The 128,812-nt window shown below is 37.8% G+C and overlaps 2 protein-coding genes and 2 long non-coding RNA genes across 6 annotated transcripts; all 4 read left to right on the top strand.

Moving 5' to 3' along the window:
• The first annotated feature begins 1,161 nt into the window (after window positions 1–1,161).
• LOC101692024 (membrane-spanning 4-domains subfamily A member 18-like) lies at window positions 1,162–27,347 on the top strand. The gene is made up of 7 exons (XM_045068731.1): window positions 1,162–1,350; window positions 3,000–3,053; window positions 7,308–7,451; window positions 13,972–14,028; window positions 21,792–21,911; window positions 24,261–24,378; window positions 27,196–27,347. Exons 2-6 carry the CDS (start codon window positions 3,006–3,008, stop codon window positions 24,366–24,368), a joined length of 477 nt encoding a protein of 158 aa, XP_044924666.1. The 5' UTR covers window positions 1,162–1,350; window positions 3,000–3,005; the 3' UTR covers window positions 24,369–24,378; window positions 27,196–27,347.
• Window positions 27,348–42,297: 14,950 nt separating this feature from the next.
• On the top strand, window positions 42,298–49,851 carry LOC123386930. Its single transcript, XR_006603153.1, has 3 exons — window positions 42,298–42,351; window positions 43,388–43,531; window positions 49,790–49,851. It is a non-coding gene; the product is annotated as an uncharacterized LOC123386930 (long non-coding RNA).
• A 7,719-nt stretch (window positions 49,852–57,570) lies between these two features.
• Window positions 57,571–69,121, top strand: LOC123388673. The gene is made up of 3 exons (XR_006603154.1): window positions 57,571–57,721; window positions 58,855–58,974; window positions 68,958–69,121. It is a non-coding gene; the product is annotated as an uncharacterized LOC123388673 (long non-coding RNA).
• A 2,571-nt stretch (window positions 69,122–71,692) lies between these two features.
• Window positions 71,693–119,538, top strand: LOC101691381 (membrane-spanning 4-domains subfamily A member 3-like). Of its 3 annotated transcripts, XM_004770393.2 has the most exons (7): window positions 71,693–72,111; window positions 80,065–80,160; window positions 82,511–82,654; window positions 84,661–84,717; window positions 103,645–103,764; window positions 107,272–107,392; window positions 119,333–119,538. In XM_004770393.2, exons 2-7 carry the CDS (start codon window positions 80,116–80,118, stop codon window positions 119,374–119,376), a joined length of 531 nt encoding a protein of 176 aa, XP_004770450.1. In that variant the 5' UTR covers window positions 71,693–72,111; window positions 80,065–80,115; the 3' UTR covers window positions 119,377–119,538. The 3 variants fall into 3 exon arrangements, with proteins under 3 accessions (XP_004770450.1, XP_012900003.1, XP_044924691.1); XM_013044549.2 differs by lacking the exon at window positions 84,661–84,717; XM_045068756.1 differs by lacking the exons at window positions 71,693–72,111; window positions 80,065–80,160; window positions 82,511–82,654 and adding an exon at window positions 83,068–83,182.
• Window positions 119,539–128,812: the final 9,274 nt, after the last annotated feature.

Consider the following 128,812-nt stretch of genomic DNA (forward strand, 5'->3'; position numbering starts at 1 on the left):
TTTCTTAGATTCCAGAACGCTTCAGGTCCTTTTGTGGCCATGCTTTTTGTCTCCTACACCAAGTCACATTCATTTCCCTGACCTCCGAACACTGGTTCTTGTCTCCTCCATCCACACCTACCTCCAAGTTAAGCTCTATGAGGTTCAGGGACATGCACGTATTCTCTTCACTACTCTAGCCCCAATATGTGAAACAGTACCTGACACACAGCAGTGTTTAATAAATAATTTGCTCAACAAAGTATACCATATGTAACACACCTGACACTGAAACCCTCAACAAATGTTCCTTCTGCTCCCTGTGAAAAGATTGCCTTTAGTTAGTCGTCAAAGCCAAGCATTTATTCTTGCAAACTGGGACTCGGTATAAACCGAGGGAATTTGAGTGGATGACCTTCTATTCATTTATTCATTTCTACCATGTGCCAGACACAGTGCCCTTACGCTGAGTGTTTAGTGATTTGTTTGTTCAAGAAAAAGGGTCCTGCATGGTATCTGACTCATGGAGATGGCACTCAAGTTAGGGTTTGAACATCTTAGTTGTCAGGAACTAATGACAGCAATTTTTAAAAAGATTTTATTTATTTTGATAGAGGGAGAGCAAGAAGCACTCACAAGCAGGGGGAGCTGCAGGCAGAGGGAGAGGGAGAAGCAGACTCCCTAGAGTCCCATGCGGGTTTGGATCCAGGACCCCCATATCGTGACCTGAGCCAAAGGCAGACAGACGCTTAACCAACTCAGCCACAGGCGTCCCTGATGATGGCAAATTTTAAGCTTAACCCGATGGCAGTTTTCAGAGTAAGTTAGTGTGGATGTGGGAAGTACACAGAACACGGATTATCTCATTGTGCAGGGAACCAATCTAAAGAACAGGGAACGGAAATATTTTGCCCAGGCATTTCACGTATCTAATAAAAAGGGGGAGTTAAGGACCCAAACCCCAGGTTTGCTGACCAGTCCTCTTCCCTCTACACCGTGTAGAAAGGATGTCTGCTGATGCTAGCGTAGCAGAAAAATGGAGAGGAGGACATATATTTGCTTGCTGGAGCGGTGTCTGCCCAGGAGCAGCCCGGATGGTGGCCAGAGTGCCCTGCCAGCACAGGCGGGAAAGGCTGGCCCGTGTCGGCTCCTCCTCCGCTCCCCATCTCCCGCCCAGCCAGTGTTCCGGGGGCCAGCGCTCCGCAGACCCCGGAGGCCCCCAGCGCGCCACTCCTCGCGCTGCGCCGCCACGCCGCGCTCCCGACCGCAACCGCGGCGTTGGAACCGCTCGAGGGGGGATGAGGGGCGCCGCTCAAGGAGGGGTGCCCGCTGGGCCAGCGCCGCCGCCGGGACTCCGGGAGGAGCCGAAAGGTAGGGCACTGAGGGCGCCACCTGGCGGATCACGCCCCGCCGGCCCCGCCGGCCCTGCGATCACGTGACCGCAGGGAGCCCCCCCCCCCCCCCGAGGTCGGCGCGGACCGCTCTGAAAGCAGGCGTTCCCAAAGCTGGTTCTTGTTTGAGTCTCAGTATTGTGCCAGTTTCTCCCGTTTGCTCCCCCAACACAGGGTGTTTCGGCTTGGGGTCTTTTGGTTTGGGTTTGGTTTTGGGGTTTTGGTTGTTTTGTTTTCGCTGCTGAGAAAACAACCTTTGAAGGAATAAATGATACGGTCAAGGCCACGTAGTAACTTGTTACGGACAAAATTTGATTCTTTCCACTGTACCTTTCTACATTTTCTGAGTGTCAAGCGTCAAGAGTCCCCCTCAGGGGCAACTCAGATTGTCAGATTTGCCGGTTTATGTAAATAGAAGGGAAAGTTGTTAGACTTAAGGTATGGCTGTAGATAAGAGGTTGAGGAATAAAAGAAGGTCCATCAGACATTGGAGATCCTGGAGAGCAGGTTCTCAAAGGCGTGTGAGGAAAGTGAGAAGACAGGGCCATTAAAAATAAATAAATAAAAAGACTTGTATAGCAAGAATCAAAAACTGTCTCTTACTGGTTTTACCAAAATGAAGATACAACTATTGTAATGTAAGAACAGATACGTTTATATAAGGTAAGGGCAAGAAGTCAGCCAGCTCTCCAAAAGAAACTAGAAGGAGAAAATTGAAAGCCATCAGAAACTCAGAAAGTTCTTCTCCCCTCTGTCTTCATGTTTTTGTGTGTCCTTTCTGTTCATCTCACACTCAAAACTCCCTTTCTCTACCATTTTGTCCATTAGGGTGGAGCATGACACACCATAGCTCCCAAGGTTTTAGATCTTCTCACATGGAGACCAGCCCAAATAACCTGGGAGAGCACATTATGGACCCAATTTGAGTTAGATCTTCACCTTTGGCCCTATAGGGAAAAATTCTCACGGATATTAAATATGCATTCGAGGAAGGACTCATAGGAGTTCTACAGAAATCTCAAAGGTTATCCACAATTGTAATGATAGATATCTATGAGTTTTACTTGGCTTACCTATTGAACACATCTCCTACATTTTTGTGGGTCCCTACCTCGTGAAGCTACCTTTCCAAAACAGGATATATGACACTTTATTTCTCAGCTTCCCTTGCAGCTGATATAGGCATGTGAATGGAGTCTATCAGTTGGGTGCCCCTGTACCAGATTTTAATTAGGAAATAAATAGCGTAGAGTAAGAGACTAAAACACAGCAAACAGAAGTCCAGTTTCCCAGACCCCATAAACTGCGGGGACATCGGTAATTTCTAGAGGGATTGATGAATCAGAGCAGCCACCCCAGACAATTTGCTTGCAGCCCAATTTAAGGATGGCAAATGAATAAAACTATTTGAGAAATAATTATTTGAATTTTTTCAAGATAACCATCTTGATGGTTTGATGAAAAACATCTCTCAGGGAACTACAAAACAGTGAAAAATTAGCAGCTCTAGAAGTAGATTATCCTCTTGATTTTAAGTGTCTTACCCAAGAAAATAATATTAATTTGTCCTCATATTTTATGACAAAAGAGAAATACATTTATCCTTTCATTTCTATTCTGTATCTTTAGTGAAAAATGCCAAGACGTCATCTGTGGATAAGAAAGGAAACAAGATTGTTGGGGGTAAGAACTAAGTACTACTTGAGCAAGTAAATGATTACAGACTAATGAAAAGACTTTAACCATGTCTATTATGATCTTCCCAAATGGAGGAGAGTTAAGAGTTATGTAAATACCTGCACTTTCCACTTGCAGCCTGATTGGATAAGCTGTATATCATGCTAAAGTTAAATAAAGCAGAGATTATTAATCTATCAACTACATTTACATAACCCCAAACCATCACAACCTCATCGTACTCCCAGAAAATATCCTTTGAGTAGAAAATTCCTTTTGGGCATCAATAAATCATCTCATGCTAAGCTAATGATAACATGGTCCCAAATGAGATGGCCAGATTGTGGAAACTATATTCAGAAACTGCAGACATAAAGCTTTGTAAACATTGATCATAATGGCACTATGTTCTTGACTTCGTCCCCTAATCATGCCACTGTTTCCCCAATCAGGTCCCATCAGATGTAGCAGGGTCTATCCCTTTGCCTTATCTACCCATATTGCTGGGTGATAGAGCCAGATTAGGAATCAAACCATCAGGTTTAAAGCTTCGTCCAAGGATATTCCCAACATCTCAAGTCTGTTAATGCCTTATCATTTATAAGTGATCTGAAATCACTTATTTCAGATTTACCCAATCCTCTGCTAGACTTGAACTAGAAGTTTACATTAAAGCAAGCAATGAATCCAGAATTTTATCTCCTCATTCCCAATATTATGATACTAAAGATTTTGATTCCTAATCCCCTTGCCCACTTATCTGTTCTGGGTGTTGAGAAGAACAGTTAAAATGTATCTTGAGAATAAATAGGTCTGTTACTGACCACATTACTGCCCATATAATGAGATCTACCATTACCCAAGTGTTTGGGTCTCATTTCATTCAATAAAAACATCCCAGCTTGCAGCTCTAGACAAGATGGAGTAGACACACTTCCTATTTCTATCACTGATTGCAGCTAAAACTTGAAACAAATATAAGACAATTCTGAAAGGTACAGATGAGGCAGAAGAGCTAGGGACCTTGGAATCCAAGGAATGACACGGTGGTGAGTTTCCTGGCTTTTTTGTGATTTTTTTTTTTTGGTTGGTTTTTGGTTTTTTGCTTTATGCAAAACTGAGTGATCAAGAAAACTGTAACCCAAACACTTGGATAAGAGTGTATATATAGAGTGTGTGTGTGTGTGTGTGTGTGTGATGGGGTGTATCACCTGTATATATCACCTGTGTGATATATATACACCTGTGTGTATATATAGGCATGTTATAGGCAGGTGTTATATGCCTATGTTATAGACAGGTGATGGGGTGACATACATATGTTATAGGCATATGTTATAGGACCTTGTTATAGGCAGGTGATGGGGTGACATACATATGTCCCTAAAAGAGCTAGGGACATACATATGTATGTCACCCCATCACCTGCCTATAACAAGGTCCCTCCCCTTCCTCAGGGTGGTATCAGGAGGCAGCTAAGTGGGAAGCTAAGGCCTTCATCATCTCTCAGCTGGAATGAGCCCCCTATCCTAACCCCCACCCTAGTGTCAGTAGAGGCCACATGGGGAGGAAATAATGTGGTGACTTTACCTCAACCAGCCCTGGTGATATCCGCAGAGGCTTAGTGGGGAACCCTATGGTGCCCCTCTCCCCCACAGTGTCAATGGAGTATGAATAGGGTATCAAACTCCCACATAGCAGTGGCCATGGGTGGCCATGCCCCCATATCCTTGCCAACACAGTACAAGAGAAGACTTGCTGAAGCAAAAGACTTAAGTGATATGTTTTATAAACTGTACTAAAATATATAAGCATAAAATTTACCATCAAACCCATTTTTAAGTGTATTGGTTCAGAGGCATCAAGTACATCCACACTGTTGGGCAACCATCACCACTGTCCCTCCACAGAACTCTTCCCATCTTGCAAAACTAAAACTCTATACCTGCTAAATAATAACTCCCCTATTCCCTCTCCCTCTCTGTAGCACTTGGCAGTAACAATTCTACTTTCTGTCTCTATGAATTTGACTGCTCTAGTACCTCAGATACATGCAATCATGTAGCAATTGTTCTTTTGTGATGAGCTTATTTCAACTAGTATAATGTCTCCCAGGTTTATCCATGATTTAGTTTAAGTCAGAATTTCCTTCTTTTTCAAGGCTGAATAATACTTCCTTGTATGTATAACTACACTTTGTTTATCCATTCATCCGTCAATAGACACTTGGCTATTGTGAATAATGCTGCTATGAACATAGGTGTAAAATGTCTCTTTGAGTCCCTGCTTTCAGTTCTTCGTGTGTGTGTGTGTGTGTGTGTGTGTGTGTGTATGGAAATGCTGGGTCATATTGTTCTATGTTTAACCTTTAAGAAACTTTCCATAGTAGTAGTAGCATTTTACATCCCTACCTATAGTAGGATCCAATTCCTTCACATCCCCTTCAATGCTTGTATTCTTTTTTGATGATAGCCATTCTAATAGGTATAAAGTGGTACCTTACTGTGGTTTGATTAGCATTTCCCTAATGATTGGTTAGGAGGTTGAGCATCTTTTCATGTTCTTATTGGCCATTTGCATATCTTCTTTAGAGAAATGTCAAGTCCTTTGTTCATTTCTTAATTGGATTGTATGTTTTTGCTGTTATTGTTGAGTGATAGGAGTTCTTTATATTTTCTGGATATTTACTCCTTATCAGATACATAATTCACAAATTTCTCTACCATTTTATGGGTTGCTTTTTCACTCTGCTGATTGTGTTCTTTGATGCACAGTTTTAAATTTTGATGTACTTCAATTCATCCATTTTTTTCCAAGAGTCATTACCAAATCCAACATCATGAAGCTTGTCTCCTCTATATTTTCTACTAAGAGTTTGTTGTGTCATTCCAGCCTATTGATGGCGATTGGGGCTGGGGGAGGTGTACGGTAGGAAACGTGTTTCTGCCTGACTTAGACATTATACCAAGGTCTAGTTCATCATTCTGATATTGTACTCTAAGTTACATGAGATGTAACCATTGGGAGAATCCAGGTTCAGCATGCACAGAACCTCTCTGTACTATTTCTGAAAATTCCTGTGAATTTATAATTATTTAAAAATAAAAGTTTTTAAAGATCCTATATCCTTCACTAAACTCAGATTTCAGACAAAGTCATCATATTTTATGAAGCTCCACTACCTATCTACTCCAATGTCCCCTTGCTTCCTTCCCCAGACACAGCCTGTCAGAAATGCCACTAAATGCATAGTTATATGTTGCTTGGAAGGCAGAGTACTCTCTAAATGAGAGAAATATCCCCACCAACTAGCCACATCTTTATTTGCCTCATAATTCGCTTCAGAACAGAAGTTTATTGCAAACTTCAAGTTAAAGTTATCCCGTATGAGGGAATCTGTGAGAAAAAAGTTGTCAGTGTCCCCAGGTCTCACAGAAATATGAGTAAGGCAAGAGATGCTAGTTTCTGAACTCCAGTATAACTGCTGCAGGTTTTTTTCAGACTAACTCCTGTGTTTGGGTGGTAGAGATATAGGCAGGAGTAGTTTATTCAGCTGTGCCAGCAGGAAGCACACCGGAGAAACATCTATCTGAAAACCAACTGAAAGTTCTTACAGTGAGTTGTGACTTTAGGTAGTAAGCTTTTAATTTTCCTCCTCCTTTGACTCAAACTATCACAACTGATCTGGCTTCAGTGGACAGAGATCCTCCTCAAATTCCATACCTGATAATGATTCCTAGAAAGAGTTCTAGGAAACCAGGAATCCCAAGGGTTCACTATCTTTCTTTGACTCTTCTTTATAAAGCACAGCAGACTCTGCTATAAACCATAGTTACAAATGACTTGAGGGCGGGTAGAACAGAAGGAATCAAATTTTGGTAAGATGAGAGAAGGGCACATAAGATCAGAAATACCAAGCCTGATACAAGAGCTGTGTCTGCAGATGTGGATTGTTGGCCGCATAGCCACTGACGAATATTGAGGGAGATCAGTTCTTCCAGGGCTCGAGGGCTCATGCCATATGACCACTTGAACCAAGTAGATAAACAAGCCCCTAGTACAGTTTTATGGGGCATGTAAATAGTCGCTGCATCTTAAAACTGTTCTGAAATGATAAGAAAACTTCCTCATTTGAATTAAGTGTTGAGAATCTTAAAAAGTTGTCATCTGCCTTCTCCATCTTTACTTTTTCTTGATGTTTTCCTTTCTAAGGTTGGGCCTGAAAAGTAGTAAGTAATTAGTGGCATTCTTTTCTTCCAGGCTATAGAAATAATGACTGGTCTGAACATTTATGGCGTGGGACTGCTGTGGACATATTTGTTTCTCTCACAACCTTCTGCATTTGAAAAATCATATATTCCTCTCTCAGCAGTAACAGGGTACCCATATTGGTCATCTCCATGTGTAAGTGAATAATCTGCTCCCTGGTTGTTATTCATTAATTTATTCATCATATTTAATAACTGTTTCTGAAGCAAGCAGTGTGTCAGAACAGAAAAAATTCACAATCCCTATTTTCAATGAATGAATTCTTATATCTAGTTGAAAAGGAATATATCAGAATGAAAAAAAAAAAACCTAGATTTTCACCAGTAACATTCTTTCATAATAAGAATATGCCTTTGTTAAAGGGACACTTTTACATGCTCTTTGGATAAGGGGTACAATAGTAAGATGCACAGGGGGCATTTGGAGAAAATAGAAAATGGTTGATGACCATTCCACTACCCATAGGTCATTTATTTTGCAAGTGGGACAAGTAAAATGAGAAATCATAATTGGTAGGGAAATGTAGGACATATAGAATTTAAGTAGGGAAAGAAAAATGAAATCTTTTTGTTCTGTTGGTCCAAGAAGAATTTGACAGAATTAAAGAGAAATCTCTAAAGAAAATTTTATCATGTCTGAGAGTATGGTGGATGATGCAACATTATCCCCACAAAATCCTGAGTAAAAATCTTAATAATAATAATAATAATAATAATAATACACTTGAAATTTAGTCATTTAGCCAGTACTTACTGATTACCCACTATGTGTCCTGTTCTTGGTGCCAGAACTATAACAAACAAAACAGACCCCAGAGCTTTATTCTAGCAGGGATAGTGTGTTGGAATATGATAAGGCTATAGCAGTAAAACAGAAAAAGTAGAGTAAGGGGAGTGAAGGTTCTGGGAAAGCAACAAAAGCATACAAGTTATTTTTTTTTAATTGGATGTTAGAAGCAGTCCTCATTGAAAAAAATTACTATGAGTAATCTATTATTATAGAGAAGCCATGACAAAACTCAGTGGCACACAACCAAAAGTACAGTTGACCCTTGAATAATGTGGAGGTTAGGGACACTTACCCCCTGTGCATATTACTCAACATAGTACTGGAAGTCCTAGCCATAGCAATAAGGCAAGAAAAAGAAATAAGGAGCATCCATATTGGTAACTAAGAAGTTAAACTGTCACATGATGATATGATTGTATACAAAGAAAATTGTAAAGACTCCACCAAAACCTACTAGAAGTAATAAATGAATTCAGTACACTTACAGGATACATAGTTATTATCCATAAATCAATAAAATTTCTATATACTAATAACACTAATAACAAAGTAGCAATAAGAGAAATTAACAACACCATTTACAATTGCACCAAAAAAAAAAAAAAAAAACCCATAAAATATACCTAGGAATAAATTCAGCCAAAGAGGTGAAAGACCTATACTCTGAAAAGTATAAAGCATTTATGAAAGAAACTGAAGGCAACACAAACAAATGGAGAGATATACTGTGCTCATGGATTGGAAGAATTAGTATTGTTAAAATGTCTATGTATTCAATGTAACCTAGAGGTTCAATTCAATCCCTATTAAAAAAAAAAACAGCAGCAGTTTTTACAAAATTAGAAACAAGTAATACTAACATTTGTATGAGACCACAAAAGACCCTGAGTAGCCAAAGTAATCCTGAGAAAGAAAAACAAAGCAGTAGGTATCATTATCCCAGATTTCAAGATATACTACAAAGCTGTAGTAATCAAACAGTCTGGTGGGTATTATGGAGGGCATGTATTGCATGGAACACAGGGTATGGTACATAAACAATGAATTCTGGAACACTGAAAAGAAATTTTAAAAATAAATAGCAATTTTTTAAAAAACAGTATGATACTGGGACAAAAACAGACACATAGATCAATGGAACAGAATAGAGAGCCCAGAAATAAACCCATGGTTGTATGATCAATTAATTTGTGGCAAAGGAGGCAAGAATATACAATGAGGAAAAGACAGTCTCTTTAATAAATGGTGCTGGAAAAACTGGATAGCTACATGTAGAAGAATGAAACTGGACTTTTTAAAAATAGTCAAAATGGATTAAAACCTAAATGTGAGACCTGAAACCATAACAATCATAGAGGAGAGCACAGGCAGTAATTTCTCTGACATTGGCTATAGCAATATTTTTCTAGATGTGAATTCTAAGGCAAGGGAAACAAAAACAAAAACTATTCAGACTACATTAGGATAACTTTTTCACAGCAAAGGAAACCATCAACAAAACTAAAAGACAACCTACTGAGTGGGAGAAGATATTTGCAAATGATAGATTCGATAGGGGGTTAATATGCAAAATATATTTTAAAAATACATGACTTAACACCAAAAAAAAAAAAAAAAAGCGATTTGATTACAAAATGGGCAGAGGACCTGAATAAACATTTTCCCAAAGAAGACATACACATGGTGAACAGACAGATGAAAAGATGCTCAACATTACTAATCATCAGGAAGACAACCTTAATCACACAGGAACATTGCCAGCCCCGGCTTGGCTCACATCTGCTAACATCTCAGCCAAAGCAAATAAAATGGCCAATTTATAATTTGGGGGACAAAGAAATATAGTCCAACCACAATGAGACCATGGCAAGGGTATGGAAATATGTTACTATCTGGAAGAAAGAATTGGGGCCAATAATTCAAAATACCACAATGATATTTGAACAAATATTTGAAAAAGTGAGTTTTTGCCAAATCTGGAGAACATTCTAGGACAGGAATCAGCCAGAACAAAGTCTTCAATGACTGATGTGCCTGCAATACTCCTTAAAAAGTATGGCCAGGATTGCCAAAGTTGAGTGAGAAAGAACAAGAGTAGCAAAACAAACAAACAAACAAACAAAAAAAAACATGTCAGAAAAATAATGGAGGCCAAATAACATAGACTCCAAGAGCCATTGTAAGGACTTTGGCTTTTTAGTGTATGTGAAATCAGACTTATTATAGTGTTTGAAGAGCAGAGTTAAATCATCTGGCTTAAGTTTTAAAAGGATCACTTTGGCTGCTGTGTTCAAAAGATAATGAAGGGGGGGGGGCGAGGAGACCTTTTAGACCTTTAGCTACTGAAGAAATCCAGACGATACTCAAACAGGGTTGGTAGTAGTGAGAGTGGTTAAAAATAACATAATTTTAAGAGTTAATTTAATATCCTGATGGATTGGTGTGGCATATAAGAGAAGTTAAGGGGAATGCTCAAGTGGGGTTTAAGCTAACAGAAGGAGTGGATTGTCATCAAGTGATAAGGGAAAACTATGGGTAGAGCTGGTTTTCAGGGAAGATAATGAGTTTGTTTTGAACCTTTAGAGTTTGAGATATCTGTTTAATTCTCAACTGGAGATCCTGAGTAGCTTGTTAGATATAGACTCTAGAGTTTGGAAGAAAGAGCTAGGCTCCAGGTATGAGCCTGGGAGTCACTGGCAGGTAGATTTTGAAACCCATCAAACTGGTTGAGATTACCCAGTAAGTGGGTGAAAATATAGAAGATGACCCAGGGCTAGAGCTTCACTGTCTAGTACAGCAGCCACGGGTCACAGGTAGCTACTGAGCACTCAAAATGGGGCTAAACCACACTGAGAAGTGCTGCAATATAAAATACACACCAGAGTTCTAAAACTTAATATGCACAAAAAGAATGTAAAATATAGCACAATTTTGAATTGATTCTATGTTGAAATGATAGTATTTTAGATCTCTAGGATTATATAATACAAATTATTAAAATAAATTTCACATGTTTATATTTACTTTTTTAAATTTTACTTTTATTTCTTCATATATTTATGTAAAATTAAACCTTTGAAACAATCACTTTATTGCTATTTCTTTACACTTTTGTAAATCTTTCTATTCTTTTACTAGTGAAGTATAATTGACATACAATGTTATATGTTTCATGTGTACAACATATTGATTTGACAATTCTATACATTACTCAGTGCTCACTATAATTGTAGTCACCACCTGTCACCATGCAACATCATTACAGTATTATTGGCTATGTTCTCTATGCTTCACTTTTTATCTTTGTGGCTCATTTATTTTATAACTGGAAGTTAGTTCCTTTTAATCCTCTTCATCTGTTTTGCCCATCCCCCACCCAACTCCCTTCTGGCTTTGTTCCCTGTATTAAGAGTCTGTTTGGTTTTTTGGGTTTTTTTTTTTTCTTTTGTTTTTTAAGTTGCACATATAATTATATCTATTTTTCTTTTTCAGGATGACTTATTTCACTTAGCATAATACCCTCTATATCCACCCATGTTGTCATGAATGGCAAAATATACCATTTTGTGCCTGAGTAATATTCCATTGTGTGTGTTTGATGTGTGTGTGTATGTATGTGCACATGCACAAACACATCATTTCTTTATTCATGTATCAATGAATACTTGGGTTGCCTTCATATCTTGGCTATTGTAAATAATACTGCAATAAACATAGGGGTGCCTGTATCTTTTTGAATTGGTGTTTTTGTTTTCTGTGAGTAAATACCCAGGAATGGAATTACTGCATTCTATGGTTTTTATAATTTTTATTTTTTTGAGAAAACTTCATAGTATTTTCCACAGTGGTTGTACCAATTTACATTCACACTAACAGTGCACAAAGATTCCCTTTTCTCCATGTCCTTGCCAACTTTTGTTTATTTCATTTTACTTTTCTTAGGGTGTACTGGAAAACCTAAAATTCCATATTTTCCTTGCATCACATTTCTATTGGACAGCCCTGAACAATAGTATTCTGACTGAAGATAGTGCCATGGTTAGATTGTTTTACTGTTGTCAGTTTATGAGTGGTAAGAGATTAGATCTGAGAAAGCTAGGAGGCCACCATAGCTCAGATAACAAAAATGAGCACCTTAATCCAATTTTAAAAGTACTAAATACACAGGTTCTAAATGAAAACAGTAATCAATTGTATTAATATATCAAATAATACTACAATCACGAGGACATTAGATTACTAATATTTGCATGAAGTTATTAAAACATTGACTCAAAATTTCAATGAAAGAAAAAATTTTAAGTTTTTTCACTCATTGTAAGATATTCCAAAAGGAAGTTGCTGACAGTGAATTAGATTTGGTATATTAGCATCTATATTAATTCTCTGAATTATCTAAGGCTGTTAGAATTTTGTGAGTTAGGTGTTATTGTTTGTTATCCTGTTTTTAAATTTTTAACATATAAATAAAACATACATACACAAAAATCTAAAATCTTAATTGTACATCTCAGCTACCACAAAATTGTTATATCAGTGTATCAACACGCAGGTCAAAAAATTTTTTTAAAAAAAATTCTAGGATCTCAGAAGTTCCTCTCATGTCCCTTCTTTCTTCCTCCTACCCTAATCATTAACCTGATTTCAGATATTATATATTTCTTTTAAGTGTTTTTAAACTTTATATAAGTAGAATCATATAGTGTGTATTATTAGGTATCTGGCTTCTTTGCTCAATTGGGATTGTGAGTCCCATCCTTGTTATTGATACAGTAATTATTCATTCATTATTATTGCTGATTAACATTCCATTATATTAATCTACTATGCTTAAATAATCTAATGAATGAACATTTAGGTTGCTTCCAGTATGAAATATAATACTTTCAGGGGCCACATAAGGAAAGGAAATCTGAAAAATACAGTTCTGAGCCTCAGGTGCAAGCAGTAGGACCAAGCTGGCTATAAATAACTCAGTGAATTCTTCCATATGTAACTATTACAACAACAACAACACTGTAAGACAGAAAGGTAGAAAAATACAAATCCCCATTTTACCAATGAAAAAAGCAAAACTAATGAAAGGATAGGTAATTCCTACTGAGTCACATAGAAAACAAAGTACAAAGAATTCGAATTTAGATCCTCCAGACACTAAAAGGCTACTTAGTATTGACATGTTAGTGGTCCCATTTTTTGTGGGGCAAGAACATTCCTTCTCTTTACTACTAACTGAATAGTTAATTTTTTTAAATCTGTGGGAAGTTTCCATGCATGCATAAAACTTCATCAATTAAAAAAAAATAAGTTTCTGATATACCCTGTCATGTTTCTAACAAGTTTTAGAAATGATGGAAATTTTCAGAACAAGCTACTCACAGAAGACATTATGTGATCTTATATTTAAATATGTAAAATGAAACTTAAATATTTTCTGAATTATATTTTCCATTACTAAAATATTTTTAACATTATATTAAAAGTACTTGCATGTGAAATCACCAAAATATAATATTGTCTATCAGTAAATCCATTAACTGGATATATTTTCTTGTCATTCACCTTATGGGATCAATAAATTATTACTGACAAAAATCTAAGTAAAGTTTGACACTCTTTTGCCCTATGAAGTCAACTTGAGGTGCCCATGGTTCCAGTTCTAATGACATGTTACATTACTGAACAGAGACTTTATGCCTTCTCCATCTCTGTACTACAGAACCTTTGAATTATTTTCTGAACGATTGTCTCAATGGTCCCCCTAAAGAATTAAGATGATATCCTTCATGTTATAGCATTCCATAATTCTCTTACTGTTCATATATAAACATGGCTGGGTATTAATAAACATGATCTTTGTTTCCAGTTTATCTTCTCAGGAGCCCTTGCAGTAATAGTAGAGAGGAGGCGTACAGTATTCTTGGTAAGTCAGAATGTTTGTAACAACTCTAGAGATAACAGTTTTATTTGCCAAAAGAAGGAGGATCAGTAAAGAGGTAGCATTCTCTCTGAGTCCCTTGAGAAAGATATCAGATATACTACAAAACTATAGTAATCCAAATTGGATGGTGCTGGCATAATATAGACACAGACCCATGGAACAGAATCAAGAGCCTGGAATTAAATCACTGCACTTACAGTCAGCCAATATTCGATAAGGGACTCAAGAATACTCAACTGGGAAAGAATAGTGTTTCCAACAAATGGTACTGGGAAAACCAGATACACAACATGCAGAACAATAAAATTGGACCCCCATCTTACACCACTGTTATTTTAAAAACATACTTCTAAGAAGAAGTTGGAAAAGATATATTTCTTGTGAACTTTAACTAAAGGAAGACTATTTTAATATTATACAGAGTAGGCTTTAAAGCAAAAATTATCAAAGATTTTTATTAGAAAGGGACACTGCATAATAATCAAAGATTTAGTCCAACATAATGTATAAATATCCTAAATATCTGTTCACCTATTAATGTAGCTTCAAAATAAGACAATAAAATTGACAAAATTGAAAAGAAAAAGAAATCTGCAATCATATTTGGAAACCTTATGCAAATTTCTACCAGAGAATAGAAAAAAGAAGGTAATACCTCCCAACCCATTATGACGATAGTATATCATTGATCCTAAAACTCTACCAGGATCTTACAAGAAAAGAAAATTACAGACCAAAATCTCTCATGACCATAGATGTAAAAATACTAAAACATACATATATATGTATATATGCAAATAAAATATAAACTATTGTGAAAAATACAAATAGAGTATTGTGAAAAATACAAAAATAATGATACATCATGTCTAATTCCAGATATGCAAATTTAGATTAACACCAATGTGGGGGCACCTGGGTGGCTCATTCAGTTAAGCATCTAACTCTTGATTTTGGCTCAGGTTGTGATCTCATGGTGTGAGCTCTGTGCTGGGCTCCATACCTGGTGTGGAGACTAAGATTCTCTCTCTCCCCATGCCTCTCTACCCCCTCTCCTTCTCAAAAGGAAGAAAGAAAGAAAGAAAGGAAACCATCTATCTCATCTTAACAGTGATTTTTTTGGATTTGACATCAAAGCCAAAGGCAGAAAAGGTAGAAAATAAACAAATGGAACTATACCAAATTAAGAAGCTTCTTCACAGCAAAGAAAACCATCAACAAAGGGAAAAGCCAATCTCTGTAATGGGAGAAATGGTTACAAATCATATAGCAGATAAGGGGTTAACATCCAAAATATATAAAGATCAAATATAACTCAATAGCAAAAAAAAAAAAAAAAAAAGTTTAAAAATGGGCAGAGGATTGAAATTGACTTTTTAAAAAAGTTTTTATTTAAATCCCAGTTAATTAACATACAGTGTAATATTAGCTTCAGGTGTACAATATAGTGATTCAAAACTTTCATACAATACCAGCTGCTCACCACAAGTGCACTCATTAATTCCTGTCCCTGGTTTAACCCATCTCTCGCCCACCTACTTTATGGTAACTGTCAGTTTGTTCTCTACAGTGAAGAGTCTTTTTCTTGGGGGCGCCTGGGTGGCTCAGTGGGTTAAGCCTCTGCCTTAGGCTCAGGTCATGATCTCAGGGTCCTGGGATTGAGCCCCACATCGGGTTCTCTGCTCAGCAGGGAGCCTGCTTCCCCCTCTCTCTCTGCCTTCTGTTCTGCCTACTTGTGATCTCTCTCTGTCAAATAAATAAAGTGTTAAAAAATTTTTCTTTAAAAAAAGAAGAGTCTTTTTCTTGGTTTGCCTCCTTCTCTTTTTTCCCCCTTTGTTCATTTGTTTCTTAAATTCTGCATATGAGTGAAATCGTATGGAATTTGTCTTTCTCTGACTGACTTATTTCACTTAGCATAATACTCTCTAGCTCCATCCATGTTGTTGCAAATGACAAGATTTTATTTCTTTTCATGCCATTATATATAAAATATCACATCTTCTTACCCATTCATCAGTTGATGGACACTTGGGCTGTTTCTATAATTTGGCTATTGTTGATAAAGCTGCTATAAATATCAGGGTACGTGTAGCCCTTTGAATTAGTTTTTTTGTATTATTTGAGTAAATACCTGATAAATACAATAATAATACAATTTCTGGATCACAAGGTAGTTCCATTTTAATTTTTTGAAGAACCTCCATACTGTTTTCCAAAGTGGCTGCATCGGTTTGCATTCCCACCAAGAGGGCAAGATGGTTCTCCTTTCTTCACACCCTCACCAGCACCTATTGTTTTCAAATGAAAAGAAGCTCAGCATCTCTAAACACCAAGGCAATGTCTATCAAAACCATAATGAGCCATCACCTCACACCTGTCAGAATGGCTAAAATCAAAATAGCAAGAAATAACAAGTGTTGGTGAAAAAGTGGAGAAAAGAAAACTCTCATGTACTGTTGGTAGGAATGATTGGTAAAGTCACCATGGAAAACAATATGAAAGAGCATCAAAAAATTAAAATGGAACTACCATGCGATCCAGCAATTCCATTTCCAGGTATTTATCTAAAGAAAACAAAAATATTAACTTGAAAAGATATATGCATCCCTATGTTCACTGCAGCATTATTTACAACAGCCAAGATATGAAAATAACCTACATGCCCATTGGCAGATGAATGATTAAACAAAATGTGATGTATATATCACAGACCCACACACACATATATATGTCATTCATATATATATATATGTATATACATATATATATATATTCATTCAATGGAATATAATTCACTCATGAAAAAGAATGAATTTTTGTTTCATTGATTCTTCTTCTACCCACTTAAGCCCCCATGTTGCATCACCACTTCCTCATATCAGGGAGATCATATGATCGTTGTCTTTCTCTGCTTGACTTATTTCGCTAAGCATGATACGCTCTAGTTCCATCCATCTTGTCACAACAAGATGGAATCGGGAGGGAGACAAACCATAAGTGACTCTTAATCTCACAAAACAGAGGGTTGCTGGGGGGAGGGGGGTTGGGAGAAGGGGGTGGGATTATGGACATTGGGGAGGGTATGTGCTTTGGTGAGTGCTGTGAAGTGTGTAAACCTGGTGATTCACAGACCTGTACCCCTGGGGATAACAATATATGTTTATAAAAAATAAAAAATTAAAAAAAAATTAAAAAGTGAAATCCCCTACCTCTTTAAAAAAAAAGAAAAAAGAATGAATTTTTGCCATTTGCAACAACATGGGTGGACCTCCAGGGCATCATCATACTAAGTGAAATAAATCAAATGGAGAAAGACAAATACTGTATAATTTGATCTAGAAAAATCTTTCTTTCTCTCTCTCTCTCTCTCTCTATATATATATGTATATATATGCACACATGTGCTCACAGACACACACACACACAGACACACACACACACACACACACACACACACCAATAAGCAAACATTATACACCCAGAAAACAGATTGGTGATTGCCAGAAGTGGAGGTTGAGGGTCTGTAGAATGGGTGAAGGGAGTTCAAAAGGTGCATACTTCCAATTGTAAAACCAGTCATAGGGATGTGCAATAGGACAATTACATTGTTACTAACACTGTATTGTATATTTGAAAGTTGTTAAGAGAGTAAAACTTAAAAGTTCTCATCACTATAATACAATTTTTTAAACATTTAAAATTTTATTTTCTGTGTATACACAGCACATTAATTACTTTATATAAGCAATCACTGGCTGTCCAAAAACTGAGGGAAGCTTCATTCTAAATATAGCAACAATTCCATAACTTGGAATCCAGCACTTGTACAAAAATCACCATGCTGGCCTATAAATTTTAAAATAATATATATGATAAAATTTTTTGTAACTATGTATGATGATGGATGTTAACTATACTTATTGTGGTGTTCATTTTGTAATATATACAAATATCGAGTCATTATATTGTATATCTGAAACCAATATAATGATGTATGCTAATTATATACCTCAATTTAAAAGCTGGTATTGTCTTTTCTATATTATAACATGTATGAGTATAATATTTTACAAAATAACACTAAGGCAAGAATTAAAGTACTATAAATTTGTTACATTCCATATGAAGTGAGATAATATTGAGTAAAATGTGAAAAATTAAGGATACATACAGTAGAACCTAAACTATTCAATAATACAAAAATATGCAGATAAAAAAGCCCACAGAGGAAATAAAAGTTTAAAAACTATTTTAACCCAAATGCAAACAGAATAATGAAGAACAACAACAACAAAAAAATAGGATATGTAATCGTATCACATGTAAATAGACAAACACTCCAATTAAAAGTCCAGATTGGATAAAAAATAATGCCCAACTATTCACTGTCTGTAAGAAGCTTGTTTTTAATATAAGGACAAATATAGATTTCAAGTAATAATAGGAAAAAATACATGAAAGAATGTATATACATGAGCATAAGGAAGCTCATGTGGTCACAATAATCAAAGACCAATAAATGTCAAGACATAACATGTCACTAGAAATAGAGGCATTTTGGTGTAATAAATGTTAATTCTTCAGGAATACATAACTCCCCAAAACGTATATGTATCTAATATTAGAAATTTAAGATAAATGGTGCAAAAACTAAGGAAATAAAAGAGGAAATAGAAAAATCCACAATCATAGTAGATTTTGACATGTCTCTCTAAGTAATTTATAAAACAAGGGGGCAAAAACCAGGAGTAGAAAATTAAAACATTTGACCTCATTTACCTTTGTAAAACACACTACACCAAAGGACTGTAGAACACATGCTCTTTTAAACTGTACGGTGTATATTCATCAAGATATGGCATACACTGAACGAGAAAAGAAGCAACAACAAATTTCACTAGACTGAATGTAATATTGTAGAATAGTTTTACTATTCTTACTACAGGCAACCTATTGAATGGAAATAGAAATGACTTAAGAGGAAATAGAATTAAATTAAAAATCAGTTATTAAATGTCCAAAAGGGATCCAAATATTTGTAAATTACACAGCACATTTAATCACAAATTTTAGAAAATATTTTGAACTGAATAATGGAAATACTACATGTCAATATTTTTGAGATAAAGCAATGCTTCAAGGAAATTTACAGCATTGAAAGTATATATTAGAGGGGTGCCTTGGTGGCACAGTTGGTTGAGAGTCCAATTCTTGGCTTTGGCTCAGGTCATGATCTCATGGTGGTGAGACTGAGGCCCACGTTGGGCTCTGTGCTCAGGGAAGAGTCTGCTTAGGACTCTCTCTCTGTCCCTCGGCCCCTCCCCACCCCCACTTCCTGCACACACGTGCACACATGCTCTCTGTTGCTCTTTCTCTAAAATAACTGGATAAATCTTTTTAAAAAAACACATAGAACTATATATTAGGAAAGATGAAGTGTTTAAAATCCAATTTCCAACTTAAAAAGCTAGAAAAGTAAGCACATATTTAATACAAAGTAAATAGTAAGAAATCATAAAGAGCAGATGTCACTAAAACAGAAAATAGATAAATAATAAAGAAACTAGCAAAGCTGAAAATTTGTTCTTTGAAAATATTAATAAGGTTGATAAACCTCTGGTAAGACTAATTGGCAAAACAATAAAATATAAATTACAGTATCAGAAATGAAAGATGGAATATCACTACAGGTCCTAGAGACAGTAAAAAAATAAGGAAATACTACAAATGACACTATACTATGAAATCATGAAAAATGAATTTACAAAACAGAAACAAGAAGTAGAAAACATAATTATCTCTGCATTTGTTAAAGGAATTATATTAATCATTAAAAATCTTTCCATGAAGAAAATTCAAGACACACATGTTAAGTAATACATTTATCAAGGATTTAATAAACAAATGATATCACATGGTACACAAAAGATTTCAGAAAAGAAAGGGGAAGGAACATTTCCCAGCTGACTTTTTGGAGTCCAACAAGATCCTGACACCAAAAATTTGCAAGAACCTTGAAAGAAAAGAAACACTATCTGTAATGAATGGTGATGTCAAAATGCTTAAATATCATAAATCATGTTCAGTGATATTTTTAAAAGCATAATGGACTGAAATTTATTTCAGGAATGCAAGCTTGGTTCAATATTCAGAAAACAACAGATAAAGAGATGAAGGAAAATCATTTGAAATGTTTGAGAGTTTTTTTAAGGGTACCTGAGTGACACAGTTAAGTGTCTGATTCTTGGTTTTGGCTCAGCTGGTGAGATCTTGGGGTTGTGGGATCAAGCCCCACACTGGGCTCCAAGCTGCGCACGGGCCCTTCTCGGGACTTTTTCTCTGTCTTCCTCTGCCCCTCCCCCTGCTCTCATTCTCTGTCTCTTTCCCTCTCTCTTTCTCAAATAAGTAAATAAATCTTTAAAAAATGTTTTTTTAAAGCTCTTATTGAACTATTAATAGAAAGAACATCCTCAACCTGCTAAGGGACACTTACAAAAAAAAAAAAAAAACAGTATAGTTAATATTACACTAATGGTGAAAGACTAAATGGTTTCCCTTTGGATCAGAAGTGTGCAAGAAATTATTATTTCACCAAATTTTTTAATATTGTGCAGGAGTTCTTTTTTTAAGATTGCATTTATTTATTTGTCAGGGAGAGAGAGAAAGCTATTGTGCAAGAGTTCTTGTCCAGTGCAGTAAGTCAAGAAGAAATAAAAGGCATAAGTTTAAAAAGTTAACAGTAATTCCTACTTTAATCATAGATACCCTTATACATATTTAATCATAGATATCCTTATACATCCTAAGAATGTATCTCTGAAAATCATAGATACCCTTATACATCCTCATGTATGGACAAAGTGTAATCATGCAACAACATTATACATATGTATTGTCCCAAATACATAGCCTGACAGGAGTCTGACCTAAAAATAGAGCAGGCACCACCAGCAATGTCATCCTCCACCATCTTCAAGATAAAATCCTAAATATTTATCTAAATATCACCTGTCTCTCCAACAAAATTCCCTGTGACTCCCCTTCTTGCACTGTTAAATGAACCGTGGCAAACTCCTAGAATATTGGGTCTCTGGGGACCAGAACTTATCGGCACTGTGAATTTGCCTACATTGTTAGCATGTTTGTTTGATTGTTTTGTTGCTGCTGTTAGCATTCTTTTACATTCTATTCGTATTTTCTTTAAAGATTTTATTTATTTATTTGACAGAGAGAGAGAGATCACTAGTAGGCAGAGAGAGGGGGGAAATCAGGCTCCTCACTGAGCAGAGAGTCTGATGCAGGGCTTGATCTGAGGACCCTGAGATCATGATCTGAACCAAAGGCAGAGGCTTAACCCACTGAGCCACCCAGGCCCCCCTTCTATTTCTATTTAGTATGCACTTGCTTGCCTTCCCCAGTGGTCTTCCTTGAGTGCAGAGACCACTACTTTTCTCCCTCTTCATCTAGTAAGACAGACGATAGTGTGCATGGTACAGAACTAACATTCAATAATTATTTGTCAGGGAAGGAATAAACATATGCACGCTACATCAAAAGTCTTATTTTTTTCCAAAATTGTTTAGTTCTCTTGGGCTCCTGACAAATCCACAATTCTGACGGTCCTTTTAATGACCTTACTATTCAGAAAAGGTCAGAATTTATATAAATCTTCTACTTGAATATACTTGACAGTGATGTATATGGATAAAGTCCAGTGACCAGGTGACTCTTTTTATCTATTTTAGCTGTCCTATACCATAATACTGAACATTTTAAGTGCCTGCATTGCAGTGAGTGGTCTGCTTTTACTATCAGTTGAGTTTATTATGTATAGTCTGAGTACATACGCTACTATTTGGCCAGAGGTAAGTACCAAGTTTCTGTGAAAATCTCACCACAAATTTAGAATTAGATTAACTTATTTGATGAGTGATCCAAGTATTTAAGTATTGTGCAATATATGACAGTGACCTTTATCATGTCCTTGTGACCTTTAAACATATCTGGTGCATGTACATACTACAAATGTGGTTCAAACTACAGGTCACATTTCTCAACCTCGGATTGCCCAAAGTAAGCAAACGGAATGTATTATAAATATTAATAGATATATTTTGAGTGATTTAGCATTTTACTCAGTTCTGGTCTCACCTGGTATCCAAGATCTTTTTACAATAGGCAGCTCAGTTCTTTCAAGGTCACCACATCTCTGAGGACAGTTTGCCAAGGCCTTAAATGATCAATTTTATTACAGCATGATTTGATTTTCAAAGAAGGAGAAAACATCCTTATGTACTTGTGACACCTAGGGCTTTATGTTCTTCGGGGATATAATCGTCAAGAGCAAATAAATCTGGACTCCATAGAGGTGTATAATTTGGAATGTATGTATATCCAGATCTGTATGCACGTGACTATCAGACATTTTTGGACTGCCTGCTTTGGGTCTGTCAGTCTGCCCATCAGCAGGTCTGTGTGAGTCTTTCTAAGTGTGTCCATGTTTGTGCTTCAGAATCTGTGTTTATTTCTGTTTCTGTCTGTGTGGAACTGTGGATATCGGTGTACTTCACAATATAGGTTTGCTCATGTGCAGAGGAGAAGAAGCTAGGAAATCAAGGAGATGAGAATCAGTGCTAAGCAAGTTGAGTAGAAGTTAAGACCATAATTCTAAAGCCTTTTCTGTGGATTCCTCTCTTTTCGTTCTATTCTATCTACCCAGTTGCTTGACAAAGGTCGAAAGACCTGGGCTTTTGACCAAGACCTAGAAACCAACTTTTCTTTCTCAATTTCTAATTGAGCCCTATGGAGGTTGCCAGTTTTTGAATTCTTAGCCTAATACGGCAAGCTCCCCTTCCTTCAACATCCCGAACTCTTGGTCAATTAGCTTGTTCCAAAGCATATGTTTGTTTGCATTTTGCTGATTTTTTTCTTATTTTTACATAGCTTTGAGAGTGATTTTACAGCAAGTGGGATTGTAAACTTCCTCAAGAAATGATTTATGTCTCTGACCCAATTAAAGAAATAAGCTAAGAAATGTTAAGCTGCTTGTTCAGGGTCAGAGCTATTTACTTGCAGAACATTCATTCTCGTAAAAAAAAAAAAAAAAAGGCTCTAAATTTCAAGTTATTTCACTACACAAAATTGAGTTCTAACAGAAATCCATTATATGACACAGCAAAAAGCCACCTTACTGCTGCAGGGAATGCTAATATTTTAGGACACTTACCCTGAAGGATACCTTAAAGTAAAAATAAACGTCCAGATATTACTTAAGATTATATTTGCATAACAGAAATGTCTCATTTTACTGGGCTGGAGTGCAATTATAACCTTGATTCTTTCCTTTTTCCAATTTATCTCTTAAACCACCAATGTTCGTATTAGCAAGAAATCCGAGGTCTCCCTCCTGAGGTCATTTCTTTCCTGGTGATCCTCTCAAGTTACTCAAGAACACTGAGAACCAGAGATTCCATATGGACTTCAGACCCCGAGTTGCTACAATCGCAGAGCATCTCAATGGCCTAATCGCATACCCATAATTTCACTTACTATTATATGGTGTCAGGATTGAAAACTGGTCCCAGTAGCCCTTGGTCGCCTTGTCACAAAGGTGCTTTGGGTGTTGCAGGCTTCCATTATTCTATCCTGCAAATATCCAGCTATCCTGCAAGGACACAGGTCTATTGGGGCTTATAGTCAGAGGCATAATCCCAGGAAGAAATCACCTCCCCAGAAGACGTATAAGCCCTTTGTTGACCCTGAGTCACAAACCCAGACATTTTTTTTCCTTCACGGTAAGTTCTCCTATACCGCCATATCCCAGAAGAGGCCTAATTCTTAACATCTCTCTGTTAGATTAGCTCTGTAACACTTGACCTCAAAAGTATCTCGGTTCCACCGTCTCCAGAGGCTCATTGGCCTCAGTGAAAATTCGCTTTCCTTATCCACAACAACACCCAGGAAAACACAGTTGATGATTCTTATTAGTCATTTGGCAGAAATTTGTTGGCCTAATCTAATTGTCAATAATTATCAGTTACCATTATGATCAAGAAAAGTAGAAATAAATACCCATGGCTTTAGGGGATGGGGATCTATCGAGTAGTTTTTCTCTTTTATTTTTCATCTTCCTACAATTGTACAATTCCTTATTATTTCTAATGTGTTAATATATAAAGATCTGTAAGGAATCTATATTTTATTTTTGGAAACAGAGAAGTGGTAAAATTCTTTCAGAATATCTGTTCCTATTCACCTTCCTCGAGTTGTTTTTGACGTGTACAGTGGTCCATTGGGGATACAAAGCAAAATATCACAGATAATAAAGACATGGTGAGTATCTCATTTCTCCCTTGGCGAATTAGAAGGTAGTGGCTTCTGCTATGAGCCCTCTTTGAGGAACCGAACTAAGGTTTTGATAAGAATTTAGTGTCCTCTCAAAGCTGTGTTATAGGTAGCTGAAAACACCCTGCACTCCTGTGTACTAAATGGGTTTCTCTACAATTGAGGGTAAATAATTTGCTCTAGACAAATGTACATCATATTGCATAATATTTTTATGTTCGCACCTCATGAGAGAACAGGATAGAAGATGTGTGATTTGCTGGCTCGAGTCTGTTTAATCTGACGGACATTTCACTGGAAACAAACAAACAAACAAACAAACAAAAAACTTTGTGGAGGTTGTGACCAGGTGCAGGGATTTGGGATGCTAAAAAAATTACAGTTTTCAAAGTTTGAGAGAACATGTTGGGTAGCAAAGTGCAGAACCTTTAGTGTTTTCAGAAACCGTGGTTTTGACATAACTGGAAAGGTGCAAAAGATGGTATAAGTGCCATTTTTAGTAAAAGCCATCCTCCTACTTCCTCCACATCAGCTACTTCAAGTCTAAAGACAAGCTTTATCTCCAACTGATGTCAACATCACTGAATCTGAGAACTTTAGTAAAAGATACATCTGTCCTTTCCTCCCCAGTGCCCATACCAAAGGTCCAGGCTTCAGGATTAATACAATTATAAGAACTACCCAGAAGGAGCACTAAGTTAATTGTAGAGGAGAGAGTAATTTGTCCGTAAATTCTAAACCAGATACATAGAGAGATTTAGGAAATGACAAGTAGAAATCAGAATGTCTAGGACCTGGGGGTCTTGGACAGATGTAGAAAAAATATTTGGCAGAAAAGAGGGAAGGAGATCCTTACAGATTCTGTTTTCAAATATTCTTGGTCCTAAGACTTCATAAGTACTTGGATGAAGCCACTGATACCCAGATAATATCACCCTCCACTTCAAGCATCTGCTAAAGATAGGCACTGAAACAATCATACTGAAGTACAAATGACTGAGATCAAGTCAACCATTGTTCTGATAGGAGTACAGAAATACAAATTGCCCAAATAATGTGGGGAAAAAAATGGAAGAGGCCAAAGGAAACCTTTGATCTAAGCTATGAGGTAAGGAACAATGATATGGGTAAATCCCAGCTTTGAAAGCTATACCACAGACTGTTAAGTTTTATTCCTAGCTAAAGTGTCCTGTGTGGAATGTACAATGATGGAAATTATAGAACACCAGAATATGCGAAAGCTTCCTCAAGCAACATGTTTCTTAGGATATCAAAAACTAACAATGGGGAGGAAAACTTTACAGAAAATTTACTGAAAGGCAATCAGGGACCCAGCCCTCAGGTTTTCAATACCCTAATTTCTCTGGAATGACATCTTACTCACATATTCTCAAAAGGAATTTCCTTTTGCAGTAAAAAATGGAGATATAGCCTCTGAGTATCAAGAGAGTAGAAAATCCAAAGGGAGAAGTTTTTGCAGATAATCCCATCTCTGTGCCTAATTATCAGATTAATTCAAAATAGAGATTATTTAAGCAAAGCAATCTGCAGATTAAGATAATAAACTAAACAAGGCATATTTATAGAATGGTAAGTAGATTAATGAGTATGGAGTATGATCTGTGTGGCCGTCAGTGGTGGGACATGGGAGATAAGAAAGTAGATTGAGTCTAAATTATTACAGAAATGAATGTTGTGCTATAAGAACAAACTCTCATTTTGTAAGTGTTGCCTGCCTAAATTTTAATTTTGGGAGATGGATAAAAGGAGGAGAATATATATATATATAATTTTCACATCAAAATGATTGTCAGATTTTTTTCTCCCATTTGAGAGAGCTTCTCAGCAGCAGCCTGGCCAGGGCAGTTGGGTTATGGTTGTACTCTTAAATGGAAGAAAAGACAAAGAAATGATTTTGTGGGTGAGATGATAAGTTCAGCTTGAAAAATATTTGAAGTGCTTTGGGATCATCTAAGTTGAAACCTCTAGTACAAGCTGGAAATATAAGCCTATAACTAGAGTGGTCTAGGATTAAGATTCAGCATGAGGATTGCTATAAATTTATAGATGGTTGACCAAGCTGTAGGTATAAATGGTGTTGCCCATGGAGAAACTGTAGATCTAAAGCTGGAAGAGTCAAGGGACAGAATAGGAGTATAAGAAGGCCCAGGTAAAAAAGCCAAGTTAAAGGTCAAGTTTGTGGGACCAGAAAATGATGGCCAAGTAGTAAAATGAGAAGCAGTAAAATGGGAATGCCTTTCATTTTCTCTAAAACCATTCAAACTAAGAATTTAAAAAAGAAATTATGGTTCTAGCCAAAAGGAAGATAAACATACACATACATACACACACATCAAATTCATAATTCTCCTATGAATAAATTGGAAGAAAAAGTAGAAGTTGGACACATAAGAATGTATAATTTCCTATTCAGAATTTAAACTGGTAGGTATTCAACAGTACACTAAATAATGCAATTTAGTTTGAGTAGAAAGCTCTATGTTCTTATGTGATCAATCTGTATTTAGGGATCTATCTATTCACATAGCATTGTTTTTGGCTATCAACCCAAAGAAACAAAAAAGAAGGAAGGGAGAAAGAAAAGGAAGAGAAGTAGAAAGGGAGAGAGGAAAAAGGGAGGAAGGAAATTTTTTTAAAGCAGCAAAAGCACATGGATTAATTTTTTAAAACTCAAGGATAAGAACTTTCCAATGCGCATTCTTTCTAAATTCTACTCAACATCCTGAAATTCTTTATTTTGGAGTATTTTAATGATTCAATTTACTAACATCCAACTTACCTCAGGTGCATGGCAGAAGGGGATCCTTTTCCTACATATTAAAGAACCATTATGACCTCAGTCAAGGAGAAAAGTTTAGTGGTGAATGAAGAACTTCATTTTGTTCAAGAGGCTTCTTGGAAAATGCGTTTTAATTAAGTCCACCTGAGTATATCCTTTCCCCCATTTCATTAATAAAAATTTAAATTGATAAGTATGGTTTTTCTTCTGTGTGGGGTGGTGAGCATAAATTAATCTCAAACTGAATCTGGTCAGAGATTCTCCCATACAAGAGAAATTCTAAAAATGGGTACATGTTTCTAGAGTGAGATTCAGATCTAATATTATAGGATGATATGATAAATGCTGACTCAAGGAAATCATTTCATTGTGAAAAGGAAATTAAATTATAAAAAGTTGTCCCATTGCCTTTGAAGGTCTCTCAACAGATTATCTCGAAACACAATTTCTAATTATTTCTTACCAGCTGTTGCTAAAATTTGCATAGCCTACCTAGAGCAGAGAAAAGTATATTATAATTTAAAATCTCCTTACATTATTGAAACTACACAAATGAATATCTCCTGGATTTTAGTCTTTCTAGGAAGTCCAATTCCCAAAATGTTACACATTTTTGTCCACAAGTTTACTCTACGTTTAATCACACTTTGAGTTTTATAAACATTTTAGGTACATTATCTTATTAGAAATTTTTATATCTGTAAGGATTCCTCTACTTTTAAAAAATAACTTACCCCATATCCCATACCCCACTCCCACTTCCTTCCCTCCATGAGCAACTGTCCCATTGTATATAACGTGCATATTTTAAGTATTTCCAGACAATGCATGGCATTGTACTGTAGGCATGTATTTGTAATTTATGGAGCTTATACACATACACACATGCACACATACTTTTTTCTCTCAGCAGTATGTTTTTAAAATCCATCCACGTTGTTATCAGTACATCAATCAATTGATTTTAAATGCAGCCCAGTAGTTACAGCATGCATCTGAAATTTTACACACTCACTTTCCCAGAAAGAGACATCTATGTTGCCTACAATTCTTTGCCCCTTGAAGAATTTCTTTGGGAAATAAATTCAGGAGTGGAATATCTGTGTGCTATATGTATACATTATTTGCTTATGAAGTGCAAAAACTTCCACCATTTAGAAGAGTCCTCTGTTGCAGAACCTTTAAGTTATGCACTGTTTCTTCAGTTCTTTAGGGATTCACATATTATAGATCGAAAAATGTCACTACCTATTTTTCAGTGTAGCAAGGGATTTTTTAAATTTTATTTGTATATTTTTATTATGTTCAATTAGCCAACATATAGTACATCATTCATTTTTGATGCAGCGTTCAATGATTCATTAGTTGTGCATAACACCCAGTGCTCATCACAACATGTGCCCTCCTTAATATCCATCACCTGGTTACCCCTTCTCCCCAACCCTCTCCCTTCTGTAACCCTCATTTGGTTCCCAGAGTCCAGAGTCAAACTCAACACACACGAAACAGGGATTTTATTATTTTTTTTTTATTGGAGTTGATATGAGGAAGAGGGTGCCTCTGTTCAGTCAACCCTCATGAACTAGAAACTACAATTGGAGAGACTTGAGTACATGCATAGGTTAAGAGGAAATGTAAAATAGGGAGTAAGGTGTGAATATACTGGGAAGAAAGCAGTAATTGTTGGGATAAAGATCACGAACCCATGAAAGGATGTGAGGTTAATAGGACAGGAACATATAGACATACGCTTTAGAACAGAGGGAGGATACCTAATTCTCAGCAAGTAAACATGGAATAATGGTTATAATTATAATTAGTAACTATAAGTGTTATAATGGCTAAATACATATATTGGGGAGAGATAAGGAAAGAAAGAGATAGGCTTTATTTTCCCTTCAAAAAAAAAAATGGTGAGGCAGTCATCTAAGAGAGAGGAGTGATAGTAAAGTACTTATTTGGATTAAGAGGTATAGGAATTAGATACAGAAATGATCAAATCCGTGTCAAAGAATTGATGAAAAGCACAGAGGAAGCCAGTGAGATTTGAGACCATGTATTTGTTGTGATTGTGAGGGTTTTCCTATGATATTCCACACGGGGATGGTAGAATTACAACGTGGGAAAAGTGCACTCATTAGTTCTAATAAGAGGGTAACTAGCTGGATCCGTGGGATCCCATCTGAAGAAGGATGGGATGCCAGAGAAGAGCCAGTAATTTTGAAAGAACATAGGGTTCCAGAGGCCAATGCTTTCAAACATGGCTTACCAGCACAGAAGATGCCTTTGTGGGAATTAGAAAAAAGCATCCCTTCCAGAAAGAGTTCACATTGCTCAGTGGCAAGCCCTCTGGTTGAATTAGAAGATAAATCCCCCTCTGCCCAGTAAAATGAGGAATTGAGGCCCCTTTCTCCTGGCTCATCGACGCCAGCACCAGGGGAGTCAACTCTCTAAGGGGAGCCCAAAAATTCAGCCTCAATTTTTGCCCCATGGCCATGCACCCTAGCACGGGGCCCCAGCTGCACAGTCTGGTCTGGATTAACACAAAGAGTAGCTCTAGACAGGGTCATAATACATGAAAACTAGAGAATCGTTATTTGTGATCACAGGGCAAGATATTAAAATTAGAAAACCAGAGAGAATTAGTTCCAAGTGATCAGAAGCTACAGGGCCATTCTTTTATCAAAAACTACTTATTGACTACCTACTATGCACCAGACATGATTCTTGCTTCTGAGAACACAGATGCAAACAACAGAGTCAAGACCTCATCCTCATGGAGCTGATATTCTAGGGGAAGGAAGACAGCAGCACTCTTTGGATCATACTCTGGTCATCAAATCAAGCATATGAAAATTTAAAAAGCCACTCTTTCCCTCTGCCTCCAAAAAAGAAGAAAGAATCACTGGTCATTTTTGGAGGGTGCTCATCCCAAACTTCATAACTAAAGAGATAAAATCAAGTATGAATCCTGCTTTAAAGAAAGAAATTTCACTGAGATATAATTCATATATCATAAAATTCACTTATTTGAAGTATAGAGTTCCTTAGTTTTTTAGTACATTCACGAAGTTTTACCAATACCACCACTACCTAATATTGTACCATTTTTATTATTCAAAAGAGTAACCCCAAACCTATTAGCAGTCCTTTAAACAATTCCTGACCTACTCATCCCAGCTCCAGGATAATACTTTCTGTCTCAATGGGTTGTCTCTTTGGGCTATTTCATAGGAACCTCTCTTGTGACTGACTTCTTTGACTTAGTATAATGTTTTCAAGGCTTGTCCATGTTATAGAATGAATCATCAGTTTGTTCTGTCTCATTTTATGGATATACTACATACTATTTATTCATTCATCAGCAGATGGACATTTGGGTCATTTCCATTTTTTGGCTATTTTGGATAATATTGATATAAACATTGTATAAACATTATGTAAATTTTGGGGGTAGCTTTGTGTTTTCAGTTCTCAGGTATATACACTTAGGAGGGGAATTTCTAGGTCACATGGGAACTCTGCTTTTAACATTTTTAAAAACTGCTTAACTTTTCCAAAGGAGCAGCCCAATCTTACGTTTCCATCAGCAATGTTTGTATGTTCCAGTTTCTTCCCATCCTCACCAACACTTATTACCTGGATTTTTAAATTGTAGCCATCCTAGTGGGTGTGAAGCGGTATCTCACTGTGGTTTCACTTTGCATTTACCTAATGACTAATGAGGCTGAACATCTTTTTACACGCTTACTGGCCATTTGTATGGGAGACTGTCAATACCAATCCTTTGCCATTATTTTAAATTGAGATGTAACTGAAATATAACATTGTATTAGTTTTAGGTGAACAATGCAATGCTTTGATATATGTATATTTGGGTGAAATGATTGCCACAATAAGTTTAGTTAACATCCATCTCCACATGTAGTTATAAATTTGTGTGTGTGTATGTGTGTGTGTGTGTGTGATGAGAATTTTTAAGATCTACTCTGTTAAGAACTTTGAAATACATAGTACAGTACTGTTAACTGTGGTCACTATGTTATACATTATATCCCCAAGACTTATTTATCTTATAACTGGAAGTTTGTACGTTTTGATAACCTTCACCCATTTCGCCCAAGCCCCAGCCCCTACCTTTGGCAACCATCACTCTGTTCTTTATATCTATGAGCAGGGTTTTTTTGTCTCTTTATTTGTTTGTTTCAAATTCTGCAAATAAGTGATACCATGCAGTATTCACCTTTCTCTTTCTGACTTATTTCACTTAGCATAATGCCCTCAAGATCCATCCGTGTTGTTACAAATGTCAGGATTTCCTTCTTTTTTATGGGTGAATAGTTTTCCTGTGTGTGTGTGTGTGTGTGTGTGTGTGTGACATTTTTGTTATCCATTTATCTGCCCGTGGGTACTGAGAGCATTTCCATATCTTGGCTATTGTAAATATTGCTGCAATGAACATGGGGGTGCAGATATTTTTCCGAGATAGTGATTTCGTAGCCTTCATATAAATACCCAGCAGTGAAATTGCTAGATCACATGGTAGTTCTATTTGCAATTTTTAAATTCAAGTATAATTAATTATATATGTGTGTATATATGACTATAGATATAGATATATAGACACATATGTCTATAGGTCCCTGTCCTATATGTAATTACATGTAAATATATTTAGTGTTATATTAATTTCAGGTGTACAATATAATGATTCAGCAATTCCATACATTTCTCAGTGCTCATTAAGATAAATGTATTCTTAATTCCCTTTATTTCACCCATCCCTCTCACCCATCTTCTCTCTGGCAACCTCTAGTTTGTTCTCTGTATTTAAGAGTTTGGTTTTTAGTTTGTCTTTTTTTTTTTCTTCATTTGCTCATTTGTTTGTTTTTTTAAGTTTTTAAGGAGAATTTATGCTGTTTTCCAAAGTAGCTATACCCACTTACACTCTCACTAACAGTGTGCAAGTGTTCCCTTTCCTCCACACTCTCACCAACACTTGTTATTTCTTGTATTTCTTTTTACTTATTTTGATTTTATTAGGTTTTTTTTACAAATAAAAATTGTATACATATTAAGGTGCGCAACATGATGTTTTGATATATGTATACATTATGAAATAATTACCATAATCAAACTAATCACCTCTTATAGTTACCTTTTTCTTTCTTGTAGTAAGAACACTAGAGATCTACTGCCTCAGCAAATTTCAAGTTTACAACACATTAACTATCGTCACCATGCTATACATTAAGTCTCCAGAACTTACTCATCTTATAACTGAAAGTTTGTACCTTTTGATCAATATCTCCCCTTTTCTCCCATCCTCTAGGCTCTGGTTATCACCATTCTACTGTTACTATGAGTTCAACTTCTTTTTTTTTTTTTTAAATTTATTTTCAGCGTAACAGAATTCACTGTTTATGCACCACACCCAGTGCTCCATGCAATGCGTGCCCTCCATAATACCCACCACCTGGCTCCCCCAACCTCCCACCCCCCACCCCTTCAAAACCCTCAGATTGTTTTTCAGAGTCCATAGTCTCTCATGGTTCATCTCCCCTTCTAATTTCCCTCAACTCCCTTCTCCTCTCCATCTCCTCATGTCCTCCATGTTATTTGTTATGCTCCACAAATAAGCAAAACCACATGATAATTGACTCTCCACTTCACTTATTTCACTCAGCATAATCTCTCTTCCAGTCCCGTCCATGTTGATACAAAAGTTGGGTATTCATCCTTTCTGGGATAATACTCCATAGTGTATATGGACCACATCTTCCTTATCCATTCGTCTGTTGAAGGGCATCTTGGTTCTTTCCACAGTTTGGCGACCATGGTCATTGCTGCTATAAACAGAGGGGTACAGATGGCCCTTCTTTTCAGTACATCTGTATCTTTGGGGTATAAATACCCAGTAGTACAATTGCAGGGTCATAGGGAAGATCTATTTTTAATTTCTTGAGGAATCTCCACACTGTTCTCCAAAGTGGCTGCACCAACTTGCATTCCCACCAACAGTGTAAGAGGGTTCCCCTTTTTCCACATCCTCTCCAACACACGTTGTTTCCTCTCTTGCTAATTTTGGCCATTCTAAGTGGTGTAAGGTGGTATCTCAATGTGGTTTTAATTTGAAATGGGCGGAAGACATGAACAGACATTTCTCCAATGAAGACATACAAATGGCTATCAGACACATGAAAAAATATTTCTTGTATTTTTGATAACAGTCATTCTAACAGATATGAGCTGATATCTCATGTGGTTTTGATAGGCATTTCCTTGATGATTAGTGATATTGAGCACCTTTTCATGCACCTTTGCCAAATTTTTAATTAGATTTCCTTTTTTATTGTTCAGTTGTAAGAGTTCTTTACATATTCTCAATGCAAGTCCCTTATCCGATATATTATTTGCAAATATTTTCTTCCATTAGGTGGGCTGTCTTCTTGCTCTCTTGTTGGTGTACTTTGCTACATAAAAGTTCTTAATTTGGATGAAGTCAAATTTATCTATTTTTTTTTCTTTTATCACTTGTGCACTTAGTGTCATATCTAAGAATCTGTTACCCAATTCAAGGTCATGGATATTTGTACTTATGCTTTATTCTAGACATTTTAGAGTTTTAGCACTACCATTTAGGTCCTTGGTCAATTTTGAATTAACTTTATATATGTTGTGAGATAGGAATCAAACTTCATTTTTTTGCACATAGATATCCAGTTTTCCCAGCATTTGTTGAAAAGCCTATACTTTCTTCCATTGAATTGTCTGAATAGCATTACCAAAAACCATAAATGTAAGGGTTTATTTCTGGAATCTCTATTTTGTACCATGGATTTTTACGTCCATCTTTATGCCATTATCACACTGTCCTGATTACTGTAGCTTTTTAGTAGGAACTGAAATCAAGAAGACTATGAATCTTTCTTATTTTCAAAACCACTTAAGCTATTCTGGGTCCCTTGTATTTCCCTAATTTAGGACTGGCTTGTCAGTTTCTGCAAGAAATTCAGTTGAGATTTTGATAAGGATTATCAATGTGAGGATTACTATCCTTATAAATAGTAAGTCTTCTGATCCATAATGTATGTATATAAATGCAGTTAATTTTATGTATTGATGTGTTTCCTGCCAGTTTGCTGAACTTATTAGTTTTAATCATTTTTGTGGATTTTTTAGAATTTTCTATGTACATTATAATGTCATCTGTGAACAAAGGTAATTTTACTTCTTTCTTAGTTAATCTGATGTTTTTTATTTCTTTCTATTGCCTAATTTGCCTGGCTAGAACCTTCAGTATGACTTTGAATAGAAGAGGGGAGAATAACCATCCTTGTCATCTTCATCTCTTAAGGAGAAATAATTTAGTCTTTCTCCATTAAGAATGATGTTAGTTGTGGATTTTTCATAGATGCCTTTCATCAGGTTGAAGACTTTTTCTTCTATCCCTATCTTATTTAGTATTTTTATCATGAATGTTTGTTTGTGTTTGCTTCAAAAGCTTTTTTTATCTGTTACGATGATCATTTGCTTTTTGTGCTTTATTCAATGAACAAGTGTATTATTTTGATTGATTTTCAGACATCAAACAACCTTGAATTCCTAGGATAAAACCTGCTTGATCATAGTACATAATCCCTTCTATATGTTGCTGGATTTGTTTTGTTGAGGATTTGTGTATGTATTCATAGGGCATGTTGGTCTTTAGTTTTCTTTTCTTTTTTTTTGTCATGTCTTTGGCTTTAGTATCAGGATAATACTGGCTTTACAGAATGAGTTGGGATATTCTCCCTCCTCTTCATTATTGCTTTATACAATTGTCTTTTAAATAAAATAAGAGAATAAGAGTTAGAAATATATATATATTTACATTGAGTTTATATTTAGTCATCTAATAACCTTTATAAATAGCTTTTTATTTCTTTATGTAGAGCTGACTTAATATCTAGTGTTTTTTCTTTCAGCATGAAGGACTCCCTTTAGTGTTTCTTGTAGGGAAGGTCTGGTAACAGTGAATTCTTTTAGTTTTTATATGCCTGGGAATTTTTAAAGTTACTTTTAGTTTTGCTGTATATAGAATTCATTTTGATATTCCTTTTCTTTCAGGACTTTGAAGATACCATTCCAGTCTCTGCTGACCTCCATGTTTTATGATAAGTCAGATGTTTTTATTTGTTTGTTTGCTTGTTTTTAAGATAAATCAGATGTTAATCTTACTGAAAATTTCTTGAACATAACTTGCTTTTCCTCTTGCTACTTTCAAGATTCTCTTTCTGTGATGGCTTTCAACGTTTTGACTTTGATGTGTCTAGATATTGACCCCCTTGAGTTTACTCTACTTGGAATTTGTTGTGCTTCTTGGATTAATATTTTTCATCAAACTTGGGAAATTTTTGGCTATTACCTTTTCAACTATTCTTTATGCCCCTTTCTTTCTCCTTCTTTCTCACTTTCCCATTATGCCTATATTGGTATGTTGGATATTACACAGATCACTGAGACTCTGTACATTTTTCTGTATTATTTTTGTCTCTCCTCATCGGACTGAATAATTTCAATTAACCCAACATTACGCTTTCTAATTCTTTCTTCCGCCTGCTCAAATTTACTGTTGAGTTTCTCTGGGGAATTTTTCATTTAATTTATTGTACTTTTCCATTACAGGGTTTCTAGTTGTGTCTGTTTTTATAATTTCAGTATCTTTATTGATATTCTCTATTTTGTGAGATGTTGTTCTCATACTTTTCCTTTTACTCTTTAGGTATTGTTTTCTTTAGCTCTTTGAATAAATTCACAATAGCTGATTTAAGTCTTTTCTATTTTCTTTTCTATTTTCTATTGGACTTATCATCCTCAGGAACTCTTTCTATTATTGCCTCCCCACCCCCATCTATGGCCCGTATTTCCCAGTTTCTTTGTATGTTATATTTTTTCATTGAAAACTGGACATTCTAAACAATATAACGAGACAACTTGGGAAATCAGCTCCCGAGGGTTTTTATCAGAGTTCTAGTATTTGTTGTTGCTGTTGTTCAGTGGCTTTCTAGGGTTAATTTTGTAAAGTCTGTATTTGTCATGTGTAATCATTGAAATTCTGCTTGATTAACTTAGTGCTCAGCTGATGACTGGACTGAGATATACTTAAGTTGCTTGAAGCTACAGGTTTCCCACTCCTTATTGAAGGGATCTGCAAGTTATCAGAGAATGCCTTCAACATTTTGGGATCTTAAAACTCTGCCTTAGCCTTCACTTCTTATTCACACACAGCCTCAAAGCCATCCAGAGATTAGAGCCTTTTTAGGTCTTTCCTTGGCACTGCACAACCCTGTACATGCATGGGGCTTGCTAGATGTCAAGGGATATGTCAGAGCTTTACAGTATCCTAGATTTTCACTTTTAAGTTTTTTATCCAATCTGTTTTGCTGATATTATTACTTGTATTGCTTCCAGGTGGCTGGTATTGACAGTTTTTAAAAAGCCACCTATTGGTTTCACAAACACCCTGGAATAGGGCTTTTCTCATTGAACAAGCTCTGCATCGGGTCAAATAAAGATAAGCACTGTGAATAGGGTTTTTCTAAGGAGGTGACATACTGATCAAATAGTGGCAATTCTATGAGAGGGGGACTTTTGAGAGAATTCTGAATCTGTTTTGCCCTCTCTAATGGCTGTTTGGCTGTTGGTTTTCACAGTCATCATCATTCTGAAACTGTGTTTTTAAAAGCTACCAGGAAGATGAGAGCAGAAATAGGTCAAATTAAAATACCACAAAGGTAGACAACTATCATATGATCTCCCTGATATGAGGAAGTGGTGATGCAACATGGGGGCTTAAGTGCGTAGGAGAAGAATAAATGGAACAAGATGGGATTGGGGGGAGACAAACCATAAGTGACTCTTAATCTCACAAATCAAACTGAGGGTTGCTGGGGGGAGGGGGTTTGGGAGAAGGGGGTGGGATTATGGACATTGGGGAGGGTATGTGCTTTGGTGAGTGCTGTGAAGTGTGTAAACCTGGTGATTCACAGACCTGTACCCCTGGGGATAAAAATATATGTTTATAAAAAATAAAAAATTAAAAAAATAATAATAAAAATAAAATACCACAAAGGTTATTACCAAAAGTCATCCATTTTTCTTGAATAAACACTTCTCAGATTGTTGCAAGTCTTTGATTAATTTCCAGAATTCTGTAAAGTTGATTTTGACAATTTTTTTCCAGTGTCTTCATTGCTTTTATGGAGAAGCAGATTTTTGCATGTCCTTACTATGCCATTCCAGAATGCCTTTGACCTTTGACTTTCTTATACAAACTACTTTTGGAGAATCAAATAATTCCTCAAAGGAATTTACTCTTTTCAGAAGACTATCAGACAATAACTTAAGGAAAATAATAAGATTAAGAAAACCATGATTGTGGAATCTCCAATGGTATATAGATCTAAGTAAATATCTCAATAGATTACCCCTGAAACAAATAATACATTATATGTTAATTTTTTAATTAAAATGAAAAACTTTTTTAAATTGATGAGCAAATGTGTAGTGGGTAAATCGAGACAGAACCTAATTGCACTCGTCAATTTTTATCACTAAAGCAAGGCAATCAGTCAATCAACTGTCTCCCATGGTGATACAAAGGAAGTACATAGCTCCAGCTATCCAGCATTTTGCCAGAAAATCTGAATGTAAATCTAGTGAAGCCACTATATATGACTCCTAGTTTATAGGATATATGAAGAATAGAGAAACAAGTTAAATGACACCACATAGAAGCAATTAGATAAATTCAGAATGTGGGAAATTACAAGGGCCAAATGATCTAGCTACTTTTTTCAGTAAATACACAGCATTTTAAAAAGGAGGAAAACTGAAAGTTTTTAGAAGACTTAAAACATAAAGCAACCAGATGCAGTAAATAGACCTTATTTGAATAGTGATTCAAAGTAACCAACTACAAAAAGACATTTTTTTAAAGATTTTATTTATTTATTTGACAGACAGAGATCACAAGTAGGCAGAGAAGCAGGCAGAGAGAGAGGAGGAAGCAGGCTCCCTGCTGAGCAGAGAGCCCGATGTGGGGCTCGATCCCAGAAGCCTGGGATCATGACCTGAGCCGAAGGCAGAGGCTTTAACCCACTGAGCCACCCAGGCACCCCCAAAAAGACATTTTTAAGACAATCAGTGAATTTCAGTATGAATTCGATACTAGATAAGATTAAGAAACTATTAATTTTATTGGGTTTAATGATGATATTTTCTTTTTTAAAAACTCAACTATTAGAACACACACTGAAATATTTAAAGGTGAAATTATATGTTGCCTGGACCAGAAAAAAATAAACAAGAAGGGTAATTAATGGAAAAGAAGGTTGCAAAGTATAATTGCTGAGGCTGGGTGATGGGTCTGTGAGAGCATCATATTTTTTTCCTACATATTTGAAATTTTCTGTGATAAAATATTAAATGTAAAACTTTCAATAGTATCTCATCCTTCTCACAGGTAAAGCCAAACTCCTAATAAGGCCCTGTATAATCTGGCTTTCTGTCCTCCCTCCCTCTTCTAGCCACACCGTCTTCCTTGCGCAGCGTCAGACACTTGTCCTGCTGCCTTTCTTTATCCTGGGCACTTTCTCTTCCCAGAGATTTACAATGTTCTCTCCTTCACTTTCTTGGAGCTTTTGGTCAACTGTCCTGTTCGTAAGGAGGACTTTTGTGAATGCCCTACATTACATTTCCGTCTATACACATACCCTGTTTCCCTCTGTACTTGATTGTTCTCTTTAGCTCGGTCACTTTTACAGTATAAGTTTTCCTTATAGATCTTGCTTATTATTGGTTCCCCCCTTCTTAATACATGACCCCAACTGGGCACGGTACTTCAACTGTTTTCTTCATTGCTGTATCCCTCGCATTGAGAACAGTGCCTGGCACATACCAATGCACAGTGAAACCTTCTTGAATTAATTAACCAATAAAACACCACACAAAGGAATTTGACAAATATTAGTCCCCTCTGCTATTCATAATTAGCCATGTGATGCAAATAATTTAACAATTTAGGCCAGACTTGGTAGTCATTGATTTGTTCCTATTATGTATTAGGACAGTTGTTAAACACTGAGCATAAAAAAATAATCTATCGGGTCCAGCATGAAAATACACACACACACACACACACATTCTATATGTTTCTAACAATGGAATATGTCTGTAAAACAACTTTGTCTTCAATGCTGTATGTGATGAGCCTGTGAGGTACTCATGCTGATATTATCTACACTTTACAAAAGAATAAACTGAGAACCATAGAAATTGTATGCACCACATCTTATAGAAGATTCTTGGTTGTAGGGGGCTTCTGATGATGAGGCTTCTTCCAAGGAGGGATCTCTGCAGTTAGGGCTAGGAGCATCGCAGGATCAGTCTGTGGGCAGCTTCAACCACAACCACCAAAGACAGAGTATGATGTTGACACAACCAATGAGGCACAGCATTGCTGTCATCCCACTACCCCGCCCTCATCGTGGTAACCTGCAGCCTTCGTGAAACTGCAGGGATCTCACCACGCTGTGGGCGTCCACGTGGGGCTCCTCGCGCAGTGACCCCTGACGCCGAGCTCTCGGCCACAACCGCAGAGTTGGAATCTTGCAACGGAGGATGAGGGCCTCAACCGAGGAAGTAGCGCCAGTCCATATGTCGGAGCTGCGAAACCCTGAATCAAGGACACGGCGCATCCAGATGTTGGAGCTGCAAGAACCTGAACCAAGGTCACCACATGGGATAATACGAACCAAGAAGCCTACACGTGAGTGTAGGGAGCCTTAACCACGTTGTCACGTTGCTAAGAATAAAACTACCCTAGGGGGCAGGTATTCCAATGACCCCTTAGTCAGAGTGCTTCCCAAACACAGTTGGGAAGAACCCCAATTAATACACTATTCTACTTTCTGTGTATTCCTTTCACTACCCCTTCTTCCATTGTGTGTCTCCAATAACTGACCTGTTTTACACACACAGCATCCTCTCAGATGAAGGTAGATTGGCTAATTTACAGAAGGAGAACATAGAGTGTAGTGACTTGGGGATCCCAGGGTCATGGAACAAGTAGTGGCAATATTGACTCCTGCCCTCCACCTTTGCTCATATTCTCATATTCTTTGTGGCTTAGTAGGAGATGTGCACTAGATTTTGCTACAGAAAATGTATAAACATCATATTCATAATAGGAATGATTGATTTTCAAGAACTGTGAGTTAAGAGTTTCTCTGTTTGTGTATCCTTTCCTGGCTGGGTTGGCAAGTATTACTTGGAAGAATCTTTAATCATGATTAAATAAGTAAATTCTTCCTTTTCTCACCTGGAGCAAGCCACAGAGAGTTCTCCATGTGAGAAGCGACTCTTCTGGGAATCACTTTCTGCAATCCTTATACCCTGCCCATAGAAATTCAGTCTGACCCTTAACATCAAAACCAGAGCTCATTGTCCATACCTAACATCCGTATGTCCCGAGCAGCCTGTTCTTTTTTCCTTGGATCCCATGCTCTGGAGAATGACTCTATTTTTCCGATAAAATTAACTCAATAAATGCCAGAGAATCTATGCTTTAAGGCTGACTTCCCAAACATATGTGACATGACTGATGTCAACAAATCTGCCCACTTATACATAATATGGTTGTGTGGTTGTTCAATAGATAGAAATTTAATCTTATTGGCAGATGGATTTAGCAAACAACTCTCAAGTTCCAACAGTTTAAAAATACATTGCTAGAGCCAGACATTTCAACACTGTGAGGTTTTAACAGCAGCAAAGATGTATGTGGGAAGACACTTTAAAAACCTGAGTTAAGCCACATGATAATAATGTCAGTGGCCAAGAATGGATGGCGGACTAGATGGGGAGAAGGACATTGAGGCAAATCCTACTCAACTCTAATGTGCCACATAAAAGCATGTTCACTGAGGCCTGAGGGCAACAAGAAGCCAGTGAAAGATTCTGAACAGGTGTTTCCACATTTGATTCCCAGTTTAGAAATGTTTAGAGAGTGGACTTAAGGATTTAAGTTCCTCAGCTGTGTCTCTTGGATTATTGTTTTGTATTTTTTTTATTCTTTAGCAAGTTGTAGTTGAGGGGTGGGGATTTCCAATTTCGACCATTAGATAATTGGGGGTCATGGAGGGCTCAAGAGAAGCACCTGCTCGAGTTGTCAGGCAGATGCAGGCAGACAAAGCTCAGTCTCCCGCCTGAATGAGCCATAAAGATGGCAGAAGCCACTACAGTGTTTGATGGGTTGTTTCTAGACACTTCCCATGAGCTGGATTAATTTGGAGGCATGCTAGAATTGCTCATGCTAACCTGTACTAAACTCAAGAGGTGAGTACCATATCTTTGAACATCTTTTTTTTTTAATTATTATTATTCATTGCTAAATTGTGAAAGCTACCTTTTCAAAGTTGAATCCAAAGAAGTTATATTCTCCAGCCTCCCCTGTCGTCAGAGGGTGGTCATGTGGTCTAGTCTGCAAATCACTTACTCTTGCACTAGAGTTCAATTTGGAAGAGAACAACAAAATAGACCCTACACTGAGCTTCAATGTTGCCTACACAGATCTTGGCCCAGGAAGGCAGGAAGGTCTGACCGTCTGCCCTAGAGTGCTGGGGTGGAAAGTAGCAAGGACACCTTTTCCTCAGTCGAGATCAGTGGTTTCTCTCTGGGCATTGGCTCACAAACTTCGCTTTACCAGTGATTCTTTGAACTCACTACTATCTGTTTTGCTTAAACCGGCCAGATTAAATTCTGTTGTCTGCCTCTAAGAATCCTAAGGATTCTCAGAGTGACTTTAAAGTTCATAAATGATGGATAAAATCTAATAGGAGCATTAGAGTTTTTTTAAGAGGTCATTAGCTCTGTTCAAGAGAGCGTATCAATGGGTTTATTTTCAATTATTTCAGAGAATTGTTTCATTGTGAAAAATTAGAAAATGCAAGAATAAATTTCTCAATAACTTTTAAGTGTCTTATCCAGCAGTCATTATTTATTCTTTTACATTTTGTTCTAAAAATATGTTCCATTCATTCTCTCTATGTTTATTCTATATTTTAGGTCATAAGACATCGTCTCACATTGTATTGAAAGAAGAAACCAGAATGATGGGGGTAAGGACTAAGTGCTATTTAAGTGGATAAACTACCTTGATATTGCAAGTTCCAAATATTTTTAAAAGACGACAGTGACTCCTCTGCCTCAACATCCCAATGAAAGAAAATTGATGGAATGAGTTCCAGCAAGCCTACCCCTATAATTTTCTTTTGTCTATGTATGTTTATGATTTAAAGTAAATCTGACACTGTGTGGTCCTAAAGAAGATGATGAGGTCGGGGGTATATTCAAGAGATAATCTAGATCACAGAGCTTTGTAGACATTGATGATCTCACAGCATTGCATTCTTGGCACACTTCTTGTACATTTATCTTGGGGAAGGTGATATTCTGGAGCACTACTCCTACTCCTCCACCCCAACCACACCTAGCATGCTACATCTTTATCATATACCTTCCTAGTGGGCTCTTGAGTCAGATTAAAAACCAGGACTAAGTTAAATCTTGGTTTAGGAAAATGCCAAAGACCCCTGGGACCAGAATCTTAGGATTCAGCAGGCATGGTTGCAAGTGATCCTCTCATGGTGCCAAAAGTCAAAATTGCTAATGGAAGAAAATCACTGTCACATTATCAGGTTGAGAGGAGTGGAGATGGTAGAAATGTATCAGAAAAAAAGAACTAGTACTGAGCATAAAGACAAGAAGAGGCAGAATGGCCTGCAGAGACTACCGTTCTCTCAGAACTAGAGGGCACTACGTATCTTCATTCATAAATAAGTCCCTAGACACTTTGATTTACTTGAAAGCAACCACACCTCCACAAATTGCTAGGAAATCCTCATGAATAACCAACCCCTGTATGAGGTACCTATAGAGATTTCAAGCACTATTTGGCTGCTACCTTTCTCCATTATCTTGGCTTCTCCCCAATTTTTGTAATTTCTAGAGCTAAACAGGAGTAGTGGCAGAGACCCCCTATGATTCAGAAACACAGAAGCTGTACTCCACCCATGCCCTTTCTATCATCCGATTTGTAACTCTCTTGAAATTTTATATGTCTGGGTAACTGATTATGACATTCTTTTCTTACAGGCTGCCCAAGTAATGATTGGTCTGATCCACTGTGTTCTGGGATATTTCTGGATATACTTATATGTCAGAGAATTTGAATCAGTTTCAATAAATTACCTGCCTTTAACGTTGATGTCAGGATACCCATTTTGGGCATTCTTGTTTGTGAGTAAATTATCTCACTGATGATCATGCATTCATTTATTCAATGGATTTGTGCCAGTTTCTGCAGCCAGGCAATAATGTAGAGATGCCACCTGTTGAAAATATACAATTCTTGCTGTCAAGAAACTCATTCTACTAAAGCTATTTTAAGATGATAAGTTTATTTATAAAATTCTTCTATACAAAAATTCTATTTACTTGAATGAATATTAGGGACAAGGAATGGTAAGTTTCCTCAAAGGGCATTTGAGATAGGTAGTAAATGTTTACTTATAAGACTCATGTTTGCCAATAATATAGGCAAGCTGAGAGCCAGAACTTAATGGTTGGGGCAATAGAATGGACTTTGAAAATAGTTTGGCAAAAAGGTAAAGAAAGAGCAAGAGGCTATTAACCCAAGAGGAATTTAGAAGACTTCAACAAGGATTTCCAAGGAATGTATATTGTCTTACAGCATGGTTTAAAATGTTCCATCTCCTTCTGTTTTCCCACAAACTTCTAAAAAATACCTGCCTATCTCACAGGAATATTTTTCACTCACTTGGCAAATATTCACTACCTCATGGAGGCTAAGCTCTGTTCTAAGTATGTCAGTTACAGTAGTGAACAAAAGAGACCAAGATTCTCTACCCTTGTAAAGTTTGCCTTCTAGCAAATGATAATGTATCAAAAGAAGAAAAGTATTGTGGGAAAAATAATGTAGAGGAGGATAAAAAGGTATAAGTTTGCAATTTTTATAGGATATTCAAGCTTCATTGAGAAAAGACATTTGAACAAAGACTTGAAGGAGATGAAGTGAGAAGCCACAAGGGATATCAAAAGAAAGAGTGTACAAGGAGAGGACCCTAGGCTGAGAGCAAGTATGGACCATTTACTGAACAAATGGCCAGTTTGGATGGAGAAAATTGAGCTAAGAGAGATTAGTAGGAAAAGAGGTCAGTTATATGATAGGAAGTATGTTAATCTAAGGACCTGCAGTCATTAAATGTAATATTACTCCAAATAACACTGAGAGCCATTGCAGGGTGTTGAACGGAGGAATGACATGACCTAACTTAAATATTAAAGAACCATCCAAAGATTGTAAAGGAGCAAAGGCTCAAGCAAAGAGCCTTTTAAAAGATCTGACTATAGTTAAGCAGGTGAGAGAGTAGAGTGGCTCAAACCAGAGAGGTAATACAAGGAAAAGTTAATTCTGGATATATTTTTATATTAGAGCCCCAGAGATTTCCTGATGGCTTGGATATGGGATGTGGGGGTGGGGGGAATAAATGAGTCTTCAAAATAGTGAGTCAAGCAATTAAAAGAATAAATTTATCATTGACTGAGATGGATAAGTCTCTGAGTTAAAGGGGTTAGAATTTCACGTGTTCAATTTGGGGTATGTAGGGTTTGAAATCCCTTTTAGGCATCAAAGATGTCTTAGACATTAGAAATACCAAGTGTCCTGCTTATATGCATAAGTCTGGAGTTTCAGGAAAAAACTATAAATATAAGGTCATTGGCATACTGATGACATGCATTGATACAAGATGAAAATTCTAGCAAGAAGTTGTTCTAGCAAGAAATTATCTTATTTGTGGAGAGGAGGACTATGGCCTACTCAGGCTGTCTGATACGGCGGCATCTCCAGCATTAGGAATTCAGATTGAAGAAGAGGGACAAACAAAGAAAACTGAGGAGTAAAACAGGAGAGTATACCATCCTAGAAGCCAAATGAAGAAGGCAGAGTCAAAGAGGGAGCTGTCAACTCTTAATGACTATAGATAGGTCAAGTTGGATGAGATAAGAGCTAAAATTGCCATTGGCTCTTGCAACATTGAGGTCGTGAGTGATCTTGACAAGAAGAGGTTCATTGTCAGGTGAGCACTAAAAACCTGATTGAAATTATTTTTAAAAAGAATCAGAAGACAGAGCCTAAGTTTAGAAAACTCTTTCATTGAGTTTTCCTGCAAAAAAGAAAAATAATGTGGTGTTAGCTAATGGAGCAAGTGCAGTATATGCTTTTGTCCTGATATAGTGATTAACTGAGCTATCCTCAGAGTTATGGTGATTATCAAGAGGAGATTGAGAGCATTGCTCACCCAATGCGGTGAGCCATGCTTGATTTACATATAATTTCATGCCCTATTATTATGTTACCACACAGTAAGAAAGCCGCCACTAGCTAAGAGTCAAGAGTAAAGACAAGTTGCGTCCAGTCCTTTGATTGTTCAGAGACTCAGAATTTCATGGACTAAAATTACCCCTGGCCTCAGCTGATTATGTACTCTTTTTTATCCCTAGTGTCTTTATTTATTAATTTTTAAACCTAATGCCTGCATTTATGCAGTTTTTCTAAATTCAATTTTGAACTAAGAGGGTTATATAAATAAAAAGGCAAATGAATAGGTGTGTAATTTTTTTCAACATGTTTGAGAGTTATTAGGGAAACATGGACCATAGGTACTTACAGCATCTGGCCATTAACAATGGGAGAATTCGCAGAGGGAAGAGCCCTTGCACTGAGGTTAAGTCCTTTGCAGGAGCAGTTTCTTTTCTCCTGGGGACGATCATACCCCAAGTTTTGATGCTTATTGTCAGCTTCAATGTCACCTTCTCTGAGAGACCTTTTTGAAAAACCTCTTCAAATTCAACCCCCAAGGTATCCTCTATCATATCATACCATTTTATTTTCTTCATATTTTGATAAGACATGAAAGTCTCTGATGGTCAAAGGCCCCATGTTTCTGAGGAAGGAGCGTGCATGACTGCCCTCAGTACTGACTGTGGATAGTCTTTTTTTAGAAAGGCTGCATGCATACATGCAGTCTATACCAATGGGAGGAGGGGAAAAAACCATTCTCGATGCACAACTATACACAACAACTATCTTTTTAAAAATTATTTTTAATCAAGTATAATTAACATACAGTGTTATATTAGTTTCAGGCGCACAATATAATAATTCAACAATTCAATACATTACTCACTGCTCATCACAATAAAGGTACTTTTAATCCCCTTCACCTATTTCACCCACCCCCCGCCCACCCACCTCCCCTCTGATAGCTACCAGTTCATTCTCTATAGTTAAGAGTTTGTTTTTTTGTTTTTCCTCACCTTTCTTCATTTTGCTTTCTTAAATTCCACATCCTTTGTGATGTGAAATCATACGATATTTGTCTTTCTCTGACTGACTTATTTTGCTTAGCATTATGCCCTCTAGATCCACCCATGTTGTTGCAAATTGAAAGATTTCACCTTTTGAATGGCTGAGTTATATTCCATTATATGTTACACACCACTTCTTTACCTCATTCATCTATGGTTGAACACTTGGGTTGCTTCCATATCTTGGCTATTGTGAATAATGCTGCAATAAATGTAGGGGTGCATACATCTTTCCAAATTAGTGTTTTTCATATTCTTTGGATAAATTCCCAGTTGTGGAATTATAGGACCATATACTAATTCTATTTTTAATTTTCTAAAGAACCTATATACTGTCTTCCACAGTAGCTGCACCAGCTTGCGTTTCCACCAACAATGCACAAGGGTTCCTTTTTCTCTACATCTTCACCAACACTAATTGTTTCTTTTGTTTTTTATTTTAGTCTTTCTGATAGGTGTGAGGTTATATCTCATTGTGATTTTGATTTGCATTCCCCTAATGATGAGTGATGTTGAGCATCATTTCTTGTCTATTGGCCATCTGAATTTCTTCTTTGGGACAATATCTGTTCATGTCTTCTGCCCATTTTTAATTGGATTACTTGTTTTTTGGTGTTGATTTGTGTAAGTTCGTTATATATTTTAGATATTAGCTCCTTCTTGGATATATCATTTGCAAATACCTTCTCCCATTCAGTAGGCTCTCTTTTTGTTTTATTGATTGTTTCCTTCACTGTGCAAAAGATTTTCAGAAACAACTGTCTTTCCAACCAATGCCAGAAAATAATGCCAGAAAATAATAAGATATTCAGGATAGGTGACTTTGGGGTGTTTCTTACATTTCAAAAATTAAACTGCAGATTAAATGCCTTTTAAATGATATTTTTGTTAATAAATAGTTTCCACTAGCATTCTATAAAACATTCATGTGAGTGGGCTCACTGCAACAGTGTGTATTTTCTAGTAATAAAAGCTCATGCACTCAACAAGAAGTTTCTTTATTTTTTAGCATGCCAAGCCTTTTATTATGGAAAATTTCAAACATTAAAAAACAGAAGAATATATTGACTCCTTGGTATCTAGTTTAGACAATTATCAGCTCATATTTAGTCTTGCTTCCATTCACTTTCCCTGTTTTACTCAGATTATTCTGAAGCAGTTCCTAGACATCACATAATTTTATGTATAAATATTTCAGCATACATCTCTGAAAGACAAAGACTCTTAAAAATACAAATAAACTTGCAATGACCTGGATGGAACTAGAGCATATTATGCTAAGTGAAATAAGTCAGTCAGAGAAAGACAAACACCATAAAATTTCATTCATAAATGGATTTTAAGAAACAAAATAGAGAGATATAGGTGAAGGGAAGGAAAAATAAAATAAGATGAAAACAGAGAGGGAAGAAAACCTTAAGAGACTGTTAACTATAGGGAAAAAATTGAGGGTTACTAGAGGGGAGAGGGTTGGAGGCATAGGGTAATTGGTGATGGGCATGTTATATACAACTGATGAAACATTGGACTCTCCCTATGAAACTAGTAATACAGTATATGTTAACTAAGTTGAATTTAAATTAAAAACTTCTTAAAAATCGACAAGAAGTTCTAAATGAAACCGGTAAAATTGTATCTATCCTCCATGACATAAATCACATTAAAAAATATTCCTTTATTCCATCCTTTTTGAACCTCTTTTTATCCCCTTTATTCCATCCTAAATACAAGTGTAATATTAACCCAATAATGGTTCCCTCCCTCTATCTCTTTAATAGAAAACCATGGATTTATTACTACGTGATTTTCCAGGGACTACCATAGGACTACAATGGGAATTTTGGTGTTTCAGCCAAATTATTTTCAAACTTCAATTGCTCTTTGGATGAGAAAAAAAAAAAAAGGAAAGAGGAAAGGAAAAAGAAGAGAAAAGAGAAAGAAATTAACCCAGGTTCCTCAAGAAAGAGGAGGACTTTTTAAAAATATTAAAAACTACTTTACTCTTTGAGGAATCAGAAAAATAATTGAGACAAAGGTGGGGAGAGAGCCCTCTGATGTATAGAGAATTTGGCTGGCTTTGACTCCCTGAATCCTGGGAAATTTCCCAAGTGATATGAGTGTCTTGGTTATTCCTGGGCCCCTTGCACCATACCTGAGTGTTCAAGAGCTGGTTGTGCCAGAAAGACCAACCACAGAAACCTAATGTAACCCCATAATGAAATTGCAGAAACTGAGGCTTAGGTAGGTTTCCTGGTTGATGCTATACTTTGATGTGCCAGGAGGGTGATGCATGCTGAGAGCATAGAAGCTTCATGCTTCAGACCATTCTAGACCTCACCCTCAGCATCTCTTCATTCGACTGGTCCTGATGTGTACCTTTTCTGATAACACTGTAATTTTAAGTATAGCACTTTCCTGGGTTCTATAAGTCACTCTAGCAAATTCTCAAACCTGAGGTGGGTAGTGGGAAAACTTGTATTTGTAGCCAGTTGGTCACAAGTCCAGGTGGTCTGGAAATCCCCAAGCTTATGGCTGGGGTCTGAAGTGAACACAGTCTTATTGGAAACTGTGCCCTTACCTTGTGAAGTCTGAGCTAACTCTGGGTATTTGGCATTACAACTGCATTACACTCACAAAGTAGAGACCGCCAGAACATCACCAGGGAAGTGAAGGAGCTGAAGGACAGGAAACATTTAGGAATTTTAGAAATTCGGGGATTTTTACCTCACACCTCATCAAACCTATTTAAATGGTCTCATATCCCCATATTAAATATCATTTTGCTTTGAAAAATTAAGTCTTCTTATGATTCAGTTTTTAGAAAATTATCTACAAATAACTCATTTAATGTGTTATTAGATATACCTTCTCGGCAATCATTGTGGATACTTGGGAAATCCAAAGAAGTGAAAAATATCTAACTTATGAATTATTTTCTAATGTAATAAAATTGTTATGGATTCTAAATTTAGCAGTAATGAAGTTAACGTAATGTTACATTTTATACACCTTTCATTAAACTTGTTATTAATTAATTAAAAGTTGTCAAGAGGAATTTCTTAGGTGATAACAAAGTTGCTTACGGGTGCCTCTTTTTTTCCTCAGTTTATCATATCAGGAATTTTTTCAATAGAAGCAGAGAAGACACGTTCCCCAAAATTGGTAAGAATAATTGAGGCAATTTCAAGGATAAAAATTTAACTTGTCAAAAACAAGGATACCGGTAAGGAGAGGATATCACTGCCTCTTAAATAGTAGAAATTTATTCAAAATACTAAAATGTAAAATATTGCCTTATAATACTTCACAATCTTTTTAAATGGATGGACCCCAATAAAATCCTTTGTTAATTTCATAAAACATTAAGGGAGACAAATCATAAAACATTAAAATAACACAGAATGCATGAAGCAATCCAGGAAATCAGAAGTGAAAATTTAAATAGGCTATGTTATTTTTTTCAAATTAAATATCAAATATGATAGAAAACTTGTAAATGGATACTTTGAAGCAGTGTAAGGAAAAAAATGTGATTAAAACAGTGTTAAGATGTTTTAAATGGTTTCTATGTCCCAGATGCCTTACTCAGAGTTTTTCTCTATTACCTCACAACAAAGCCTATCAGGGTGGATTATGTTATATACCAAGAGTATCAACAACCATCTCTAAAGATAATTGAATTTCTATGCTTGCCTTTTTTCACTTAGCAAGATCCCCTCCAGTTCCATCCATGTTGATGCAAAAGTTGGGTATTCATCCTTTCTGGTAGCTGAGTAATATTCCATTGTATATATGGACCACATCTTCTTTATCCATTCATCTGTTGAAGGGCATTTCAGCTCTTTCCACAGTCTGGCTCTCATGAACATTGCTGCTCTGAACATTGGGGTTCATGTGGCCCTTCTTTTCTCACTTATTTGTGGAACATAAGGAATAGCATGGAGAACATTGGGAGAAGGAAGGGAAAAATGAAGGGGTGGGGAATCAGAAGGAGAGATGAATCATGAGAGACTATGGACTCTCAGAAACAAACCAAGGGTTGGGGGGCTGGTTAGCCGGGCGATGGGTATTAAGGAGGGCACAGATTGCACAGAGCACTGGGTGTTATACGCAAACAATGAGCCATGGAACACTATATCAAAAACTAATGATGTACTGTGTGGTGACTAACATAAATAAAAAAAAAAAAAAGCTGTCTCTAAAGATAGATTAAAATCTATCTTTAAATCTTTATTTATCTTTAAATCTAGGTTTTTAAAATTTTTTTAAATTTCATTTAGTTAACATATACTGTATTATTAATTTCAGAGGGAGAATTCAGTGATTCATCAGTTGCATATAACACCCAGTGCTCGTTACATCATGTGCCTTCCTTAATGCCCATTACCCAACTACCCTCCAAAATGGATTACATTATCCATTACATCATATAACATATGTTGCTATAAACATTGGGGTGCATGTGTCCTTCAAATCACTGTTTGTATCCTTTGGATAAATACCCAGTAGTGCAAATGCTGAGCCATAGGGTAGTTCTATTTTTAACTTTTTGAGGAATCTCCATACTGTTTTCCACAGTGACGGCACCAGTTTGCTTTCCCCCCAAAAGTGTAAGAGGGTACCCCTTTCTCCATATCCTCACCAACATCTGTTGTTTCCTGACTTATTAATTTTAGCCATTCTCACTGTGGTTTTTATTTGTATTTCCCTGATGTGGAGTGATGTTTAGTAATTTTTCATATGTCTCTTGGCCATTTGGATGTCTTCTTTGCAGAAATATCTTTTCATATCTTCTACCCATTTCTTGATTGGATTATTTGTTTTGGGGGCAGAGGATGTTGATTTTGATATTTTCTTTACATATCTTGGAAACTAGCCCTTTATCTGATCTGTCATTTGTGAATATCTTCTCCCATTCAGCAGGTTTCTTTTAGTTTTGTTGACTGTTTTCTTTGCTGTGCAAAAGCTTTTTATCCTGATGAGCTCCCAATACTTCATTTTTGCATTTGTCTCCGTTGCCCTTGGAGAGGTGCCTAGTAAGAAATTGCTGTGGCCGAGGTCAAAAAAGTTGCTGCCTGTGTTCTGCTCTGGGATTTTGATGGATTCTTGTCATTTTGAGTTTATTTTTGTGTATGGTTTAAGAAAGTGGTCCAGCTTCATTCTTCTGCATGTGACTGTCCAATTTTCCCAACACTGTTTCTTGAAGAAACTGTCTTTTTTCCATTGGATATTCTTTCCTGCTTTGTCAAAGATTAGTTGACCATAGAGTTAAGGGTCCATTTCTGTTTTCTCTGTTCTGCTCCATTGATCTATGTGTTTGTTTTTGTTCCAGTACCATACTGTATGGTGGTCACGGTTTTGTAATACAGCTTGGAAGTCCAGAATTGTGACGCCTCCAGCTTTGGTTTTCTTTTTCCACATTACTTTGGCTATTCGGGGTATTTTCTAGTTGCATACAAATTTTAGGATTGTTTGTTCCAGCCCTGTGAAAAATGCTGGTGGGGATTGCACGGAATGTGTAGATTGCTTTGGGTAGCATAGACATTTTAATGATGTTCATTCTTTCAGTCCTTGAGTATGAAATATTTTTCCATTTCTTTGTGTCTTCTTCAATTTCTTTCATTAGTGTTATATAGTTTGGGTTTTTTTTTTTTAAGATTTTTATTTACTTATTTGAGAGAGAGAGAGAGAATAAAAAAGAAAGTAAGAGAGCAGGAAGAGCAGGGAGGGGCAGAGGGAGAGGGATAAGTAAACTCTGCTGAGCAAGGAGCCTGATCTGGACTGGAGCCTAGGACCTTGGGATCATGACCTGAGCCAACCAACTGAGCCACCCAGGTGCCCCAAGTGTTCTATAGTTTTCAGAGTACAGATCCTTTACCTCTTTGATTGGGTTTATTCCGAGGTATCTTATAGTTTTTGGTGCATTGTAAATGGGATCAATTCCTTGATATCTCTTTCTTTTGTCTCATTATTAGTGTAGAGAAAGGCAACTGACTTCTGTGCATTGATTTTATATCTTATGACTTTGCTGAATTCCTGTATAAGTTTTAGCAATGTTTTGGTGGACGCTTTATGTTTTCTCCATAGAGTATCATGTAGACTTCATAGATTGAAACTTTGTGAGTTTTTTACTGATTTGGATGCCTTTTATTTATTTTTGTTGTTTCGTTGCTTATGCTACAACTTCCAGTACTATGTTGAAGAACAGTGGTGAGAGGGAACGTCTTTGTTGTGTTTTGTGTTTCTGACCTTAGGGGAAAAGCTTTCAGTTTTTCTCCAGTGATGATGATATTTGCTATAGGTCTCTTGTATATGGCTTATATGATATTGAGGTATGTTCCCTCTATCCCTACAGGGCAGAGGGTTTTTATCAAGAAAGGATACTGTATTTTGTCAAATGCTTTTCCTGCATCGAGAGGATTATATGGTTCTTGTCCTTTCTTTTATTAATGTGTTGTATTACATTGATTGATTTGCAGATGTTGAACCACCCCTACAGCTGAGGAATAAATACCACTTGGTCGTGGTGAGTAATCCTTTTATTGTACTATTGGATCCTATTAGCTAGTATCTTGGTGAGAATTTTTGCAGCCATGGTCATCAAGGGTAATTGGTCTGCAATTCTCCTTTTTAGTGGGGTCTTTATCTGGTTTGGGGATCAAGGTTATGCTGGCCTCATAAGAAGAGTTTGGAAGTTTTCCTTCCATTTCTATGTTTTGAAACATTTTCAGAAGAACAGGTATTATTTCTTCTTTAAATGTTTGATAGAATACCATAGGGAAGTCCTCTGGCCCCAGACTCTTGTTTGGTTGGAGATTTTTGGCTACTGCTTCAGTTTCTTTGCTTGTTATGGGTCTGTTCAATTTTTCTATTTCTTCCTGTTTGGGGTTTTGTAGTTTATATGTTTCTAGGAATTTACCATTTCTTTCAGAATGCCTACTTTTTTGGCTTATAGTTGCTCATAATATTCTCTTAATTGTTTGTATTTCTTTGGTGTTGGTCATGGTCTGTCCTCTTTCATTCATGTTTTTATTTATTTAAGTCCTTTCTCTTTTCTTTTTGATAAGTTTGTCCAGGAGTTTATCAGTCTTATTCTTTCAAAGAATCATCTACTAGTTTCAGTGATCTGTTCTACTGTTTTTTTTTTTTTAATTTCTATATCATTGATTTCTGCTTTAATCTTTATTTCTCTTCTCCTGTGGATTTAGGCTTTACTTGCTATTCTTTTTCCAGCTCCTTTAGGTGTAAGATGAGGTTGTATATTTGAGACTTTTCTTGCTTCTTGAGGAAGGCCTGTCTTGCTATATACTTCTTTCTTAGGACTGTCTTTGCTGCATCCCAAAGATTCTGAACTGTCATGTTTTCATTTTCATTTACTTCCATGTATTTTTAAAATTCTTCTTCAATTTCCTGGTTGACCCATTCATTCTTTAGTAAGATGTTCTTTAATTTCCATGTATTTGTGGTCCTTCCACATTTTTTCTTGTGGTTGACTTCAAATTTCATAGCATTGTGGTCTGAAACTATGCATGGTATGATGACTTCAGTATTTTTGTACTGGTTGAGATCTGATTTGTGACCTAGTATGTGATCTATTCTGGAGAATGTTCCATATGTTTTCAAGAAGAATGTGTATTTTGCTGTTTTGTGATGAAATGCTTTGAATATATCTGTTAAGTCCATCTGATCCAGTGTGTCATTCAAAGTCCTTGTTTCCTTGTTGATCTTCTGCTTAGGCGATCTGCCCATTGCTATAAATGGGATGTTAACAGTCCCTGCTATTATTGTATTATTATCAATGTGTTTCTTTAATTTGTTATTAATTGGTTATATATTTGGCTTTTCCCACATTAGAGGCATAAATATTTACAATTGTTAGATCTTCTTGTTGGACAGACCCTTTTGTTATGATATAGTGTCCTTCTTCATCTCTTATTACAGTCTTTGTTTTGAAATACACTTTTCTGGTATTTTGACAAGGATGGCAACTCTATCCTTTGTTTTGATGTCCATTAGCATGATAAATGGCTCTTTACCCCCTCACTTTCACTGTGGAGGTATTTTTGGATCTAAAAGAGTCTCTTATAAGCAACATATTGATGGGTCTTTTATTTTAAATCCATTCTGATACCCTATGTCTTTTGACTAGAACATTTAGTCCCTGTACATTCATAGTAAGTATTGAAAGATGTGAATTCAATGACATAGTATTACTTGCAAAATCTCTGTTCCTGTAGATTGTCTCTTAAAGACCTAGATTTAGATGTACATTTTATGTGATAGAGTTGAACTTTGAACCCAGATAGCTTAGCTCAGAATCCAAAATTGTTTAGAGGATATGGCAGGAGGAACAAATGCTTAGGCTACAAAGGCTGAGGGTAAAAATCAGAAGAGAGAGTGTGAGCAGCAAGTCCTGATTTAGGATAAGATAATATGCAAGAATCCCATCAAAGATGGAATTCTCTATATCTACATCTACATTGACATCTATGCAATACTCTACAAAGTAATGCATCCTATTTATTTAGACAGATTCACTTATCTACCCTTTGTTTCTTTTCATTTCTTCTTGCATTTCAGCATTTCAGATTGGAATTCCCTTCCCTCTAGCTGAGAAACTTCCCTTAGTATTATTTCTTTCAACACAAATATTATGAACAATATATTCCCTCAGCGTTTGTCAGTCTGAAAAACAACCTTACACTACTTTTGCTTTGAAAGTATCTTTCACTGCATATGGATTTTAGATTGACATTTTATTTTATTTCAGCACTTTTTAAATGTCAGTCATTGTGTTCCACCTTCATTCCATCTTCGACATTATGAAGTTTCTGTGAGCCTTAGCTATGCTCCTTTAACATGATGTGTCTGTTTTTCTCACACTACTTTTACAATGTTCCCTTTACCTTCAGTTTCCAACAAATTCACTATGCTGTACCTAGATGTATTTTGCTTTGTATCCATTTTATCTGGGATTAGCCAAAGGTATTTATCTATAAGGACTTGAATCTGAATTGATACTTTTCATCAACTTTGGGAAATTGTTGGCCTTTTTGTCTTCAAATATTGCTTTTGCCAAGTTGCCTTCCCCTTCTCTACTTTTGGGACTCCAGCTAAAGGTAGATTAAATATTTTCACTATCCCCACATGTTTCTCACAATTTTTTTTCCTTTTTCTTTTATTATTTTTTCTCACTCTACTTTTGTTTCATCATTTTCTATTGCCCTTTCCTCCAGGTCACTGATGCTGTTTAGTTCTGTGTCTAATATGCAGTTATGGAGTTTTCTCTTTCAGTTACTATATTCTTCAAATCTAGAGCTTCCATTCAATTCTGTTTTTAGGTTCTAATTCTTCTGTGAAATCCTCTATCTTTTTATCTGTCTGCTCCATTCATTCCTATTTTCTTGAACATATTAATAGCTGTTTTAAAAATTGTATCAATAATCCCAATAACTGAATTACTTATAAGACTATTTCTATTGGATTTTCCTAGTCTTAAAAAAAAAATAGGATCCTGTCTTTTAACCTATCTAGTAATTTTTTATTGAGTGCCAGAAATTGTGTATAGAAAAGCATAGCAATATCAAGTGATGTTCAGTCTTTCCAGAGGGGTTCACCCATTCCTCCCCTCAGCTGATAAACAGGACTGAGGTTGGATGGCAATATGGATAAGAATACATATACCTCTCAGTCTTCTTCTACTTATGGCATAAAGCCCTCCAGGCTTTGCAGTTGAGAACCTGATATGTTTATGAAAAATTGTCCCCTAGAAGTCCTGATCTTTGTTTCCACAGCACAATTATGTGGTCAAAAATTCTTCTTTACCCTTCAGTTTCTTTCTTCTTATGCAACTTACTGACCAGCAAAACTTCAAAATCTGACCAGCATCTTTTTTTTTTAAGATTTTATTTACTTATCTGACAGAGAGAACATGCGCACAAGCAGGGGGAGTGATAGGCAGAGGGAGAGGGAGAAGCAGACTCCCCAGCTGAGCAGGGAGCTGGATGAGGGGTTTGATCCCAGGACCCTGGGATTATGACCTGAACCCAAGGCAGACGCTGACTAGCATCTTAAGAGAGTGATTGGTCACATAGCTGGCTCATTTCTTTAGCCTTCTCTTTCCACAGAGGCTTCTTTCCTCAGTTTTACAATTTTATCTTTCCAGCCTGCAAGAACACCAAAAGCTATGATGATTCCTCTCTACCTTGGCAATAACATTCTGTTCTGGCAAAATCTGAAACCTCAGCCTCTTGCCCTAACAAATGTTCCCAAGGAAAAATTATCTGTAGAACATCTGCTCACCTCTCTGTGGTCTTCTTTCAGCATTCTTGGCCCCTTTATATTCTTCAGTGCCTTAGCACTGATGGTTTTCTTATGCTATTACATAGACAAAATACTTGCAGTATTGTATCCTGTTTTTCTAGCTGTTGTCAGAAGGAACATTCATCTGCCATAGCTTTTCCATCATACCAAAAGCAAAAATCTTCTCAATGTTTTGAGGTTCATAGGATCTTATTTTCTTGTATTTCCAACATTGATTATTTTGTCGTCTCTTTTTCTTAGCTAATCATACTAAAGTTACATTAAGTTTTTTATCTCAAAGAACCACATTTCGGGTTTTTTATGTACGTTTGTTTTCTATGGCAATACTTTCTATTTTTGTCTTTATATTTCCTTCTATTTTTATAACTTCATCAGATTGATGCTTCGTCAGATCTGTTGCATCTCTCAAAATTTAATATGTGGTAATTTCAGCATTATTCAGTTAAAATATTTTACAATTTACAATGTTATTTTTCCCCAAATATTACTTTGCTGTTTGACTAACCAGTGTTTCCTGAAGTTCAATAATTTATTTTTTTGTTTTTAAACTGTTAAATTGAAATTTAGCACAAATACAGAAAATATACAAAACATAACTATCCATATCAATGAATTATCCGTGGGAATGTCCAAGGAACTCCTTTTGAAATCAAACATATCAGAAGCCCCCTTCACGTCTTCTTTCAGAAACTTAACCCTCTCTTCTTTCTAAAGGTAAATGTGACTTACTAAACTGTGGCATATAAATACAATACTGCTATATTAGAGTAAAAAGGAACACACAATAGTGACTACACTACAGTAAGAATGAATAAGACAGTGTTGAATGAATGAAACCAGAAAGATAATAATTAATACACATTGTATTATATGTGTATAATTAATTATATTTAAAATTGTATACAATACATACTGTATAATTTTTTAAAGTTTGAAATTTACCTCATTGCCAGAAATGGGAATTTTTACAGGATTTTAAAAATTTCATTTGGGACATCTGAGTGGCTCAGTCAGTTAAATATCTGACTCTTGATTTCAGCTTAGGTCCTGATCTCAAGGTCATAAGTTCAAGCCTTGTATTGGGCTTTGCACTGGGCATGGGCATACTTTAAAAAAAAAAAAGTCATTTTACATGTATGGGCTTAATTAGTTAATTAATTAATTTTGTTTTTCTATAATGAAATGAAGGTATATTGGTTTTTGTTTCATGTTTTTATTTAAATTTCAGTTAACATATCATTTAATACTCATTTCAGGAGTAAAATTTAGTGATTCATCATTTACATACAACACCCACTGCTCATCATAATTGCCCAGGTTAAATTTATTTAAAATGTTTTGTCATTGATGATGAAAATAAAGAAAATTGGCAGATTTGTATGTATACATAAATGAATAAGAATTCTATATAATACTAAAAACAGCATTTTGTAAATTCCAAATTATACAAAGAAGCTGAAAAGCACAAAAATAATGTATAGGCTGAAATAGAGGTAGAGGGAAATGGTCTAATGTCTTTGCATCGTCTAGAATAATATTAAAAATATTAAATTATAAATATTAAATTAAAAATATTAAATTACCAATCATTATTATGCTTCAGCATTTAGAATTTTGTGTTAAAGGAGTGAATAAAATGCATGCATGCAACATCAAAAAACAAAGAGTCCTATTTGGATCCTGGTAAATTTGGAGAATGGGGAACCCAAAGAGTAACGTGAGATTCTGGAAATGTTAGAAATGATAATAAATCGTCCCCTTTAACATACGTGCCAATAAGGCAAACTAACTTCATTCCAACTTGTTTGTTCCACATATAACTAGTTGACATTTTGTATCTATTCCAGTTGAGGTGCTCCATAAGGACAAATACCTACAGTTCTACCCTTGCAATGATTGGCCTATTTCTAATTGGATTTGAAATTACATTCTTTTTAATCAAACGAGAAAAAATTGTATGGATTCAGGTAAGTAAAAGATTTTATAAATTTTTTTTTCACAATCAGAGGTTTATACATTAAGTTTGTTTGTAAATGAGCTGAGAATATTTTGGTTTTGAACAAATGTGGAAGTGGTAGAAATTATTCACATGTAGTATGACCACAAATATGGATTCAAATCACTGAAAGGGCTCCAAACCTATGACCACCAAAAATTCAAGAAATCAAATAAAGGGTATTACATAAAGTAAAATAACTAGTATCTACATTAATAAGATTCAGATGAAGGATACTGGTGAACACAGAAAGACCTTAAATAAGTAGATAGCTTTTAAGGATAGATCTGAGATTGATAGGCTCATTGACTCCATGTCCTGGATATCTGTGTCTCCCCAGTGCCTATTACAATGCCTGGAAATTATTAGATGTCTAATAAATGTTAATTGAATGAATGAATGTTCTTTATTAAATATTCCTCTGATGGTATTCCAGGTTAGCATATTAAACATTCCTGAGAACTGATAATCAGAAGTTCTCTAGACACAATAATCGATAAGTCCCAAGTCCCCTGAATATGCCATAAATTCACCTTTTCCTGACACAGCACTAACCATTTAATTTTAAACTAAATATACTGGAAATGTAAGTTGAAATGGAAGAAAGACCAACATACTGATCATCAACTAAATTTGCATAGGATTCCCAGTTTCTTTTTTTTAAGATTTTATTTATTTATTTGACAGAGAGAGAGAGACAGAGAGGGAACACAAGCAGGGGGAGGGAAGAGGGAGAAGCAGGCTTCCTGCCGAGCAGGGAGCCCAATGCGGGGCTCCATCCCAAGACTCTGGGATCATGACCTGAGCTGTAGGCAGACGCTTAACAACTGAGCCACCCAGGCGCCCCTAGGATCCCCAGTTTCTTAAAGTTATGGAAGTCTCTGTATTAGTACACTAACTCGTCAGGATTTCAAAGACCTGGTGAAATTAGAACCAAAAAAAAAAGAAGTCTGATTCTTATTCAGCAAATTTTCAAGATGACAGGATAGTCAGGGCGAATAGTCACAATCCAAGCTTTTTCTTATCATAAACATTGTTAGCATTTTTGTCATCTTCGGGCTTAATTTACATTTTATGACACCATGTGCATTGTATCCCTTAGAGAATAGGAACAAGTCCTTAAGAAGTCTACCTGGGGCCTACCAGGTGTTTATATTTCTTTTTCAGTGTCCTGCCCACATATATGTCAGTTCAGTACATACACGGAGGTTCTGTTTTTACAGGTAATAGGAATAAATAAGAACATTTTAAAATATGTGACTGAGCACCTGACTGATAGGTCTTAGAAGGTACCACTTGTATGTGCAAAAGCACAAAAGATCTGGGGCAAAGTTGTAGAGCACGGTACACTCAGAGGTCAGCCCACCACACCCCCTGGAAGTTCATTATGTTATACTCATAGTGCCTGAACCCTGTGAAGAAAATTAAAGACAAGAATGTTTGAGGTCTGGTGGCTTTTCATGCCTAAAACTGTTATAGAGGTATTGTGGGAACCGAAACCCGGTAGGGGCAGACAGGGCATAGAAAAACCTCTAGTGTGATTGATCAGATGTTTACCCCGGAAAGCCTTCTTTCACTACTGATACAGGAACATGCCATACAGGAGGCCATAGGGTGTGTTCTCAGTTGCTAGCATCAACATTTGTGCACAATAGATTCATTTCCAAATGCCAGAAGTCACAGATTTCGTAAATATGTTTGTTGTTCAGGGCTGCTGCATCAGACTTGCAAGCTCTGAGGCTTGGAGCAACCACCGGCTTTCCCTTAAGGCAGACCCATTTGGAAATCACAAATCCTCTCCTTCTCTCCCAAGAGGCTTCCCTATGAAAACTTTCCCACATTATCCCCAGCAACCAGCTCTGATTACTAGAAGCTACCAAAACAAGCAACTTTGGTTAGGCACTCTGCACTTATTCTCCTACAGAAGCCATTCAAATGTTCCAACAAAGAATCAGAAAATATCAGTAACTTACTGACTCTTTCTAGACAAGGAAAGGGCAACAGTTTGTCTAGGTAAAAAGTTTCAGTTTTTTTTCTTTCTCCATAGACACAAAGCTAGGCATTTTTATACTATTTTTGGCTGAAGATGTGTATATAATAATATATATAACATATGTAACAAATTATAAATGAATTGCTTACTTTCTAATATTTGATTCTATTCCACATAGGATTTGAAAGCACTTAAATAATATGTATAGAAATGTAATTAAAATAAGTTTAAAATGAGTATTACAGAAATATGTATTAGCCTCCATTGCTATAACTATATAGTATACTCATATATTAGTTTGAACTGTATAAAATTGCTATTAGGCTGTTTCTGATCTACAAAAATGTCAGTTTCATATGGTTAAATCCAATATATTAAGCTATTCCAATATATGCCATTTGGAATATGCTCATTATGAAATCGTTAGGAAAATAATGATGTAAATATGTAGGTTTTTAGGATCCTCTGAATTACCAAAATTGAGTCAGTTTTTGCTATAAGCTTTCTAATTAGCAAATGTGAAAAGGAAACTCAACTATTACATGATTATAATGACAGAATGACCAGACAGAAATGCTTCACTGTGTCATAGATAAAATGATTCCTGGAAAAGTACTTTGCTCTGAAGTCAATTGCTTGTGTAGTGTTTGGTAAAATATGCTGGAGTTCAGTATAATAGACCCTATGTCATGAAAGGGACTAGCAGGTAAGCTTCATGAAGCCTATAGTGGTGTTTGCCTCAAATAATGCTTCATCCCCAGCATCTGGGACAGGAATTGGTATAAAAGAGGCACTCATTACATGTGTGTTAACTATACACTAGCTATGAATAGTCAACATTCCTACAGCAAAGGCTAGACCAACTTCCAAAAGCTATATCTTATTTAAAAAAAAAAAAAAACTTATAAAGAAATACTAGGCAAAATCTGTAAGAACCATTTCTGTAAAGAGCCAAGAAATTGTGAGCCAAGAATGGTTCAGGCTATAAACCTGGGGGTTAATGAGATTGCATACACCAAGAATGAGATACATGCAGGCTATAGACCTGAGGGTTAATGAGATTGCATGTATCAAATAGTACTTCATAAATAAATCTTAGGTCATTGGTAAGAATTGGTTATCCTGGACTCAATAAGATAATGTATATAAAACATTTACCACAAATGACTAGCCATATAGTAAGTGCTCACATTCTCAAGTATACATTATTCTGGAATTACTGAAACTTGAAGATATTTGTAACAGCATGAGGACTGTAAAAATTAAATAAACAGATAGTAAGTGTTATAATCCTTTAATCCTATATGAAGAACAAGATTTTCATACAGGTGAATGACCAGGCCTCACTCACTCTGAAATAGTTACAGTTATAGCTGAGACTTTTTTTTTTTTAAGTCTACTCCAGCACATAAATCAGGCTCCAAATATTTAACACCATAAATCCTGTTTGAAAATGTTTTAACTGGAATATTTAGGGAAAAGTATTTTGCCCAAACCAGTCTTAAGGAAATAAAAACACTCTTTAAAAATTTTTTTTTTTAATTTAAGGGTCATAACTTGCTAGTCATCTCACTGGGAAAACTGCTTGTTAATGAATCAAGATTAGTCAAATTAAAAAAATTAATCAAAATTTAACTAGAGAGTGCTCATTTCATTAGCACATTTACTAAAAAACAGTAACTAAAGAAACTGATACTTAGGAAATGTTATGAGGTTATTAAAAAAGAACAATGAATTTGAGGAACATTTAGTCAAATTAATCCTCTTGTTTTAAAATAATTTATATCAAGTATTCTTAGTGGTAGTTGTTATTTTATCTATGGAGGCCACTCCTACTTTGTAACAATTGAACAATGTCATTTGCATTTAAGAGAGTATCTGTCCTCTGCTCTAGGCAAAGTATGCCTGGAGATCTTTCAGAAGGTATTCCAATTAGAGTATCATTTAAAACCCAAGAGAGACTATATACAGCTCATTTTATGCCAGTCGTATCAGATCTTGATTACCTATTTGTCAGAAGATCAATTTCTGCTCATCCTTATCCCCATATTCAAATGAAGATTTTTCATTAGGATCACTAATCATGATAAATACATGTATAATCCACATTTGCTCCAATTCATAGGGAATGAAAAGAAACCATAAGTAATTCTCTTTAATGTTAGCCCTAATAGAGTGACATGAGAAATACACGTGGAAAACAATTTGGTAGTATTTACCATAAACCAGGTTTCTGGAAATCCACTTTAATCTTCTGAAAGATGGAAAGAGTTATATGGACTAAAACTGTGTAGCAAACTTAAATAAATTGTATTTCCACTTAAATATTATGTAGACATTGAGTATTATAAAGATTACATATAAATGCAAAATAACCTTTGATTTTAAATGAGATGAATAGAATATACCTTTTACAAGTATAATAGTATTATAGAAAACATGTTGGAGAAAACAGAGATCATGAAGCTGGGAGTCTGTCAGAACTCAAATGGAAAACCCGCAAGAGTCCAAGACCAAGAGTGTGGTAAGAGAAGAAGGGGGACCAGGAAGCAAGTTCTGAGCAACTCTGACATTCAGTAATACTTTGTTACTTTTACCATCCCAAGTCCATTTTCCTCTACTCTAAGATAAAAATAACAACACCACCTGCACAAAATGTTGTTGAGTGGATAACGTATATAAAACATTTACCACAAATGACTAGCCATATAGTAAGTGCTCACTAAATGTTTGTTGTTACAATTATTATCATGTAAACAAGTAAAAATCATCACAATTTTATTAAGATGGTGGGATATTATAGATAGCTTTCTATTTTCTAAAAAGTTTGCAATTTTATATTATCTTTATGATGCTAAAAATTTTAGAAGTATAAAGATCTGTAAGACATGTAGATTTCTTTTCTGTATTTAGCAAAGTGGAATGATGCTTTCTGGGTATTTGTGGCTATTCTCCTTGTTGGAGCTCTTCCTGGCAAATATAGTGAACAGTTGGATAAACCAAGCATTTTATCATGGCAGTAATCTCATATAATGTGAGTATTTAATTTCTCTGATGAATTAGGAAGTACTGTATTTGCTTCTGTTGTGAACCCATGCTAAAGAGATTAAAGTTTCAGTAGTAACTGGTTTTAGGGTTGCCTCTACACACTGAATATTAGTTCAAACAGTTTGGACAGCCTCTGTCTATGTGCAAATGCAGATAATTCTCTAAAGATAAAATTTTAGGATTAAAGAGCTATATATTCATATCCTCATAAGAAAATACAGTAGGAAATAGATCATTTTCTGGCTCAGGTCATTTGAAGGATAATCCTAAGTAACTGGTTTTAGGGTTGCCTCTACACACTGAATATTAGTTCAAACAGTTTGGACAGCCTCTGTCTATGTGCAAATGCAGATAATTCTCTAAAGATAAAATTTTAGGATTAAAGAGCTATATATTCATATCCTCATAAGAAAATACAGTAGGAAATAGATCATTTTCTGGCTCAGGTCATTTGAAGGATAATCCTATGGAGATCAGTCCATTTGGTCTCCAGCCTCTAGTTATCAAGTAAAGTTTAGATCCCTTGGATCTGGGAGCTTTGGAGCAGCAGGAAGATCAAGGATGTTGGGAAGAAGGAGAAATGGGTCATGACACATTCTATTATCAAATACCACTGTTCTTAGAAGAAAACAGTGATGCCCAAGTAATTTTCCAACCATGTCCTGGGAAATAGGCCAACAGCAGCCATGGCATTAAAACTAATTCACAACTGACTGAAAGTGGGTTAACCTTTTTTTTTAATTTTTTAATTTATTTTCAGCATAACAGTATTCATTATTTTTGCACCACACCCAGTGCTCCATGCAATCCATGCCCTCTCTAATACCCATCACCTGGTACCCCGACCTCCCACCCCCCGCCCCTTCAAAACCCTCAGATTATTTTTCAGGGTCCATAGTCTCTCATGATTCACCTCCCCTTCCAATTTCCCCCAACTCCCTTCTCCTCTATAACTCCCCATGTCCTCCATGCTATTTGTTATGCTCCACAAATAAGTGAAACCATATGATAATTGACTCTCTTTGCTTGACTTATTTCACTCAGCATAATCTCTTCCAGTCCCGTCCATGTTGCTGCAAAAGTTGGGTATTCATCCTTTCTGATGGAGGCATAATACTCCATAGTGTATATGGACCACATCTTCCTTATCCATTCGTCCGTTGAAGAGCATCTTGGTTCTTTCCACAGTTTGGCGAATGTCTATACTGCCTAGAGCAATCTATACTTTTAATGCTATTCCAATCAAAATTCCACTGGTATTCTTCAAAGAGCTGGAGCAAATAATCCTAAAATTTGTATGGAATCAGAAGAGACCCCGAATCGCTAAGGAAATGTTAAAAAACAAAAATAAAATGGGGGGGCATCACATTACCTGATTTCAAGCTTTACTACAACGCTGTGATCACCAAGACAGCATGGTACTGGCATAAAAACAGACACATAGACCAGTGGAACAGAGTAGAAAGCCCAGATATGGACCCTCAACACTATGGTCAAATAATCTTCGACAAAACAGGAAAAAAATATACAGTGGAGAAAAGACAGTCTCTTCAATAAATGGTGCTGGGAAAACTGGGCAGCTATATGTAGAAGAATGAAACCCAACCATTCTCTTACACCGTACACAAAGATAAACTCAAAATGGATAAAAGACCTCAATGTGAGACAGGAATCCATCAGAATCCTAGAGGAGAACATAGGCAATAATCTCTTCGATATCAGCCACAGCAACTTCTTTCAAGATACGTCTCCATGAGAGACTACAGATTTAATTTAATTTTTTAATTTAAAAAATAAATTAAAAAAAAGATATGTCTCCAAAGGCAAAGGAAACAAAAGCAAAAATGAACTTTTGGGACTTCATTAAAATCAAAAGCTTCTGCACAGCAAAGGAAACAGTCAAGAAAACAAAGAGGCAACCCATGAAATGGGAGAAGATATTTGCAAATGACAGTACAGACAAAAGGTTGATATCCAGGATCTATAAAGAACTTCTCAAACTCAGCACACACAAAACAGACAATCATATCTAAAAATGGGCAGAAGATATGAACAGACACTTCTCCAATGAAGACATACAAATGGCTATCAGACACATGAAAAAATGTTCATCATCACTAGCCATCAGGGAGATTCAAATTAAAACCACATTGAGATATCACCTTACACCAGTTAGAATGGCCAAAATTAGCAAGACAGGAAACAACATGTGTTGGAGGGAATGTGGAGAAACCCTCTTCCATCCACTGTTGGTGGGAATGCAAGTTGGTGCAGCCTCTTTGGAGAACAGTGTGGAGATTCCTCAAGAAATTAAAAATAGAACTTCCCTATGACCCTGCCATTGCACTACTGGGTATTTACCCCAAAGATACAGATGTTGTGAAAAGAAGGGCCCTCTGTACCCCAATGTTTTTAGCAGCAATGGCCACGGTCGCCAAACTGTGGAGAGAAATTGGGTTAACCTTTGATCTGATAGGAGAGAAGGAAAGGAAATAATTGAAACTGGGTGAAGAAATTAGAGAAGTGCAGGGATCCTCAGGTCAGAGGTGTTTATGGGTGGCTGGAATAGAAGGAGTAAACCCTGGGTTCTCAGCATAAGCAGACTCCACCCAAGACCTCTGGAGTTTGAGTGATGCGTATTAAAATAACCTGAGAGAAAGGAAAACTTCTCAAAGGGACACTTAGCATATGACTAGAAAAATTACTGACAGTGAGGATAAAAGTTTAAATAACTTAATTTAAAAACCCTCAGTAAGCAAGAGATCTTGGATCTTGAAGCTCCATGGTCTCTGGAATGAAATTCAATCCACACATTCTGAGAAGAGAAAGTATTTTTTGCTGTGTAAATGAAGATGCAGCCTCCAAACATCAAGGAAAAGGGGAAATGGCTGAGTCCCTACTCAAGAAACAAATATTAACATCTGAACATTTTTTTCCTCTACCTACATTTACCAAATATATCAAGTTAATTCAAAATGGAAATGATTTCATTTTTAAAGTATTAATAACAGAGGAAAATCTAAACAGGGTAAGGAGCTTTATGAGGCTGAATCCTGGTGTTTGGAGGGAATGAATGAGAGGAAATTAGTCTGAGTAGCCAGATGTTGTGCTAGTGTACCAGGCTCTCACACTATACATGATTTCTGCAGCAACTAGATTGGGTGGGGGTGGGGGGGGGGAATGGGATGGAGAAAAAGAAAAAAGAATTGAAAAATGTTTAGGATATTGCATCTAAAGAATTCTCTGGTCATTTCAGTTTGAAAGTAGTTTTCAACTCCTTGGCCAGAGAAATCAAGTGATGGGTGATGTGCTCTTTTCCTTTTTTTTTTTTTTTTTAATTAAAATATATTTGACATATAACGTTTTGTAAATTTAGGTGTACAACATGTAAATTTAATACATTTAGGTACTCTATGATTGCCATCGAAGCAAAAATTAGCACCTCTATTTCATATCACATAACTATCATTTCTTTTTTTTGGCTGGAATAATTCAAAGGTAGTCTCGATAGTCATTACTCGAACAGTCAAGGACAGAAATCATGCTCTTGCCAAGAGCAAAACGAACAGCATATACACAGCAACATCAAGTGCTTAAGTCTGCCAGCTAATTTCAGTCTGTGGGTTCCTAAGTCTTGACCCTCTGAAGGAAGGTTGACCTTCTGGAAGGAGAGGACCAATAGAGAAGGGAATGAGGGAAAGAAATGAGAAAAGAGTCATCAAGAAAACTGGAACATGAAATTATGTTTTGTGTACCACTTATAGATATACCATAGCAAATGATAGTGGATAAAATACAGTTTTATGTCAACCATAACGAAGTAATAACCTACTTCAAATGTATTCTAAATTCTTTCCTCACATAGTAACCCATTAAGCATAGGTTTAAATTAGTAAGTTTGAACTGTATTAGTTTCACTAGAAAACAAAACATTCATGTTTGTTTAGTTCAGGTGTTTAGAGTTTATGAAGCATTGTCACTACTTTCTAAACTAAAAAAGGAAAAAGAAAGAAAGAAAACATCAAAAGCAAATGTTTTGTTGATTCTTGAGGGGAGGAAGTAGGACGAGGAGGGTCCTGGATGGTGAGAATATTCCTATTAACATCGCTTCCAAAATACCCACTCAAAATCCTGTGGTCTGACATAGACGGGGCTCTTTGATCAGTTTCTCAGATATGACTTGTCTGCCTAGAGAAGAGATGACTCAAGAAGAGGTGTGATATCTCTCAGAGTCCAAGAATTAATATTCTTATTCAAGAATAACCTGGGAGGGGCACCTGGGTGGCTTAGTCAGTTAAGTGACTGCCTTTGGCTCAGGTCATGATCCCAGTCTCCTGGGATCGAGCCCCATGTTGGGCTCCTTGCTCAGTGAAGTCTGCTTCTCCCGCTCCCTCTGTGTTCCCTCTCCCTTTTTCTCTCTGTCTCTCACTCTCTGAAAGAAATAAATAAAATTTAAAAAAATAACCTAAGAGAAGAGTAGAGAAGAAAATATGCCAAAATGAGGAATGTTTATTTCAACCTGATTGTGTCCTTTCTCTGAGCCCCTGCATGTTATGTCTCCCACCTACCAAGTCAGAGTAGGTCTTTACTGGGAAGATTTTGGAAAGTTATTTAGTAGAAAACTTCAATGACATAGAATAAGACCACTTTATAAAATGCATTAATGAGGGGCGCCTGAGTGGCTCAGTGGGTTAAGCCACTGCCTTCGGCTCAGGTCATGATCTCAGGGTCCTGGGATCGAGTTCCGCATCGGGCTCTCTGCTCAGCAGGGAGTCTGCTTCCCTCTCTCTCTCTCTACCTGCCTCTCCATCTACTTGTGATCTCTCTCTGTCAAATAAATAAATAAAATCTTAAAAAAATAAAAAAAATAAAATTCATTAATGATCAATTTACTAATGCTCCACTTTTCTCAGGTTCATGATACAAGAGAATGCTTTTATTACATGGTGAAGAACAGAACCATCATGGCCTCAGCCCAGAATGAAAATTTTAATGGTGAATGAAGGAAGAGCATCATCATTTTGTTCAGGCAACTTTCTAGAAACACATTTTTGTAAAGTTTGTCCCAATGTTTCTTTTTCCCAGTTCTGTAAATAAAGATTAAAATTAATGACTCTGGCTATAGTTTCTGTATGGAGGATTTTGAGTGTAAAGTGTCCTCAGTTTGGATCTGGTTTTCTTGAGTTAAGGAATTATTTTACTTCTTTATTTCAAGAAAACCCAAGGGGCCACTGCCCAAGGTGTGCCCAGGACCTTCCCCCAACAGGAGTCCCAAAGTGAAAAGCAGACACATCTGGAAAAGATGCATTTAGAAGACCCCACCGGATTCTGTCCAGAGGAAGAATGTGAAAGAACAAATATCTTTCAGCAATCAAAACCCCAGGTAGGACCAGAAAGGCTTTCTCCTTCTGCCTCCCCCTACCAACTCCTGCTTTCACTCATTCTCTCTGTGTTTGTCTCTCAAATGAATAAGTAAATATTTTTTTTTAAAAAAAGAATCTGTTTCCTGGTTTGTCTTTCTCTCTCTCTCCTCTGTGTGTGTGTGTGTGTGTGTGTTTTCCTTTGTTCATTTGTCTTGTGAATGAGATCTTTCCATTTGCAATAACATGGATGGAGCTAGAAAGCATAATGCCTAGTAAAATAAGTCAGTCAGAGAAAAGACAAATACTACATGATTTCACTCCTATGGCAAATTTAAAAAACAAAACAAATGACCTTATTCCACTTTTTAAAGGTTAACTTAGTATTCATGAGCCTTTACTCCTTACACAAAGCTTTGAGTTAATTTATCAAGCTTCTCACAAAATTGAACTGAAATTTTTCATCAAATTAATATATTAATTTTGGAAGAATTGAAATCTGTTTTAGATTAAGTTATCCCATCCAAGAGCATGGAATGTCTCTCATTTCATTCAGGTCATCTTGATCATTTTCTGTGTTTGTCTTTGAAGTTTTAAACTTTTCCTCATAAAGATTTTATATATACTTGTTTAAATTAATCCCTGGAATTTTTATAGCTTTCATTATTACAAATGTTTTTTTCTTACTACATTTTGTAGTTGGCTATTAGTGGTGTAGAAAAATGATAATGGCTTTTGTAGGCTGATTTTGGACCTGAAAACCCAGATAAACAATTTTCTTAGCTCTAATAGTCTTTTTGGCAGACACAATTGACTTTTCAAAGTAAATGATCATATCCTTCATATCATTTAATTGTCTTCATTACGAACTTCGCTACTTAATATTCTTTTAGCGTTGACCAGTTCAATGATAAATAATAACAGTAATAGTGGACATCTTTGGATTCTCCCAACCTTAAATGGAATAAACCTCTAGTTTCCCCATATTGTATAATGTTTGGTGTAAGTGTAGGTTCTATTTTTCACTGTTAAAGAGATTTCCTTTAGGCTGCAAAGACATGCTTTGGCAAGAGTCTAGAGAACATTCTGGAAATATAGGAATTTATTAGGTCAGCTTCATTGGCAAGGGGTGACTTATCCCTGAGTTAAAATGATGTGTTAGCTCAAGCACCTGGGAATGACTTCCTAGTCTGTCATTTACTAACGGGAGCCTGGCTTACAGATTAACGGCATTTGATATATTAGAACTTTCTTTGCCTATGTTAGAAGAAGGAATTCGAAGATTCAGGAAAGTGAAGCTATTCTATACAACAATCTATCCTAATGACATCCTCTAAGAGGTTCCAGAAGGCACCATCTTCACCAGGGCATTAAGTCATGCACTGGTGAAAAAGCAGCGACACACTGAAGAGCTCTGAGGTAGCTGTCATTCCTAAGCCCAAGACCCCAGTGGGGAACATAGCAACAGGCTCAAGTACCCTGATCCCAGTGGGAATTATGAGATCCCCAAGTGGCAGAGGGCTAATGTCCCTTAACTATCAGAGGCACTGTGGGTAAAATTTAAATTCCCTTCCCACACATGTTCCCCAAACTCCTGCCAATACAGATTGTTGCAGTCTTATAAGTTTTCAATGAAGAGACTAACATCAGAGAGACAAGATTGTTAAGAAGGATGTCATCTCGTGTTTCACGCGAGGCTCCTGTGCTGCCATTATTTTTCCTGAGACCAAACTTGGAAGTCTTGCACGGGTACTTCTTCAGTTTAATAATAAAAGATCTATTGTGGACACTGCGGGGGGAGGGGGTTGCTGTGGGAGTGCTGTGAAGTGTGTAAACCTGGCGATTCACAGACCTGTACCCCTGGGGCTAAAAATACATTATATGTTTATTAAAAAAATAAAAATTAGAAGTAAAAAAAAAAGATATATGTGTATTCACCACTTATTGGGCATCCATTGTGTGCTAGGGAAGTGCTTTACCTGCATGTATTCATTCTGCCCTTTCTTTTCTTGGGAAATTATGCAATAAGGAGTCTATTCTACCCTAACACAATCTATACTCTTCCCCCTGGCTGTTCCCAAGTCCGGGGACAGAGTTTGATGCTGACACAACCAGTTAAAAGTGGCATGCTGTTAGCCCACTCTCCACCCCGCCCTCATCCGGGGAGCCTGCGCGCTCAGCGCAACTGCGGGGGTGGGGGGTGGGATCTCACCCCACTCCGGGGGTCCGCGCCGCTCCTCGCGCAGCAACCCCCCCCCCTCCCCGCAGCCGTTCTCTGGGCCACAACCGCAGCGTTGGAACCACACGCACGAGGCAGGGGATGAGAGCCACAACCAAGGAAGCAGCGCCCACCGGGCTCCCCGGGCTGGAAGGCCCCGAATTGAGGGCACCCCTGCAGGATCACGCTCCTCTCGCCGTACGCCCAGGGCATGACATCCGTGTAGGGAGCCTATGCCGGGTTGACTCTAGGACTCAGACCCGGTCACCCTGAATCAGAGGTTGCCAGGCCCTGGCTCCCCGGATGGCCTCATCCTGGGTCCTCCCATCGCTAGGAATGTTTTACTGGTAACAGTACTTGAGTTGAGAAGATCCATGCTCATCCAACGCGTTTCAGCCCCATTCCGACGGCTGGGTGGCTTACCAAGCCTTGCCTGGGAGAATCTTGTATCACCTGAAGGAAGGAACCGCCTGAGGGAAAGAGGACCTTGTGAGTGACAGCCTCATTACCAACCCGAGCCTGAGTTCTCAGCATGCCCCCAGTTCGGGTTCCTATTTGAAACCGTTTTCTCTTTTTATCCTGATGCTTCAAATCTCCATGTGAGACGGTCTTGAGTTTGGATTTCAGTTATTTTGTATGATCAGTGTTTATTACCTTGGGGTGTGTCTCCAGGGTCCCCAAAGGGAATTATGTGTATTCACATATAGCTTAGATTGAAGTCATTCCGTTCCAGACTTTCCATCCAAATTTGATGAAAGGCTGTGTGGAATTTGAGTTTGCAATCATGGCTATATTTATTGTATACTTACTGCATACCGCACTTTTCTAATTTCTTCCTCTTTAATATTGACTTCATGAAAAATGAAACAAGATGGGATCGGGAGGGAGGCAAACCACAAGAGACTCTTAATCTCACAAAACAAACTGCAGGTTGCTGGGGGGGGGGGTGGTTGCTGGGGCTGGGTGATGGACATTGGGGAGGGTATGTGCTGTGGTGAGTGCTGTGAGGTGTGTAAACCTGATGATTCACAGACCTGTACCCCTGGGGCAAATAATACATTATATGTTAATAAAAATTTTTTTAAAATATTGACTTCATGAATGGCATAGCCCCTGTATTGTATACTGAGAACTATCACCTAAAATACCATGAAATGAAAGCCAATTCAGTTATGTTTGACGAACACGTAGAAATTTGTTTCTATTATACCCTTACTCAATAATCATTGAGCTCCTAAAATGTGCCATTTGCTGTGCTTGAAGTCTATAGTTAAAAGGTCAGTAAGACACAAACACACCAAAATATATATATATATATACATATATATGTATATATATATATATATGGCTTATTGATGGAACTGAAACTAATCAGAAATACCTGGATTGTTCTTTGAGAAATCCATGTAGTTGCAGATGGCAAGATTTTTTTTCTTTTTATGACTAAATAATATTCCGTTCATATTGCGGTATTGTGGTATTGTGGTATTATGGTATTGTGGTATGTGGTATTGTGGTAAATGTATATACCACATCTTCTTTATCCATTTATCTGCTGAAGGATATTGAGGTTGTTTTTCTACATTAGCTTTTGTGAATAATGCTGAAACGAACGTGGGAGGGCAGATATCTCTTCAAGATAGTGAAGTGGGATGGCTGGATCATGTGGTGGTCCAGTTTTTATAATTTTTTTAGGAACTCGCATACTGTTTTCCATAGAGGCTGTACCAGTTCACATTCCTACCAACAGTGCAGAAGAGTCGCCTTTCTCCATTTCCTCACCAACGTTTGTTATCTTTTGTCTTTTTGATAAGAGATGCCCTAACAAGTGTGGTGTGATATCTCCACTGTAGTTTCAATTTGCATTTCCGTGGTGGTTAGTGATGTTGAATATCTTTTCATATACCTGTTTGCCATTTGTGTGTCTTCTTCAGGAAAATATCAGTTCAGGTCTTAGCCTATTTTTAAATTGAGTATTTGGTTTTTTGTTATTGAATTGCAAGCTTTCCACATATAGTTTGGATATTAATCCCCTGCTGGATATATGGTTTCCAAATATTTTCTCCCTTTATTTAGATTATCTTTCATTGATTGTTTCATTTACTGTACAGAAATTTTTGAATTTGATGTAGTCCCACTTGTTTATTTTTGCTTTTGTTGCTGGTGCTTTTGGCGTCAGACCCAAAAATCCCATTGCCAAGACAAACATCAAGGAATATTTTCCCTATGTTTTCATCTGGAAGTTGTGCGATTTGGGGTTTTATGTTTAAACCTTTCATCCATGTTTTTCAAATATTTTATTTAATTATTTAGTTGACAGAGAGAGAGAGATCACAAGTAGGCAGAGAGGCAGGCAGATAGAGAGGGGGAAGCAGGCTCCCCACTGAGCAGAGAGACCAATGCGGGACTCCATCCCAGTACCGTGGGATCATGACCTGAACCTAAGGCAGAGGCTCAACCCACTGAGCCCCTTTCACCCATTTTTATTTGATTTTTTTAGTATAGTGTAAGATAAGGGTCCGATTTTATTCTTTTATATGTGAATATTTAATTTTCCCAAAACCATTTATTGAGCAGAATATTCTTCTCCTATTGTGTATTCCTTTGTCAAAATTGCATGGATTTATTTCTAGACTCCTTAGAGTCTATTCATCTGTGTGTCTGTTTTTATGCCAACACCATAATGTTTTAATTATTATAGTTTTATAATATAATTTGATATCAGGGACTATGACATTTAATGCTGGTTTAATGTTGTGTTAGCCATTCAGAGACTTCTGTAGGTCCATACAAATTTTAGGATTGTTTTGTTCTGTTTCTGTGAAAAAAAGGTCTTCAGAATTTTAATAGGAATCGCATTGAATCTATAGATTGCTTTGGGCATTATGGAAACTTTAACAACAGTAATTCTTATGATCCATGAATATAAGACATCTTTCCATTTACTCATGTCTTCTTAAATTTCTTTCACCAACATCTTGTACTTTGCTGTATATAGATCGCTCGTTTTCTTGGTTAAATTTATTCCTAAGTATCTTTTCATACTATTGTAAGTGGGATTGTTTTTTTTTTTTTTTTCAGATACTTCATTGTTAGTGTATACAAACAACTGATTTTTGTATGTTAATTTTTAATCCTCTGACTTTACTGAATTCATTAATCAGCTTAACAGTTTTTTTTGATGGAGTCTTTAAGGCTTCCTATATGTAAGATCATATCATCTGCAAACAAGGAGGAGTCCTCTTCTTCCTTCTAATTTGGATATCTTTTCTCTCTTTTTCTTGCCTAAGTGCTCTGACTAGGACTTCCACTACTCTGTTAAATAGAACTGACACTGCTGGCCACCCACGTCTTGTTCCTGATCTAAAAAGTGTTCAGCTTTTCACTATTAAGTACATTTGCTATGTGCTTGTCATATGTGATCTTTATTATGTTGTGATACATTCCTTCCATACCTAAATTGTTGATAGTTACTATCATGAAAGGATGTTGACTTTTGTCTCATGCTTTTTCTCATCAATTGTTTTTTTTTTAATCCTTCATTTTGTAAGTGTGATGTATCACATTTATTGATTTTTTTAATTTAATTTTTTTCAGTGTTCCAAAATTCATTGTTTATACATCACACCCAGTGCTCCATGCAATACATGCCCTCCTTAATACCCACCACCAGGCTCACTCAACCCCTCACCCCTCTCCTTTCCAAAACTCTCAGTTTGTTTCTTAGAGTCCACAGTCTTTCATGGTTCGTCTCCCCTGCTCCAATTTCCCCCAACTCACTTCTCCTCTCCATCTCCCCATGTCCTCCATGTTATTCCTTTATGTTCCACACATAAACGAAACCATATGATAATTGACTCTCTCTGCTTGACCTATTTCACTCAGCATAATCTCTTCCAGTCCCATCCATGTTGATAGAAAATTTGGGTATTCATCCTTTCTGAAGGAGGCATAATACTCCATAGTGTATATGGACCACATCTTTATCCATTCCTCCATTGAAAGGCATCTTCATTCTCTCCACAGTTTGGCAACTGTGGCCATTGCTGCTATGAACATTGGGGTCCAGATGGCCCTTCTTTTCACTACATCTGCATCTTTAGAGTAAATACTCAGTGGTGCAATTGCAGGGTCACAGGGTAGCTCTATTTTTAATTTCTTAAGAAATCTCCATACTGTTTTCCAAAGTGACTGCGCCAACTTGCATTCCCACCAATGGTGTAAGAGGGTTCCCCTTTCTCCACATCCTCTCCAATGCTTGTTTCCTGTCTTGTTGATTTGGGCCATTCTAACATTTATTGATTTTCATAAGTTGTATCATTCTTGCATCCCAGGGATAAATCCCACTTGATCATGGGATGTATTTCTTTTAATGTGCTATTGAATTTGGTTTGCTAATATTTTGTTGAGAGTTCTCACATGTATGTTCATCAGGGATATTGACCTATAATTTTCTTTTCTTATAGTGTTGTTATCTGGCTCTGGAAATAGGCAAATGGGGGCTCATAGAAAAAGTGTGGAAGCCTTCCTCCCTCTTCCATTTTTTTTTCCAAAAAATTTATGAAGGATTTGTATTCTTTAAATGTTTGGTAAAATCAACCACTGAAGCTATTTGGTCCTGGGCTCTTTTTTTTGGGGGGGGGGGTGATTATTGATTCAATCTACTTACTCATTAATACTCTATGTGTATTTCCCTCTTCTTCATGACTAAGTCTTGGTAGATTGTCTCTAAGAATTTGCCGTTTCAGAGTACTATCTCATGGAGTTACTGAGTAGTCTATATGAGTTAATACATGTATAGAACATAGAAGTACTTGCCCAAGTAAGCATCCTGTCATTTTTAGCTTACCTTTTTCTTTATATTTTCTAGGGTAACAATGGCAGTTTTAACAGATACTGTGGGTTTTTTTTTTAATTTTTATTTTAGTAATCTCTACACCCAGTGTGGAGCTTGAACTCACAACCCCAAGATCAAGAGTCACATGCTCCACCACTGAGTCATCCAAATGCCCCTGATACTGTTTTTTTTTTTTTAAGATTTTTATTTATTTGACAGACAGAGATCACAAGTAAGCAGAGAAGCAGACAGTGAGAGAGAGAGAGGAAGCAGCCTCGCCGCTGAGCAGAGAGCTCAGGTCCTGAGCCTGATGCCAGGCTCGATCCCAAGACCTTGGGGTCATGACCTTAGCCAAAGGCAGAGGCTTTAACCCACTGAACAATCCAGGCACCACCCGCCCCGATACTGTTTTATTTTTTTATTTCTTTTCAGCATAACAGTATTAATTGTTTTTGCACCACACCCAGTGCTCCATGCAATCTGTGCCCTCTCTAATACCCACCACCTGGTTCCCCCAACCTCCCACCCCCCGCCCCTTCAAAACCCTCAAATTGTTTTTCAGAGTCCACAGTCTTTCATGGTTCACCTCCCCTTCCAATTTCCCCCAACCCCCTTCTCCTCTCCATCTCCCCTTGTCCTCCATGGTATTTGTTATGCTCCACAACTAAGTGAAACCATATGATATTGACTCTCTCTGCTTGACTTATTTCACTTAGCATAATCTCTTCCCCAGATACTGTTTTTAAACATACTAAGGTTGCAAATAATCTTACCAGACCCAAAAGAAAAATAAATTTTTTCATTCCACGCAAGGTTGCAGTATATGGGTTGTTAGATCCATGGATTGGTGGTGGAGTTTTAGGACCTGGTTCAGCAAACCAGAGTTACTCATATTTGAGCACTGTCATCAAACTGAATCTCTTTGGAAAGTGAATCTCTGCTACATCACAGGACATTTAGTTCTTCTCCTCTCACACAAAAGAGAAAGGTTTTCAGTTTTGCCTCACCATCACCTCCTTCCTACTCCTTATCCCAACATTACAACATAATGACCTGGCTAACTAGAGTAATTGGAAATGTGTGAATGCCTCCGTAAGCTTTTAATATAATGGGGTTTACATTGAATAAGTGATGGCAGACTGAGTCTGAGCAGTTAATTCTCCTCTGTGGGACATTTGGCTAATTGATCATCTTGAAATGTACTGCGGACTGATCCTTAAATTAATGATTGTTTGCACATAACATTCAGGGCCAATAGCTATGTGTATTTTCTACCTGGGAAATGAATGAAACCTGTGGTGCTAATTAACTCTTGGCTGACCCTTATCCCAAAAATAGCCAACAGTGGACCATAGAGCTTACTCATAATATTTGAGTCCATCTTTCATATTTATTCCTGTAAATATCCACATCTTTATATACTTATTTATCCTTTACAAATGGATATCCACTTGAAGAAATGAAATACACATATGCATATTTACACTTTCCTACCCCCCAAATCAATGAAAAATAAAATACATCCTAACATGTTCACATTGCATGGGCAGTATAATCACCTTTATTAACACTTCAAATCTTCCCTTTGTGTATCATGATGAATTCATGGCTTTTTGTAGACCAGTCATTTTAAATGGTCATGATTTTTATTCTTTTTTTGGTTATTCAACTTGTCTCAGCTCACCCAGTGAAGGCCCCATTAACCTGGTTTCTTTGTCCTTTGTGCACTGTATCTAATATTCTCAACAGCATTCTTGCTTTCTTTCAAGAAGAGGGTGTCCATATACATTATGCTTTTCTTCAGTAACTACCCTCCTGCTTCTTTGTGAAAGAAAAGACAATTAGAGAACCAAGCATGGACACTAGGGTTCCACAGGAGATTTAATAGTGAGGAAAAGCTCTAGTTCTTCTGTTGGGCAAAATTTTGGAACCAAGCCAGAAACATTTATTTTGGAGGAGTCTGAGTTCACATGTATTCTTATGGTTTGAGACTTTTGACTATCAAAACTCTATACTCTATTGATTTCATCTAAATTCATAGAATCCAGCCATTTTCCTAAATAAATGAAGAGAGAATAGGAGAGAAATTACATGGAAGGAGTGATTGCTTTAAAAGGGAAGACCAGTCTACAGCCATACCACCCTGAACATGCCTGATCTCATCTGATCTCAGAAGCTAAACAGGGGTGGGCCTGGTTAGTACTTGGATGGGACAAAGGGAAGACAAGGGGGTGCCTGGGTGGCTCAGTTGGCTTAGCATCTGCCTTTGGCTTAGGTCAGGATCCCCAGGTCCTGGGATAGAGCCCAGTGTTGGCTGCCTGGTCTGTAGGGAGTCTGCTTCTCCCTCTCTCTCTGCCTGCTGCTCTTCTTGCTTGTGCTCTGTCAAATAAATTAATTCTTGTTTGATGCTACAGGTCAGTTATGGGTGTGCCTCCATGTGTCTTCATTCTGGACTCTACACTAAAGTACAGCAAAATCCTGGGAAATGATATCCTCACAACAGAGGAAAATGATAGAAACTTACAATATCTCATCAGGTCTTGGCTCAGGCTTGGCATGTGTCATGTCCCTCACATTAGACCAGTGAAAGCATGGTCCAAGGTCACATCCAATATCAGCAAGGTATAAAGATATATTCCTTCCATGGAGTGGAGGGAGGACACTGCAAGTCACGAGGCGACATGTGAAGGTGAAGAACTCTGTAACAAAGAAAAGGGAAACAATAATTGGGGACAGTAATTCAACTGACCATAGCTACTTCTCAGAACCCTCATCTACCAGTAAGCCCTTGGAGAAAGTTACTAGGCACAATCTCTGACAATTTTATCAACTTAAGGTACAAAATACTGCCTTTTGTCCCAAGTTTTTTTTTTTTTTTTTTTTTTTTTTTTTTTTTTTTTTTTTTTTTTTTTTTTTAGTACCTAGCCATTATTCTGGAACATTATGAAAATTCCCACTTGACATACATCCTCTTACACTAGTTTTAACTGAAATAAAGAGGAATTTGTCTTAAAGATGCAGACATATGTGGCTTGTAGATATCTCTAAAAAGGCAACTAGATTCAGAGCAGTGAAAACCATTAGAATCTTTGGGTAATACTCCTTCCATCTCTATACTCCAGGGGTTCCTTCACTCTTCTTTTCAAGTCCAGATTGGGACTATATTGTCTTAGTGCTAAATATAATTTCTTGGGAAGGGAAATATGATTGCCTCAATTACATAAGATGCCCACAACTTTTCCAAGCAACTGTGGCTAGATTGAGAGATATTCTTGTGAAGACCAAACATGGCAACTAGGATCCCAAACTTGGGTGACCCTAGGGATTTATGGGAGAAGGTAATTATTGGAAAAAGTGAAAGAGAGTGGGTCACTTATATCAAAAGATAACTACTCAGTCTCATTTAAAGATCATGATGGCATCATAAAACATGAGAAGTAGCTCTTGGCTTTTGACAGAAAGTTATTAGGTATGTAACAGAGAATAATATCAGTAAGTTGACTCAAATCTTCTTTCAAGGAAAGTAGTGGAAAACCAGAGGCTGCAATATAAAGTGTCTTATCTCAAAAATAATCAGTTTAACTTTTCTCTGTATTTCTCTACAGAAAAAGGAGTCCATTCATTATCTGCAATTTCTATACCATATCTTAATTAAAATGCCAAGAAGTTATACCCTAAGACCGGAGACCAGAGCATTGGGGGTAAGAACTAAATGCTATTTAGGTTAATAAATGATGAGCATTGCATCTTCCTAACATAAAAGGGAAGGCATTGGCCACATCTACAGTGAATTCCCCAAAGGAAGGAAAGTTGAAGAAAGTATTCTGAGTCGATAGTTAATTGGACACAAATTATGGATTCACAGACTATTTCTGAGTAGTTCAATAGCATCACAATCTACTGAGGATTTTAACAAATACTCAGACTGGTTATGAATTTCATAAGCAATGAGAAGGTCCATTTTCTGCTTTTGTTTATAAACAGTTTGAAACAAGCTTATAGATCATAAATGAGGTGGTCAGGCTCAGGCAATGGACCCCAAATCAGAAGGGGATGGAGATACTGGGGCTCTGTGGCCAGTGGTCATTTGATAACATTGGGCTCAAAACATCCTCCCCCTATATTCATCTCTGAGATCATATTCCATATCAATGTTCTCCCTCTCACCTCTCCTAAACCTTAGAATGCTGTACCATTTTGTATTAACCACTAATATTTGTGGGGGCTTGATGCACACTTCAATACATGCCAGCAAAACTAAAACTTGTCCTCAGAAAATTCCCAATATAACAAATCTATGATTATGTCCAGCTGGCTGGTAGCTATTTGGCCCATGGCTAGAATGCAAGGCCCAACGTCTTGCAACAAAGCCTCATGTAGAGCAGAGGCAGGACACTGGTCTTTTTCTACCTCATCCCCCATCACCATGGTATTTTACAAATGGACTGCTTTCTCCTTGTCTCTTTCTGTTCCCTGGACAACAGTCATGGCAATATGTGTGAGAAGGGGTAGGCTTGTCACTGGCCATCCACAGGCCTACCAGTAAGATCCACCACCTCAGAGAGGATGAAGGGTTTAGGATCTTCTACCGAGTTCTTCCTACTAAGCCCTACTGAGCCCTCTGCTAAACTCAGAGTAAGTCAGTGGATTCATGGCCCAGAAAGGAGTTGATTCTGAAAACTGTGACAGTAGTGGGCAAGTCCATCTGACCCCATTCCAAATGGCCATCCCCCATATGCCGGATCAAGGCATGAGTAACCAATAAATGCATGCTTTTGTGTTGTCTCAGTGTAAACTTCAAGGGAGAGGAGTCTCATCACCCAATAACCACTTCATACCTCTCTGTTGCAATTAATTTTATGCGCCAACTTGCTTGGACCACAGGGTGCCCAGATAATTGGTCACATTATTTGGGGTGTTTTTGTAAATGTCTTTATTTTATTTTATTTTATTTATTTTTATTAAAGTGCAGTTGACACACAATGCTACATTAGTCTCAAGGGTACAACATAGTGACTGGGCAAGTCTAGACCTCATGCTATTCTCACTGCAAATGGAGCTACCACCTGTCACATGCAACACAGTTACGATACCATACACGGTATTCCCTATGCTGTACCTTTTATTCCTGTGACTCACTCATCCATAACTGGAAGCCTGTATCTCCCATTCCCTTTGGTCCATTTTGCCCATCTTCCCACCCCCTCCTGTGAAGGTGTTTTTGAGAGGAGATTAACATTTAACTCAGGGAACTTGGAGTGAGGCAGACTGTCTTCTATAATGTGGATCTGCCTCATCCAATCAGGTGAAGGCCTGGCTAAAACAAGACTGACCTTCCCTGCCTGCTTCAGTAGCTGCAGACACCCTTGTCACTGGTGTGTGTCCGTGACTCTACCCCATCTGGAGAATAAGGCCTGACTCCTATGGAGAGTTCTCCTTCTTGCTTTTTTGAACAAAGTTTAGGGCTCTGGTCCAGAGTAGAGTTACAAAAGATAGCACAGAGAATGATAGTAGGCAGAGGAAAAGGAAACTGAAGCTCCAATCCCAAGACAAGAGAGGATGAAGAATAAAGGCAAGGTCCAAAAGTACCCTTTTGGGTCAGTGGTAGAGAACGAGAACACACCTGCCATCCAGATTTGATCTCACAGATCCAACAGTACAAAGGAGAGGGATGTCAAGGCAGAACCTGAGTGATCCTCAGGGCCAATCGCCCTCCTTTGGGTCATGTGTCCTCCTGAACCAAACTGACAAATAGGCCCCTGCTTTTTACTTAACCAGAGCCAACTAGAAAATCAGATATTAATCATCTCTGAAGATGTCAACAAAACAAAAGCACATATTCCCCGCTTAAATAAATGTGGAGACCTCACCATCCATTTGTGGCTGCCCTTTCCTTATCCATCTTGGTTCTTCCCCGACAAGTAGCTCTTTCATCGCTGCTTCAGAAGTAACCAGGATAAGCTGGAAATGACCATGACATTTCAGTCACCATATTGTAATCATCCGGATAGATTTTACCTGAGTATTCACGACAGCTCTCTCTTCTCACAGGCTGCGCAAATCATGAACGGAGTGATTTACTATGCTTTGGGGTATCTCTGTTATGCATTATTTCTCCAAGAAGAGAAGAGAGAAAGTACTGGTTATATTCCTGTCATTGCTACAATAGTTCACATATTTTGGTCATCGCCATTTGTGAGTAAACCATGGTGCTACTGATTTTAATTTTTTTTTCTAACTTGTCCAGTAAACTACTCAAGAGATCAAGCAATGGGTAAAGACCTAGTGTCTGAGTCTATGGAGCTCATTATGCTATGGAAAGAGCCTTCACAAAATGTGGGTGGGGGTAGAGAATATATACTTAGGAAAAGTCTTTTTATGTTCATGCTTTGATGGGTTCCTTGAGAAGGTGAGGTGTGCATGTAGAAGTGATTTTGAGAGCGTATGCTTGAAAAGCAGTAAAGACAGTGGCTATCTGGATAACTACAAGGCTTTCTCTTTTTCTTTCCTTCTTCCTTCCTTCCTTTCTTTCTTTCTTTCTTTCTTTCTTTCTTTCTTTTTCTTTTTTTCAGAGTGAAAATCAAAGCCTTGACTGAGCTTAATGTCTGGGGCTGTAGTAGTATTTTTAGAACAGTTACATAATGAAAGAGAAAAGAAAAGACATGAGAGGGCAAACAGGAATTTGGAAAAATGAAACCAAGATTTCTGAAGTGGATATTTCAAGTAAGGATATTGTAAGAATTCCATAGGCATAGTTGCAGAAGTGCCTAATAGGGACATACCCAATTATAAGACATTACACCCAGGGAAGCCCAAAGCCATGGCTTCCCACAAGTTATTATTTTCTCATAGTTACATCCAATCCAGAAGCAAATAGTCCATCAAGGGTCACTATATTCATAAGCAACGTGACAAAGTAACACAACCGATATTCCAAGTGTCCAACTGAACAGAGCTAGAAAGTTAAGAAGAAAGCCAAATGACTCTTTGGGGGAGAAAGGGTTTTATTAGTTCCTTACCCACCCTTTTGCACTCCTCAACCAAAAACAGGGCTTCAGGGAAGAAAAGATTTAAATGTAATAACTTTTTGTGAAAGGGCTCTGACACATAGTAATAAGTATTCTGGATGGAAGTCATTTCCTTAGAGGCTTTCCTACAGTGTGAGTTAGGTTGAGGGCATTTACCAACACTGAGAAATTTCTGGAAAGAATTGTATGCCATAAAGAGAAATGCTTTGAACTGAAAGAGTACAATGAATCACCCATTATGAGGCACTGAGAAAGGATCCAAGTCCAAGATACAGAAAAGAAGCTAACAGCAGAAATTAGCCTCAAATTGTAATTATTCAGTTTCATACTAATGTGTATCCGGCACCTTCCAAAAGCGCTTTGGGTTTGTTGCCACAGCAACTCCATGATCGCTATTATTGATCCCCATTTTACAAATCAGGAAACCAAGACTTAGAAAATGTATGTAACTTCTACAAAGTGACCCAGACACGAAGTGTCCATGAGCTATTTTCCTGGACTGCCAAGATTCCCAGGCCCCTTCAGATGAGTCATCTTTTGTTAGTGCTATGGGCAGATGGAAGGCAGGTATAAGATATACCATTGGGGAAAATAATTAAATTCTTGATATATCAGAAACAACGATTCTTTCCACTGTTGCCAGCTGGGGATGTTAGTGCTCAGGACAGGATATTTGTGGAAGACAACCTTCATTCTTCTGATCAAATGTTTTCCTATTGATGAAATCTTTCTACAGCATTGTCGGGGGGAGGGGGAGTTCCTGCAAGTGAGAGCTGCCCCACTGATCAGTAGGGGGTACGTTCTAACAATTTATATCATGAGCATAATAACTGACAGTCCAAAGAAGTGATCTACCTACTGGCCATTCCTCATAAAGTCATTGTGTGGTGGCTAAGTCCCATCACCAGCACGAAGGCTCCTTAGTGACCAGAGAGGCTAAAAATGTCTTCTCATCTCTGTAACACTGGTTAACAGAGAAACAGTGAATCCGTTTTGTAGAGTGCAGGCTACTGGTCATCACAGAACTGAAATAATTAAAACCTCTTTCTTCTGAGAATTCTGTGAATTCTGTGATACCTTAGATCCCAAGAATGTCATTGGCATTGCGAAAGCGCTCCTGTAGGGAACCATCAACAGGAGTGGGTGTTTACAAATGCCTGTTTCTTTCTCCAGTTCATTGCCTCGGGATCCACCAGCATACAGGCAGAGAAGTATCCCACAAAATACATGGTACGTTGAAATGCTTTGGAGCAATGCCAAAGATAAACAACAACAACAAAAATCACCTGGCATAAACTGAAGAGAAGAAAATATTACTTCTGAGCCAGCTTTTGCGGGGGGGGGGGGGAGGATAAAATTTTTCCAGATGTTTGTATAGGAAAGAAGTCATTTAATTTTTACAGGGAGGCACTCTGATGTGTATTTTAAGAATGGGTGTTGCGGAGCGTGCTGTGTGAAGAACAAGGTTTCTCAGGTGTCAGGTGTGAGGATTATCATGGAATAAATTATCTCTAGCTATCTGAAGGAGTATATATAACCAAAGGAAACTGACCTGGGAGTCAGGCCTGAGCAGGGAGGAATGGCAGGTGGGCCCAGCTTAGGATATCCACGGGTCGTTGGGGAAAAGGGCATAGGACAAAATAATGTGTGAAAAGAGAATTGCCTTCGGCAAATCCAGGGCTAGAGAATATCATCGGAAGGCAGATCAGGCCTTACTAAAATAACATCCAACAGAAGAGGCACATTCCCCTTTAGAACTTCTCCCACTGTGGTTGGGATCACAGTTCTAGAGGTCCATTGCCTGAATTCAAATTCTGACTACCCGACTACTGACCGCGTGAACTGCAGCAAGTTCCTTTCTGCTCTGTGCTTCATTCTCCACCTCTGAAAAACATGGGGCTCCTCCAACCCCCCACCCCCCGACCTCGGAGGATTGTGGGGAGAATTAAAGGAGCCAATAAGCAGCAGCCCCTGCCACACAGTGAGTTCAGTAAGTGTTAGCTCCGCCCACCAAAACCTACCGAGGAGGACAAGGTACTTCAGGGGCTGGAGACAGAAGAAACTAAAGACATATTGTTCCCTAATTCAGGGAAATGTCGGCCTACCTTCCCACCACCTCCCAAAGTAGCTTGGTGGCTATAACTAAGTTTTTATATATATTTTTTTTTAATGTCTACCACTGTTAACATCAGTTTTTATCCTATGCTTTTTCTAAGATTTTCAATGTATTTCCAGGGTGTACATGTGACCCAGATGTAACCTGGCATTACTTTTCCCGCAGGGATGTAAGTACAGGTTGACCTCAAAGCCCGTGAAGTGCCCTTAGTTAGGATTTTGCAAATCCCTGGAAGGAACTGTCCTGCCTCGGTTTCTGTATTTGTGCATACTGACCCAATTTTGCTCCACAATATCAAAACAAACAACAACAAAACAGACCAAAAATCAAAAACCAAAACCAAAACCAAAAAAAAAAAAAGCATGTGTAGACAAAATTGGCCTCTTCCTTGGTTTTCACAAAAACTCACAGAAAGCTTTTTGGGTGTTTGTTCATTTGTTTCCTTTTTACTTGAGGGTTGGTGGGGTAAGATTATGACTTTATTTTCTAAGTTCTAGCCATGATCTGACTCCTGCTGTGACTCTTTACCCAACCTCTAGCCTTGCTCTGCTTTCTGCCCTCCCTGCCCCTCACCTCACTCCACCTCGAAAAAGCAAAAATGAACTCCTCTTCCTGTCTCACATAGAGCACTTGACATCACTCCTCACAGGAACACAGACTCATCTACCCCAGGGATACTTGTCCAGGAATTTCCCAAGCTAACGTGTCTCAACTTCACAAGGAGAAATCAAATCGTTATTTATCAAGTCATGGAAAAAAGGCTTTGGAAAAACTGTTCTAGTGGCAACACCACATTCTGTCTACTTAGGCGACAAAAAGCACCTAACACACCTGATACAGGGTGCTCAAATTCCAATAATTCAATCAAAAGTATTTTCTGAGTTTCAGGCATGTTCTGGGTGTGTAGGGTGTATTGGTGAACACACAGACAAAGATTGATTACCCTCAAGGAGCTGATAACCTAACAGGGGACTAAAGACAATAAACATGACAAATAAGGAAAGAACACGGTGTGGTTCACAAGGTGGAAGCTAGCATGGGAAAAAAAGAAAAGATGAAAGCGGTTCTGTTGGGGTCCGTTATCAAATGAACGAGACTGGGACAAAGCGAAAGTTATGTAGAGGTTTATTCTATGCCAAGCATCAGAAGTGACACTGACCGACCAGGGCCGCCTCCAAAGAGAGCGACCCCCTCCCCATCTCACAGGCTGGTTTTATAGGGCATAACCGCAGACCCAAGGTACGTGACTTCTATTGTTAATGCGTTTACTCCCGGAATCAATACCCAGAACCATACCAGGAACTACAGGGGCATTTATTCCCGGAATGAAGTCCGTGGATGTAAACAACAATATGGCTACCTAGGCAATATGGAGTTGCTCTGGCTAAGCAGGCCCTAATAGTTAAACAGGTTTTAACATTAAATTGACCCTAATATTCCCCCCTTTTCTTTGGAGATTAGTCAATTTTTTGACTCTTCAGACAGTTCTTGAGGATGAAAACAGGCTGACCTGAGGTGTCGTTAACCTTGAGTGTTGTTTCATCTGCTGTTTTTCTGATTTCCTATTGAGCTGTTTTAGTCTGATGAGGTGTCTCCTGGCTGCTGCTGAGTAGGAACAGGGTTAAAAGTGACCAGGTTGGGAAACCCTTTTGAGTCTTAGTTTTAGTCCACAGTTAGTGGGGTCTACCAGCAGTGGCTCCCATTTCTGGGGGGTGTCCTTGTTTTCAGCTCATTTGACGTGACACGTGTGAATCCAAGCCCTGATGCCTTCTACTTTTACTCCCATGGGGGTAGTCAGGATGACCATGAATGATCCCTTCCAGCGGGGCTCCAAGTTGTCCACTCAGTGACGGCGTATCCAAACCAAGTCTCCGGGTTGGTAAGGATGCAGTTCTACCTCTGTCTCCGTCTCAGTGTAGGCAGCTTGGATCCCTGCGTGGGCTCTTTTTAAGACAGACTGTAGCGCCTGCAGTGACTGAGTACAGATTGATCGGTCATTTCCGCTAGGGAAACCTCTTGTAGCCAAGGGCAGAGTAGAGGGGGGGTCTCCTGAACATTATTTTAAATGGGGTAACCTTGTTTAAGTAGGGTGTACATCGCGCCCAAAGGAGGGCGAAGGGGTGAGACCACCAGTCTCCAGAATTTACTTTGTCAAGGTCTCTTTCAGAGTCTGGTTCATTCTCTCTACTTGTCCGGAACTCTGGGGCCAGTAGGCACAGTGTAGTTTCCAATTAGTGCCCATGGCCTTGGCCAATGTGTGTGAGACTGAACTCACAAATGCAGGGCCCTTGTATGACCCAATCGCCAGAGGCAACCCAAACCTAGGGATTATTTCCCCTAGTAGCTTTTTGGCTACCATTCCTGCCATTTCATGTTTGGTGGGAAAAGTCTCTACCCAGCCTGAAAAGATATCCACAAAAACTAACATATACTTGTGTCCATACTTTTCCTGTTTCATCTCTGTCAAATCTACTTCCCCGTGAATTCCTGGTTCCCTTCCTCTTGCTCTTTTCCCTCTTCCCATCCGAGTTCCTCCCGCATTTACCACCTGACATTGAGCAAGCACATCCATCAACCACATCCTGAGCCATACGCCCTAATTTAGAAACCTGGGACTGCTGACCCGCGAGCTCCTTAAGCTTGCGAGTCCCTAAATGAGTGCCCTGATGTATTTGGCTTACTAATTTTTTTTTCCTAGTCTTCGAGGAAGAATTAACTTTTCTGCCCTAGTCTTAGCCCAATCCCCTTCATAGTCTAATTTAGTCCATTTTTGTAAATATTTTAAATCTTCCTCTGAATAATCTGGTTTTTCTGGTAGGGCTGGAGCCGGGAGTATTACCAGTTCTTGAGCCGTTTCCCTAAGCTGCTTTCTTTGCTGTTCCATCTGCTAATTGGTTTCCTTTTGAAACCAGATTAGTCCCCTTTTGGTGCTGTGGGCAATGCATAACCGGCCACCTCTTTTGGGTCCCAAATAGCCTGAAGGAGAGCCAATATTTCTTTTCTGTTTTTAATTTCTTTCCCTTCTGCTGTTAATAGGCCTCTTTCTTTATAAATAGCCTCATGTATATGGAGAGTAGCAAAGGCATACCTGCTGTCCTTATAGATATTGGCGGTCTTGCCCTTGGCCATCTGCAGGGCCTTGGTGAGTGCAGTCAGCTCTACTTTTTGCGCTGAGGTTCCATGTGGCAGGGCCACCTTCCAGAGCTCCTGTTCAGGAGAAACCACTGCAGCCCCCGCATACCTCTTCCCATTGGCCATGTAGCTACTCCCATCTGTGAAGAGAGTCATCTCCACATTCCGGAGGGGAGTGTCTCTAAGGTCAGGCCTTATTCCTGTGATCTGGGTTAGGACCTCCCCATAGTCGTGTGGGTGGTCAGCTAGCTTTTCTGGCAGCAACGTGGCTGGATTTAGCACCGCCAGGGGCCTGAAAATCACTTTCGTTTTGTTGAGGAGGAGGGCTTGATACCCTGTCACTCGGGCGTTTGTCATCCACCGGTCTGGTGGGGTCCGGAGGAGGCCTTCGATAGCATGAGTAGTGGTCAAGATGAGATTTTGACCCAAAGTTAATTTACTTGCATCCTTGACCAGGAGGGCTGTGGCAGCAAATATGCGGAGGCAAGGGGGAAACCCAGCCACTACTGGCTCTAGTTTTTTTTTTTTTTTTTTTGCTAAGATAGGCTACTGGCCTTTGCCAAGGCCCCAGAGTCTGAGTCAAAACCCCTTTGGCCACCCCTGCCTTTTCATCTACATATAAGTGGAAGGGTTTGGTAACATCTGAGATGGCCAGTGCTGGGGCACTCAGTAAGGCTGTTTGTAATTTTCGAAATGCTCCTTCTGCCTCAACTATCTACTCTACCGTACTGAGTCCTCCCCTAATCAGTTCGTAGAGGGGTCGAGCAATCTCCGCGAACCGCGGTATCTATCCACAGTCCGCAGTAGCCCACTGTCCCAATAAACTCCCTCACTTGTTGGGGCGTGGTGGGGTGGGGGGTAGCAGGTGATCACCTGTTTCCTGGACTCAGACAGTGAACACACTCCCTCGTGGAGATCAAAGCCTAAATAAGTAGTGTGGCTCTGACAAAGCTGTGCTTTCTTTGCTGACACCTGATACCTTTTTTCCTGCAGTCTGTAAGAGAGTTTTTGCCCCCCCCAACCCCCCACCCATGCAAGCATGACTCATAGTCCTCAGTGGCTATTAGCAAGTCATCAACATACTGTAACAGAGTGACTCCCGGGTTGGTGATTCTGTACTCATGCAAGTCCTTGTGTAGGGTCTCGTTGAAGATGGTGGGTGAGTTTTTGAATCCTTGGGGAAGTCTTGTCCAGGTGAGCTGGCCCTGGAACCCTTCCTGTGCGTCAGACCACTCAAAATCAAAGAGGAGTTGAGATTCCCTTGCCAAAGGTTTGCAGAAAAATGCATCCTTGAGAGCTAAGACAGTTTACACAGTTCTTTTGGGGCCTAGGAGGGAGAGTAGGGTATAGGGGTTGGGTACTGCCGGGTGGATATCTTCAACCCATTTGTTAACTTCCCGCAAGTCCTGAATGGGTCGTTATTCCCCAGTTTCAGCCTTTTTTGACGGGCAGTAAAGGTGTATTCCATGGAGACTTGCAAGGAACTAGGATCCCGTCTCCTCGGAGGCGGTTAATGTGTTTTCTGTTCCCTTCCTTTGTTTCCCAGGGGAGGGAGTACTGCCCGACTCGAACGGCCGTAGCTGTTGCTTTTAACTGTACCACTACTGAAGGCCCTCCCTTGGCCAGGCCAAGAGGCCTCCCTTCTGCCCAGACTTCGGGAAATTCGACCTGTAGGGTTTGGAAAAGGCTTCCCTCACTTATCTCCTCTGGTTTTGAGACTGGCTCATAAAGGAGATGTTCATCTACTGCTGCCCTAGCGTCTGCACAGTGGGTTGTCCCAAAGTCACTGTCATGTCTCCAGTCCTTCCGAGAACTGAATACCAGCCCGTAGTGTGTGGAGGGAATCTCTTCCCATCGGGTTATACGGGGCATTAAGGAAGGACCAAGAATCGATGTTGGACTACTCCCGAGGCCAGATTTAATGTCCTTTCTGTTGACCATTTGTGTCTTTCTGTGCTGTTTGCCCCTTGGACCCAGACTTCCTCTCCAGAGAGTTTTCCCACAGGCTTTAGTAATGATGAAACTTGGGCTCCCATGTCCACCAAAAAATCAATTGATTTTCCTTCCACCTCAATTTTAACCCGAGATTTGGGGAAGGGCTCCAAACCATGGCCCCGTTAGTCTTTGGTGGCCAGCGTTGCCGTGTTCTTCTTAGGGCACTCTGCGGCCCAGTGTCCTTTTTCCTTGCAGTAAGCACGCTGATCTGAATCTAAGCCTTCCCACCGGCTTTCTCTATGTTTAGGCTTTTCTTTCCATTGACCATCTCCTACCTGCCTTTTTCTTTTTCATGGACCTTTTTTTTTTTTTTTTCCTGTCTCCTTCCCGCCTCATGTAATGCCAAAACTTTAACCATTTTTTTTACTCTGTTTTTCATCTTCTTGTGTATCCCTGTGGTTAAACACTTTTTCTGCTATTCCCACTAACTCAGTCAGATTCTTCCCTTCAAATCCTTCAATTTTCTGAAGCTTCTTCCTTATATCTGGGGCTGACTGACTGGCAAAGACAAGATTTACTGCCCTCTGATTTTAACATTTACTTGAATGGATCACCAATATCGATTTGCCATGACACAGGGCTTTACTCTTCCCTCCTTAAATACTATGCCTCATTTGAACAGAAACATTTTAGAGGAAAAATATTTATTAGTCTTTTTTCCTTCTTGGGAATAAATCCATCAAAACTGATCTAATATGGTCAAATTTTTAACATATTTCATTGTTTCCTTTCAAACCTATAAACCAAGGTAAATAAGTCACTTTCCCCAAGCCTTCTACAACTTACTATATACTCTCAAGTTTAGTGTTTATTATCTCCTTTCATATTCTGGTGCAACCAGATATTTTTACTTTAAGACAAAACTATTTACTCTCTTAGGCCCTCTTTTTTGTGTGTACAGTTCTTTTAAACTTACTATCAGTCAACTGCCTTTCCTCTGTTTTTTTCAGACAACATTAAAACTTTCAATAAAAGCCTTATGGCCTTTTTCTTTTAGTAGTCCATCCTGACCATACCTAAAATTTTTTTTTCTGAAAATTTCCCTTTATAAACCTTTTACAACTTTCTTTTGTATCCAGGTTTTGTCCCAAGCCATTTTCTTTTAAACAACCATCTCATTTAGGACAAAATTACCTTTTTCTTTAACAAAATGTATTCCCATTCCTTATTTTTCTTATGTATACCCTACTTTTTTACATATAGGGTTATTTCCCTTACTTCCATCAGTCTTAGTTACAGTTAGCAGAATTTTCTATTCCTAGAAACGTTTCAGTGATGGTTAAGTATTAACCAATTGTGAATAGTTACAACAGAATTCTTAGAAGGCAAATTTATGAATCAGTTAGAAGGCAAATTTATGAATCAGTTAAGCACAAAACATGTTTGCCAACAGATCCCAAAAGCACAAACTTAGTTTCAGCAACAAATGCTTTAGCATTTTAGCATTTTATCCCATTTGGTTAAGACCTAGATGTCCATAATTTAATTCCATTGCCATCCAACCAAAACCTTAAAGTTTCAGGTTACCAAAGACTTTGAAAGTTACTTTAACAATTACCCATTAAAACTTTGAGACAGACAATTAACCATCAGTTCAGTTATTTCTTTGTTAACAGATTTTAACAAATAGCATGAGCTTATTTGACCTTCAGTAAACTTTGATTGAAGTTTCACATTTACTGCTGTAACTTTAAAGACATGTCTATCTTAATTAAACCAACAAACTTAACTTAGTTCAAATACTGATTTATGTTTCACCTGGACTCACTCCACTTTTAATGTTTACCTGAGACACCGGTGGGAAGATCTGGAGTGGGGGGTGTTAGGTCCAGGGGCTGCTCTTCTTGCTCCTTGACAGTGAAGAGGGAAGGAGCCATGGTGCAGGAAGCACCCAGGACTGTCTAGAGGCCGGTTATGCAGGCCACACCCAAGTTGGTGCAGAAACAGTAGGGGGAGTACTGCCAGAAGGCAGAGAAAGGCTTCCCAGTTTTAGAGAGTTTTCCTGGATAAACCTTGTCACCCAACTGGGTGGTTTTACCTTGAAAATCCTTGAAATGCTGGAGAACAAGACTTAGGGGTGTCATAGGTCCTTTACTCTCTGCTTGCCCCATTTCTTCAAACACAACAAACAACACAACAGACAACAAAAGACAAGACAAAGACAACCGCAGACCAGACCCAGCAGCCCTTCCTCAACCAGATATCAAGTCTAAGGATGTGCAAGATATAATCCCAACTCAAAAACATAACCTGCCGCTGGTGGGGATTTTTTTCAGTCCCCTGACAGCCTAGGGGGACTCAAACCCCCTGACTGCCTAGGGTGATACAAACCCCTGGCAGATCCCCTGACCGCCTAGGGGACTCGAACCCCCTGGCAATCTCCCAGTGGAGGGATGGGGTGTCCCTGCTTCCACTCCAGCCCTGGGGAGCAATGCTGCATCCAGCTTCTCCCCAGTGGGCTATACCCTGGAGCTCCACAACCAGACAGACCAGATCCCACAGAATAAAATCTCGAGATCTTACCTCTGGAGGCTTTTCCCAGAAATTCTGATGCTGACTCAGTTCTCATCCATTAATTGTGGATGAGCCCCCAGAATGTTGGGGTTCATTATCAAATGAACGAGACTGAGACAAAGTGAAAGTTATGCAAAGCCTTGTTCTATGCCAAGCATTAGAAGCTAGACTGACCAGCCAGGGGGAACAAGACTGAGACAAAGTGAAAGTTATGTAGAGGTTTACTCTATGCCAAGCATTAGAAGTCAGACTGACCGGCCAGGGCCACCTCCAAAGAGAGTGACCCCCTCCCGATCTCACAGGCTGGTTTTATAGGGCATAACTGCAGACCCAAGGTATGTGACTTCTATTGTTAAGGTGTTTACTCCTGGAATCGATACCCGAAACCATACCAGGAACTATGGGGGCGTTTATTACCGGAATGAACAAGAGTGGTGAGAGTGGGCATCCTTGTCGTGTTCCTAATCTCAATGGGAAGGCTGCAAGCTTTTTCCCATTGAGGATGATATTTGCTGTGGGTCTTTCATAGGTAGATTTTATGAAGTTCAGGAACGTTCCCTCTATCCCTATACTTTGAAGAGTTTTAATCAGGAACAGATGGATTTTGTCAAATGCTTTTTCTGCATCAATTGAGAGGACCATGTGGTTCTTCTCTCTTCTCTTATTAATTTGTTCTATCACATTGACTGATTTGCGAATGTTGAACCATCCTTGTAGCCCAGGAATGAATCCCACCTGGTCATGGTGGATAATCTTTTTAATGTGCTGTTGGGTCCGGTTTGCTGGCATCTTGTTGAAAATCTTAGCATCCATATTCATCAGTGATATTCTCCTTTTTGGTAGGGTCTTTGCCTGGTTTAGGGATCAAGGTAATGCTGGCTTCATAAAAAGAGTCTGGAAATTTTCCTTCTGTTTCAATTTTTTGAAACAACTTCAGGAGAAGAGGTGTTATTTCTTCTTTGAAGGTTTGGTAGAATTCCCCAGGGAATCCATCAGGTCCTGGGCTCTTGTTTTTTGGGAGGTTTTTGATCACTGCTTCAATCTCATTACTACAGATAGGTCTATTCAGGTTGTCAATTTTTTCTTGGTTCAATTTTGGGGGTTTATAGTTTTCCAGGAATGCATCCATTTCATCTAGGTTGCTTAACTTATTGGCATGCAACTGTTGATAATAACTTCTGATGATTGTTTCTACTTCCTGGGTGTTAGTTATGATCTCTCCCTTTTCATTCATAATTTTATTAATTTGAGCTTTCTCTCTTTTCTTTTGGATTAGTGTGGCCAATGGTTTATTGATCTTATTGATTCTTTCAAAAAAAAAAACAGCTTCTAGTTTCATTGATATGTCCTACTGTATATCTGGTTTCTACCTCATATTGATCTCAGCTTTAATCTTTTTTTTTAAAGATTTTATTTATTTATTTATTTGACAGAGAGAAATCACAAGTAGATGGAGAGGCAGACAGAGAGAAACAGAGGGAAGCAGGCTCCCCGCTGAGCAGAGAGCCCGATTCGGGACTCGATCCCAGCACCCTGAGATCATGACCTGAGCCCAAGGCAGCGGCTTAAACCACTGAGCCACCCAGGCGCCCTCAGCTTTAATCTTGATGATTTCCCTTCTTATGCGTGGAGTTGGTTTGATTTGTTGTTGATTCTCCAGTTCTTTAAGGTGTAGAGACAGCTGGTGTTTTCTGAATTTTTCAATTTTTTTGAGGGAGGCTTGGATGGCTATGTATTTCCCCCTTAGGACCGCCTTTGCTGTATCTCATAGGTTTTGGACCAAAGTGTCTTCATTCTCATTGGTTTCCATGAATTGTTTCAGTTCTTCTTTGATCTCCTGGTTGATCCAAGCATTCTTAAGCAAGGTGGACTTTAGCTTCCAGGTGTTTGAGTTCCTTCGGAACTTTTCCTTGTGATTGAGCTCCAGTTTCAAAGCATTGTGATCTGAGAATATGCAGGGAATAATCTCAGTCTTTTGGTATCGGTTGAGTCCTGATTTGTGACCCAGTATGTGGTCTATTCTGGAGAAGGTTCCATGTGCACTTGAGAAGAATGAGTATTCTGTTGTTTTAGGGTGGAATATTCTGTATATATCTATGAGGTCCATCTGGTCCAATGTGTCATTCAATGCTCTTGTTTCTTTATTGATTTTCTGCTTCAATGATCTGTCTATTTCTGAGAGAGGCGTGTTAAGATCTCCTACTATTAATGTATTCATATCAATATGGAAAGAAGTTCATGGATGTAAACAACAATATGGCTACCTAGGCAATATGGAGTTGCTCTGGCTAAGCAGGCCCTAATAGTTAAACAGGTTTTAACATTAAATTGGCCCTTAACAGTTCCACTGAGGGCTGTATAAGCAAGATTATCCAAGTTAAGTCTTATTAAGCAGGAGGCATTGAAGCAAAGGCTGAGGGAGAAATTTAGCCATGCAGATAGCAGATGGAACAGCATTCCCACCAAAGGGATCAGCCATCAAAAAAGCCAGAGTGAAAGCATGTCTGGCATGTTCTGGTGTGGAGGCCAGTGAGGCTCAGCTGCAGAGCTGAGGATATGGAGCCCTGATCTTATAGGGCCTCTTAGACAGGCTTTCACCCTGAGGAGAACATGAAGAGACTGTGGTATTCTAAGGAGTGATGTGATGAGGGTGTGTCTTGAAAGGATCATTCTGACTGAAATTCTCTGATGATGATGGCATGCGGGAGGCACCAGGTTAGAAGTGGGGAGGAGAGTTCCAGGGCTCTTTCAGTCAGCCAGGGAAAAGAGGACAGTGGTTTGGACAGAGTAGACCAAGTGGAGGGGATGGTAGGTGTTTGGCTACTGGATGTGTTGGAAGGTGATGCCAACAGGGGTTCCTGATGGGTGTAGGGTGTGAGAGAAAAAGATAGGAATCAGGAACTAAAGCAAAGCTTTTGTCTTGAGCAATTGGAAGGACAGAATCAGGAATCTTAGGTACAAAATAATATTTAACATGATGAGACATGTTAAGGTCTCCAGTGGAAAGCCTAGCAAAGAAGAAAAGAGAAACAGGACCGAGCTCTAGGGCATTTCATCCTGAAGACTAAGAAGAGGAGAAAATTATATTTTGGGTATAAAAGATTCCTATCTTTAATGTTACTTCCTAAAGAATATCAATGTTCCTTATATTTTATTCATGTGTATTCTTTTGATTTAAAGCAAAAAAAAAAAAAGTATGTGGGGTATATTTCTTCTGGATGAACATTTTTTTATTTTTTTTAATGAAATGCTTTATGTGGCCCCCTCATTCAGGTCCAGATATTTGAGTTCAACAATTTTTTATTTTCTAAAAACATAACTATTCATTTTCATATTAACTTGGAAAAGTCTGTAGCTGCTTGGGTAAATATATACCACCTTCATCAATTCTGGTTTTTTTAAGTGTACAATTCAATCTTTTTAGTGTATTCGCAGATATGTGCAACAATCACCACAGTCAACTTTAGAACATTTTCAATACCCCAAAAAGTAACCATGCACCATTTAGTGACTGCTCCCCATACCACAACCCCCCATTTTCCCCAGGCCAAGGAAACCACTAGTTTATCTTCTGTCCCTGTAGATATATGCCTGTTCTGGACATTTTATTTAAAAATCAATTATTTTAAAAAGGCAATCATAGAATAAGTAATTTTTATGAATGGCTTCTTTCACTTAGCCTAATGTTTGCAAGGTTCACCTATATTGTAGTGTATGATATCAGAACTTTGTCCTTTCCATGGCTAAATAATATTGTATGGCACAGCTATGCTCTATTTTTTTAATCCATTCATCATTGATGAACATTTTGGTTGATTCCACCTTTAGCCATCATGAAGAGTGCTGTTATAAACACTTGTGTGCAACATTTTATTTGATGTGCTTTCAATTCTTTGTACTATATAAGTAGGAATGGAATTACAGGGCTGTTTGGTAACTCTGCACAACAATAGAGGAAATGACAGACAATGTTTCCAAAGGGACTCCACCATTTTTTTTTTAAGATTTTATTTATTTATTGGACAGAGAGATCACAAGTAAATAGAGAGGCAGGCAGAGAGAGAAGAGGAAGCAGGCTCCCCGCTGATGCGGGGCTCGATCCCAGCACCCTGGGATCGTGACCTGAGCCAAAGGCAGAGGCCTAACCCACTGAGCCACCCAGGTGCCCTGGGACTCCACCATTTTATATTCCACCAACAGTGTGTGAGGATTCCTACTTGTCCATATCCTCACCAACACTTACTATTAGCTGACCTCTGACACTAGCCATCCTAGGGGGTCTGAAGGCTACACACCATGCATCTTTTCATATTCTATTGGCCAATTATATGTCTTCTTTGGAGGAATGTCTGTTCAAATCTTCTACCTATATTAAAATTAGTTATTAACCTTTTATTATCATTCAGTCATAAGAGCTTTATGTAGTCTACATAGAAGCCCTTATCAGATATATGATCTGCAAATGTTTTTCCTTTCTATAGATTGTATTTTCGCTTTCTGAATAGTCCTTTGAAGCACAGAAGCTTTAATTTTGTTGAAGCCTGAACTTCTCTATTTTTCTTTTTATGTTCTTGCTTTTGATGTCATGTTTAAGAATCCATTGCAGAAACCAAAGACATGAAGATTTATGCCTGTTTTCATATAGGCATTTTATAGTTTTAGTTCTTTTATTTAGGTCTCTGATCCATTTTGAGTTAATTTTTGTTGATGATGTAATGTAAAGGCCTTCTTTCATTTTTTGCATGTGAATATCCAGTTGTCCCAATGTCATTTTTGAAAAGACTATTTCTCCCCCATTAAATTTTCTCAGCACCCTTGTGAGTTTGTTTCTGAACTTTGAATTCTATTTCGTTAGTCAATATGTCTATTCTTAACACAAGTACCACAAAGGTTTTTTTTTTTAAGATTTTATTTATTTATTTGACAGACAGAGATTACAAGTAGGCAGAGAGGCAGTCAGAGAGAGGAGGAAGCAGGCTCCCCGCTGAGCAGAGAGCCCGATGTGGGGCTCGATCCCAGGACCCCGGGATCATGACCTGAGCTGAAGGCAGAGGCTTTAACCCACTGAGCCACCCAGGCGCCCGAGTTTTGATTACTTTGTAGTACATTTTGAAATCAGAAAGTGGGAGTCCTTCAATTTTTGCTCTTCTTTTTCAAGATGTTCATTTGCTATTCTGTTCTCTTTCGATGCCTATGAATTTTAGGTTCAGCTTATCAATTTCTGTAAGGAAAAACAGCTGGGATTCTGATAGGGATCACGCTGAAGCTACAGTTCAATTTGGAGAGTATGGATCTTAACAGTATTAAATCTTCATGTCCATATGAACATGGATTTTTTTCATTACTTTTTCACAAATGTTTTTTAGTTTTCAGGGTATAAGTTTTGATCTTTATAAATTCAACTTATTCTTAAATAGTTTATTCTTTCTGATGCTGTTATAGATGGAATTGTTTTCTTAATTTTATTTTCAGATGGTTCATTTCCAGTGTAAGGAATACCACTGATTTTCTTACATCAATCTTGTATCCTGTCATTTTGCTGAACTAATTTAGTAGTTCTAATAGTTTTCAGTGTTTTCCTTAGGATGTTCTGTAGAAATGAACGTGTAATCTGTGAATAGATCCTTGACCAATTTGGATGACTTTTGTTTCTTTTTTTTTTTTTTTTTTTTTTTTTTTTTTTTTGCCTAACTGCCCTGGATATAACCACTAGTACATTGTTGAGTAGAAGTTGTGAGAGCAAATGTTCTTATCTTTTTCTGATCTCAAGAGGAAAGCTTCCAGCGGTATGCAGTAAGTAAGCAAACCAATAAGTATGTTCGTTATGGGTATTTCTTAGATACCTTTCCCAGGTTGAGGAAGATGCTGCCTAGTTCAGTTTCTTGAGTGTTTTAAACATGAAAGTGTCTAGGATATTTGTCAAATGCTTTTTCTGCATCTATTGAGATGATCATGCAGTTGTTTTTTATTGTATTGTGGTGTATTACATTAATTGATTTTTGTTAATTTTGGCCTTCCATTGGTGGAATAAATCTCATTTGGCTATGGTTTATGATACTTTTTATACGTTGCTGGGTTAAGTTTGATAGCATCTTGTTGAAGGTTTTTGCATCCATGTTCAAAGAGATATTAGTATACAGTTTTGTTGTTGCTGTTGTGATGTCTTAGTCTGGTTATGGTATCAGAGTAATACTGGCTTCCTACAATGAGTGAGGAAGTGTCTCCTCTTATTCTCTTTTTGGAAGAGCTTGTGAAGAACTGATATTAATTCTTCTTTAGATATTTTGTAGAAGAGACCATTGAAGTCATCTGGAACTGGGCTTTTTTTTTTTTTTTTTTTTTTTTTTTGAGAGAAAGGGGGAGCACCAATGGAAGCAGAGGGAGAAGCAGACTATCCGCTGAGCAGGGAGCCTGATGCAGGGGCTCCATCCCAGGACCCTGAGATCATGACCTGAGCTGAAGGCAGACACTTAGCTGACCCGCCCAGGTGCTGTTGGAACTGTGCTTTTTCTTCATGAAAGTTTTTTATTATTATTCCAGATCTCTTGGTTTGTTACAGATGATCTATCCAAATTTTCCATTTCTTCTTGAGTCAGTTGTAGTGTTTTACCTGTTGCTTAAGAATTTTTCCATTTCATGTGGGTTATCTAACTGTTGCCATTAAATTGTCCCTAGTCAGGCAGATTTTTCTTTGCTTGTTTAATCATTTACTTTAGATATATGGCATTTTTTAATGACTACTTTGAAATCTTTGTCTAATAAAGATTGCATTTGGCCACTCTCATAGTTTCTGTTACCTGCTTTTTTTTCTGGTGTATGGGTCAAAGTGCATAGTTTGTTTCTTTGTCTCATAAATTTTTTGTTGTTGGAAACTAGGTTTAGATAATACATTGTAGCAACTCTGGGCCCACATTCTACACTCTACAGCTTGTTTTTTTTTTTTTTTTTTTAAGATTTTATTTATTTGAGAGAGAGGGAGAGGGAGTTGGAGCAGGGGTGGGGGTGGGGCGGCCGAGGGAGTAGCCTCCTGGCTGAGCAGGGAGCTCCATGCAAGGCTTGATCCCAGGTCCTGGGATAATGACCTGAGCGGGAGGCCAACACTTAACTGCTTAACTGACTGAGCTACTCAGGTGTCCCTAAGATTTGTTACTGTTAATTAGATTTTTTTTTTTAAAGCCTGGCTGAAATAATTTAGTGGAGTCTATTTCTCCCCCTCAGTGTCAAATTGCTTCTCAGGAGTGGGTGTAGCTTTAGGTATACCTGCAGCCCCCCAGGATACCTGTTTCTCCCCCAGACAAAACCTCTGAGCGAAAGCTCTGGTGCTAGGATGGGGGTGGACACAGGGACAAAGGAGTGCTTCTCTCTGGGTGACACCCCTACTTTAATAACCAAGGGCTTAGAGCTGCCCCAGGTCTCTGTTTGCCTCTCATGCTGTGGAACTCCTACCCCTTAAACAAAGGCAAGGGTGATCATGGTCTAGTACTCTCACTGGCACTGCAACCAAGATGGGCCCTCATCCCACAAGTAGGGACTAGGCAAAAGAAGAGAGTCCCCCTCTCTTGGCTGCACTCACTGCAACTTGGCATCAGTTGCAAGGAGCTGGAAGCAAGATTAGAAATGCTCACTAGATGACCTGCTCCTCCAAGGGCGAGAACACTAGCCAGCTCTCTGAGTGGGATCTGGTGGAAAAGGATCCTGCACTAACCCAGACTGGTCTTGCTCACTGGGAAGGGGGCAAGTGGGCATGGCTCTTGGTTTGGATACCACAGACCCCTATGGTTTTGATGGAGTTTTAGTAGATTATCTTGAATAGGTATTTCTTCATTTGTCATAGGCCATTAGGACTATTTCCAGAAATTTTAAATGTCAGGGTGTTTTGTTTTTTTGTTTTTGGGGGTTTTTTTTAGTAATTTTCACAAGTTTTGTTGAGGAGTTGATCCATGGAGTTCCTCGCACTGCCATGACAAAGGCAGAATGCATCAAAAATAATGATGTTGTAGATTTACCTCAAATGCTTGACTCATATTTGGAATATAAGAAAGAGCGCAGAGGATCATAGGGGAACAGAGGGAAAACTGAATGGGAAGTCATCAGAGAGGGAGACAAACCATGAGAGACTCTTAACTATAGGAATTAAATTGAGGGTTGCTGGAGGGGAGGTAGGTGGAGGGGTGAGGTAATTGGTGATGGGCATTAAGGAGGCCACGTGATATGATGAGCTCTGTTATGTACAACTGATGAATTATTGAGCTCTACATCTGAAACAAATGATGTAATACTATAGGTTGGCTACTTGAATTTAAATTTTTTTTAAAAAGGAAAAAAAATACTTGATTACTATTTTTTTGGAATATAAATGTCTTTCTCTAGGTGATCCTGGTTCATAAGCCTCTCTGACCTCATAAATGGTCATAGGGTAAGTGTGCAGAGACATTGTAAATGTGTGTTTGCTTGAGTGTACCACGCCTGGCTTTGTACTAAGGAGGGGTCTTTCTAGCCGAAACATTCAGCGATATTGTTCTGCACTTCAAAAAGATAAAATTGGAATTCTTAGCACAGCATACTAGAGCCTTCATAATCCATCCTCTGCCCACTCCTCCAGCCACACTATATCCAACTCCCCTTCATGCCCTGCGTTCCAGCCACACCGAAAACTTCATTTTCCTAAAGACCTGCTTTCCCATATATCTGAAGTTTTGCATACACTGTTCTCTCTTCCATAATACATTTTTTCAATTTTGTTCACCACTGTGAACGGAATCTGGCTATATCAAGGAGAGACAGGATCTCCTAGAAAGAAGCCAGGGTCATAGCATCTAGGAGGTGAAGGACCAAGCTTAGAAAATACACAGGATCTGAGAAATTTCCAGAGGCCAGAAACAGAAAGTCCAAAGCACCACAGCTATTTCTTTCAGCAAAGAGAGTCTGGCCAGGTTGTTACCGTCACAAGACATCATATTTTCTGTCTAGCACCCAAAGGTCCCACTGCCCCCACTGCATGACATCCCACCTGCCAGTTCTAGGAACGAATGCCAGTCTTTTGTTCTTCTTTAAGTTACTTGCTCAAGATCCACAACCCTTAAGAGTAACATTTCACTGGCAATGTCCTGGCTCTGCCTCCTGTGGATTGAAGAAAGGGAGGTAGGTCCTTCCTCTTCTGGCCGTTGTAGTAAAGTCTGACAAATTTCTTTTATAAAGACCAAGCCTTGATGTAATGAGCTCTGGGTGTCATACACAAATAATGAATCACTGAACACTACATCGAAAACTAACAATGTACTGTATGTTGGCTAATTGAATTCAAATAAATAAAAACTAAGCCAGTGAGGAGAGTACCTGGAATGAAAGGAGGCTGCCTGCTAGACAATCAAAAATGAATATGCCCACTTAAGTTCCTTCTTTTTTTTTTTAATATAATTTTTTATTTTTTATAAACATATATTTTTATCCCCAGGGGTACAGGTCTGTGAATCACCAGGTTTACACACTTCACAGCACTCACCCAAGCACATACCCTCCCCAATGTCCATAATCCCACCCCCTTCTCCCAAACCCCCTCCCCCCAGCAACCCTCAGTTTGTTTTGTGAGATTAAGAGTCACTTATGGTTTGTCTCCCTCCCAATCCCATCTTCTTTCATTGATTCTTCTCGTACCCACTTAAGCCCCCATGTTGCAACACCACTTCCTCATATCAGGGAGATCATATGATAGTTGTCTTTCTCCGCCTGACTTATTTCGCTAAGCATTTGGTTGACCATCAAATCACCTCCTTCTTCCCATTATTTAAAAAAAAAAAAAAATTCCTCTTTCAAACCTAACTATCCTCTGACACATGCATACAAAACCCACGGAGCCCCTTTCAAAAGAGCAGAATTTCTCTTCACAGGTCATGCAAGTTCCACAGTGTCGTTCTGAAGAGAGCAGATGCTATTTTGAAGGCAGTTGGGAACTATGGAAAGTTATTTGGTAGTAAGGTGACCTTACTGGGGTAGGAATGGCTCTGGCAAATCCTGGACCTGAAGCTAATTCATAGCATGACATTTATGAAATTTTATTGAATGAAACCGTCATCTTGTCTCCTCCATTTGATTGTGAGATGCTTGAGTAGAAGCCTGGGTTTACCCCTAGCACAACATTTAGCACGTTGCAGACACTGTTTAATTATTTGTTGAATAAACTAAAAAAAAAAAAAAAAAGGTTTTTTCCTGTTGGGTTCCAGACAAATTTGAGACAGAGTCCCAATATCAATCACAGTAATATTCCAGAGAATCAGATAAAAAATTTCCAACTTGAAAAAAAAAAAATTTCCAACTTGAATGCTCTAGAGCAGACAACAGACTGATTGCTTCATCAAAACCTGTTCATACTGCCAATGACCAGTATTCTTTGTCTTTTACAGCTTATTTATAGCCTTGTTATGAACATCTTAAGTGTCTGCTTTTCTATAATTGGTATAATGATACTAAGTATTGCCTGTTTCACATATCATGCAGACACCAACGAATATGTTTGGACACATGTAAGTACCAAGTTTAGTAATAATAAGATCCAAATTTTAGATATAAATGAAAAAACTATGGTAAGTGATGTATGTTGCAGTGGGCAAGGTATGGAAAACACAGCCAAATTTGACAATCATCTTTGGTATGGAAATATACAAACAAACTGTGTCTCCTCCAAATTTTTACCATGGGAATATGAAAAAATCATTTTTAGTCCAGCTAAATAAACACTAGAAGCCTCGGAGAGAGGTCAGGACTATCATTATGTGAAGATAAAGTGATAGGACACCTAGAAAACTCCGAAGACTCAGCTAAAAAATCACTGCAACAAAACAGTTTAGGAAAGTAACTGGGTAAAGAAAAATGTAGACAATTAATACATTTTTTTTTTTAGAGAGAGAGAGAATCTTAAGCAGACTCCATGCCTAGTGCAGGGCCCAAAGTGGGGCTTGATCTCACAACTCTGAGATCATGACCTAAGCTGAAATCAAGAGTTATATGCTTAACAAATTGAGCCATCCAGGCTTCTAATACATTTTCTTTGTACTAGAAATCACCACTTTGGGTGCTAAAGTAGGAAAAATAATAAATGCCTAATCAAAATAATAGCAAAGCTATAAAAACATAATGAGAAGAAGTGAATACTGTTCAGAAACTACATTCTTGAATGCAAACTCATATCATAAAATTGCAAGATTCTGCAAATTAATACATAAATGTGATCAATTCCACTTAGAATCCCAACACAGGCGGCTCCTGGGTGGCTCAGTTGTTAAGCGTCTGCCTTTGGCTCAGGTCATGATCCCAGGGTCCTGGGTTCGAGCCCCACATCAGACTCTCTGCTCAGTGGCAACATGTTTGTCCCTCTCTCACTCCCCCTGCTTGTGTTCTCTCTCTCACTGTGTCTCTCTCTGTCAAACACATAAATAAAATCTTAAAAAATAATAGAATCCCAACAAAGGTTTGGGAGGGAATGCAATAAAACTACTGTAAAATGTGTATGGATGGGGAAAAGATTGTGAGAAAGGTGCCAATGATGCCAGTGGTTGGGGAGGGACAAACAACTTGCTGAAACAGATATGCAAATATGTGATTAAGCCATTATAAGAAAAATAGTATAATATTTATACACGAAAAGAAAAATTGGTCAAAGTACAGAGAGCTGAGAAGTAAATCTTAGTACAGGCAAAAAATATTATTTTATGGAAGATCATTTTACCAGGCAATATGGAAAAGGTGAAACTTGATAAAGTAACATTAAATCAATGAGCTCTCCATTTCAAGTAAAATAGTAATGGGCTCCATTTTCCCAATGTGTAAAAAGAAATCACAGATTAAATGAATGAGCATAAATAAATAAATAAGCATTAAAAACCACTGGAAAAGGGTATAAAGTATAGAATTAGTACCTCAGTTACAAAAGAAAAGAAAAGAAAAAAGAAAACCAGGAAGTGTTCCTGGGTGGCTCAGTCTGCTAAGTGCATGCCTTTGCTTGGCTAGGGTCATGATCCCAGGGTCCTGGGCTCCCTGCTCAGTGGGGAGTCTGCTTCTCCTTCTCCCTCTACCCTTCCGCTCCATTTATCTTCTCTCACTTGCTCTCTCTTTCAAGTAAATAAATAAACCTTTTTTTTAAATTAAATAAAGTAATAAATAAAAAAGAAAACCAAAAATTAAAAAGGAAAAAGAAACGCCTTTCATGCCTCCAATATTTACATCTTTCATATGCTACAGGCTGAGATAAGAATAGCCTAAAGAGAGGGACCTCAGCAGGCCCTGAGAACAGAAATCTAAACTGTTGCCCTGTTGGGTTTTGAGCTTGCTTGGGGCCCATGACCCTTTTTTCCTCCTTATATCTCCCTTTTGAAATGGAAATATCTATCCTGTGTCTGTCCTACTAGTTATGTCTTAGCAGTAGATAGCTCATTTCCTGGTTTCACAAGTCCACAGATGGAGAAGCATTTTGCCCTGAAATGAACAATTCTGTGAGTCTCATCCATAGCTAATTAAGGTAATTTAGATGATGAGATTTGGGGCTTTTTGACCTGAGGACATTTAGGTCATTGGAGTTGATGTCAAAATGGGTCAAAACTTTTGTAGATATCAGGATCAGGTAAATATATTTTATACATGGGAGGGACATGAATGTAGAGGCGGGACAGAGACAGACTGTTATGGGTTGAATTGTGTCCCCAAAAAAGACATGTCTTCACCCACACTACTTCAGAAAGTGACATTATCTGAGAACAGGGTCTCTGCAGGTGGAATTAGTTCAGATGAGGTCATGCAAGAGTAGGATAGGCCATTGGTCCAATATAACAAGTGTCCTTATAAGAAGAAAGAAATCTGGACACAGACATGGAAGGAAGATGGCCATATAAACATAGCAGCAGAGGTTATAGTAATGCTACTACAAGCCAAGAACACTTGAGGCTACCAGAAGCTGAAAGAGGCAAGGAAAAATCCTCCCCTAAAGGCTTTGGAAAGAGAATTCTCTTGCTAAGGCCAATGCACTCTTTTTGGACTTCTACCCTCCAAAACTGTGAGACAATAAATTTCAGTTGTGTTAAGCCACACAGATGTGATGATTTATTACAGCATCCCTGGGAAACTAATATGGCAGACCAGTGAATGGCCACACACTTTTCTCTTTCCATGTTCCAAACCAACTAAGATAAGATACAAGAAATCAAGCAGATGTAGATGAAACTATAAGCTTTATTGTGATTATTATAGTTGGAGAATAAGTCTTAAATCTTTGACCAAAATAAGCCTTCTGATACCTCCTTCCATGAACTAAACTTATCTACCTAGTTGCAAATAAATGATAGATCTCCCGGTACTGTAACCAGACAATTCTCAGAATCTGGGGCCATAAAGACAAACAGTTCTGAAAAAAGAACCCATAAAGGATAAAATCACCAAGTAGATAAATCTCTGCTTCTCATATGGGGAATTTTAAGTAAGGAGCACTGAGACACACTAGAAGCCACTCTTAAAGCTGAAACTCCTACTTCAGGCCATGGTAGAAACGTGGGAAGGGAGGAAGATTGGCTCCACCTAATACATGTAATAATGCCTACAACATGGGGGTCAAAAGAAAATAGAACATGCAAATTGTAGGTGCACTAAATGGAAAAGCATAAAACACAAGTCATGCCATCAGTCTTACCAAAAGAGAAAGTATAAAGAGAGAAAAGAGGGGCATTCAGTACCAAATCCTGAAGAATTCCACCCACCCCACAGTACTAAGGTAAGCTCTCTGCTTTTCAGTCTTGTCACATGTAGAAGAGAAATAAAAGTATCCAACTTGTAGGGTTGTTGTTAGAAGAAGTACTTAACAGAATGCAAGGTACATATGTCAGTACTTCATAAATTTTGTTCTTATGAAAAATACACAAAAGTAATCATAGTTGTGTGAGACTGATATGATGAATGATATTTATTCCCCCTTACTAAGTATTGTTCTTGTGTAATTTTTAAATGGCTAATTAATATAAGAAATTTTTCTTTTCTTTTTAATTTAGATGGCTGGTAGTATGCTTTTACAATATTTACTCTTCAGCACTATCTCGGAAGTGATCTGTGCATGCATAACTATCAGATGGATTTCAGTAGCTTTAAATCATCCAAAATACAATGAAAAGAGTGAGTAATTTTGCTTCTGGAAGGATGATCAGGATAGAACAGCTTCTATTAAGAACCCCCTCTTCCAGAAAACATCAAAATCCTAGAGGAGAACACAGGCAGTAACCTCTTTGCCATCATTGTAGCAATTTCTTACTAGATATGTCTCCTGAGGAAAGAGAAACAAAAGCAAAAAATAAACTATTGGGAATTCAACAAGATAAAAAGTTTCTGCACAGAGAAGAAAACAAGCAATACAACTAAAAGGTAACCCATGGAATGGGAGAAGATGTTTGCAAGTGACATACCTGATAAAGGGTTTGTATCTAAAACATATAAAAACTTATAAAACCCAACATCCAAAAAATCCAGTTAAAAAATGGACAGAGAAAGACAACTATCATATGATCTCCCTGATATGAGGAAGTGGTGATGCAACATGGAGGCTTAAGTGGGTAGGAGAATAAATGAAACAAGATGGGATTGGGAGGGAGACAAACCATAAGTGACTCTTAATCTCACAAAACAAACTGAGGGTTGCTGGGGGGAGGGGGTTTGGGAGAAGGGGGTGGGATTATGGACATTGGGGAGGGTATGTGATTTGGTGAGTGCTGTGAAGTGTGTAAACCTGGTGATTCACAGACCTGTACCCCTGGGGATAAAAATATATGTTTATAAAAAATAAAAAAAAAAAATGAAGGAAAAAAAAAAATGGACAGAAGACATGAATAGATATTTTTCCAAAGAAGATGTACAGATGGCCAACAGACACATGAAAAGATGCTCAACATCACTCATTATCAGGGAAATACAAATCAAAACCACAATGAGATAGTACCTCAGACCAGTCAGAATAGCTAAAATTAACAACACAGGAAACAACAGATATTGGCAAGGATGCAGAGAAAGGGGAACACTCTTACACTGTTGGTAGAAATGCAAACTGGCTCATCCACTCTGGAAAACAGTATGGAGTTTCCTCTAAAAGTTAAAAATGGAACTACCCTATGATCCAGCAGCAGCTCTACTAGGAATTTAGCCAAAGGATACATAAGTATTGATTTGAAGGGATACATGCAGCCTGATGTCTTTTAGATTTGCATCACCCAGGAGATTAATAAAGGAAATACATAGACTGAAGAGGTTTCACGGGTTATACTAGTAATATGGGGGCACCAAATGCTACAGACTCTGAAGTGCAAATTTATTTATAAATTTTTGTTTCCAAAATTTGATATCTTCATATTCCTTCAGATAGTAAAGATTTTAGAGGACCCTGAAGAGATTACTTCTGGAATAGAAACATAAGGCTCTCTAAAAAAAGACATAGAGATTCCAAAGCAGAAAAATACATAATAATTAAAACGATAATATCACTCAAGGAGCTCAACAGAATACTTGATTTGACAAAAGAAATGATCCACAAGCTTAAAGATAGGTCAATTGATAGGTCAAAATGCCAAAAGGCAAAGACTAAGAGAAAATCTTGAAATCAGCCAAAAACAAGGAATTCATCCTGAAAAGGTAATCTTCAGTAAAATTCCTCATCAGAAACCATGGAGGCCAGAAGACAGCAAGTGGGATGACATCTTCAGAGCACTGAAAGAAAAATACCATCAACCAAGTATTATATAGAATATTGTAACAATATTAATAATAAGATAATATTGACAATAAATTAAAAAATAATTCAAAATAATCAAAATAAAAATGTAAAGTGGTATAAAAGAAAAATAATTAAATAAAATGGCATGAGAAAACATTCATGTAACATAAACAAGAGCAATACTGGACAAACAGAATAACAAAGACATACGATATAGAAAACTGCAAAATAACAGATGTAAACCCTATTTTATTTGTAACTACATTCAATGTATATGGATTGGACACTAATCACAAGGCAGAGATTGGCAAAATGGATTTTTAAAATGTATTCGAATTAAATGCTATATATGAGAGACACACCTTAGATTCAAAGATACAAATAGGTTGAACATAAGTATGGAAAAATATATGCTATAAACAGAAATGAAAAGAGAGGTGGAACAACTATAATAACATCAGACAAAACAGACATTATGACAAAAGTTATTAAACATAAGGAAGATATTCTTAAAATGGTTTTTTTTAAGTTCAGTCCACCAGGAATACATATCAATTGTAAGCAAATATGCACTAACAAGAGTCCTGAAATACATGAAGCAAAAACTGGCAGATTTGACAAGGGAAACACAAAATTTTAAAAACAACAGTTGGCAACTTCAATACCCCATATTCAATAATTTACAGGAATTGTGCAAAAGGGAAAGGCTATAGGAGAAATTGAATGACATTATTAACCAACTAGACCTAATAGATGTCTGTACAACATTCCACCCAATAACACAGAGTACATGTTCTTTTCAGGTGCACATAGATTATTCTCTAGGATAGACCATATTTTAGGTTGTAAAACAAGTCGCAATGAATTAGAAAAATGGAAATCATACAAAGTATGATTATAATGGAATTAAATCAGAAATCAATTAAAGAAGGAAGTTTTAAAAAGTCACCAATATCTGGAAATGAAACAACACACTCCTCAATTACCAAAAGGTCAAAGAAGAAATCAAAAGGAAAAATAGAAAACATTTTGAGATGAATAAAACAAATACCAAAGGAGTACATGCACCCAAGATGTTTATAGCAGCAATGTCCACAATAGCCAAACTATGGAAAGAACCTATATGTCCATCAACAGATGAATGGGTAAAGAAGCTGTGAGATATATCTATGTATCTATCCATCTATCTATCTATCTATCTATCTATACACACACACACACACACACACACAGGAATACTATGCAGCCATCAAAAGACATCTTGCCATTTGCAACAACATGGATGGAACCAGAGGGTATTATTTTTAGCGAAATAAGCCAATCAGAGAAAAACAATTATCATATGATCTCTCTGATATGAGGAACTTGAGAGGCAGGGCAGAGGGTTGTGCAGGGTAGGGAAGGAAAAAGTGAAACAAATGGGATCAAGAGGAAGACAAACCATAAGAAACTCTTAATATCACAAAACAAACTGAGGGTTACTGGGGGGTGGGGGAGGTAGGGATAGGGTGGCTGGATTATGGACATTGGGGAGGGTATGTGCTACAGTGAGTGCTGTGAGTGCTGTGTAAGCCTGATGATTCACAGACCTGTACCCCTGGGGCAAATAATACATTATATGTTAATTTAAAGAAATATACAACATACCATGACTTACTTGATGTATCTAAAGTACTGCTTAGAGGAAAATCTATAGCTCTAAATACTATATTTTTTAAAAGGATAAAAGTCTGAACTCAAAAACCTAACTTTCCAACTATGGAAACTAGAATGGGGTTGGGGAGATAAGTAAAATAAGTGAAGGACATGAAAGCGTACAGCTATCATGACAAGCCCTGAGTAATATACAGAATTGTTGAAGCACTATATTGTACACTTGAAACTAATATAACACTGTATGTTAACTATACTGGAATTAAAATTAAATCTTATAAATATTTAAAAACTAAACTAGAAGAGAAGAGAAAACTAAACCCAAAGTGAGAGGAAGAATGGAAATAATCAAGACTGTGATGGAAAAAATGAAATAAAGAAGAGAACAATGACAGAGAAAAACAATTAAACCAAAAGCTGACTCTTTCAAAAGAACTCCCATCCCCAAAAGACAAATCTTTAGCTATGCTCAGGAAGGAAAAAAACGATTTGAAATCAGTTACTGAGGGGTGCCTGAGTGGCTCAGTTGGTTAAGCGACTGCCTTCCGCTCAGGTCATGAACCTGGAGTCCTGGGATAGAGTCCCGCATCAGGGTCTCTGCTCAGCAGGGAGTCTGCTTCTCCCTCTGACCCTCCCTTTCTCATGCTTTCTCTCTCACTCTCAGTCTCTCTCTCTCAAATAGATAAATAAAATCTTTTTTTAAAAAATAATTCTGTTACTGAAATCATAAATGAAAGGAGGAATATGACTAACTACCTTACAGAAATAAAACAGACTAAAAGAGGATACTGTGTATAATAATATGCAAACAGTTTAGTTAAACTACATGAAATGGACAAATTCCTACAAACATACAAACTACTGAAACTGTGTCAAGAGGTAATAAAATCTGGCCTCATCAAATGAGTTTGGAAGATTTCCTTCCATTTCTATTTTTTGAAACATCTTCAGTAAAATAGGTATTAATTTCTTCTTTAAATGTTTGGTAGAATTCTTCTGGGAAGGTATCTGACTCTGAACTCTTGTTTTTTGGGATGTTTTTGATTATTGCTTCATTTTCCTTGCTGGTTATTGGTCTGAACCCAAAACCAAAGACCCCATCAAAATGGAGAATTATAGACCAATATCCCTGATGAACATGGATGCCAAAATATTCACCAAGATACTAGCCAATAGGATACAACATTACATTAAAAAGATTATTCACCACGACCAGGTGGGATTTATTCCTGGGATACAAGGGTGGCTCAACATTTGCAAATCAATCAATGTTATAGATCACATTAATGAAAGAAAGACAACAACCATATGATCCTCAACTGATGCAGAAAAAGCATTTGACGAAATATAACATCCTTTCTTGATTAAAACTTTATTAAAAATTATAAGCATAGAGGGAACATACTTCAATATCATAAAAGCCATCTACAAAAGCCCACAGCTATATCACTCTCAAGAGAGAAAAGCTGAGAGCTTCTCCCTTAAGGTCAGGAACATGACAAGGATCCCCACTGTCACCACTATTGTTCAACATAGTACTAGAAGTCCAGGCCTCAGCAAGCAGACAACAAAAAGAAATAAAAGCATTTACATTGGCAAAAAAAAAAAAGTAGTCAAACTCTCACTCTTTGCAGATGACATAATACTTTATACAAAAAAAAAAACAAAAGACTCCACCTCAAAATTGCTAGAACTCATACAGTAATTCAGCAACATGGCAGGATTCAAAATCAATGCACAGAGTAAGTTGGATTTCTATACATTAACAATGTGACTGAAGAAAGAGAAATTAAGGAATCAATAAAATTGCACCAAAACCCATAAGATACTTAGGAATAAACCTAACCAAAGAGGTAAAGGATCTGTAGTCTAAAAACTACAGAACACTGTGAAAGAAAATTAGGAAGACACAAAGAGATGTAAAAACATTCCATGTTCATGGATTGGAAGAACAAACATTGCTAAAATGTCTATGCTGCCCAGAGGAATCAACACACTCAGTGCAATCCTATCAAAATACCATCAACACTTTTCACAGAACTGGAACAAATAATCCTAAAATTTGTATGGAACCAGAAAAAAAAAAATAGCCAAGGGAACATTGAAAAAGAAAACCAAAGCTGGGGGGCATCACAGTGTTTGACTTCAAGCTGTATTACCAAGCTGTGATCATCAAGACAGTATGGTACTGGCACAAAAACAGACACATAGATCAATGGAACAGAATAGAGAGCCCAGAAGTGGCCCCTCAACTCTGTGGCCAACTAATTTTCAATAAAGCATTAAGAATAGCCAATGGAAAAAAAGACAGTCTCTTTAATAAATAGTACTGGGAAAATTGGACAGCCACATTTAGAAGAATGAGACTGGACCATTCTCTTACACCATACACAAAAATAAACTCAAAATGGATGAGAGATCTAAATGTGAGACAGGCAGAAACCTCTTCCACCTTGGCTGCAGCAACTTCTTGCAAGATATGTCTCTAAAGGCAAGGAAAACAAAACAAAAATGAACTATTTGGGACTTCATCAAGATAAAAAGCTTCTGCACAACAAAGGAAACAACAAAACTAAAAGGTAACCTACAGAATGGGAGAAGATATTTGCATATACAGAGGGCGGGTATCCAAGATCTATAAAGAACTTCTCAAATTCAACACCCAGAAAAACAAATAATCCAGTCAAGAAGTGAGCAGAAGAAATAAGCAGACACTTCTCCGAAGACAGGCGTACAAATGGCCAACAGACACATGATAAAATGCTCAACATCACTCAGCATCAGGGAAACAGAAATCAAAACCACTTGATATACCACCTTACACCAGTTGGAATGGCCAAGATTAACATGACAGGAACATCAAATGTTGGTGAGAAAGTAAACCTCTTACACCGTTGGTAGGAACGCTTACACCATTGGTGGGAATACAAGCTGGTACATCCACTCTGGAAAACAGTATAGAGGTTCCTCAAGAAGCTAAAAACAAAGCTACCCTATGACCCACAATTGCACTATTGGTTATTTACCACAAAGATACAGATGTAATGAAAAGAAGGGGCAAGGGCATCCCAATGTTCATAGCAGCAATGTCCATAATAGCCAAACTGTGGGAGGACCCAAGATGTCCTTCAACAGTGGGATGGATAAAGAAGATGTGGTTCATATATACAACGGAATATTACTCAGCCATCAGAAAAAAATGAATACCTACCATTTATATCAACATGGATGGAACTGGAGGAGATTATGCTGAACAAGATAAGTCAATCAAAGAAAGACAATTATCATATGGCTTCACTCATGTGTGGAAAGATAAGTAGTAGAGCAGGGGATCACCGGGGAAGGGAGGGAAAACTGAATGGGAAGAAATCAAAGAGGGAGCCAAACCATGAGAGACTCTTGATGCTGGGAAACAAAACAGAGGGTTGTGGAAAGGGAGGTAGGTGGGGGAATGGGGTAACTAGGTGATGGGCATTAAGAAGGGCACGTGATGTGACAAGCACTGGGTGTTATACCCAACTAATGAATCATTAAATACTACACTAAAAACTAATAAAATAGACAAATACAAACAAAAGGAGAGTGTATGATGTACTGTATAGTGCCTAACTGAGGCACTAACTAAAAATAACAATTTTTTTTAAAAGAGAAGGGTATAGACCAGGATCCATTATGAGTATAAATGTGTACACCTCAAAGAAAAAAATGCTAGCAAATGGATTCCAGCAACATAACAAAAGCATCATGCATCATGACCAATTAGGATTTATCTTAAGAATTCATAGCTGGTTGAACATGAAAATCAAATGTAATATATGCTGAGAAACACCCTGTTGATAAAATAAGAGACAAAAAAAAAAAAAAAACCCACATGACTATCTCAATAGGCATAGAAAAAGCATATAACAAAATCCAACACCCTTTCATGATTAAAAAAAAAAATCAACAAACTAGGAATAGAAGGGAATTTCCTCAACCTGAAAAGGAGCATTTAGTTGTGGGGGAAAAAATCCACAATTAACATCATACTTGATGAAGGGATACTGAATCCTTTTGCTCTAAGTTCTGGAACAAGACAAAGATGTCTGCTTTTGCCTTTTATACTTAACATTGTACTGGAGGTTCTAACCAGGTAAAGTAGGCAATAAAAAGAAATGAAATTATCCAGTTTGGGTGGTAAAGGAAAAAGTAAAACTAACTCTCTTTGTAGCTAATATGATCTTGTATATATAAAATGCTGAGAAATCCACACACAAAGAAAATCTAGTAGAACTAATAAACAAGTTCAACATGTTGGTAGGCTATAAAATTGCTGTATAAGAAAATCAGTTATTGGGGTGCCTGGGTGGCTCAGTGGGTTAAAGCCTCTGCCTTTGGCTCAGGTCATTATCCCAGGGTCCTGGGATCGAGCCCCACATCTGGCTCTCTGCTCAGCAGGGAGCCTGCTTCCCCCTCTCTCTCTCTGCCTGCCTCTCCACCTACTTGTGATGTCTGTCTGTCAAATAAGTAAATTTAAAAAAATCTTAAGGAAATCAGTTACCATTTCTATATATGAAAGCACAATTGCAATAACATCAAAAAATAAAATGCTTATATAATTTATATTCAGGAATAAACTTAAGAAGAGGAGTGTAAGACCTGTCCAACACAAACTAGAACACATTATATAAGAAATTAAAGGTTTAAACAAATGGGAAAGTCCCATGTTCGTGGATTAGAAGATTTAATATTAAGATGGCAATACTCCCCAAATTAAATCTGTAATTCAAAATCCCTACCAAATTCTCAGCTGATTTTTATAAGCTTACCTTAATATTCATATAAAAATGGAAAGAACACAAAATAGCCAAACTAATCTTTAAAAAAGAAAACAAACCTCTACACACATATTAAAAAGACCAAAATCTGAAACACTGACAACACCAAATACTGGTGGGAATATGGAGTAACAGCAACTCTCACACATTGCTTTACTAGGAATGAAAAATGGTACAACCACTTTGGAAGGCTGTGGTTTTGATGGTTTCTTACAAAACTAAACATACCACCACACAATTTAGCCATTACGTCCCTTGGTGTTTATCCAAAAAAGTTGAAAACTATGTTCACACAAAACCCTGCACACAGATGTTTACAGAAATTTTATTCAAAATTGACAAAACTTAGAAGCAAGCAAAGTGTCCACTAGTCGGTGAATGGAAAAATAAATTTGTTCATCCAGACAATGAAATACAATTCAGAGATAACAATAAATCAGCTATCAAGCCATGAAGAGACATGAAGAAACTTCAAATGCTTATTACTAAGTGGAAGAAACCAATTTGAAAATTATACATACTGTATGATTCCAACTATACAACATCTGGAAAAGGCAAAACTATGGATATGTTTACTTTTTACAGAGTAAAAAGATCAGCAGTTGCCAAGGAGCAGGGGACATAAACTGACAAAGCACAGAGATTTTTAGTGTGGTGAAAATGCTCTGTATATTTTAATGATGGATATATGTCATTATACATTTGTCCAAACCATAGAATATTCAACACCAAGTGTTAATCCTAACGTAAACTATGCACTTTGGGTGATTATGATCAGTCAATGCTGATTAATCCTTGATAACAAATGGTGACTTATGTCAATAATGTGTGGGGGACAAGGGATATATGGGAAATCTCTGTACCTTCTTCTCAATTTTGTTGCAAACCTAAAACTGCTCTACAAAAAAAAGGGGAAAAAAGGAAAATAAAGTCGGAATACTCGTGTTTCTTAACTTCAAAAGTTATTACAAAGCTCTAGTAATCAAGACATTGTGGTACTATCATAAGGATAGAAGTAAGAACCAGCGAAGTAGAATCAAGAGTCCAGAAATATATCCTGAATAAATCTGAAAAGGAAATTACAAAAACAATTCCACTTACAATATCATCAGAAATAATAAAATACTTGGGAATTAACTTAATCAAGTAGGTGAAAGACTTATACAATAAAAACTAAAAAAAAAAAAAACTACTGAGAAAATTTAAAAAGACATAAGTAAAAGGAAATATATCCCATATTCATGATGGGAAGAATTAATGTTATTAAGTGCCAGTGGTACTCAAAGCAATCTATAGATTCAACGCAATCCCTATCAAAACCTCGATGCCATTTATGCAGAAATAGAAAAACCTATCCTAAAATTCATATGGAATCCCAAGTGAGCCCAAAAAACAAAACAACCTTAAAAAAGAAGAACTGAATCTTGTAACACTACAACAAAAACTAATGATGTACTGTATGGTGACTAGCATAACCTAATTTTTTAAAAAATAACAAAGCTGGAAGACTAATACTTTCTCATTTCAAAATTTACTACAAAGCTACAATAAAACAATGTAAGTTTAGTCTTTTCAACAGATAGTACTAGGAAAACTGGGTCTCCACATGCAAGAGAATGAATTTGGATTCCCTACCTCACACCATATTCAAAAATTAACACAAACTGGATCAAAGGTATAGTTGTAAAACCTAAAATAATAAATCTCTTAGAAGAAAACATAGGGCAAAACTCCATGACATTGGATTTGGCAATGATTTTTTGGATATGATACCAAAAGCACAGGCAACATAAGTAAAAACAGACAAATTGGACTTCATTAAAATTAAAAATTTTGTGCATCAAAACACAATACCCACAGGTAAAACGGTAACTCATGGAATCAGATAAATATTTGTAAATCATGTATCTGATAAGGGGTTAATATCCAGAATAATTGAAAATAACAGAAATTAACTGTTCAAAATTGGGCAAAGGATTTGAATAGACATCCCTCCAAATAAAATATATAAATAACAAATAGGCAAAAATGCTCAACACCCCTATCAGCAGGGAACTGCGAATCAGAGCCACAATGAAAGACCATCTTAAACCCATTAGGATGGCCACTATCAAAAAATTTTTTAAAAAACTAGAAAATAACAAGTATTAGCTAGAATGTGGAAAAATTAGACGCTTGTGTGCTCTTGGTGGGAATGTAAAATGGTACAGCTGCTATGAAAAACAGCATGGTTATTCCTCAAAAATTAAAAATAGAATTATCATAGGATCCAGCAATTCCACTTCTGGATATGTACCCCAAAGAATTGAAAGCAGGATCTCAAAGAGGTATTTGTACACCCATGTTTAGAGTAGCATTATTCGTAATAGCTAAATTGTGGCAACCCAAGTGTACATCGGTGTGAATGAATGGACAAGCAAGATGTGGTATATGCCTACAACAGAATATTAGTCTTGAAAAGGAAGAAAATTCTGACATATGCAACAGCATAGATAAACCTTAAGGACAGTATGCGGAATGAAATAAAGCAGTCACAAAAAGGCAAATCCTGTGTGAGTCCATCCCATAGTAGAGAGTAAGAGTGGTCAAAATCCTAGAGGCAGAAAAGAGAATGAGGGTTGCCAGGGCTGGAGATGGGTGAGTGGGGAGTCATTGCTTAATGGGTCTAGAGTTTCAGTTTTACAAGATGTAAAGAACTATGAAGATGGATGTGGTGGTGGTCACACAACATCCTATGTGTATTTAATACCACTGAACCAGGCACTTAAAAATGGTTACAATGATAAATACTATGTGTATTTTAATACAGTTTTTATTATTGAAAAAAAGTCAACATAATACACTACATAGAATAAATATACTACAATATACTATATAAATATACTATTATATATTTATATTTACATAAATATATATATATAAGTATACTATAATATACTACATAGAATAAAGGGTAGAACGATCACTAAATAGTGATGGAAGGAGCTTGGTTGTAATGACTGAATCTTACCACCTTACCTATATGGTTTGTCTCAGTTCTTCCAAAATAGGTTATTAAATCCCCCCATAAAACCCGCATATGTATATATGCGGGAGGGCAGGTTCACAGAATTCCTGTAGCATAGTATTTAGAGGAAAGTGATGGAAAATGAAGCTGGAGAGGCTAATTGAGGCCAGATCCTAATAGGGCTCAACCACCCTACTAAAGAATTTGGAATTTAGCCTGTAAGTACCCTGTGGCTACTGAACGGTTTCTAGCAACAGGGTTTCTTGGTTAGACTTTATGGTCAGATACAGTAGTTCCCCCCCTTGTTCATGGTTTTGCTTTGCAAGGTTTCAATTACCCTCCATCAACCACATCTAGAAGGGGATGACCCACCTTCTGATGGATGATCAGAAAGTCACTGGTAGCCTAACGCTACCTCATGATGCCTACTTTGTCCATCTGACTTCATCTCATCACGTAGGCTGTTCCCATTAGAATGCCTTCTGCAGCTACTCCCCCAAACCTGGTAATGGAAGCCCGGCAGCTCTCTGCTCCGTGGGTTGTTTGGCTCTTTCTTCTCCTGACCTACAACATGAAGTAGAGGATCCAAGAGGAATCTTAATAGTCACCACAAGCCAGCTGAAGGTCAAAGTCATTTTCTGAGGAGTAATGTTTTAGTTTAATTTGGTGGTTGTAATTCACTGAAACTCTGATGGGTCAGAGGTCTCTTGCCACTCTATGTCTTCCCCAGGATAGAGTGGGTGTTTTCACCTGGTCACGTTCTAGGTTTATATACTTGTTTGTTTGTGTTTTGTTGTGTTTTGTCTTGTTGGGACTCAGTGGTTCGGAACGAGGCTCTTATTTTATGGTATAATAGTGATCGGTCTGCTCTCACCCAGGTTCTTCACTGTTGGAATCCAACGTCTCCAAAACACCAGCATGACTCCAGTCATGAACAAAACATAAACTGAATTAGTGAAGAATGGTCATTTATCAAGAGGCCTCATGGAAAAGACATGTTAAGGAAGTCCTTTCTGGCACACCTTCTCCCTACTTCTTCAATAAAAGATGTGCTTTGATCCCAAGTTGATTCTACCCTTTTTCAAAACAATCTGAGTTAACATAGACCAATACAGCCAGTCCTGGGGTATCACAGTAGTAACTACAAGACTCTTGACTTCCCTGTGCTTTTAATTCCTCACCTGTAAAACAAAGAATAGTTCCTAGCCCACAAATAGATGCAAATATTAAATTATAATACATCGTTAAAGGACTTAGAATTCTGAGTTCCTTGTTTATGCTACTTCCTCAATAAATTATGATTACTTGCCATTTATTAGTTTTATCATTTTATCTGTAGCATGATGATGTAGGAGGCTGGATGGAATTTTTGTTTTCCAAGAATTAGTGACCAGAGTCCTCCTGTTCAAGTAGAAGATGTACTCAACATTCTAAGTCCAAAAAACCACTTAAGAGCTTGCTGGGCTGCCATTCTGAGGTCAGATTATGCCTCCCAAAAAGATATGTTGGAGTCCCCAGTACCTCAGAATGTGACCTTATTCAGAAATGGGGTCTTTTGTAGAGCTAATCAAGTTAAAATGAGACCATTAGTGTGGGACCTATGCTGATGCCTGGTGTCCTGAGGGAAAGGAGAGATTTGGACACAGAGGCACACGTACCTACTGGGAAGACAACGCGAAGGCTCAGGGAAACACCATGTGAAAACAGGAGGATTGAAGTGATGTGTGCATCTACAAACCCGGAAACACCAGATTGTTGGGAAATCACCAGAAGCGAGGAAGAGGCAAGGACGGATCCTTTCCTAAAGGTTTCAGTGGACACATGACCCTATCAACATCCTGATTTTGGACAGCCAGATCAGGGAGCCAATAAATTTCTGTTGTTCTAAGCCACCTGCTTTGTGATACTTTGTTACACTAGCCTAGAAAATTAACACAAGTGTCTTTTCACCATAGTGAGCACCATCTTGGCCACACTCCCTAGAGTGTGTTAGTTTTAGGAAGGTTTATCCTCTGACCTCAGGGTCCCACGGTAGGAGTGTGGCATTTTCAGGGCTCTCCTCTCTGAAGCTGAGGGAGAAGAGAGGCAGCTGTAAGGTTTGTGGTTGTCTATAGGAAGAACCCCATTCCCTGCTGAGAGTCTTTGAGACCTGGATGGAATTGGCTGAGCTGCTCCAGAGCAATGTTAAGAAAAGGCATGGCTCTGTGAAGCATGCAGAGAGCCATGGACCAGCCCTGGAGTTCAGAGTACATAAGAGGTAAAAGGAAGGACCCCACCAATACGGTCAGATCCCGGCCTTGGTGGCCCCGGAGAGAGAGGAAACCAGAAGCCCCAGGTCTCCCAACAGTTGCTGCAGCATGGAGAACAATACCAAGCAAAGCACTTCCATAAAATGCTGCCCCAGCATCAGCAGGAAGACCAAGTCCAGCGGCGAGAGGCTACCTCTGCCTAAAAAAAAGCCACTCAGAACTGAATGGCTTGTTGCTGTAGACAGTAGAAGCCTCCATGTACCCACCTAGTTTGAAGACAGAACCTCCAGAAGGAGGACCACATCCTAACATGGGATTCTACGCATACGGAGTAGTGCATGTAGCCAACAGGGAAGACGGTCACCTCTCCGTGAGCAGTCGTGGCTCAGTATGTCCTTGGTGTCCACTACCAGTAGAGGAACGACCGGGGGCGTGGGGGGGAGGGCATCTACATCCACCACCTACAAGTGGTAGGAGTCAGAAGACTGGCCTGTCCTCTTCAGGGCAGGGGGCAAACTTGGATGCAGATGTGAAACTGAAGGCTTAAAATCCTCAATTCTGAGATTTCGGACCTTAAATGAGGATATATTAATTCTCACAACTGGAACACTACAATGGCAGGCCCATCCATTGGCCTCCGCTCATTGTGAGAAATCCTCATTGGTTCCAATGTGTGAAACTGAGGGCCCTTTTGGGGTCCCACCACCTGGCCTTCCCACACCAGCTTCACACTACCTTGCGCGGTCGTGATTCTCTGCCCTCTCGTGGGTTCTCCTCTCACGTGAACAGGTATTCCTAAAAAAAAAAAAAAAAAAAAAAAGAATATGTTAGTGAACATAACTGCTACTTTGTGATATGTAGCACAAAATTTGACAGCCCATGAATTTCTGCCAGGGGGCCGTGGCCACAGGGAGAATCAGTAACCACGTAGGCCTGTTTATTAACATTTCATGTGGGGAGAATTTCAGTGTAATGTTTGCCACTGATCTCAAGGTCGTAAGAATGCAGGCAGAGCCTCTAGACATTTTAGCTCACATTCTGCACACATTCTAATTATTTTTTTTACTACATTTGCATGCTTTACTGCCCCCTCTGATCCCCAGTGGTGTGCACAGTTGAAAGCATTCTTGAGTCTCTGCAGTTTTACAAACGTCCTTTAGCGTCTTCCTAAAAAGCGTGTGCCTCGATTACTGTGAACAGAAAACAGTAGTCCAAACCTAGGCTAGACTTTCAGAAATGTTTTGCTGCCTGTCATGACGGACATGCTTCCACTCATCTGAAAAAGGCACACGGTAGCCATTCTTCAGCAAAGGAAGTACCATCCCGTAGTGGGATTCCTGTGAAATTGTGAGCATGTCATTTGTGGTCACACTGAGGGAAGGAGGTGACAAGTCAATAAAAGCATTTAGGAAAGAAATCCAGGAATGCTAGATTTTCTGTAACGTTCAGGAAAGTTCCAGACAATGATGAATTTTCTCTCATGACTTGACTTTTGAATGTTCCACCAAAAATTCATGAAGAAGATAAACTTACTTATAATTATCTAAGCCCAGAACTTAACGAACAACTTTCAGGCTTTATCCTAGGTCACCGTTCCCAGGAATGGAGCTGCCATGTACTTTGCTTGACTGGGACTTCACAAAGAATGATTAACCATGTAAAGTAATAGAAGAAAACATCACGTCACCTGCGACACTTAAGTCACCAGTAGGACATACCTGTATCAACCTACATTTCTAACTGTCTCATGCAAACGTGTCACGGAAGAGATCTAAGACAGCTTTAAGAAAAAAATAAAAACATGAAACATTTAATTTTTTTTAAAAGCAATAACCAAGGTTGATCTAAAATTGGTTCATATTATGGCCACCTGGGGTGGTAAGTTTTATGCGTCCACTTGAGTGGGCCATGGGAGGCCAAATGATGTTTCTCTGGTGAGACATCCTTGCTGGGTATGTTGTAAGGGTGTTTCCAGAAGAGAATGGCATTCGAGTTGGTGAACTACGGGAAGCAGACTGCCCTCCCCAATGTGGGTCGGTATTGTCCAATCCACTGAGGGCTTGAATAGTATGAGAGGACACAGGAAGGTTGAATTTGCTCTCTGTCTGACTGACTGAGCTGGGACATGAGACTTCCACCCCTGGCACTCCTGGTCATCAGGCCTCTGACTCTGAGGCCTTCAAACTACACCCCCAGCTTCCCTGGGGCTCCAGCTTGCAGACAGCAGATGACGGGACTTCTTGGCCTCCACCGTCACGTGAGCCAATACCTTATAATCAATATCTCTAAAATTATGTCTGAAATACAAAGAAATATAGACACATGCTGTGTTTTTCTGGAGAACCCTTATGCATTATACTATATGCATATTTTAATATTTTATGACACTATACAAAATCTCTCTGGGGAACATCCCATATTGAAGTTACGTGTCTGGTTTTCCGGGTTGCTTTTCAATTGCTCCCTGATGCTATCTGCAGGGATCCTTGACCAAAACTTCCACAAATCCTCTTTTTTTTTTTTTTAATTTTTATTTATTTTTTTCATTTCTTTTCAGTGTTCCAGAATTCATTGTTTATGCTATTCATTGTTATGTTATGGAGCACCCAGTGCTCCATGCAATACGTGCCCTCCCTAATGCCCACTAACAGGCTCACCCAACCTCCCAACCCCTGCCCATCCTTGTGTTCTAGAACAAGGAAAATTGACTTAGCCCTATATCTCAATATTTAAGTTGAATTTCATGCAATAAAACTGTACTCAATAACTATATATATATACACACACACGTACACACACTAATGTCACCTGTTTGTCTTTTTATTTTTATTTTTTATAAAGATATTTATTTATTTATTTATTTATTTGGCAGAGAGAGAGTACAAGTAGACAGAGGGACAGGCAGAGAGAGAGGGGAAAGTAGGCTCCCTGCTGAGCAGTGAGCCTGACGCAGGACTGGATCCCAGGACCCTGAGATCATGACTTGAGCCGAAGGCAGAGGCTTAACCCACTGAGCCACCCAGGCGCCTATGTCTTCTTTTTTTAAACTTATTATTTTTATGAGTACAAAGTTTTAGCGTGTTGTCAGTTTGCAAACATTTGTTTTTTATAACTAGGAGAAAGACAGACCCTCATTCATCTGAGTCACCCAGGTGCCTGGAGAGATTTTCTTAAATATTTTTTTTTCCCTTTTCTTCTTAAGGGTTTTTTAATTCCTCCACTCTTTTTTATATAGAAGAGCTAAATAGTTTCTCAAAACCAACTGAAATGGAGTTCCAGTATCTTGAGATACTAAAACCTGAGATACTAATCTTGAGATACTAAACTCTGCCATGTGCTCCAGGGATGGTCCATCAAACCCTTCAAAGGAAGCCCTCTAAAAGAGAGGTTTCCTTCATCACCCTTCATAAGTCTAACATAACCTTGAAGAACAGGTACCTTTTACAATGGTATTGCTTCAGCATTTGAAACTCTAACATTTCTTTAGGGGCGATGGAATCTAGGCCTTTCTTCTAAACTTGAGAATTCTAGAAATCTATAAACCTAACTGATTAACCTCTATATACTTTGGCTCTCTTTGATGTTCTTTTCTTGGAAAATATGCAGGTCCTGCATATATGATGCTTTTGAATCCAAAGACTAAAGTCCCTACTGGCATTCTAGCTACTCTTGGATTCCTCACCCCTAGCTTTCCATCCTTAAGGGCTTTCACTAAAGGGAAAAAATTTGCTCAGACAGTGAAAAAACAATTTTTGATTTTTAGCCAAAGAAAAAAATTGAAAAAATATATCCATTACATTTTGTAAAAAATCATATTCATGTAGTTGCTCTCTTTCCATAAGCCAGGCCTTCTCCAAGAGAGGACTGGGAACGTTGTGTTAATTGGCATGAGGAGAATTCCAAATTCAAAAGTAGAGTCATAGGTATCATGCCTGCCTCCCTTTGGGGGTATACAGGAGACCAAAGACGAAGACAGTCTCCACTTGCCCAATCACATCCATTTTCTGCCCTTAGAGCGGTTAGGTAAGTGGTAAGATGAGCTAGAACATTCCAGTGGGATAATTTGAAGACATTCAATACAGGGAATTTCTACAAAATGTGGGTAGGGTATAAAAAGACCACAAGTGATAGGATAATCTCCCAAAGTTGTTAAGATCAAGAGTAATTCCTAATTCTGGAAGCCTGAATAGGCAAGTGAGACGAGTGGTTCTCCAGACCCAAGAGAAGAGTCACATGGAGAGGGCTAAAGGGACAGTTGTGACCCATGGTCAAGGGAACTACCAGGCCTTGGCAAAGCACAGGGAGGAAATTAAGACAATAAATCACTTGTTTTTTCTCTCCTCCAATTTCCTAACAGAACAGCCTGTGGTTTGAGATCAGTCAAAAGCCAGAGAGCAAGGGTGCCTGTTCATGAAATCCGTATAAAGATTAGTCTCCAGGGACACAACAGAATAGAGAGGGATGGAAAGGAGATCTGGAGAAGCAGGTGAAAGATAGCCAGCAGAGCCCTCTGCCCAGCTCTGTACCCCGGGAGGCTGACCTATGTAGACTGCATCACCTATGTTCGCTTGTTCTTGTCCTTCTGATGGTGTTCAGCCAATGAAATTGGAAGTGCAGAGGAAGGGGAAATCAGAGTTCACCCTCCCCTTCTCTGCTCGGTTTTGGCAGTCGCTGTGACAAATTAGGCAGCTCACATCCTTGGCTATAGCTCTTGCTGCCACAGTTACACAGTCCCTGCCTCTTGTCTCTTAAGGCTTTAGGGGAAGTAACAGCTTCCCAACTGTGTCAACATCCCCTTTCGCTCCCCATAACTCTGCCCACATTTCTGTAAATAGTCTCTTCATTAATATACAACTGCATTCTTTAAGACTGCTGTTTGTTTTCTTTTGGGGGCCCATATGGTACAACAATGCACAAAAGTATGCACAATGATACACAAAAGATATCAGCATACCTGATGGTATGGTATCATCATATACCATATGGGTATATGGGTAGGGTAGGATCAGTGTAAGGAGACTGAATGGGTAGGATCAGTGTAAGGAGACTGAATCTTTTTATTTTTATTTTTTTAATTCCAGTATACATAATATAGATATATTTAGTGTAATTCTATATTAGTTTCAGAGATACAATATAGTAATTCAAAAATTCTATACATTACTTAGTGCTCATTATGATGAGTATACTCTTAAACCCCTTCACCTGTTTCAACCATCTCCCTCTCTCCCTGGAGCCACCTCCCTTCTGGCAACCACCATTTTATTTGTTCCTTTGTTCTGTGTCTTAAATTCCACATATGAGTGAAATCATATGGGATTTGTCTTTCTCTGACTGACTTATTTCACTTAATACTATACCCTTCAGATCCTATCCATGTTGTTGCAAATGGCAAGATCTCGTTCTTTTTTATGGCTGAGTAATATTCCATTGCATATGTGTATACCACATCTTCATCCATTCATCTATGGATGGACAATTGGGTTGCTTCTATAGTTTGGCTATTGTAAAATAATGCAGCATTAAACATAGAGGTGCACCTATCTTTTCAAATTAGTGTTTCCATATTCTTTTTTTCTTAAGTTTTTTTTTTTTTAAGTAATCTCTATACCCCACATGGGGTTGAACTTACGACCCTGAGATCAAAAGTTACACACTCTTCTGACTTATGCAGCCATGTGCCCCAGTGTTCCCATATTCTTTGGGTAAATACCCAGTAGTGGAATTATAGGATCACATGCTAATTCTATTTTTAGTTTTTTGGGGAATCTATGTACTGTCTTCCACAGTGGCTGCACCAGCTTACATTTCCACCAACAGTGCACAAGAGTTCCTTTTTTCTCCACATCTTCACCAATATTTACTGTTTCTTGTGTTTTTTTATTTTAGTCATTCTGACAGGTGTGAGACAGTATCTCATTGTGATTTTGATTTGCATTTCCTTAATGCAGCCATTGAAATGAGCATATGGTCCTTATTCTTTCTCTTGTTGATGTGATGTATCACACTGATTCATTTGCAAATATTCAACCACACTTGCACCCGGAATAAATCCCACTTGAATATGTGAGTGATTTTTTAAATTATTGTTAGATTCAGTTTGCTGAATTCAGTTTGTTGAGGATTTTTGGATCCATGTTTATCATAGATATTGGTCTGTAGTTCCCTTTTATTGTAGTATCTTTATCTGGTTTTGTGTCAGGGTAAATGCTAGCCTAAAGAGACAATCTTTTAAGGATACTCAGTTCTCTCTAGGTAGATAGGGGAAGGTAACTCATTCACTATCTTTTCCTACCGGGTGATGGATATTAAGGAGGGCACATGAGGTGATGAGCACTGGGTGTTATATGCAACTAATGTATCATTGAACACTACATCAAAAACTAACGATGAACTATATATTGGCTCATTGAACATAATAAAAATTAAATAAATAAATAATTGAGCTACCTATGACCCAGTAATAGTCCTACTAGATATTTACCCCAATGATACAGATGTAGAGGTCTTAAGGGGTACCTGCACCCCAATGTTTAAAGAAGCATTGTCCACAATGGCTAAACTATGGAAAGAGCCCAGATGTCCTTCAACATATGGATAAAGAAGATGTGGTGTATACATTTACAGTGGGATATTACTCAGCCATCAGAAAGGACGAAACCTTACCATTTGCACTGAAGTAGATGAACTGGAGGGTATTATGTTGAGTGAAATAAGTCAATCAGAGAAAGACAATTACCGTATGGTTTCAATCATATGAAGAATATAAGAAAGAGTGCAGAGGATTATAGGGGAAGGGAGGGAAAAACCGAATGGAAAGAAATCAGAGAAGAAGAAAACCACTAGAGACTCTTAACTATATGAAAGAAACGGGGTTGCTGGAGGAGAGGTGGGTGGGGGATGGGGTAACTGGGTGTCATATGTAACTGATGAATTACTGAACTCTATATCTGAAACTAATGTTCTCTATGTTAAAAATTTAATTGAAATTAAAAAAGAAAATGTAAAAAGCTGAATCACATACTGCACTATTCATAAAAACAAAATTGATAGTTTGGGGGAAAGAAGCAATTTGGTAGGAAAAATGTACTTTAACACCAAACACTTAACTGTCAGAGGGTAAAATGAGGCCTATTTGGATTATCCAATGAGTGGTCTTTGTTTTTTAATTAAACCATTCAAGTGCTAGAAGAAAACACAGGTGAATTCCTATTTAATCCTAATGTTGGGAAGGCTTTCTAATAAAAAACTCAATTCCATAGGTCATTTTCTTCCCTTGTTTTGGCTGCTATAACAAAAATACTATAGACTGGGTGACTTGAACTAACATGTATTTATTTCTCATGATCTGGAGACTAGAAAGTCCTACATAAGTCACCTGGAGATTTAGTGTTTGGGAAAACCAGCTCTCTGGTTCATAGATGGCCCATCTCACTGTGTGTTCACATGGCAGAGGAGCTAGAGCGCTCTCTAAGGTTATAAGGTACTAATCCCCTACAGGACAGGAACAGGAAGTACGAATCCCATTCACCAGGGCTCCACCCTAATCAGTTCCCAAAGACCCCGGTCTCCAAATATCATCACTTAGGGAGTTATATTTCAATATATGAATTGGAGGACAGGAGAGGGAAACAAACATTCAATCTGCAGCGGTAAAAAAAAAAAAAAGTTGATAAATTTTACTACATACATTTTTTAATTTATGTAATTAAAAATCACCATAAACGAAGTCAAAATACAGTTGTCAGACTTGGAGAAAAGATATTTCCAGATGAAGAGTAATAGCCCGATACATAAAGGACTCTTGAAAATTAAAAGACAAGGTTCCAGAAATCTGATAGAAAAATGGGTAAAGACATGTAGTTCAGCTCCATCTACTCTCTCATCCTTATGACTTTCAATGTCCTTCTCCCACAAAATGCTCAAAGCCACTCTCAGCCATACCCAAAATATGTCCTCTATCTCTCTCCTCCATCCTTTGCCCTCCATACCCTCTGCCTGCAATAGTGTCCTTTCTGTTGACCATTTTACAAAGTTCTAGCCATCCCACCAACTTCATTTGTTTATTCGATAAGCATCTTGGGGGGGGGGTTGTTGTTGTTGTTGTTT

The sequence above is a fragment of the Mustela putorius genome, unplaced genomic scaffold (assembly GCF_011764305.1).
Source record: "Mustela putorius furo isolate JIRA1106 unplaced genomic scaffold, ASM1176430v1.1 tig00000127_pilon_pilon_pilon, whole genome shotgun sequence".
NCBI classification, from domain to species: Eukaryota; Metazoa; Chordata; class Mammalia; order Carnivora; family Mustelidae; genus Mustela; species Mustela putorius.

What these genes read in the sequence shown, in the direction of transcription:
- LOC101692024 (XM_045068731.1), top strand. Translation starts at nt 3,006, where the DNA reads ATGCCAAGACGTCATCTGTGGATAAGAAAGGAAACAAGATTGTTGGGG. An exon ending in AGGAAACAAGATTGTTGGGG is followed by an intron (nt 3,054 to 7,307) that starts GTAAGAACTAAG and finishes CTTTTCTTCCAG; the next exon opens with GCTATAGAAATAATGACTGG. An exon ending in ACGCTACTATTTGGCCAGAG is followed by an intron (nt 21,912 to 24,260) that starts GTAAGTACCAAG and finishes TTTTGGAAACAG; the next exon opens with AGAAGTGGTAAAATTCTTTC.
- LOC101691381 (XM_004770393.2), top strand. Translation starts at nt 80,116, where the DNA reads ATGCCAAGAAGTTATACCCTAAGACCGGAGACCAGAGCATTGGGG. An exon ending in ACGAATATGTTTGGACACAT is followed by an intron (nt 103,765 to 107,271) that starts GTAAGTACCAAG and finishes TTTTTAATTTAG; the next exon opens with ATGGCTGGTAGTATGCTTTT. An exon ending in TCCAAAATACAATGAAAAGA is followed by an intron (nt 107,393 to 119,332) that starts GTGAGTAATTTT and finishes GCTCTCACCCAG; the next exon opens with GTTCTTCACTGTTGGAATCC.